Source organism: Narcine bancroftii, chromosome 9, assembly GCF_036971445.1.
Source record: "Narcine bancroftii isolate sNarBan1 chromosome 9, sNarBan1.hap1, whole genome shotgun sequence".
Lineage (NCBI taxonomy): Eukaryota > Metazoa > Chordata > Chondrichthyes > Torpediniformes > Narcinidae > Narcine > Narcine bancroftii.
This window is the reverse complement of record NC_091477.1, coordinates 86,882,977-87,027,155: the sequence shown is the minus strand read 5'-3', so window position 1 is coordinate 87,027,155 and position 144,179 is coordinate 86,882,977. Positions and strand designations below refer to the sequence as shown.

At 39.2% G+C, this 144,179-nt stretch overlaps 2 protein-coding genes across 3 annotated transcripts; both read right to left on the bottom strand.

The window, feature by feature from the left end:
* Nucleotides 1–63,686: 63,686 nt before the first annotated feature.
* kcne4 (potassium voltage-gated channel, Isk-related family, member 4) lies at nt 63,687–65,325 on the bottom strand. Its single transcript, XM_069897864.1, has 2 exons — nt 64,907–65,325; nt 63,687–64,670 (listed from the first exon to the last, which is right to left on the bottom strand). Exon 2 carries the CDS (start codon nt 64,628–64,630, stop codon nt 64,205–64,207), a length of 426 nt encoding a protein of 141 aa, XP_069753965.1. The 5' UTR covers nt 64,631–64,670; nt 64,907–65,325; the 3' UTR covers nt 63,687–64,204.
* Nucleotides 65,326–70,302: 4,977 nt separating this feature from the next.
* LOC138742398 (fatty acid CoA ligase Acsl3-like) lies at nt 70,303–142,253 on the bottom strand. 2 transcript variants are annotated; one of them, XM_069896717.1, is made up of 16 exons: nt 142,154–142,253; nt 129,655–130,080; nt 124,791–124,895; nt 101,141–101,318; nt 94,963–95,072; nt 91,380–91,518; nt 86,894–87,044; nt 85,512–85,635; nt 85,102–85,173; nt 83,326–83,465; nt 82,602–82,774; nt 80,875–80,949; nt 78,397–78,588; nt 76,634–76,748; nt 74,854–75,011; nt 70,303–72,886 (listed from the first exon to the last, which is right to left on the bottom strand). In XM_069896717.1, the coding sequence occupies exons 2-16, from the start codon at nt 129,991–129,993 to the stop codon at nt 72,729–72,731; spliced, it is 2,229 nt and encodes a 742-aa protein (XP_069752818.1). In that variant the 5' UTR covers nt 129,994–130,080; nt 142,154–142,253; the 3' UTR covers nt 70,303–72,728. The 2 variants fall into 2 exon arrangements, with proteins under 2 accessions (XP_069752818.1, XP_069752819.1); XM_069896718.1 differs by lacking the exon at nt 124,791–124,895.
* Between the last annotated feature and the right edge of the window lie 1,926 nt (nt 142,254–144,179).

Here is a 144,179-nt window from a genome sequence, read left to right as displayed (position 1 = left end):
AGAATCCTAGTGGGACTCGGCGACCCTCTTGTTTCTGCCAGAGGCTCCAGGAGGCCACATCATCAATATAATGGTGAATTGAGAGGGAAGGCGATACTGGAAGGTGGGTGAAGGTATACTGGCGCCCCTTCCAGGTAAAGGCGAACTGATCCTGTGAGTCCTCAGCTATAAGAATACTGAAGAAGGCCTTAGCGAGATCAATGACAGCATACCATGTTCCTGAGTTCCCAGTAGCAATGTTTTCAATAAGAGTGACAATGTCCGGAACTGCTGAAGCAAGTGGTGGGGCATGTTTGTTCAAAAAACGATAATCAACTGTCATTCTCCAGGAGCCGTCCGGCTTCTGGACCGGCCAAACAGGGCTATTAAAGGGCGACGTTGCGGGCCTCACTACCCCTTCTTCTTGCAGAGCATCGATGGTGGCAGTAATCTCTTCCTGCCCCCCAGGGAGATGATATTGTGGAATGCACACTGGTTTCATGGGGGCTGGCACCATCACAGGATCCCACTTAGCCTGACCCACTACTAGTTTTTTTGTAATAGTTCGAATTCCAAATTCAAATCCCCCTTGGCTAGTATTAAGGGCCATACCGGCCAACATATTAATACCCAGGATACACTCGTCAGTAGCAGCCACCAAGGCATGTAACCAGACAGGGGAAGGGCTATCACCCACCATGGCACAGACTTTTATTTCCTTTGCCAGGGTGACCGCTCCTCCCAACCCCTCTATTCGAAAGGCCGGTCCAGTCCAGAGGTCTGGATTACCAGGAATCACCGAGTGCTCTGCACCGGTGTCGACCAAAGCCAAGTATTGGCGATCATTACCCCCACCCCAGTGGATTGTTAACGGTATGTAGGGCCGCGGATCCCCGTGTGTGCGCCGTGTCTCGATGGAGTAGACACGGGAATCCTGCCCACACCTTGAGGCTTCAGAAGGGTTCGGGGGCTTCCAGGACCACATGCTATTGTTATCTTTAAGAGCCTGTTTAACCCATTGTTTTACCTCATCATGAGTAACTGGAGCAGGAGAAGCCAGCTCGATAGAAGCAGCAGTGGGAGCAGAAAGCACAGCTGGGCCAGGAGGACTCAGCAGCTGGGGATGATGTTCCCCTGGTTTTTGCCTAAATCGATCTCCAATGGCAGCCAGCTCTTTTACAGAGAAATCACGGATCATTGACTCCTTCCGACCCCTGTTCCCACTTTGGCTCACAGGGTCCTCCACCCAGTCTAGGGGAGGAGGTGGAGGCCATCCAACAGAGGGAGTAGGCCATAGAGCATAAGCAGGGGTTTGGGTATTTTCCCCTGGGTCCACATGGGAAACCGGGGTATCTATCCCTTCCATCTCTACCCTTACATCATCCCCCCTTCTGTCTGTTTGGGAAATCTGCTGCCTTATAGGGCGGGCATGAACAGCAGATGGATAGGGTAGTATGTTAGACACATGCTGAGGAGTATCTGCATTATTACCATTGTCATTCCAGATATTCCCATCCCAATCCTCAATTACATCAGGATCGTCACCATTCCTTATCATGGCATGAATACGATATGGATCGGGTTCTACTCCATGCCTTTCCTTATCTGCACAGAGCTGCTGCCGGAGTTTAATATTACGGCAAATCATTTGGACATGCTTATCTTCCCATTCTTTGGCTCTGTCCTGACTGGTACGAACAATCTCGCTCATCATGGAACAGCATTGTCGCAGGACTTCTAGCTCCTCCTCTAATTGCTTTCTTTTGCACTGAGATTCTACTTCTCTTTGAATTAATTCTGCTTCACGCTGAACGGAGTGGCGTAATGCTGTGGCCAGCAACCAAAAACCATTCGTCAGCATTCCCTTTTTATCAGGAAATTTACTTTCTCGAAGGAGAGTGGCAACCCGCTCTCCCAGAGGTGCACTTGATGAGTCTAACTTCTCATCCCAACTAATGGGTGGTCCCAACAAAGACAGGGTATTGGCCAACATGCCAAACCCATCGTCTTTGGAAGTCCATCCAGGAATCAAGAACTGCTCAGGGCTCACCTCTTTCTTTCGGCGAAACATCTTGAGACCAACCCTGCTCGCAGCGCCAATTGTCTTGGGTAAACTTATACCTCTCATTTTGTTCATTTTAGATTGGTCACAGTGTTTTAGCTACCGAAAGAAAATAGACACACACACCGAGAGCAGTTCAGTTTATACAAATGTTTATTACTAATTCAAAAGCTGATTTCACACTACAATATGCAAGCCCTTCCCAACTATACTTATCAACGCTTGGACTGGTCCCAACTGCCGAAGCGAGGCAACAACTGCACACTTGTAGTAGGTTGTCAGGGCGCTGGTAGCAGCTTCTCCACCTCCCCCGACCGGGACGTTGCTCGGACTCTGGCTGTTCTTCCTTCTTGACAAGGGGTGTTCCCACCCCTCGGAGAGTCTAAACTTCAGCAGCAGGACCACAGACTTTTATACCCCAAAAACAATTAATCATGCACCCACTCCCTCTAACATTTGTCAGTCAAAATCAAAGCTGAGCATACTATTCTACAATTTAGAAGATTAATTATTATGGAGCAGGATGCTATGATATCCTGGTTTATCTCGTAGATACAAGGACTCATTAAAACTTCTTGAGCAAGACAGGTTGTGACCAATACGTCAATTTCAGAGTGTCGTATTTGACAACTGCTTTCCCTGGGCCTCACGGTGGAATTCCATTTCAAAGTGTATCTTCAGATAAGTCCCCATGGCTGAGTTTAATTACATCTGCTAGTTCTGAAAGTAAGGTGACCTGCGTGTGGACCCAGTGTCGTCAGTTCCACATAAGCAAAAAGCATCTGAGTACATGGTTTTAATCCTCCATTACACCATCTCATAAGATTGCTCCTGCCAACAGAACTGCCAGAAAATTAAATATAGATTATGCAAGGTTATTAAAGGGATTTGTTGTGTAATTTCCGGCAAAACATTTGGACTCTTCGTTTCTTATGACAACCATATTTTTTGAACAAAATTATTCTTCCATTGCTGTCGGGGCCAAAAATGTGTGATTTGTTTACTTACGTTGTTAGGTCGGTGTCCCGCAAGTGTCGGAGGGGTCCCTGGTATTGTTTAGCTTTCCTTGGCCATCTTTGCGCATATGAGAGTTCCAGGAGCATGCGCAGTGTGTTCGTGTATCAGAGTGCCGACTGGAGCATTGCACAGTGCGTAAGTGTGTTGGAGTGTTGGTTGGAGCGTGCGCAGTGAGGTAGTGTGTGAATTGGGAGCTAAAGAATATACTGTGGTGGCCCGTCACCGCAGAGATCAAGCTGGCACATTGCACGGCGCATACGGTAATATATAGCAGCATAACACACGTCCTTTAACACAGCGAACTGGCGTGGTTGAAAGATGGAGCCGTACAAGACCAATGGCGCTGGCCAAGCTGCCCAGCTAACAGATCAATAACAGGCTGGGGAAGAAGGATATTTGCATGCAAGAATGTTCCTGCCCGCTATTGTAATTCATGCGGCTGATGTCAGCCAATCAAACAAATGGTGGGAACTCCAACTGTATAAAAGGAGCCTTTCCAGCCTCAATAAATCTCAGAGCTTAACCTCCCACACTGCAAGTGTGTGTGTTTCTTTGTAGCAGTCGGCTACAATACATTATAAACATGGCATCTTAGAAAAGGGTAAGTAAAACACTCATAATATTTGTTGACTGTGTTCATGTTTTAATGGAGATCAATACAGATGTTATTAAACATTTGTAAGGATTTTATTTATGGACATTTCAACATAAAAGAAGATCATTTCAAGTTTACATGTTAAATAAAGGATTTAAATAATTCTGGAATTTTATTGGATATAGTTGAAGCACGTCACAAATAAAGTGTCTCACTTAGCCTTCAAGCAACTATTTATTGGATCAAAGTCACTAATAATTACATTATCCTGATTTACTGGTAGATTAAATATTTCCATTTATATACTGTGCAAAATACATGAAAGAATGAACCTTTATAATCAAGTAAATTAATTTGAAAAATAATCCAGAAGCAAATTAATATCCAAGTATAAAATTCTAAATGTTGATCTAGTTAGCTCGCAATTATGATTACATTAGGCTAGATTGTTTTTCAGATTCTTGCATAAACTCCATGTCTACCTGCAACCCATTTCTGTCCTCCTCCACCACCAATACCACCTGTGCTCAGCAGCAAAGAATAAAGCACAATTCATAGATAAATGGAAATGACTGATATGAAAATTGACAATATGCACAGGTCAACAAATGCCCTCCTGATGAAGAAATTTTGTAAGTGTAAGTTGGAAGGCCTGATGCCACGCACTCACATTGTACAGCAGTATTGCAAAATAAGCATTCTCCTGTCTGGTTTGATACCTTACAATAATGAGATGTGTCTGGGTAGTTCTAATTTCCATACATCCTTTTTATGATTTATTTCCAACATGTCTCTATAAATATGTACATGAATAGCAAAGGTTTAGAGGGAAATGGCTTAACACAGTCATGAAGATCATAGATTTGCTTTATTTACTTCTTTCCGTTCTACAAATTTCAGCTGCAAGAAAAGGCTTAAAAATAATATTTTTAATGGGAAGTACTAAAGTCTGTTAAAGAAATTGTTTTCTTTTGGTAGCGCAGATGCAAGACATAAGAACCAAGGCCGTGCTGTTCTTGAAACTGATGCTAGATGTTTTGCTGATGTCTGCAGATAATAGGTCATGTAGTTAGTCATGAACAAACATCTTTACATTTGATTTAAGTTAACAAACAAAGACTAAAAACATTGTGAGATCAGTTACACAGTGCCTTGCATATATATTAAAACAAGAATTTAAATATAAATAAAGCATGCAGATATCAGTAAATAATTGTTAATACTCATTCTTGTTATACCTTTTAAAATGTTTTGTAGGCGAATTGGTAAGAAAACACAGGTAGGATTAGATGAGCATCAACCCATTCAAATATGATTCATTCATCCGTTTTTTTCAATTCATTGTTTTTGAATGAAGTTGTGAAAATACAATAAGTAATGCATGCTTGGAATGCTCGGATTTTATATCCTGTTAAGTTATGGCAAGTTGTGAATGGTATTTAATAAGCACATTGCAGACACACAATTAAGACACTCAGTTCGTGACATGACTGCCATATATTGTTCAAATGCAATTGCTAAACATGATGAATTATGGTTTTAAAAAGAGGCCTATGTCTGAAAATGGAATTAAATGTTTCACCACCAAGTTCACCAATTAAATACAACTTTACAAATGCTAGATTGAGCAAATCAAAAATAAACATTTCAATTATATGACAATATTGCAATGCATCCCATGCTTTATAAAATATATAATCTAGAAAGTTATTTGTCTCAAATGAATCATCAACATTTGCATAATATCAAATGGAAAAGACCCTGATTGATAAATAGAATAGAACCATAGAACGGTTCTAGTCTGTGCTGACCACTATTTTGCTAGTCCCACTGACCTGCTCTCACTCCATAACCTTCCAGACCTCTCCCATCCATTTATCTATCCAACGTCAAGATCGAGCCCAGATTCATCACATCAGATTCCCATTCCACCCTCCCACCACTCTCTGAGTGAAGAACTTTTGCCTAATGCTTCCCCAAAACTTTCCCCTTTCAGCTTAAAACTATAACCCCTCATATTTATTTCCCCCAATTTAAGTGGAAAAAGCCTATTCACATCCATTCTTTCTAATCCATTCATAATTTTGTAAACTGCTATCAAATTCCCCTCATTCTCCACTTCAAGGAATTAAGTCTTAACCTGTTTAATCTTTCCCTGTAACTCAACTCCTGAAGACCCACCAACATCCTAGTAAATCTTATCTGCACTCTCAATCTTACTGATACCCTTCCTGTAGTTAGGGGACCAGAATTGGACACAATATTCCAAATTTGGCCTCACCAATGTCTTAAACAACTTCAACATAACATCCCAACTCCTATACTCAAATTTGTGATTTATAAAGTCTAAGATGCCAAAAGCTTTCTTTATAACCCTGCCACTTGCGATGCCACCTTTAGGAAACAATATATCTGTATTCCCAGATCTCTTTGCTCCTCTGCACTCCTCAGTGTCCTATCATTTACTCTGTATATCCTACCTTGGTTTTTCCTTCCAAAATGCATCACCTCACACTTGGCAGCATTAAACTCCATCTGCCATTTTTTGGTCCATTCTCCCAGTTGGTCCAGATCCCTCTGCAAGCTTTGAAAATCTTCCTTGTTGTCCACAGCGCCTCCTACCTTTGTGTCATCAGCAAACTTGCTGATCCAATTTACCACATTATCATCCAGATCCTTGCTATGGACAACATACACAATAAAATATTATGCTTATTTTTATATCTCATACCTAGGTGTATCCAGGGTATGACAGCCATGACACATACCCTAGGTGCCACTTGAAGGGGGGTGCCACTGTCCTCGCCTTGCCTGCTCAATGTCGAACTCCTGAGCCCAACAATGAATCTCAATCTGGCAAAAGAACTTTGAGGTATGGGTCTAATATTCTTTAATGATACTGTCACATTTTGCTTCCTGATGGAAATCAAACCAGTGTCTGTGTAAACAAGTTGAATTGATTTGTAAATGAACAATTAAGAGACCAAAGCTTATCGACTAGTTTCATTGTGAAGCTAATTCTAGCCATGAATAGATCAACAAGTTAGATCACAAATCATTATCACAGTACTAAGCCAAACTCCCAATCAAAATTTCATATCAGGAAATTGCATCACAGTTTTATGTTTGCATGAATTTATACCTTATTTGTCTTGAAGCTAAGGAATGTGGACCATGGCTAAAAATGCTAAAACTTGGCACAGATTCCAGACCATTACAAATGATGCCACATCCATAATCCAGGTGTTAAACTGTGCAAGCAACACTTCATTAAGATAATAAAGAATCTACATGTTACCTGAAGGTGCTCTCTTTAATTATTAGTAAAAATATTTAATAAAATTTATAGTCTGTACAAAACCAATTTTAGGAGTATTAGAAGAGATACACATTACCATGCCATATTTCCAGGAAAATAGATTTACATTTAATTTATAGTTCAATACATAGTTAATATAAAGCATAGAAAGCATATACACAGTACATTAATATCTGCTGGAGTGCGTGAAATGGCTCTGACCATCTTGGCACCATTGCTCATCTGGGTGAAGCTCAGCTGCCCTGTGGCACTCAGGACAGCGGAGCTTTTCGCGCTGTAGTGGCCTTTCATCTGATAGCTCATCTCCGACACCCCTGTCCTCTCCCATGTGCTGGCAAAGCGGTTACTGAGGAGCACAGCAGCACCAGGAGAAGCAGCAACATTGCTGCAGCCGGGCCAACTTCAGCACCAGGCCATGATCACCAAGCTTGGCACACGCACGTGTGTGCGTGTGTGTCCTGGCAGCTACTGGCATCGCTGCCTCCTCTCTTGTTGCCAAGGCTCTGCATCTCCATGGCACCGTGTGAATGCAAGCAGACCGCCCATGTTACTGGGTGAAGGTGGGGGGGGGGGGGTATGTCATTTGTTCTGCTGTCTATCCTCGTGTTTCCAGTGTTTCTGGATGTGAGTGCCAGCAGCTGATTTTCATGGGAACGACCTGTCATTATAAAAATGCTTTTAATAACAACAAGTAGCAATCTATACTTGCTGAAAGCAATTTTTAAAAATGCATTTTTACATGGTTAAGTATCGCATCTTGTGAGTGAGCAGATTGTTAAAATGCATTCCTAATCAAAGTGTGTACATTGGAGACAAGGACAAAGAATTGAAATGACAAAAAAACTTTGTATTTTAGAATTCAAAGGATTCTATCCACAATTTTTAATTTTTGAATTGATCCTGGGAACAGGTAAAATTAGTAAAATGACTGTCTTTGTTACCCACAATCCCTCACGCAGCTGGAACCATTCTGCCAGCGCCAGGGAAATGCAGAGCAGTTGCAGCTGCATGGAGGATTATGGGTAACGAAGATGGCCATTTTGCCTAAAGAAGCTGCAGCTTCCAGCCGTGAATCGCAGGTAATAAACACAAGGATTGGGTTGCTTAAATGCAGGTTGGAACATCCCACATCTTGGTTACTTGGAATAATAAACCTCAACATGATGTGGCGTGGTTCACAAATGAGGGTTCTGTTAGTGAGGACGGGAGCCGGTGGGGGGGGGGAGCAAAAGGAGTTAATCCGCTGGTTCACTTCTAATAAATTACGACACAATGTGTGAAATTTACAAGGATATGTTGGACAGCGCGGTTGGTGTAGTGGTTAGCGCAGGCCCAATTGTGCGTGAAAATCACCCAACTGTCAACTTTATGCGTGATTTTTTTGAACAGAGGAGGGCGCAATTTCAATGCTTGCCATAAGCGATATTTCACCTAGATACGGCACTGATCTCATAATGATTCCAATGGGAATGCATCAGTAGTAGACTCGAGAAATTAGATACTGCATAAGCAAACTTCTCTGGAATCATAATTCCAGATCATTGATAAGGAACTCAGATTTGTGCATTGCAAAGGAAAACCATGGAAAATTTCCAAGTTATTCACCCAAAGAAAATAATAGTCCAATCCATTCGGAATATTTTTTTTAAGTGAAAGTTTGAAGAGACACAACTATTTGTGTTATTATCTAGGACACACATAAAACTGGTATGGAACAGCACAGCAGGAACGAGGTGTGATTTATGTCACCGTTACTCTGCATTGGAAGTAAATGAAACTAACATGTGGCATAGAACAAAAGACGTGTTATGAAATACAGTCAATGGTTTGTGTTTGAAAAAGCTGTGCATGAAAACCACTAAGAAACTTGACAAAATGGAAGTGCCATTTGCTGGAAATAAAAGAAAACTTGCACAACTCCTGAGGAATCTTGTGTTTTAATCAGAGAAGAACAAAAACAATAGCGCATAACAAAAGTTTAAAAAAGAACTTAAGCTGGCTGAATAAATTCAGGTAAGAACAAATAGGAAGAACTAACGTGCAGTTAATAGCCTGAGAAGGAAAAAAACTGAGGAAGAGATGGACTTATGTTTTGATTTGTAGAACAATCTATTTTTTCAACTTTGGGAGAGCAGAAGAAGAAATCTCAGGAGAGAACTGACCACTGGCATGAATAAGATAGATATCTTTTGTTAGATATGTCTTACTATGAATAATAAAGGAACACATTGACAACATTGCAACATTACACCAGAGAAGATTAGATTTTCTATGCATTTAGGGCATGTATTTTTATAATAGAAGCACAAAACATGCAGTGGTATCTTTTAAATAAAGTTAGCGTTCCTTAAATAAGATGCTGTGGCCATTTAATGTGCATATATATAAGAAAAGAGAAAAGAAGAAAGAATAATTTATAGTCTTTTTTTTTAATTTAGAGATACGGTATGATAACATGCTGGCCAAATACACATATGTGACCAATTAACCTACTAACATCGTAAGTCTCTGAAACATGAGAGGAAGTTAGATCACCCATAGGAAACCCAAATGGACTTGGGGAAAATGTATAAACTCCTCACAAACAGTGGCAGGTTTGATCTCAGGTCACCAGTGCTGTAGTAGTGTTGCACTAACCACGACATGTACCATTAAGGTTTATTATACATTGATATTTAGAATCACACTTAATTTTTAACCAGGGATTTCATTTGGTGGAGTTAAAATTGCATAAGAAGAGCATCTTTGGAATCTTACAAACAACATGCAAATAATGTAACCTTATATTGGGACAAGCATAATCTTGCTTTGATAAAGGATTTGGACAACAAAAAACAACTGATGAGCATTTCCATCATTTCCTCATGTTATTTCAAATGCAGATGCTGTCAAATTTGCTGAATATTTCCAGCAAATTTTCTATCTTTAAAGTATATTTGGTAATTTTATACAAACACACACACACACACACACACACACACACACACACACACACACACACACACACACACACACACACACACACACACACACACACACACACACACACACACACACACACACACACACACACACACACACACACACACACACACACACACACATTTCAAGTAAAAAAATATGAACAGTAAAACCCCTGGTATCCAGATTAAAGCAAACAGCAGCCTCATACAACTGGCAAAAAAATCAAGGAAAATAAATAAAAACGTAAAATAACTAAGAATAAAATAACAGTTAAAATAAGTATGTTTAAAATTGTAAAAGTAAATGTTCTCTGAAGTAACATATAAACCTTTGGTGAAGATGGGAGCAAATATTCAGCCAGCTTTGCTTTGCTTGTAGCAACTGTTTGAATAAATTTGTGTGAAACAGCAATGGTGTCACCCATGATAAAAAGCTGTTTGATGCCATTCGCAGTTGGGGTGACTCTCTTAAAGTGTCTTCTTATCCCTGCTTAGCAAGAGTCACTCCAGTCAGAAGCTTTACCTGTAAAGTAGGTGGTTAATTATATATCATGTTAGTCTTTCTGACGCCTCCATGCAGGGGGAGGAACCTGCAGATGATGGTTAAATCTTTTTAAAAATGTAACTGAAAATAAAGTAAAATGCTTTAAGATTTATATATTCATGCAAGTGAAGTTTGTTCAGTGTAAAGACAGTATAGTATTTTAGTTTTTTAAACTGTTAATTCTTAATGCAGGTGTATTCGTTACCGTATATTTTGGCAAATAAGTCACCGGCATATAAGTTGCCCCCCATTTTTCAGCCTCATTTTATGGTATATCCAGACCTCAATTTTCTAGATGCCTGAGTTGGCCTGTTGATCGGTGTAAAAGTCAAAACCCCAAACATCACGATGCCTGAGATGACTCATTGACCGGCGTATAAGTTGACCCCCAAAGATCGCATGGATTGATCTGCTTGGTGTTGGCTGAAGGTGATTTCTATCATGGAGGGTCCACTGACACAACACAACCCATGTCAAAAGTATGAAGTGAGTTTTAAGTTGAAAGTGATAGAAATGGCCAAGAAAACCAACAAATGAGCTGCTGCAGGAAAATTTGATGCATATGAGAAGTTGGTAAGAGTTTGGAAGAAGAAAGAAGAGACTTCAAGAAAAATACCAAAGTGGCAATGTTCAATGCAAAGAGGAATCACGGCCAGAATTGGAAAATCATATTGCAGAATGATTACATGAGCAGAAGCAAGATTACTACATAGTCACCCAAAATAAAATAAGAACTTTTGCACTGCAGTGGGCAAAGTTCCACCCAGATCTCAGTAAAGACTTTGAAGCTACAGTAGGCTGGTGAAATCATTTCATAAACAGGAAAAGTCTGGGATTACGACAATAAAAAGGTCTTGATCATAAAGAAAGTTTTCAACAGTTTATTATAAAGAACCGGCAAAAACACCAGTTTGCATTGGCAAATATTGGAAACATGGATAAAACCCCCATGAATTTCGACATGATAAGCAATAGAACAGTGGAATGGAAAGGTGTTAAAACTATGCAAACCAGAAATATAGGCCACAAAAGGACCAGGTTTACTGTAGTATTATCATGCATGGCCAATGGGATGAAGTTAAGACCCATGGTAATCTTCAAATGCAAAATTGAACCGAAAATAAAATTTGCTGCAGGTACTTTTGGACATTTTCATGAAAAAGGATGGATGGATGAAAATAGTGTAAAACTATGGATAGACAATGTGTGGAACAGGCAGCCAGGTGGTTTACGCAGAGAACGGAGTTTGCTGGTCTGGGATAAGTTTCATAGCCACTTAATTGAGAAGACTAAAAATAAATTAGTACAACATAATACTTATGTGGTGGTTATCCTGGGTGGTTTGACGTCTATATTGCAACATCTCGATATCTGCTTGAACAAGCCATTCATGTGTGTAAGGAATGGAATGCAGAAGAGTGCTATGTAACTTTGTGCTCAAGGCATGGGATAAAGTAAAAGTAGAGACTGTAATAAAATTGTTTAAAAAGTGCAGTATCTCTTGTGCAATTGATGGCACGGAAGATGATTTATTGTGGGACACTGACGACAAAGCTGAAACCGCCTCATCAGATACAGACTGGGACCCATATGATGACTGTGTAAACAGTGATAGTGTGGATGTGCTTGCCACCATCTTTGCCTCAATCAATGATAGCGAGAGTGATTTTGTAGGGTTCTAAATGTTTTTTTTTCAGACGATGGTAATTGATTTTCAAGGGTTCTAATTGTGCTATTGTTTTCAATAAAAGTCTCAATGAAAATCTGTCACAGTCTGGGTTTTCTTTTGGTTTTGCAAGAGTCAACTTAGACACCGAATCTGCTTTTCATGGGTCGACTTATACCTCAAATCAGTTTTTCAAGGGTCTACTTACACGATGGATCAGCATAGATTGGATTTTGAGCTGCATTTAAGGTCTCAAAAGTATATCTGGTGTATAAGTCGACCCCTATTTTTTTGAGAGATTTTTTTGGGTTTCACAACTTGACTTATACACTGAATTATATGGTAGGCATTGCAAGATTAAATCTCAAGTAAGCAGAAAATACACTTTTGCAGCATCTATCAATCCCCATAGGTGCCGCACACCAGGGGTTTTACTGTAATAGGTATTCCTTCATCAGGTTATTATTTGATTAGAGATTTATAAAATTAAAGATAATTACTCTGGTAAGATGGGAAAGGGGACAGTAAACCAGTTCTGAAAAACAATAATACTGTATCACAATATAAATTGGAAATGAAGGGTCAGTATACTATTGGAAATACAGATCATTATGTTCATCATGAAACATGTAAAGCTATAATTCTGACATCCACCAGGCAGTTTTATAGCATTTGAATGTTCTGCAATGGTATGGAAAATTAAGGAAAAAATAACCATTAGAACGCTTATTAGGCTGAGTGCTGAAATATATGAAGAGTGAACAGTGGGAGAATTTAAGGTAGCTGTCTACAAGGGGGGCTGAGATAACTGTCAGTGAACTGCATTGCAGTAACTGCAACATCATTATTAAAGAAAGGAAAGAAACGTGTCATTGTTAATTTAATGTTAGCTGAAGGGGAAATATTGGAGACCAGGAATTAGTGATTCAATTCAGGCACCTTTGCTACAATGGAACATGATAAATGAAAGTTGGCCCAGATTTGGAAGGCAGTACATAAAAGTGCTGAAGAAATTTAGCAGGTCACCCAGCATCTATAGAAAGTAAAAAGCAGTCAGCGTATCAGGCCTGAGCCTTCTTCAGGAGTGGGTAACTCACGATTTTGCAAATGCAACACATTGTTTCAAATTTGCCATTCCTGTGGGGCAGATAGATGGATTCTTGTTCCATTCCCAAGAATGAATATTATGTATTCCATTCCCAAGATAACGTCTTCTACAGGAAATCTTAAGAGCTGGAATGCTTTGTACCCCGACTTTCCATCTGAAACCATTCCTATGGCTGGATGTGGGTGGTCTAAATTGCTGGCACTATATCCTCAAATCCTGCTGTGATGTCCAAATAACAAAGCTGGAGTTAGTCCAATGATAGGCTCAACCCCAAAACACCACCACCAGTCTCCAGCAGAAAGCAAAGCCACAGTTGAATTTTGTCTACTGTTCATTTTAATTCAAACAGTTTTTGATGTCTTACATTGAAAAATTATTTTCATAAGAAAGTTAGTTGAAGAAAGAAAAACACTTGAAAATAATTTAAATGTTGCATTACAGCAAACTTATTGAGAATGGAACTGACTCTATCTGTAAGCCTTGGAGCCCCAATGAAATTGATAGGGTTTCACTTCCTCAACAAGTTGAAGATTTGAGTCCCTGTTACACCAGCATAAATGAACTCTGTGTTTAGACTCTAATAATGGTGGGGGGAGGGTGGGGGGGACTGGCAGATCCATCCTCCAATAAGTACTGGACACACAGTGTATGCAAAGAATTCTGGGGCTGATTTCAGCTATATGACTGATCGGCAGTTGTTGCAGTTGGTACCATCGGTAACTGCTGGCATTATTCATTATAAAGGGGAGGAAGTAAACCAGAAAGTGGAAGATAGAAAACTTTAATGAATGTAATGATTTCAAAGGGTGGATATCGGTAGTGTTTGAGGTTAAGTATAATGACGGACTGCACCAATGACATGATGAGCAATGTTACAATGGTGATGTCATATCTATTCAATGACAACTGATCTCTCTGGTTTAAAGGTAGATAATTGGGAGCCAAAAGACCTTTTCTTGTTCCTTAAGGCTAGATTTTATAAGAATGAACTGCTAAAGGCCGTTTTTATGCAAGGAACTGATTAAATTAATCAAACTCCATGAGAAAGATCAAACCTTCCATCCATAAATATGCACAGAACATAAAGTGACACATTGCTCAGCTAAAGGTGATATGCAGGTGAAAATGAATGAATCTGACTAGAGATGCAAAAAAAGGTTCAAGCTCCCTATAATTCTATTTCTTTTAATGAAGAACTGGTTAACTTTTAATTCAGTTCAAATATGTATATCTATATGTATGCGTATAGATAAAGGCAATATATCTCAAAGTAAAGTCAACATTTCAACCTCCCAGTCATCCAGGGGTGGCACAACATAAACATAACTCATCATTTTGCTTTCAATTATTATAGAAAACACACCATAGGAGGTGACCAATGTTGCCCCTATTGGGTTCTCCTACATTATGTAAGATGCTTACAAAGATTGGGTAGGTAGAAGTTAGAAGGTCAAAACTACTGCCTGTAGATAGGTTGGTTTGATAACCCTACTGTAAAACCACCCATCAAGAAGAACAAAAAGATAAAGGATGCACATCCATCAGCTTGAACTGGAGGTGCAGACTTTCTGAAGTAAAGATTCTTCTGTTTGAAATGTTTCTTTATCATCCAATACACAATCTCTTTACAATATGTGTTGCTAATTATTGTTTAACTCTCTATTAAGGAGAATGTGCACAAAATCTGATGAAGGGAGATCAATGTTACAGGAGAGAAGCAGAAATTTTAATTGAGTATTTGATGTAGAAATTACTGATTTGGTGATATTTTACAATATCCCAGATCTTGCCCAGGCTGATAAATGTGAGCACGTGCGCACGCATGTGTGTGTGTGTGTGTGTGTGTGTGTGTGTGTGTGTGTGTGTGTGTGTGTGTGTCTGTGTGTGTGTGTGTCTGTGTGTGTGTGTGTCTGTGTGTGTGTGTGTCTGTGTGTGTGATTATGCATGCCTATGTATGACCTGTCAATATGTTCTGCATTTTGAGTAGGTCCATATAATTTCTCCTCTTACGAACTCCCTCATGGTTGAGGATGACTTGCTTCTGCTCCAGTTTGTGGGTTCTCAGGTGACCAATGTTGTAATTGCAGACAGTTTCACAGATAGGTAAGGAAGTGGCTAATGGGGTGGGTTTGTGAGACGGTGTGATCTTTTCATCATGTATGCTGGACTTCTGTGTGCTCCTAGAGCATGATTCTCAATATCATCCCAAATGCTTCTTCCCCACTTTGAGCAGTCATGGGCCAGAGATTCCCCAGAGTTGGTGAGGATGTTGAACTTTTCCTCTGTTCATCTGACCATCGCCTCCCACAACAAAACTTGGAATAGATTGTTTTCTAAGGAGTTGGTGCCATGCATGCAAGAAATGTGGCCTTCCCAATTTGGCCAACTGCGAGTAACTAAGGCATCAGTGCTGAGGATCTTGGCCTGGAAGAGGATGGTGACATTGGTTTGTCTATTCCTCTAGTGCAGGGTTCCTCAAACTTTTATTTCCACTCACATACTACCTTAAGTAATCCCTATGCCATAGGTGCTCTGTGATTAGTAAGGGATTACTTAAGGTGGTATGTGAGTGGGAAGGGAAGGTTGAGAATCACTGCTCTAGACCCAATTGTTGCTGAAATATTTTGCTTGAGAAAAATTGTCACTGGCCCATTTCCTTTGGAGTTATGAAACTGCATGAGGAGAGCCCACCTCACTGACAAAAGGCAAAGGAGGAAAAACCCAACACCCAACCCCAACCAACAAATTTTCCCCTGCAACCGCTGCAATCGTGTCTGCCTGTCCCGCATCGGACTTGTCAGCCACAAACGAGCCTGCAGCTGACGTGGACTTTTTACCCCCTCCATAAATCTTCGTCCGTGAAGCCAAGCCAAAGATGAAACTGCATATAACGAGTCAATTAGATACAATTAAAACAGTGGTTTTCAAACTTTTTTTCCCACTCACATACCACCTTAAGTAATCCCTTACTAATCACAGACCACCTTTGGAATAGGTGGTATGTGAGTGGAAAGAAAAAGGTTGGGAAACCCTGCTCTAGTGAATTCATAGGATTTTGCAAGATGGCTGATGGCTTCCTCCAGATCCTTGAGATGATTGAGGCAGTGTTTGACTCAGAAGCAGAAATCACTGCTGCCCAGTAAACCATGCGTTTTTCAGCAGACCTGTGATTTTGATCTTCAAATCTCCCTTCCCTCAATTGATTGGCGTCTGTGCTGGCATATTGAAGAGAGGTGAATTTCATCATTGCCAGTCTATGCTGAGAGGTGGTTCTCAATCTACAAGATTTGGTGCCTGAGAAGAGGCTTTGGGCTTCTTAAGTAAGAAAAAAATCTACACTCAAAAAGACTCAAGAATAAATGAGTGAATAAGAGTTTATTGTCAAAAACAATAAGCACAATGTGGATTCAATGGAAGTTCTCATTGTTGTTGCTTCCCTGTTAAGTAAATTGCACAATCAACAATTTATGTATAATTAACACATAAGGATACAACAAAGAGAAAAGAATAGATTAAATATAAAAGGAAGAGAAACAAAAATGACAAATAATCAAAGTTGGCCATTCGTGCAAAATAATGTGTTGTGTCAGTAGTTCAGACAGATCTGCGGTGGACAATATTTTATTATGGTTTGGGTGAGAGAGGGAAATTCTAGACACAGACAGCTGTTGGGAAAAAAATACTATTCTTGAACTTAGAGGGACTTCAAGCTTCTCTCTGATGGTAGCAGCGAGAAGAGAGTATGATCAGCGTAATGGGGTTCTTTTATGATGTTGGGTGCCTTCTTGAGGCAGCATCTCACATAAATGTCTTCAGTGGATGGGAGGTCTGTGCCTATGGTGGACTTCACGGTGCCTGCCACTCTTTGCAGTCTTCTATGTTCTTGAGTATTGGAATTTCCAAACCAGGCTGTGATGCAACCAGTCAGTATACTTTTCACAGCAACCAATCAGAATACTTTCCACAGCACCAGTGGAACGTAATAGAGTAAACGAGCAAACTCATCAAGGCTAAAGAGGCAGAAAACACTCAGCTGTGTTTGTACTTGATGTGAATGCCTTTGACTCCATTTGCCAGCAGTATTCAGTTCAACCTTGCTGCAAATCCTGAACAACAAGAAGTTGAAAAGGCCACATTCCAACTCAAAAAATAACAAGACCTTAGGAGCAGATAATCTTGCTCAAATTCTAAAACTCAGCTGTGAAAAGTTTCACTTGTACTTCCTCAGTCTCATCGTCCACAACAGAGAAGAGGATCATATGCCCGGAAATCTCTGTTGTATGCAATAATTATGAACAGTTTTAAGAAAAGAGACAGGTATGACTGGTAAACACAGAGGAGACTCTCTGCAGTCTGCCTTAACTTCCTCATCCCTGTGGTTGGAGGTGTTCTCCAAAATGTAGAGGATGAGAGGGCCTAATCTTCAATATGTCGCATTATGTAATACACAATAGGCTGTGCCAGTAACTGTATTCTGCCTTCAACCTCCCTAAAGTGTTTGAAAGGCTGTGGTACACCCTCATCATATATTGCTGCTCCAGATACTAGTCTCCATCTTATGTTTGCTCCGAGTAAGGGAGCAATTTTACTGGAAACAGCAATGAACAAAGCTTCACAGGAAGTCAAACACTGGTAGTTTGTTTCCAGCACAAAGCATCAGACTTCCAGAATCAAAAATGTTATTTCATTGATTTAATTTAAGAAATCACTCATTATGTTATTGACGTGTGATGGAATTATCAAGATCCTTAATGGAACAATGAGAACTGGAGACTAGGTGTGAAACTTCAAAATGATGAAGAGTTTAAAGTTCATAATGATTGCTATTAATTTGGATGGTACTGTACTGGAGTGTTCAGGCAGTAATTAAAAAGTTAAAAGGATTTAATTTATTGTGCATAACTTATGGCAATTTCCAAGAAAGACATTTGGACTAAGAAGAACACAGCTACCAATCACACAACAGGATGAAAAGTGAAATATAAATATTTCAGCAACAAAGCTACCTGTACTTTAAACATCTATAAAGATGCAGCTTTTTTTTTATTCATGGAGTCATAGAGAGATAAGACATGGGAACTGTCCCTTTGACCTATCTGTGCACAAATGCTTCTCAGCTCTTCCCAGATCTTCACACCAGGGGTAATTTACAATGGCCAATTAGTAGGCCAATCTTCCAACTTTAGCATTTGAGAGGAAACTGAAATGTTCACAGTACATGGACAATTCTGAAAGAAACACGATAGGCTGCAGACGTTGTGATTGTAGTAAAAACACCAAAATACTGGAGGAACTCAACTGGATCTTTTCAGCATCCATCGGAGAGAAAGATATATTGCCAACATTTCAGGCCTGAGGCCTCTTCAAGGAAAAATCAGAAAAGGCAGAAGCAGGAGATATCAGAAAGTCTCACAATTCAAACAATGCAGGAGGAATCCAGACCAACAAAAGGTGTTAATTACAGAAGGCCAGAATCAAATCCACGTTGCTGGATTTGTGAGGCTGTGGCTCCACTTGCTGTACTGTCAACTCTCATGATGCAAAATAATACAATTACCCTGGGGGTGTAGAGGATGTAAAATAGTAAAGGTTACAGATGACCTGAAGATGATTACATATCAAAATAGAAGCAGCTCATTAGTCGTCAGCCATAATTTCAAACTTAACGTACATAATATTAATTGAGACAATTTTTTTTGCTGAGGAATTTAATTTGCACTAGATGTCAGCACAAAATTATCACGTTAATCAGGAATTCATTCCAACTTGTTGGAATGAAATTGGTGAATTTTCTCTCAACTGGTCACAGAGCAACTCTACATGTATTATATGTGTCCACATTCAAAGTTAGACTTCAGGTAGGTTCTGTGAAAAATGGAAGAAAAACAGGCCAATGGTGGCCCATATTAGCTTTAGAGAATTAAAATTAGCATCCACCATTCATTCTGGCTGCATGAAAAATTAACAGAACTCTCTTTAGTAAAATAAGATTGGCGCAGCCAGGCAGACCCAACATGAGGTAAACTCTGCTCATTTGTGCCCACATTATGTATTGGAGTTCAACAACTGATACTGGGCCTTAATCTTGATTTGCATTTTCAGGCATGTGCAATATCATGGCCAAATTCTGTACAAAAATGATTATATACAAGAGGTCACCACTGAATATAATTTACAAGCCCTGCAACCAAGTGCATTTTTTTCATGTTATCTTTTAAAAGCTAAATATGTCTGAATGCAATTTGTTCTCAAGCACTCAACCTGATGCCCATACACCATTCAGTATTCATTGAAGTAGTTCACAACTCAAGCTGAAGCCTTGATAGAAATGCTGTAATCAACGATGCTGTGATGTATCCAACTCACTGCAAATGTTTCTTCGTACTTTGTTACATCGGTACTTTCTCAGATGGATTTGCTCAAACAAAACTAGGTGACACAGTGTAGTAGTGGTTAGTGCTGTTACTCTACATCTCCAGGCCCTCATGCCTTGAATTTGGGAGTGGTCCTTGCTTCCCCTGTGCTATGTGGGTTTCCTCCAGGTGTCTGTGAATGAGTGTGGATGAGTGCCTCACAATCAGTGCAGATATAGTGGGCTGAAGGACTTGTTTCGTTGTTCACAGTCCATTAACCTCTGTTTTTTCTCTTGAATGTCCTATTGTGTCATCCTCAATTCCAGGTACTCGCCAGCTCGGCATAAAAAAAACTTACCTCTTGCATAAAAAAAAACTTACCTCTTGCATTTTCACTCATCTTAACAGATGTCCTTATTGGCCATCATGGATTGTGTTCTCAGGGCTCAATTCAATGCATTTCATTCTTTTTCTCAAAAAGCATTATCACAAACACATAGTGAAATTAATTTCCTGCCAATAAGAAGAAAGTGCTGAAAGCACTCAAGCTGCCTGGGGAAATGTTGCTATCCTTTTTCTCTTGCAGGGTTGATGATGAGATTCTCTTGAAGCGACTGTTGCCATGGTAAAACATTAGATCAGTGAGACATGAGTAGAATTGTCCCCATTATAACTGGGCGTTCCCTCTCAGAAAGGTTATCTGTTACCGTTGATTTAATTGATGCTCAAAATAAATTCAATATTCTCATTTAAAATGTGGTTTGAGAATTTGTTTGAGAAAGATGTGGAAATACTATTCCATTTACAGTACTGAGGAAGCAATGCAGGGTGCAATAGTGACGTACAATATTCTGGAATACGAAAGTGTCAAAGGTGTTCCTGTTAATTTCCATCCTTGGTCCACTCAAGAAGTAGAACATTGTCTTGTGAGCATTTGACAGAGCTGTATTATTCTCTGCTGCTTCTCCAAGAGGTGTTCCCCCCAGGACTATTGGGAAAGTCTGCGAGAAATCCTGAGAAAAGCAGACACTCCTTCAAAGCCCCCACAACAATTTGATCACAAATAGCTTTTAGCAAGTCTGCATCATTGCAGTTTCCCTAATTATGATTATCAGGAACTATATTCTATTCAAGAACACAGCAGCATCACCCTTATAATGTGCCAGAAAGATCTGAGTAGAACTTGGAGTCATCACTGATGCTGTCGCATTTGAACTACTGGTAGTTGAAATGACTTTATTAATAGCTTCATATACTGCAATAAACCTCACCAACACATGATCAACAGGGGTTGGGGGGGGAAAGCAAAAGCAACAGAGATCCCACGTTAATAACAACTCACTCCTTCAGGAACCCTTCCAGGTTTATAGGTTGGTGCACATAATCTAGATGAATCGGCCATGGGTGACAGAAATGCCATCAGGAAAATTCTCAGCTTTGGGGTAACATGGTGTGCCATGGCCCAAAAGGATGGGTTCATTAAAAGTTTCACTTTTTAATGAGCAGTTTAGCAATAAACAGCAAAAGGGACATATTGCTTATCAAGAATTAGAGATCCGGGGAGCACATTTGTTCATATTTTATTACTGGGATATTCTACAACTTCATACAGGTGCACTACACTGGAACACTGGGAAGACAGAACTTTTACATTTTAATTACAGCTACTGTTCCTGTGTAGAAATCATTCAGTGTCCCCAGTGGTAGATATCAAAATGATTGGTACAATGTGAACAGCCCATTGGAAATATACAAAGTATTTTTAAAATATCAGCAATATGCAATTGGCCAAGAGGAAGAGGAAGACGTAAATTTTCCACTAGACATCCTCAATCATCAACTTAGATATTGGCACAGCTTGGATTGTACAGGCTAGATATGAGATATTTCATTTAATTTCACTTGGCTTTAAATCTGGCACCTGTGGACTTCTGTTAAGGCAAAGAGCCATGAATATAGTCTGCCACTTCCCCAAAATTAAAGGTTACACAAATTCTCTTCAAAAGGACTTTGGTGAGGGACTCAGAAAAACCGCTGCTAATAGACATTGAAATCTTTAGTTCTTTATCAGGTCTGACTGAGATCTCCTTAAGGCAATGTCAACTAGAATGGGTGAGTCCTTCACCCTTTTATTGTAAAGATATAAATGAACATGGGTTTTCTAGCTAGCTGTAATATGCTTTTTTACATTTTATTTTTCACACTATGAACCATATCAATCAAAATACATACAAACATTTCCCTTTTAAATATACACAGCGGCATTTTTTCCCCTTTTTCCCCCCCCTACCTTCCTGCCCCCCCCTCCAAACCCATTAAACATTCAACATATACAATACAATAAAACCATTAAACAATGTCATCACACAATGAAAATAAACAAGAAAATTGTGTCATCTACTTTTACACACTGCATCAGGTCATTTTGTCTTCTTCTCATTTTATCATTTTAGGGGTTGGAGGTCCGAGGCAAGCCCTCTCTGTTGTGTTCCATGTACGGTTCCCAAATTTGTTCAAATAATGTGACTTTATTTTTTTAAATTATATGTTATTTTTTCCAATGGAATAGATTTATTCATTTCCATGTACCATTGCTGTACTCTCAGGCTCTCTTCTGATTTCCAAGTTAACATTATATATTTTTTTGCTACAGCTAAGGCTATCATAATAAATCTTTTCTGTGCTTCATCCAGTTTGAGGCCTAATTCTTTACTTCTTATATTACTTAGAAGGAAGATCTCTGGATTTTTTGGTATGTTGCTTTTTGTGATTTTATTTAATACCTGATTTAGATCTTCCCAAAACTTTTTCACTTTCTCATATGCCCAAATTGCATGTACTGTTGTTCCCATTTCCTTCTTACAACGAAAACATGCTAGCTGTAATATGTAAGTGGAACTCTTGCACTAACCAGTTAGCTACTGGACCTGTATTTACACTCTCTTCTTTAATTTTTCTGGTATAAAAAGCACCATGGTACAGTACTAAGGAAAGATTCTTCTGAAAGTTAATATCAAAAGGTCAATGGCCCTGGGGTAATGTGTGATTCCGAGATTGTACTCATTTCCCATCTGACCAAGTTGTAGTCTTTCTGCAAATCCAGCATCAATGAACTGTTATTGTTATTTGAAAAATAATAATTTTGAAATATTCCCATTAAATAATTGTTCAATTGTCTGAAACTTACTAAATTACAAGATTTTCCTGTAATCTGGCTGAGTGAATCACAAAAGTCTGCAGACCCTGTGATTGTAGTGGTGCACGATCAATTAACCAAAAGACTGAAGTACTGTAACTGAAGCTTTTTTCAGTGAGAGTCAAACAGCATCTCTCGAGTTGCTGGCTCACACTGTCCCAGGCTCAAACTGGGGGCAGGGTTGTGGCATTGACAGCCTTTATGGGGAATAAAGGGGAGGAATCACGAGCCAGCTAGTGAGACCAGGGTCAATGGTATTGACATATACAAGTGGTTTCACCCCATGTAGAAAATACACAAAATTGCTGGAGGAACTCAGCAGGTCATGCAGCATCCATCGGAGGTAAAGATATATACACAACATTTCGGGCCTGAGCCCTTCAAGGTATGCTGAAGGAATGGTTATATATTTTTACTTCCTATGGACACTAAGTGACCTTCTGAGTTTCTCCAGGATTTATTTTTGTCATTACTTCATTCTTAACCGTAGGTTTTGGTTCCATTTTAAATATGTTGACCCAACCTTGATCGTGAACCACTGTGTTAGTGCACACTTGACTAATAATTAACCCACTGATAATCAACTGCATCCGTTTCCAGGCTAAGCTTCATTTGCACAGTGAAATCAAGCATAACATTCAAAGCCATCTTTCATTGAGTGATATGGCTGTTATCATGTGAAAGACATTAGTACTAAGTGCTAAAAACAGAGAAAGAACATAACATCTTCTGACCCAGCACACTCTGTTGGATGAACTCAGCATCAAGCTGCATCAGTGGGAGAAAATGAATGGTCGATGCTTTGAGCTGAAATTCTTCATTGGGAATTCAAGTTGGAGAGTTTCATATTTTGTAAAAGACCACAGAAATCTTGATAAAGCAAGTGAGGCAGAAGAAGGGGTCAGGGGTGGCCAATGTTCTTGACACACATGACTCAGTGATCTTTGCAGGACTTGATTCATAAGAAATAAAATCATCAGCCCTCAGCTGTTTTAGACGTAATGCCACAAAATCTTATCAGGCCTACACAAGAAATTGAAATTTCCATGGTGTCATTCTGGTAATGTGATAGAATCTATGAATGGAATGAACGGTGTTTCATTATTTTGCTACAAGCAATGGGCATTCCTAACAATTTTTCTCAAAGAAACCTTTCATCCATACATGCCAACATTTATTTATTCAGACAAAAAATGGATTTGATATTGAAATTTCAACCTGTAATTTGACAACCTTGACATTGACATCAAGAATGCATTCAGTGATTGTGACTTCAATTAATTCTGGTAAAAATAATGATGGTGTGAATGAAGGGGGAACTTACCACTGGATTATACCTAGAACAATGGAAGATGCACACATATGATGTCTATGCGCACACACACACACACACACACACACACACACACACACACACACACACACACACACACACACACACACACACACACACACACACACACACACACACACACACACACACATCTACAGTCACTTTAGTCATCATATGAGATCAGCTCAATAAACCAAAGAACATTTCTAGCCTTATTCGTCTGACTGCCACTTAGCAATCTGAGAAGGCCTCATTAGGAAAGCATTTGTTTAAAAAAATTCATATTTTAGAATCCAAAGTCAACTCAATCTATGATGCCAACGATAAGAAGTCTAGTATCAGGAATAATGATAACTATGAATAACTACATTAACCCATCTGGTTCCCTGGCTATTTGTTGTTGTTTGAGGAGAGAATTGCATTATCCACATCTAGTCTGACCTTTATCTGATTGTGTGTGTGTGTGTGTGTGTGTGTGTGTGTGTGTGTGTGTGTGTGTGTGTGTGTGTGTGTGTGTGTGTGTGTGTGTGTGTGTGTGTGTGTGTGTGTGTGTAAACATAGGTTACAAGTTACAGGAGCTGGACAATGAGCATACAATATTTCTAACCTCCAGTTTGTGAGATGAAAGGTAAAAACCTCTTTCATTTGTCCAGTATTAGTTTTTTTTTTACAGAGAAATGGAATTTTTCCCTATAAAATGAGATGTCTGTTTTCATTCCTTAGTTAATTTACCAGATTTTAAATAGTTTGAGAACCACCGCAATTCTACAGAAATGATCTCATCCCATAAGACGATGTTTTGTTCCCACAGTAAATACATTAAAGTGATCTAAGTGGGGTTTGTAATAAATAACTGGAAGCAGATCAGTAGGTTACTGTGCAAATCCATTCATTTTTCAAGAAGTAAAGCAGATTTTGATCAACATCAGTGCAAATGGATTCCATGGAAACCTAAACTGGTGTGCATGTATGTATCCATGCCAACAGTAATATCCAATGAATGTTATGCATTTAATCTCCATTATCTGCCAAGCAACTTGTTTTAATTTGCATCTTTGATCTAAACTAAACCATTTGTATACAATTCATATTTTAATTCATGCTGCAAATAACTCTGAGAACTATTATTAATTTTAGCTACCTGTCTATTTGGACAATAGTTTTACAGATGGTTGTATACGATGCAAACCTTGTATTAATTAGTGTAAACAATGACACGTTATTCACTCTCTTGATGTTTTTTGTCAAGTGCAGCAGAATCCATTTATGTAAATTTGTTTTAATATGCAATATAATTTCTGCTTTGAATTACTAGGAATATATGAGGATAATCCATAAAGAGAGGTTCTAATATACGAATAAGATTGTCTGAAGTGAAATCTGCTTCTGTTAGAGATGGGAAGAATCGAAATGTGTATCGTAGAACTCTCTTTTTATTAAGGTTTAATGTCCCGGGGAGCACAGGAGGTTCCATTGAGCTCCCATTTTACTTCAATAAGTGATTAAAAATTAAGCCACTACAATAGGCTAAAGAAAAAAGCAAGTCAGCTACAATGTCTATGGCAACACTTTGCAGTTTAATATTTCTGAAAGGGTTATGCAAAATTTAAAGAGTGTAGAATTCTCATGTTTTCAAATGCTTTTTTTGCTTTGCCCTTCTCTATTTCAATGGTTTCCCTCAAACCCTACAGCTATTTGAGATCTCAGTTCTCTTGCAAATCTGACCTCTTGATCATGTTCAAATTTAACCGAACAACCACTGTTGGTATGCCAACAGTTGCCAAGGCCCTAAAGGCTCTTCAGTTTCCTGCCAAGATTTCATGATTTTTCTACCTCTTTTAAAGTTAAACAAGAAAGTCTGTAGATGCTGGGGGTGAAGTGCAATGCACATATGTGCAGGAGAAACTCATCAGGTCTTGCAACATCCATAGGAAGTAAAAGGTAACTAATGTTTTGCGCTTGGGCCCTTCATCAGGGTTAAGCAAAAACAGGCAGGTGCCTGAATAAAAAGGTGGGGGAGGGGGAGCAGGAAATGAGAGTAAGGAGGAAGGGACAGGTAAGCAGAAAAGGTTACAGATGGATACAGGTGGGAGGGTGAGAGAAAAACATTGGAGAAATAATAGGGCAAGAGGGTCGATCTCAGAATAGAGAGAGAAAGGAAGGGTTTGGGGAGCTGGAGAAATTGTGTTCATGATAACTAAGCTGCAGCCAGGAAAATCAGATTGAAAGCCAAATATGAATGAAAGAAAATTGGGAAAAAGCTTCTCAAATAATTGTAAGGTCAAACTATCTTTTTTTTTCTTCTTTTTTTCTTTGGCTTGGCTTCGCAGACGAAGATTTATGGAGGGGGTAAAAGTCCACGTCAGCTGCAGGCTCGTTTGTGGCTGACAAGTCCGATGCGGGACAGGCAGACACGGTTGCAGCGGCTGCAGGGGAAAATTGGTTGGTTGGGGTTGGGTGTTGGGTTTTTCCTCCTTTGCCTTTTGTCAGTGAGGTGGGCTATCTTACTCATAGGACAAAGACATGATCCATTTTTTTTCAAAATTCACATATCTATGCTGAGGTTTCAGCTTCTGCTATCTGGATACCAGTTCCATGATTCATGAGCCTTTCTTTTCACGTGGCCATACTTTGAAGGAAAGATTTGTATTACTGAGTCATGATTTAGAGCAGCAAGTATGGAATTTTTGGATAAATTTATAGCAGCTAATTTAATAGAACAGATTTTCTTTTGACATTGTCTCTTCCAAAATTTTTTATAATTGCTTCATTGAAAATGTCCCCTATGATCAGTGTTAATACACTTAAGCCCACTCTTTTTTAAAATACATTCTCTGTTAATACACTTTTTTTTCTCCATGTGGCCAGCCTTCAACATTCCAGCAACAAAGTTAGAATGATTTGATCAGCTAAACTGCTAATTTTTCAGTTTAAAGGAGAGTTAAGATGCAATAAAGGAGATTAAGGAACCCTGTTTTTTTTCTATACAATGAGCAGTAGGTGCCTGGAATGCATTGCCAGGGGAAGGGGTAGAAGCAGCTATAATAGCAAGATCTATAGCATTTAGATAGATGAATGAAAAAGCAGATAATAGGGACTTAAAGACCATGCACAAGCTGATGAGCCATTTATGGTATCATGATCAGCCACAGAACATAAAACATAGAACTGGCCTTTCAGGCAGCTCATCCATTCCAACTGAGTTGGCATTCTAGGAAAATTCCAGTTGCCTGAATTTGGTCAATGTGCTTCTAAATTCTTCCAATCTACAAAGTTTTCCATAAGGGTTGGGACAGACACATTCTTCCCCTTATTCATCCCTGTGCTCTGCAGTTTTAAATTTGTAATCAAACAATTCACTTGTGATTTTAATCAAGGTTATTTGTACACATTTTGGTTTGAAAATTTTGTAAAAATTACAGTACTTTTTATACATGGTCCCCCTCATTTCGGAGCACCATAATATTTGGGACATAGCAATGGTATCTATATTAAAGCAATCATATTTAGTACTTTGTTGGATATCGCTTTCATGCAATGACTGCTTGAAGGTGCTGAGTATCTTCTCTGGTGAATCTCTTCTAGGTATCAACTGCAGCCATCTTCAATTCCTGCTTGTTTCGGGTGCTTGTCCCCTTAGGTTTTTTCCTTTAGCATATGGAAGGCATGCTCAATTGGATTTCAATCAGGTGACTGACTTGGCCATTCAATAATTTTCCAATTTTTAGCTTTGAAAAATTCTTTTGTTGCTTGAGCGGTATGTTTGAGATCATTGTCTTGCTGGAGGATAAAGCACCATCCAATGAGTTTGGAGGCATTTGCTTGAACTTGAGCACATGTTTCTATACACCACAGAATTCATTTTGCTACTGCCATCAGCAGTTACATCATCAATGAAGTGCGCCAGTACCTGTGGCAGTCATACACCCCCACCACCATGTTTTACAGATGAGATGGTATGTTTTGGATCTTGGGCAGGTCCTTTACACCATTCTTTGCTCTTGCCATAACCCTGATATAGGTTAATCCTGGCCTTATTTATCCAGAAGACCTTTTTCCAGAGTTCTGCAGGCTTTTTGAAAAGAGTTTGGCAGGCTTTTTGAAATATTTCTTGGCAAACTGTATTCTGGCCATCCTGCTTCTGTAGCTGTGATAGTACAGATCTATCACCAATGTACATAGTGTATATAGTTACTGTATCTAGACTGTGCTTACAGCAATTGGCTGAGAGCTAAGCCACGCCTACTGTCTGGGCCTTAAAGGGTTGTGTCCCTAGCCAGGTCGGATCATTCCGGACTGGTCGGCCACCTGTGAGGAGCTCCTGTCTTTTGCTAATAAAAGCCTTGGTTTGCATCAGGAAGTCTTTGATTCTTTCGACGAGCTCTACAGTAGCTAACTAGTATTTCCATCTTTCAGTGTAGCTTCTCTATTTCTGTTCATGAAGTCTTCTACAAACTATAGTAATTGGCACATCCACACCTGCCTCCTGATGAGTGCTTCTGATCTGTTGGACAGGCAACTGAGGATTTTTTTTTCATTATGATGCAAGTTTCTTTGTCATCAGCAGTGGAGATCATCCTTGGCCTACCAATCTCTTTGTGATAATTGAGCTCAGCAGTGCACACTTTCTTCTTAATGATGTTCCAAACAGTTGATTTTGGGAATCCTAAGGTTTTTAAGCCTCATAATAGCTTCTTTGACATTTATTGGCACAACTCATGTTGAAAATGGCAACAACAGACTCTAAGCTTGATCAAAAGCTTTGAAGCCAGCCTAGCTCTCTTATACCTGCACCAATGAAGCAATTAAACATACCTGAGTAATCAGAAACATCTGTGAAGCCAAATGTCCCAAACATTATGATGCCCTGAACTGAGGGAACTACGTACAAAATGTGCTGTACTTTCTACGTGGCCAAACCAAAATGTATACAAATAACTTCAAATAAAATCTGGAAAGTGTGCACTCAAATCACATATGAATTGTTTGATTCCAAATTAAAAACTGTGGAGTACAGGGGTAAATAAAGAATAAAATATCTTCGTCCAGATAGCCTGGGCCAAAGGGCTTGTTCTTACTGTTTAATGTTCTCTTTTTTGAAACTATTTAGTTATAAACCTCTAGCTGTTCCCATCATGTTAGGATTGTTTATTGATTTTTGGCTCTTACCCTCACTTCTTCCATTTCATTTTGTATTTGCTGACAAACTGTTTCACTGGCATTGGCACAATCAAACTTAGAATTCAATGTCAGACTTCTTGAAAGGAAGGTTGCAAATCATCTATCTCTGTTTCAAAGAAAACAAATAAGTAGAAAACTTGCCAATGTGCATGAAATAAATGCATTTTCCTGCAGACAATTATCCAAGAAATACATTTTTAAGGGCCAAGTCACAATGCATTACAAATCACTGAATGGCTTAAAAGAACAAAACAAACCAGTGACTTATCTGCATATTAACAAATCTGGCAAAAGATTGTGCGGTAATTCTATCAAAGTGTTCTCCAACCAATGTAGGATTCTTATTTAAATATGACCATAGAGTCAAAGAGTTGTACAGCAAGGATCAAGCCCTTTGACTTAGCTTGATTATGCCACCAAATTGGCATTCTAGTCTAGTCCCATTTGTTTGCATTTGGTCCATATACTTTTAAACCCTTCCTATCCATAAATCTGTCCAAATGTCTTTTACATGTTGTGATAGGTACAGATCTATCACCAATGTATATAGTATATATAGTTACAGTATCTAGACTGTGCTTACAGCGATTGGCTGAGAGCTAAGCCACGCCTACTGTCTGGGCCTTAAAGGGTTGTGTCCCTAGCCAGGTTGGATCATTCCGGACTGGTCGGCCATCTGTGAAGAGCTCCTGTCTTTTGCTAATAAAAGCCTTGGTTTGGATCAACAAGTCTTTGGTTCTTTCGACGAGCTCTACACATGTCAAAAATGTTGCTATAGTTTACTCAGGCAGCTCTTTCCAGATGTGGACAACCCTTTCAGTGAAAAACTTGCCCTTCATGATTTATTTTACAGTATATCTCACCCTCTAATCTTGAACCTATGCTCTTTGTTTCAGAATCATCTGCTCTTGGAAAAAGACTGTGAGGATTTATTTTATCTATCCAACCTCAAGATTTTATAATCACTATATGTACACCCCTCAGCCTTTTATGCTCCATGGAATGAAGACCCCATCTATCCAACCTTTCCCTATAACTCAAATCCTATGGTCCTAGCAATATGGGTGGGGTAAATGTTCTTGAGAATGTTGATATTAAGAGAGATTGAGCAGTTAACATGCATTAGGATGGATAAGTCCCCAGGGCCTGGACGAATATTCCCTAGGCTGCTCCACGAGGCGAGGGAGGAGATTGCTGAGCCTCTGGCTATGATCTTTGTGTCCTCGTTATCCACAGGAATGGTACCAGAGGATTAGAGGGTGGCAAATGTTGTCCCCTTGTTCAAAAAGGTTAGTAGGCAAGCTGTTGGGAAGGATTCTTAGAGATAGGGTCTATGAGCATTTAGAGAATCATGGTCTGATCAGGGACACTCAGCATGGCTTTATGAAAGGCAGGTCACGACTCACAAGCCAGATAGAGTCCTTTGAGGAGTTGACCAGACATATTGATGAGGGTAATGCGGTGAATGTGGTCTACATGGATTTTAGTAAGATATTTGCAAGATTCCATGTGGTAGGTTGATTTAGAAAGTTGGAAGACATGGGATCCAGGGAAGCTTGTGTGGTGATATGTAATTACACCACTAGGTCACCACGGGTCATCCAGGTGACCTTGTATATAAAGCAATCCAGAGTTACAGTCTAGCCTTCCAGGTTTGTCTTGCAGAGAGACAAGATCTCTTAGTGTACATATTAGTTTATTAAAGCTGCCTTATACTCGCACTGCTGTTGCGGTTACTGTCAGTACAATTTAATGAACTAATATGATAGCTTCTAGGATGGAAGCTGCTTCTGCTCCAACACACATTCCCGACCACTTGGAGACTCTTACTGAGGAATGGAATCTGGGGATGACTAGCACGCACGTGCTTCCGAGGACAGAGACGTCGAGGAACCGCTGTACTGGAATCGTGGTGGAATGCAGGGAAGACCACAGAAGTATGATAGGGCAGGTAAGAAATGGCCAAGAGCCCTGTCTGCCTGTGGGTTCGCCGGTACAGGCACCGCCGAACCTAAACCCTGGTCCGATCAGAAAGGGGCCACTACAAGTGCGAATGGAAGGATCTCCATAAGTCGTGCTCCCGATCGCCACGTATGTGCAGAATTCCCAACCACTCCCGAGCCAGGTGAAAGCATACACTACTACCGTCACTCCCGCAGCAGCAGTTTCCTCAGTACCATGGAGACATGATGCATGGTATCAGGCCATCTCGGCCCATGAGCCCGTGCCACCCAATTACACCTAATTAACCTACAACCCTCGGTACATTTTGATGGTAGGAGGAAATCGGAGCCCCTGGGGAAAGCCCAAGGGGATAATATACAAAACTCCATACAGACAGTGCAGGATTCGAACACAAATCCCGATCGCTGGCGCTGTAACAGCATTGCACTAATTGCTATGCTAACCATGCCGCTATCTCTGCAAACCCATGAAATGCTTATATTACATTGAAACCTGACATGGTGTAGCATGTCAGAGAAATTTACATGTTGAGGAGCCAGGTGTGTTAAAATACAGAGATCAAACAGCAATTCCTGTTCATTTAAAATGTATCAAAAACACATTAGGCCATTAAGAAACTCCAGCAAAAGGCTTTTGAAGCCAAATTGATATTCAGAATTCTTGGGATGTTGATATAGTTAGCACCACAACTTCTAGCTAAGAAGGAGTGAAGAAGAACCTGAGTTGTTGAACTGTTGGCAATTGATCTCAGGTTTTTTCTTTTGTTCCATTCCTTTTATAGCCAGAAGGAGAAAGAGAATTGCCACCACTAGATCTCACAAAGAAACCTTTTGACTTCCCCTTGCATCCATTTTCTGAGTTTTACGCTATTCTCCCAATCCAATGCTCTGCCTGATTTTTGCCGCCCAATCGTTGATATTCCATCCCTCTCTGACCTCAATGTCCATCCCACACTAACCCCAGCAACAGAAGTGATGATTAGCTGTCCATCATTCAAAGTCCCTCCTCCCTGTCCTCCAGCTCTAACAGCAGGTTGCTAGAGTTATCCACTCCTAGACCACTTGTTTGTGTTTCCATCCGTCTCTGCTGTGTCTATTCAAAATGAAAAGTTGCCATTAACAAAGAAAGATCTCCTTATTTTCACCCTTGCTTAATATTCCTTATTCCTCTACATTCCCTCTCAACCACTCTGGCTCCCTATATACATTGGAGTTGATGAGTGTGGTGATTGTACAATAACTTGGGATAAAATTGCTGCGCCAGGCCATTGGAAGCATTAGTTACAAAGTTAAGGCTGGTGTGGGCATTTAAATCAAATAGGAATGTATTAACCGGCCTGGTTGCCAGCTTCATGGAACAGGTCATTAGGTCAGAATCAGAATCAGGGTAATTACCATGCTCTTTTGCGGTAGCAGTATTGTGCATTATAGATTCAAAAAGTTGTTATAAATTATATTTCCATAAATATGGTAAGACTCAAGTGAACCATGAATATGTAAGTCTTGCCTTTTATTCTCTTTATATTCTAGGACAGGATTGTACTCAAAAAAAATCAAACTGAAATTAACGTTCCAACCCAAATGGTTACACATGCAATACATCTTCCCCAACTACAGAACAATGATCTCTTGTGTAATGTCCAAGCCCGTGGAAAATTTACAATTTGAGGTATTACTTTAATGCAGTACTGTCAGAAGTGGTTTCCTCTAGCTGATCCTCTCCCTGGCTGCAAGGTCTATTAATTCATCTGAAAGTGAAAACATCCTAAGGGAATGCTTGATTCCAACCTTAAATCACACAGTTCAGGTTCAAGTTGTTTGTGAACCAAGTTTCAGAGTTGGCAAGGATCACAGAAAGACTGTTCTTATTTTTTAAATAAACCTCAGTATAATTTCCAATGGTGGTGATGTTTTCCACATTATGGCTGTTATGAAATACAGTAATTGGCTTACAAGTTCCAAAGAGCTGCTGGTAAAAGGTAAAGCATATTAATCAGACAAATCTTTCTAATTTTAACCACGGATCTGCTGTTATTTATGTGCACATCACAGTGGAGTCAATGGTTCTGAAAAGCAGTCTAATCATCTGATGGTTTTGGGGATAAGCTATTCTTCTGGTCACTGTAAAGTAGGACCTCCCCTGAGTACAGCATGGAAATGCAGACCTGTGCACTCAGATGCAATTGTCTGCATTGTTGAACACTCTCCTAGAAAGCAGGGCACAAGCATTCTGCAGGATTCAAGTTCAAGTCTATTATCATCCAATTGCATAAGTACAACCCAATGAAACAGCATTCTCCGATCCTCAGTGCAAAAACATGCCAAACCACAACTAGACATGATGCACTTTGCAAATGATACATATGCAGTACCTATATAAAAGTAAATAAATATTCTTTACTAAATAGTAGAATCTCAGAGAGTTAGTGTGAGCAGTTAATTCTGTCACTCAGCAGTCTCATTGCCTGTGGGAAGAATTTGTTTCTCAGCCTAGTGGTTCTGGCTCTGATACTCCTTTCTGGACAGAAGTAGCTAAAAGGAGGTGCTTGTGGGGTGGTAGGGGTCCTAAAACAATAATCCCAATAGATCACATCAATGGGGAGATGGGGAACTCCAATAATTCTCTCTACTGCTCTTATGGTCCTCTGATCCAATGTTCCAAAGCAACCGTACCACATTGTGATGCAGCTGGCCAGGACCCTCTCAATAGAACTCCTGTAGAAAGTTGACAGGATAGTGGCTGGTAGCCTTGCCCGCCTCAGTCTTCTCAGGAAGTGCAGTCACTGTTGGACCTTCCTGACAAGTGAGGACATGTTGAGTGTCCAGGATAGGTCACTTGTTAAGTGGACTCTGAGGAACTTGATGTTCTCTACTCTCCATTACTGTGTTATTAATTTGTAGTGGAGGGTGGTCATTCCTAGTCCTCATGAAGTCCACAATCCTCTCCTTGGTTTTGTTCACTTTGAGAAATGGTTGTTATTCTCGCACTAGACCATGATATTTTCCTCCTCTTCTCTGTAGTGCCTGTTCATCAGGGGGATGTGGAGCTTTGTTCATCATCAAACCGTGCATTGAAGATGTTCAGACTGTCCAGAAGGGAGGGGCGGTTGTCCTTAATTTGCAAAGTTGTCTTGTGATCTGTTGTGGTCTTCATCCATAGCCACATGCACCTCGTCTCGCCGGTGTCGCATAGCCATCTATGGACCTCCTGTGAGTATCCATGCTTTGCCTTTCAGATTGCACACAAGTCAAAATGTGGGTATGCACAGGAGGTCCATAGACAGAATGAGTAAACTGGACTTTTTTCCAAACTGTTAGGAAACTTGTCTATGAAATTTGTTTTTACATTCAAAATGACAAAATGTTGGGTTGGCATTCAGTTTTTAAGGATTGACACCCCTTTAATGGTGGTGTTGCAAATCAGTTCAGATGATAGGTGTTGGATCTGCAATGCAATATTCTTTCTTCCTACCCGATGAGTGTTTCAGCATTCTCTATTTATTATTTCACATTTTACAGCAATCTTTATTTTAATTTTAATGTATTTGTGTATTTTCCACAGTGATAAAGCACCAGCTATGGAATCAATAATTCAAAAACTACCAGGAATTGAAAATGCACCAATATATTTCCTCTATCCAACATTCCCTTTTAAGCTGTCTGAAACACTCAAGAGTTTGATAAACTCCTGGTGTGTGAATGCTCTAAGGTGATATACTGTGCTGAATAAAGATGGTTTCTGCATCTCCTCATGGACCTGTCATTCAGTTTGAAGCTGCCACAAACAATCAGACTTTAAAATATATGAAAGCTATAATAAAGGTTTTTTAGGGTATTGCATCCTTTCACAGGATTGAAAGACAACAACTGTCCTCTGACTCAGAGACGGCATAGCAGGTGATGAAATCAATCTGTGTTGTGCATTATATGCTTGCATAAGAACTGATGACTCATTGAGCTGTTGCCTTCAGTTCAATCTTTGACCTACATTTTGAAATAAAAATGCCTTTCAGGGAAATGATTGAAATGTGTACATTTCTCATCATGTGGATGTCACTATCACAGTCTCCTACAGAGGATTGCATTTCCACCAGTGAAAGTACATGAAAAGAAGTTTAATATTGAGGTGTTTTCAGACGAAGTGCGTATAAGAAATTTCTGAGACACAAATGAGACATTTGGTGGAATAATTGGCATAATCAATGTTTTGAGCTACCCACACTGAAGGGTGCAGATTGTATTGGATGTAGCTAAGTAAAGGATCATAGGATTGATTTTCTTTGCATCAGGTCTTATTGTTACTGCTATTAGAGATGTGTATAAGAGGAATGCAGAAATGACAGACCATACCATATCGTTCATTTGGCACTCAGCATGGTACGAAATGGAATTCCTCACCTTCGACCTGTCACCAACTGTGATTTTACCTGAACCTATTGCTGAAGACAATTGGAATGCTTAAGTCACAATGATGTGTCCTGCACAGTACCAGTAGTACTCACCAGGAAATGTTCAATGGTCCAGTATCTGTCCTAAATTTCACCAACCTGTATGAAAGAAAGGCCTGGTTGTGACAGGGCAGGTGGTATCAGGATATACATACAGTTCCTAAGTTGTTAAATTGCTGTGGCAACAGCAATGGCCAGAGTGGCAGGTACTTTTGGGATTTAATGAACATCAAGAATCAGCTGAGCATGAGTCATGATCCCTTAAAAGGCAAACACCTTTTTTTTCTCCCCACAGTGAAAAACTGAATTTTCTAACATTGTTTAAAAAAATTCAGACACTGTTTCCCAAAATATTTTCCTGTATGAACGTTTGTTATCAGAACCTTTGGAAAATTGAGAAATCTATGTTGGCTTGAAAATTTTGACAAGTTAATCTGAAGTAATGACAATGGTCATCTTTATGAAAAATGAAAGTGAAGAATTTAATTACTGTCAATGCAAAACATTAGGGAACGAGATTAAGAAAACCAGCTTGTAAAAAGTATTAAAAAGGAGTTAAGACAAGTACAGTCCGAAGCAAATATTGCACCTCTGACTCCTGGTCTTTCATCTTCTACAACCTCTTGCAATGTGCGGTGTTTATTTGGGTCCTGTGTTGTCAGTTACAGTGACTAGAGAGAGTTGCATGGATATTGGTGGCACACCCATCCTGGCTGGAGACTGTGTGTTAATTATAAACATTATTAGAGGAATGTATCCTTTATTTTGCTTAGTGAGATTAAATGAGTGGTCATTTCATCTAAATCCTTTATAAGCTCCAAGGTTGAGAGATTTTAAAAAAGTAAAAGACACAGGAGAGATTTTCAATTTAAGTCGAAAAAAAGAGTACAGAAAATAACCCACAGGATTTTGGAACATTGGCCTATTAGTCTTGATTCACCCAAATCTATTTCAGACAATTTTCATGTGTCCAGATCGATTTAATTCCTTTAATGCTGACTATTATATCAAGCCCCTATTACAGTATTAAATTATGGGAAATTATGTTTTCTGTTTATTTGTTTTCAATGTTATCTTTTAAAACTTGATTTTAACCTTCATCTGTTTGGAGTATATTACATTCAACTCTCACTGGAATGATTTTAACCCATTGGGACCCTGGAAACATTAAAAAGTTATTCAAAGTGGGCACAGAATAAAACTGCTAATATCATGAAATATGTTTAAAAAAATAGTTACTCTCCACTTGCCGTTGAGAATCAAACCTTTCCCACATAGCGGGTGTTTCTCAACACTATTTATGAGCCTTTTACCACTATTCTCTTGGCAGCAACTGGAGATGTCAGAGAGAGCATTTATCAGCTACTAGGGAAATGATGCAGCTGATCCATTGACATTTATCTGTGACAAGGACATGAAAGTATCTGCCGTTATTTCAGCCAGCAGGATAGAAGAATATGAGATTAATTTGCCATTGCACTTTTTTAAAGAAAGGAAGATTTCCTGACTTTATTAAAGACAAGGCTCTGCAGAAAATTAATTCTCTATTATTTTTAAAAACTTATTTATTTTAGGAGAAGTAATTAATCTGTTGCTGGAACTGACTTGAATTCAATGATCACTAATAGAAATTTAAATAATAAATAAGAAATTCAAATGAAATTTTATTTCATTTGGTAAGTTTATAGTATCTTTCTGGCAAATACTTACACTTACCTAACAATCATAACATATTTTTCCAAGGAAATATCCCTTGATTTTGCATTCTTTCCTCAAATGTAATATTTGTTTCCGTCCATACCATGTTTACCTTCAAAGGGTTTTTTTTTCAAGATTTGAATAGGGCGGTGCGGGAGTTTTTATGGAATGGAAAATTAGCCCGATTAGCTTTACATAAACTTACATGGAAATATGCTTTGGGGGATTGCAGTTTCAAAATTTTCAAAAACATGTCACTTTCAAAATTATTATGATGCAGCTCAATTGAAATTTGTTAGTAGATTGATGGATGTGGACCAACCTCCGAGTTGGGCAAAGGTAGAAATGGCTTGTATATCTGAAGTTGAGATACGTCAGTTTATATTTAAATGGAATGTGGAATTTATTGCAGGAATGTAATATGCTGGTATTGTTAAGGATAGGGGGTAAAAGAGATAGGGTTTTAGGATCAATTGGTAAATTACCAATTCAAACCCCATTATATCATAACCAGCTTATTCCTTTTTCAATGTTCAATAATCATTTAAAGAGATGGCATTCTCAGGGCATAAAGATAATTCAGGACTGTTTTGAAGAAGGCCAATTTCTTTCTTTTATTCAATTGAGGGAGAAATTTGATATATCTGTAAATTCTGTGTTTGTGTATTATCAACTCAGAGCTTTGATAAAAGATAATTATGGTAAAGAGATGAATTTACCTATGTTGGTGAAATTTGAGTCTTTGATTTCTTTTGTACCTAAGAAAAGTTGTATTTCAGATATGTACCAATTGTTACAGGATAGTCTGGATAAACCAGAATGGGAAAAATCTAGGCTTAAAGGGGAGAGTGATTTAACCTATATTTTTCCGGAAGATAATTGGGAGGTGATGTGTTCTGATAGTGTAACTAAAGTGACGAATATACATTATGGAATGGTTAACTATAATTTTTTACATCAATTATATTTGACTCCAGAGAAATTGAAAAAATATGGATTTAGTCATTCGGATTCTTGTTTTAGATGTGGACTATGTACTGGAACTTTTTTACATGCTGTTTGGTCTTGTTTTAAAGTACATTTTGGGAAGGAATTTGGTTGGTTTTGGAAAAACTATTTAAGATTAAATTACCGTTAGACCCATCAATCTTTTTGTTGGGATATATGGTTTCTTTGAAAGAACTAGGGTTGGATAAATTTCAAATTGCATTTGTACGTCTAGTGTTATCTATAGCACGAAAATGTGTAGCTAGTATTTGGAAGGATAATGTGGAGGATTACGTTGGCATAATGAGTTGAGAAATTGTATTACCATGGAAAAAAATTAAATGTAATCTGCAAGATAATTATTCAGTTTTTGTTAAAATGTGGTCTTCCTATTTAGAATATATGAACCTAGAAATACTTTGATATATTCTTTATAATCATTGTATTATCTTTATATTTAGCTCCCCTTGCTGGCTGAAAGGGTGAGAGGGTGGGCGGGGTTTTTGATTTTTTTTGTTTCTTTTTTTTATATATACAAAAAAAAATTTCTGTTATGTTTGATTGTAAGTTGTCTAAATTCTTTTAAATAAAGTTATTTTTAAAAAAGAAAAATATAGTATTCCAGTTTATTTTAAGCACTGCTTTACTTCTTAATATATAGATTTTAATTTTAAAATGCAGTTTTATTTTTTTTCAAGAGCTATCAATGACTCTAAGGCTATTTCATGCTTTTTCTTCTTTCTCCTTCCATAATTTAGATGTTCTGCCCTCAAACCCATATTTCAGATGTAGAAATTAAATTGCAAAAACAGAGAAATCAGGCGAGTGATTCATGTGCGCAGATAACATGTCAAATTTGCACTGCCTTTGATTGATTGCAGCATGCAACATGTTGCTTATTGGCCTAACAACAGCAGAGGCCCTACATCATGAGTGGTTGTAGCTTTAAAGGCAGACTAAACATCTTAAAGGAAAGTTCATTGAACTGCAAATATAGTTTCATATAAAATCCATGCTGATACTGTGAGAAGTATGTGAACATACAAGGCAGCTCTGTAACAATGTTTTTGGGAAGTACCCTCAAGAGGTAAAGAGAAGGAGAAAGTTACCATATAATTGTCGAAATCTGGCATTTTCAATATATTGTATATAAAATTCGACCACTGTATTTTTTGCCTTGGCCACACACTCACAGGAGCTCCCGAGACTCCAACCACCACCTCTCACCAAGGCCCCAGCCATCTGCCCATCCAAGCTCCCAACATGGATTTGAACCCCAAGATTCCTCAGTTCATCATACCCTTAAGTAACTGACCATTAACCCTGTACTCAGCATTTTGGTTTGCCCTTCCAAAATGCATCACGTCACACTTACCCAGATTGAATTCCATCTGCCACTTTTCTGCCCAACACTGCATCCTGTCTATATCCTTTTGTAACTTACAACAACCTTCAGCACCATCAACAACTCCTCCAACTTTCATATCATTCACAAACTTATTGACCCATCCTTCTGCCTCTTCATCCAGGTCATTTATAAAAATCACAAAGAGCAGGGGTCCTAGAACTGATCCTTGCGGCACTCCACTAGTCATTGACCTCCAGGTAGAATACTTTCCTTCCACTCTCTGCTTTCTACAAGCAAGCCAATTTTTTATTCACACAACCAAAGTTCCATGGATCCCGTGCCTCATGACTTTCTGAACAAATCCCTCATATGGGGCCTTGTCAAATGCCTTGCTAAAATCCATATCAATTTCTTTTGTTACCTCCTCAAAAAAATCAATTCGGCTTGAGAGACATGACCTTCCCTTCACAAAGCCATGCTGACTATCCTTGAGTAAACTATACTTCTCCAAATACTTATTAGTCCTATCCTTTAGAATCCTCTCCATTAATATTAAGATTAATGAGATTCAGAATCAAATAAAGCAGAAAAAATTATTAGTTTATTTTAAAAAAATTTAAATGAACATGGCTTTTTTTTTACAGGAAACACATTTGATGGAAAAAGAACATTAAAAATTAAAAAGAGATTGGGTAGGAACAGAAATAAGATCATCTTTTAATTCTAAGGCTAGAAGTACAGCAATATTAATTAATAAAAATTTACCAGTTAAAATATTGGATATTAATATAGATGTAGCAAGGAGGTATGCTATGGTGAATTGTCAGATTTATTCGGAACAATGGACCTTAATGAATATATATGCATCAAATGTAGATGATGGAAAATTTATGCAAGATGTCTTCATGAATTTATCAAATGCCAAAGGAAAAGTTATATTGGGAGGGGATATTAATTTTGCTTTAGACCCTAAATTAGATAGATCGGGAGGTAGAATGGTGAAAAATAAGGTAGCAAAAATGAAAAGAAAAATCCTCTCCTAATGTGCCACTGACATAAGACTCACTGATCTATAATTCCCAGGATTCTCCCAATTCCCTTTTAAAACAAGGGGACTATATTTGCCATTCTCCAATCCTCCAGCACCTCCCCTGTGGCCAAAGAGGACTCAAAGATCATAACCTGCTCCAGTTATCTCTTCCCTCACTTCTCTCAGCAGCCTGGGATATATTGTGTCAGGCCCTGGGGACTTAACAACTTTGATGTTTTTAAGAAGATCCAATATTTCCTCTTCCTTAATCTCCACATTGTCCAGCACACAAGCCTGTTCTATTCTGACCTCACCTTGATCAAGGTCCTATTCTCTTGTGAACTCTGAAGCTAAGCATTCATTCAGGATCACACGAACCTCGTCTGCCTGCAGGTGTATGTTGCCTCTTTTATCCTTTAGCAGCTCAACCTTCATTCTCATCATCCTTCTGTTATTCTCATACACATGGAACACCTTGGTGTTCTCCTTGATCCTACATGCCAAGGCCTTCTCATGCCCCCTTCGAACTCTCCTAAGTGCTTCCTTAAATATCTCAATTTTTGGAAGTCTCTAACTTCACTGAGGAAGCTCTGATAGAATTAAGAGACAACTGCACTCACAGAGAAGGATGAGAACTTCATTTCCAGTGACTGCAATGATCGCAACGTTATCATCTTTAATCTTTCTGAACATCTTTTTCACTTGGATTCCTAAAGCCATAGAATTCCCAACAATAAAGGGTGAAGAAGCAAATTTTGAATCCTGAGAATTTCCACAACTGCTCAGGCTTTAGTTCCCTAATCAGGATACTGAAACTGTAGTATAATCTCTGCGTGCATTGTTCACTGGGTCAAACAGAGGGGTCATTGTCCATTATGGTCTCAATGCCCAGTTTCCAACATCCACTTTATTAACTGTCCACTAAATATTATCATTTCTATATTATCATTGCCATATTCCCACAGACTCCTGAGAATCTCTGGCCCATGAGCACTCAAATGAAGAAGCATTCATGACAGTATTGCCAACTTAGAGAACACTCAAAAGTCCTATATAAGCGACAGAAGGAGAATGACACCCTACAAACCTCCCACTAGCTACCTCCTACACCATCTGTGGACAAGACTGTGGTTCCTACATTGGCCTCTTCAGTAGCCTCAGAACCTACGTGGAAGCAAGTCATAATCAGTCATGAGGATCTGCCTAAGAAGATAGGAAAAATGTCACATGATGGGAGTTCCTATGGGATATGAAAATTTTTTATTAATTCTTATTCATTTGTACATTTTGGAAAGAGTAACATATGGTGCCATAGATGAATGAATTGTCGTGTACAGAGAAATAACACAATCATTCTCCAGTAGTGTGAAAGAGAGGAATATGACAGAGTGAATCAGAGAGATGCAGAGTAATGAATATACATCTTTGCAGTCCAAACCATATAACCACAGCCGTTTAGCTGAGATCCTTACAGGGCTACTATAAACTTTGATCCGTCAAAATATAGTTTTCAGATTTGTGAGTGTTCAGAATTACATCCTGATTTGCTTATTTATTCATTATTGTGATTATGAGTCAATGAAAAATTAATTAAGTGAATTGCTGTCCTGGGTAAACTTGTACCTCTCACTTTGTTCGTTTTAGATTGGTCAGTGTTTGAGCTACCGAAAGAAAATAGACACCCACACCGAGAGCAGTTCAGTTTATACAAATGTTTATTACAAATTCAAAAGCTGATTTCAAACTACAATATGCAAGCCTTTCCCAATTATACTTATCGACGCCTGGACTGGTCCCAACTGCCGAAGCGAGGCAATGACCGCACACTTGTTGTAGGTTGTCAAGGCGCCGGTAGCAGCTTCTCCACCTCCCCCGACTGGGACATTGGCTGGACTCTAGAAGTTCTTCTTCTTGCTGAGAAACGTTTCCACCCCTCAGAGAGTCTCCACTTCAGCAGTGGGACCATGGCTTATATTTCCCAAAAAATTGCTTTGAATAAATGATTTAATTATCTTCAAGGTCTCCTGACAGTCTGCGACCATCAAAAGGCAACTGCATCCTGGGCCTCATGGTGGAATTTAGATTATGTCTACTGATGCAACTGCATCCCTTCTTGCATAAGCTGGTCTAAATCCTCCATTACAATTGCTTTGTGTGTTTTTATCAGAACACATTATTTATTTAATGTAGATAGAATTTAGTCTACTGGGCTCAGTGCAGTACACAAATGTGCTGGAGAAATGCAAGTGGTCAGGTAGCATCCATTGGTAGTCAAAGCTTAGAGCCAGAGCCCTTATTTAGGTGCTTTATTCACATTGATAATTGAAGTCAAATCTAATTTATTCAGACAGCTGTATGACATTCTAATTGCAACTACAATGGTACACAGATAAACATCAGCAGGTTCTTGTGGAATATTAACTACCATGGTGTGATAGTACAGATTCTAGCACCAATGTGTATATGTACAGATTGTAGTGTAGGATGACTGTGATTGGCTGAGAATGTAGCCACACCTACTGGCAGGTCTTAAAGGATTGCTCCTAGCCAGACCAGGTCATTCTGGACTGGTCAACCTACTTGTGATATGCTCCAGTCTTTTAGTTAATAAAAGCCTTGGTTTGGATCAACAAGTCTTTGGTTCTTTCGACGCACTCAACACGTAGTGAATAGTAACCAATAAGGTCATGTAATAAACTGAAACTGAGGTATCTAGTAAATATCTGGAGCTGCCAACTACAGTTTTGAACTTAACTCTTTGTTTTATGGGTGTTTGCAGGAAGGTTTGTGAAATGTGCAGACTGTCAGGCCATTCTCATTCATTCTGTGGGGGGACCAGCTCTCCAAAATGCCACTGTGTTTATTGCCAAAAAGAATAAACAAGCCAAAGTGTAATTATAAAAGGTGTAAACAGCCTGATACATTCTATTGCACAAGATGAAATTTCATTGCCATTATGTTTGTTTTAAGCTATCTTGTCATGGTGATGTGCATTTCCTCTACGGAAGTGGTTCTCAACCTTTTTCGTTCTTAGGCCCACCTGGCTTCTAGCCTAACATGCCATGACTCACTAGTGCAGTGGTTCTCAACCTTTTTCATTCCACTCACATACCATTTCAAGTCATCCCTATGCCATCGGTGCTCTGTGACTAGTAAGGGATTGCTTAAGGTGGTATGTGAGTGCAAAGAGAAGGTTGAGAATCACTGCTCTTGACCCAATTGTTACTGAAATATTTTGCTCGAGAAAAATTATCATTGGTCCATTTCCTTTGGAGCGATGAAACCCTGCACATAACGAGTCAATGAGTGGTTTTCAAACTTTTTCTTTCCACCCACATACCACCTTAAGCAATCCTTTACTAATCACAGAGCACTGATGGCATAGGGATGACTTAAAGTGGAAAGAAAAAGGTTGAGAACCACTGCTCTAGTGGCAATGACTGAAAAATATTTTCAAGTCAAATGCAGCTCTGTAAGAAACACTTCTTTATCTAATTTAAAATATTTTATTTAATTATTAAAGAACAAAAATCATTGCCAGCCTACACTGAAAATAAAAACCCCAAATAAAAATCAAAGTTCAAGCCACTTTAATGAGACCCCTGCTCCTGAAGTTTCCTCACCAGTTTCCACATCCTTAGTTTTGTTGTGGATAATGCACACCTGAGTTCTGCTTGCACTTCAATGTGATTTTGTTCCTTTGTCTTCAACTGTAGCAAAGTCGGAAAGCCTGATTCACAATGATCAGTGGTCATGAAGGGCAGGATCTTCTGAAGATTCTCCTTCGCAATGTGGGGGTAACTATCTGTCATTTTTGGCCAAAATGCAGAGATAGACAAAGCCTCAAACACATGTCTGCATCCAGAATCATTTTGAAGGTCATACTCTACACAGATTGTGCTAGTTCAGACCCTCATAGTCAAAAAACTCTGTTAACTTTTCCATCACATCTACGGCTCTGGTATTTGTCTCCAATGAACAGAAAAATAGTATTTCTTCCTTAGTGGAGTCCCTCTTCACATACCAAACAAAACAAAACATCTGTGGATTCATTCTGGTGAATTGAGAACCATCCAAATGTGCAATCACCTGTTTTTTTATGTCATTAGATAAATCAGTAATCTTCTTTTGCATTGAAGAAGTTGAGAAGAGAAATTTTTTCGGCTTCATTTCACTTTCCTCTCCAGGCACAATCCGAGCCACCTTCAGGGCACATGACTTGATCAGTATCTTTCCAAATGTGTGAGATTTTGTCTGTTGTGCAATGAGAAGGCCGACGGCATAAGAAGCTACTGCGTGATGCTTTTCTTACTGTAGAAATGCTCCATTTCCATCCAAGCTCTGATGCTTCAGGGTGCCTTTCATTCGCTTGAAAACATCCACATCCTTATGTTGGTGTTGTGGATAAATCTTCGTCAGGTGCAGCTGTAACTTGGATGGCTGCAGAGAGAGACTTCTGAGAACCTTGTAACACAGGACACATTGTTTTTAATTCTCCACGATTATAGAAGGGACTGTAAAAAAAAAACCCAAAATAACAGATAGAAATGAAAATAAATTTGAGAAATAACCCTTTTTAGACTTTTAGAAATAGATTCAGTTTTTTAGATAAAAATAATAATATAAAGCCTGATAACCATACCTATTATTTCAATAAAAACTGATTAAAAACTACTGAAGCAAGAATTACATGTCATTATACGTTCTTTTTTTGTTTCTAACTTAGTGTTGCCAAAGGTAATTCTGCAATTTCTCATTGCATCCGTTTTAATTTAATTAGTCACATTTTATTTGTTTTTTTTATGGTTTGTGTTTTAACCATAAGTATATAGTATACCTCACTGACAAAAGGCAAAGGAGGAAAAACCCAACACCCAACCCCAACCCACCAATTTTCCCCTGCAACTGTGTCTGCCTGTCCCGCATCGGACTTGTCAGCCACAAACGAGCCTTCAGCTGACGTGGACATTTACCCCCTCCATAAATCTTCGTACGCGAAGCCAAGCCAAAGATAGTATCAGTGTTTATTGACATAACAGGTATGGTTAACAGGATTTTATTATTATTATTATTTGTCTCTATAATGAATCTATTTCCAAAAGTCTAAAAAGGATTATATTCTAAAAACGAATAATTTCCAGAGGAAATGAATATCCAAATTGTGATAAGCACATCAAATAACATGAGAAAACACTGATGATATTGCTACAAATGAAGGGTTTGTCTTCCAAATAATTACCACAACTACATGGTCTGTTAGTTTATGCTTACTTTATTTCTGTAGTGACGGGTTGTTTCCTTGAATATTAAACAGCAAAACTGTTCTGAGTCTGCCCGCAAAAATCACATGCTCTCCGAGGCCAGCTGGATTCTGCAACTTTATTGCTCTTTCTGCAAAAAGCACTCTGCAAAAGTCCTGCAAAAATTCTGTGTTTTTAAACATGTGTGTGCAAACTGCTTTAGCAATTCCTCCCAAACCACCTCAAAATACTCTGTCGCAGTCTTCATTAATCTTCTCAGTTGCCTCATTGAAGAATTCAATCAAAATAGTGCAGCAATAATTGCTCAACAAGACCATTTTTATTATCCCTGATCAGCAACAACTTTACATAAGTCATATTCCTTAAAGCTTTCTTGAATAATTTTCCTATAATTGATGTAAATCTCATGGGCCTGGAGTAACCTGGCATATATCCCTGCTGCTTTTGTTAAATAAAGGAACAACATTAGCAACCATCCAGTCTTCTGGCACTCAGCTGTGACTAAAAGAAAAGATGTAACCATTTCTGTCAGCATCCCAGTTATCTCTTCCCCTGCTTCCATAGCAACTAGGGATAAATCTCACCGGGCCCCAGGGATTTATCAACCATTATGCATCCCATGACATCCAACACCTCCCCTTTCTTAATACTGGCCAGCTGTGGATTATCCATGTACACTCTCTGATCTCATTATCTTCCACTGGCTTCTCACTTTCAGATGAGATGTATTCTTTTGGGACCTTGCTCTTATAATCTGACTCCACACATAGATTATCTCTTTATAAATTAATAAAAATAATATTATTGTATTAATTATTTACTGTTATGTCATTTTAAATATATTGTATTATAATAGTATAATGATATTAATAAAAAGAAATATATTTATAGAATGATTCTCTTTAATCTTACATGCAATTGATATCTTCATACTCCTTATTTGTCCTCCTACTTCCTTTCTTAAGTTCTCTTAAACTCTCTCCCTCAGTCCAAATTACCTATAACTGATATATGTTTTCTTTCTTTCCTGATCAAACCTTTAATATCGCTGTTCCATAATCTTGGCAAATGTGCCTTTCACCCTAAGATGCTTTGAACTCTTGTTGACCTTTCTATTTTCCATTTGAGTTTTCCAAATTCTTTTGACATTCAAGCTTTAACTGCACGCATCAACAGACTTCTATCCCATCACTTCTGGTTAAGTTCAAACCTAACGATTAAAGGAGAGCCGTCGATCCTGCTGTGCGGCCCATTTTCCATAGGTTGGTGATTTTACCACTGCACAACATGTTATTAGTTACAAGTTATTATAACCTGTTGATCCAATGGTTTTGGCAAGGCCTGCTGGATTGAACTTTTAATGATGTTCTGGATGTTCTTTCACATCTTCACCAATGTGATGTGCAACAACAAAACATCTCTCAGGGGACATGCTTCTATGACCTTTTCAGTACAGTCATCCAGCTGGGAAAATGAGTTAACTTTTACTCATTCCAATTAAAATATTTAGCTGAAGTACACGACAATAAATGAACAAAAATTGTTTAGTTTTTTTTTGGAATATTTTTAAAATATGCTATCAAATTATGGAACTAAATGAATAAAACAAACCCAGTTTAGACTTTTTGCTGTAATTCGGTTGAATTTATAATCCAAAATGCATTTTTAAGAGTTTGAAAGTGTTCTGTTACTTTACAAACATTTTTATTTCAATTGAGAATTGTCTTTCTTTTTCAATCTTTTTATTAACATTTCACAATATACACAGCAGAAAGAGAATAGAAATAACACAATTAAAATGGTATGTCCAAGTCTACACGGTATAAGTATCATATATAAATTCTGAGTGAAACTGTGACATATTAGAAATAATTCTCCTTACAAAGAAAACAGAGATAAAGAAATAATTATAATACAGTACAATTATCTGAAATTGGATTTTTAAAAAAATGTAGATAAATGATGATATGCAAACAAATTACAAATTCTCATTTGTCTGAATTATTTTCGGAGCTGAACTGACCTCACAGGTTGAAAAAAAATCACCCAACATTGTGATAGTACAGATTCTATCACCAATGTGTATATGTACAGATGGTAGTGTAGGATGACTGTGATTGGCTGAGAGTGTAGCCATGCCCACTGGCAGGTCTTAAAGGATTGCTTCTAGCCAGACCAGGTCATTCTGGACTGGTCGACATACTTGGGATATGCTCCAGTCTTTTAGTTAATAAAAGCCTTGGTTTGGATCAACAAGTCTTTGGTTCTTTCGACACGCTCTACAAACATGAAATTAGAACGACGATTGTCCTCGTTTCAGATAACTCCCTCCCCTCTCTCTTTCCATTTCTTCTTTACCTTCCTCTATTGACTTTTCTCTCCAACTCTTCCTCTCAAACTGAATACCACAGTCTTCCAGCTGCAAGCGGTCAGAAGAATTCCTTATCTTGGCGTCAACAAGGAGAGTTGCTTCCTGGCAGGAGCAGGACCTTGGGTTCTCGGGCAGGATCAGGGTCGTCAAGTTCCCGGGCAGGAGCAGGGACTTCGGGCTCCTGGATGGGAGTGGGACCTCAGGCTCAATGGTGTTCCCTTTCCTACCTCCCTCCTTGGCACAGCAGAGCTTTGCCAACTCCGAACCCTCCCCTCAGTCTATTACCGCACACGCACACCAGACACTGTGTGTCTGCAGTAGGACTAGTAATGGAGGATTCGGAGTCAGGACTTGGGCAACAGGAGCGGGAGCTCCGGTGACCGGGGAAACAATAGCCCGCCGGCTTGCCAGTGAGTGTTCCACTGGCCCAGGAAGCCTCTCCAGTGATCAGTGGTAGTGGTGCTTAGGTGCTGGGGATCTGCTGCAGTTTGGAGGTCTCAGTGATCAGCGGCAGCAGCCAGCAATTTTTCGGTGAGAATTAAACATTCTTTTAATGCTTAAAAAGCCTTTCCTTGTTGTTTGTTGTGGCTTAAACATTGATACAATTGATTTGCTGTTTTTAAAAAATGACCAGTTCTCTGAAAAAAACTTTTATCCGATATAGGCCAGGTCCTGACCATTTTGGATAATCGGAGTTGTATTGTATTATATATAAGAAAAACCTCAACTAATCTACTAAAAGAAATATATTAAAAAAAGAACAACAGAGAGGTCTATCCCGAGTATCTGTTGAATAGTTTAAAACATGTATCCGGTCCATACCCACAGAAAACAAAAACAGAAAGAATTATATTACATCTGCAAAGGAGGAATTAATTCATAGAATAACATCAGTTGTATCCCATGAAAGTAATCTATAAATGGTTTCTATGTTTTTCAAAATTCATAGTTGTATGTAAAGTTCAACTTCTGATTTTTTCTAGATTTATGGAAGACATAACACGAGAAAGCCATTGAAAAATAATGTAGGAGAATCAAAGTCTTTCCATTGAAGTAAATTGGCTCTTCTAGTTAATAGTGTAAAAAAGGTAGAACTCGATCTGCAGAAGTAGGTAAACAACATACATCTGTAATTCCAAAATGAGCAGTTAAGGGGTTAGGTTGTAATTGAATAACCAGAATCATTGATCTAGTTTCAAAAAATATCTTTCCAAAATCTTTCTAACATGGGACATAACCAAAATATAGGAGTCAATGAAACCACATCAGTATTGGAATTAGGAAAGATGCGAGCTTGTTTATCTTTAGACATATAAGCTCTATGAATTGTCATGTGGATGAATTTGATGTAGAACTTAACTGCAATGAATTTTCCCCATATAGAACAATAGGGAGTTGAGGGACAGCATGCAGTCATTTCTCCTATCCCTGACCTCTCTATTAGGGTATCAAACTTGAACCTAAGAAAAATCATTTTCCACATACAATAAAGCCTTATCTGTATCTTCTTGCTCATTTATAGGAATTGAGCATCTCCCACAATGCCATCCAAAATTTCCCCTGCTAAAATAACGGTTGGCGGCCTTCCAAATCCAATGAAGTCTTTATGATAAAATACTCCCACCCTACCATTGGGAAGGAGGTCACAGGATTTAGACCCAGCAATGCTACTGGAACAGTGAACTATTTCCAATTCAGGATGCTACAAGGAACATGCAGATGGTGGTAAACCTATCCATTTGCTAACCTTCCCATTTTCAGTTGAAGAGATTGTGAATTTGTGAGGATTTGTTAATACATCTTTGGACACTAATCACATGTCATTTTATAGATGACATGCATTGCAGTCACAAAATGGAAGCACTGGAATATTTACAATGGAAAATAGAGTGATAATTAAATGGACTGTTTGTAATAGATGGTTTTGAACTTCTTTGAACTATTATGTTCTCATATTTCATTTATCGTGACTGTCACTTAAAGGGTTAATACAGGCTGCAAGCATGTCACCATCCAGTAAAAACTATAAACAAAGTTAATGCTCTGGAGGAAGAAAAAGAACAATGGTTGTTTATCCAGGAAAACAGGTGATGGAGAGTCATGTGAGTGGGACACTTAAAGACAGTGATTTTTATTAGTGACCACCAGCCACCTGATGAACAGAGAGGTGGAGTGACTTTGTATGAAATAGACAATTCGGCTGATTCTCCCCTGACAAGGGAATTATTGAACCACTGTGATCAAAGGAAAGGTTACTTTGTTTGACATGTATCTGGGTTTTGAAAGCAGAAGAATTGCTGCATCTGATCATGACCAAAATAGTGGTCATTTTGACTGACCCGTGTCTGGATTTTGGAAGCATTGTGGAAATCACTAATTTTGTTTCCAAGGAAAAGGGGAGTTGTGACAACCATTCATCTGAAAGGATATTTCAACAAGCAACTCAACAAGGATTCATGAGTTTTCAGCAGTTCCATCACTCAGTCTCTCCCACCTCCTTCGTAATTACTTCTGGGCATCAGTTTAATAGCCTGCGTTTCAACACATGATTTCTAAGACTGATCTTTGAAATGACTTTCCAGAATTGTGCCTAAGCTGTAATAGTTTGAGTATTACACACACACACACACACACACACACACACACACACACACACACACACACACACACACACACACACACACATACACACACACACATGTATATTCATGCCAATATAGGGGTTAATTAAGTAAATTAAGGTTTTATATTATTAGTAGTTGTTAATATATATATTGCTTTAAAAGAAAAACAACAGCAGTTTTTTGGTGAATTTCTATTGCTGCTGGCCTGTGACATAACAGAACTGCTTTCCAATATTATTAGTTTAAACATATTTGACAGGGTGATGGAAAACAGTATACAACATTGAAAAGGAAGAAAATTAGATAAATAGCAATGAACAAAAACATAGTACTACTGGTTTTTAAAAATAAAATAGAAACAGATTCACACCCCAAAAGTTAAATAAATGGGATCCAACAGTATCAGATAGATTTTTTCGCTGTAAGAAGGAAATGGGAACAATAGTACATGCAATTTGGGCATGTGAGAAAGTGAAAAAGTTTTGGGAAGATCGAAATCAGGTATTAAATAAAATCACAAAAAGCAACATACCAAAAAATCCAGAGATCTTCCTTCTAAATAATGTCAACTTGGAAATCAGAAGAGAGCCTGAGAGTACAGCAATGGTACATAGAAATGAATAAATGTATTCCATTGGAAAAAATAACATATAATTTAAAAAATAAAGTCACATTATTTGAACAAATTTGGGAACCATACATGGAACACAACAGAGAGGGCCTACCACAGATCTCCACCCCCTAAAATGATAGAATGATAAGAAGACAAAATGACTTGATCCAGTGTGCAAAAGTTGATGACTCAATTTCCTTGTTTATTTTCATTGTGTGACGACGTTGTTTAATAGTTTTATTGTATTGTATATGTTGAATGTTTTATGGGTTTGGAGGGGGGTGGGAAGGAGGGAGGGAAGGAAGGGGGAAAAGGGGAGAAAATGCCACTGTATATATACAAGAGGGAAATGCTTGTGTGCATTTTGATTGATATGGTTCATAGTGCGAAAAAAAAAATAGAAACAATAAAATTGAACAAAAAATAGACAGGTACATTTATAGTATATGCTTTTTAAATGCAAAGAGGGTGGTAAGGAAGGTTGGAGAGTTGCAAACTACAATTAGTTATTTTGGATTATAGTATGATAAAACTGGCATAATGCTTGCTTTAAATTATTCATGTATATGAGAGTGTTTCAAATTCATTTTAATTCAGAAATCTTTTTTTCTTTCTTCTTTGGCTTTGCTTCGCGGATGAAGATTTATGGAGGGGGTAAATGTCCACGTCAGCTGCAGGCTCGTTTGTGGCTGACAAGTCCGATGCGGGACAGGCAGACACGGTTGCAGGGGAAAATTGGTTGGTTGGGGTTGGGTGTTGGGTATTTCCAGAAATATAGCATGATTATAGGCCCTTCTGGCCCACAAGCATTCATGATGATTGCATCTGCTTGAAGGATGAGGTTTTCCATTCCAGTACATCTGAGATATTTCCCTTCTTCAAAAAATGTGGCTTCTCGACTGCCATTAGCTCAGTCTACATTCGCATCTCTTCTATTTCCCACACATTTGTCCTGGCCCCTCCATCCTGAGATGCAACAAGGACAGGATTGCCTTTGTTCTCACTTCTACCCCACCAGCCTCTGTATACAACATAATCTCCTCAGCAATTTCTGCCACCTACAACACGATCTCCCTACCAATCACATCTTCCCCTCCCCTCCCCTATCCAATTTCTGTCATGACTGCTTCCTCCAGGATTCCCTTAACCACCCATCCTTTCCCACAAATCATCCCTACTCGCCCTGTGACTGCAAGAAAGGTAACACTTGCACTTCATCCCTCACCAGCATTTGGGACCTCAAACAGTCCTTCTAAGTGAAACAACAATTCACATAAATCTGCAGGGGTCATTTTCTGCATCCAGTTTTCCTAATGTGGCCTCCTCTACATCGGTGAGCTTGGATGCAGACCATGAGATCATTTCATTGAGCACCTTCGCACTGTCTGCTGCAATAGCAAGGACCTCCTAGTGGGTAACCATTTCAATTACACACACCATTCCCACACCAATAGGTACATCCATGGCCTCATTCACTGCCAAACTAAGGCTGCCAACAATTTGGAGGAACAACACCTTATATATTTACACCTTATATTCTGTTAGTCTCCAACCAGATGGCATTAATTGATTTCTCCAATTTCCATTAACCACTTTCCCCTAGTCTCCCTCTTTCCCTATCCTGTCTCCTTTCAGCTACTCACCTCCTCTCTATTCTCTCCTATCAGATAGTTACCTCCTCCCCGATATCACCTCAACTGTTTTCTCTTCTACCCTCCCATATGATACCTCTTACCTGTTAGCCTGTGCTCCTCCTCCCTCCTCTCCTCTTCTCCACCCTGTTCCCTTCACCTTTTTATTCAGTCACTTGCTGTTTTTGACCATACTTGATGAACGGCGCAAGCCCAAAATATTGGTTACCGTTTATTTCCTATGAATGCTGTACTTTTGACACCATGTATCACCAACCCTTACTAAGGTACTGGAGTATAGTTAGTGAGTTAAAAAAGGTATGCTATCAATTGTTCGTTAAAGAAACATTCTAAAGTAGAGCCTTTTCACTTTCCAATCATTACCATAAATCACATGTTGACAGAGGCCTGAAAGAGGGGTCCTGCACACATTCTTGTTCACAATTCATTTGGTCCATTTGAAGATAGAGGGTTGAGGTTTACAAGAAAAATGAAAGAATTGATTTTTACTTTTAATCTGTTACAAGATCAAACCAGCAGCCACAAAGAAGGCATATCACACAGGGGTAAAGATGAACAATTAACAAAAATTCACCTTCAAACTTTAATTAAAAATTCACCCTTTTATAACAATGCCCACTGGTTACTATGCAAATTTCTATAACAGTGTGAAACTAATAAATTCTCCAGCCTAAATATAACATATGTAATTAAAGTTTAAGTTATATTTCCAACCAGCCCACGGAAAAACTTAGACACAAAACAAATACAAAACACACAAGGCTCACAAAACTTTGATCTCAACCAAAGCAAAGATCATAAACAAAATTCAGTTTGTTTGGTAAACTGAAGCCAAAATATCTTATATCTTAGAGAGAGAGAGAGAGAGAGAGAGAGAGAGAGAGAGAGAGAGAGCACAAAATTCAAAGTTGACTTCTTGTGTTGCTTGCAGAGAGTGGAACCATTGGCCTGGTCCGGATCCTTTTGGCTGCCTTCAGAATGTTCAACCTTTTTGAAATCCCAACATTCTAAACTGTCCTCCAGACCATGACTTATGCTCTGGGCCTTCTTCCACTCCACAGCACCACCCATGGTGGTTTATCGTCCAAGTCCAAAAATTTTTAGATCATTTTCTGCACATGCTCAGTCCGTCTCCCACTCTCTCAGCAGTCCACCTTCACCTTAGCTCTCTAAGGCAAACTGTCACTTTTTGGGCATTGTGCAGGGAGGTGGGACTAGAAAGGGGTGTTTGGTTCGGTGTGGACTAGAAGGGCCTAATGGCCTGTTTCCATGCTGTAATTGTTATGTTATGTTTCTGTTATGTTAAAACCACACAACACATTGGCCAATGCACAACACAGAACTCTGTAACAAATTCAATCTCTGACCAACATTTCACTCTGATGCTCTGCTTAAATTTTAACGTATGGGAATGAACTGTATGATTTTATCCCTGATACAGTAAGACGTACTGAATTTATAGTAAAAATGTCAGAATTGTTTGGAACTCTCATGGAGAACGATGAGAACTTCTATCACATCCTCAATGGCTGATGTTTCAGTTGTAAGGAGCAGCTCAGATGCTCTAATAAATGATGACTGGCAATTTAATCATCAAAAATTTCCAGAGTTTCAGAGAATACTTTCTTATGTTTAAGTAAATGTTCTGCACCTATAAATGTCAGTGAAATAGCAGCAACTACATTCTATTAAACATCCTATTGGAGAGTGCCCAGACAGAAGATTAAGTGTTGTTCCTCTAATTTATAGGTGGTCTTGGTGAGATAGTACATGAGGCCATGGACAGACATGTAAGCATACTTGTACAGTGTTTTGAGTGCAATAATTTCCTGCCTTTGCAAACTGTTGCATCTGAGTTTGCATGAGCTGATACACATTTCATACAAAGGCTGTTTTGGTTATTCAATAAAATAAATTTGCATGAAATAAGTTACATAACATTCAAATTGTACATTAAAAAAAATCTATCTTAATTAATAGTAGACATTTTCTATTCATTTAATGAGATGTTATCCATTCATTCTACGTAGTAGCTCACAAATGTTAAAAATCCCTAAATCTACATTTCAACAGTAACATTTACTTTATTAGTATAAAGTTAAATAAATCTATCAAATTATCCATGGAGTTTGGACCAATTTAGTGGGAACTGGAACATTTTCATCTGCTCAATGCAACTCCATGGGATTAGGCCATTTTACTCATGGAAGTTTATGGGCCAAGTGCAGGTCCAGGTGGGACTAGTGTTCGGCATGGACTAGAAGGGCCAAACTGGCCTGTTTCTGTGCTGTAATTGTTATATGGTTATGGTTATGGTTATTATTTCTTCCTGCCAGCAACCATCTATTTTAGCTAGAATAATTAGTAACATAACATTACAAAGCCAAAAGAACAATTCTGCAACTTTTAACGGTTTGCAAAGTAAATCCAAATAGAAGTCATTCAAAGGATGTCGGAAATGATTTTTTTGAGATATAAAAAAGTTAGTAGCAAAACCTGGCAATGTTAAAGCTAATAGTGAGGGAAGAAATGAATAAGTGAAAAAATGTAATAGTGGGGAATCCGAACAAATGTCAACCAATAGATTTGATTTTTAAGTTGGGTCAGTCTTTAGCAAGTGGGTTCAAAGTCATTTCACTATTGCTCTCTGAATAAATGAGACCTCATGGCACTTTAATTCCAGCACATCATTTAAATGGGATGGTCCAACTCTGCAATTGCTTGAGGCAGAATAACAGGCCCTGTGTAAGATTTCATGCATAAATCTCTATCTTTTCTATCCAGAAAGACTGAGAGCCCACATTATGACATATGAAACCTATTAGTAAGAGTACTGTTTTCTCTCTGGAGCAAACAGGAAGCTGTATTTTCCCTGGGTGTGTAATCCTCCCCATTTACTTTGTGTGCTCAGAAGTTGAACCCCAGCTACCAAAATGAAATGGAGCAGGCAAGGCTGCCAAGGTAATATTCTTCACTCAGTGACCGCAAACAAGATCCCAGAGGTTCCTCGGCAAAAATATTTTGTGTGTATTGTGAGGATGTCATTTATTATTTCAAAGCTCACATTTTTTTGTTGCTTTGCTCCTGCTCCCAATCCAACAAAGATATATCCACTGAGAATCTGTAAATTAGCAGTGATCACTGAGTAATAGGGCATTTAAGTGGGCATCCATGCAACACAGAACATAGATTTTAATGTTTCTTTCTCAAAGGTTTAGCTTTTAATTGCTTAATTATGATAAATATATCACACATATCTTCAAACAAATTTTGATAAGTAACTTTGTAATTGACAAGACAATCATTACCACAGAAGAGTGTTTATCTGTTCTTTGGTACAGCCATTATAAAAGATAGCTTCCATTGGTTTATACCCATAATCATCATTTATATCCCATCATCACCTGGAGGATTTTGTTTCATTTATATTCTCCTTTGAGAAAGTATTACAAGATTCAGTGCTAGCACCAATATATCTACGAGAAATATTCTTATAGATTTAGAAAACTGTAGCTCATTTACAATTAGTTAATTGTATCTCACAGGAGTTTGTTTGTGCCAATAGAAACAAGAACATTAAAAGCAGACATGATTGCATTAAGTGCAGAGAGACGCATTTCTGACTGCAGCTGCGCCAGGAACCTGACATGTACCTAGCTATGAATTGTCCGACAGCTCGGTGAAGAGAGGCTGAATGTGAAGCTAGTATTGTGTAGACTGGTTCAGACACTCACTATGGAAACATGAGACCCAGGCTGTACACTGCAGGCATGCTGAGTGCAGGCCACTGCTCTCTTAGATAGCAGCTGTTCCATGAATTGACAAGACTGCCTGGATCTTACCATCTCTCTAATCACTATCTGATAGGTTTAAAGAAAATTTACTCCCTACATCCATCAAGCTCCTGAATGAACCTCACAACATTGATCTCATGTTGTCCTTGGCTATGTACATAATGATCTTTTTACTGGAGCACTATACGCTTTTGCACTTTTACTTTGTATGGTTGTATGCATGTTGGAATTCACACTAAATTGTTCATAGAATAATCTTTCTCACTGTACTAGTAATAATGGTTAAGAACTCTAGCACATAATAATTCAGAAGAAAGATAAACAATTATTCCTTTTGGCTTGTAGTCTACCCACACAAGAATAAAATGGAAGCATGAAATTATCTTCAGCTATCATTCTGAAAAATGTTAGCAATTGGACCATAAAGTGAAGTTATTTTTATGGGTATAAATCACAGAAATGGGGTCATTCTACTGAGTTTGCAGAATGTACCCTTCTGGGGTTTAGGCTGAAACATCAAATATCTGCTGCATAAGAAATGCACAACGTGCCATCTTTAATTTTTGGAGCACAGATAGCTGATCGCCATGTTTTATGCAGATCACTGACCACTCACTGACAAGCATTCAATTATTTGCGACTCAGCCACTTAATAGTTCATTCATGATCTGCTTTTGTGTATTTTGGAGGTTGTTTGACCTGCAGGGAAATTCTGAAAGTTGGCGGAGGGGTTTTGTATCAGCTTCACTGTCACTTCTCCTTCTTGTCCCTTTGCCATGGTGATATCTGGGGTGATCCCACTGAGTGTGCTTCACAGACTACAACTATGAACGGACATAACAGGAAGGAAAAGAGGACGTAACCAAAACCACTAATCCACAAGAATGTTCAGAAACCCATGCTCCATCTTCAGGTCACCACAATGAAATGTATTCAGAAACTAAGCTTTTCAAAGTCCATGGTATCATATTTCTGTTCATGCAGATCTCCAGCCTTGTTCCCATGCAGACTACTCTGCCTACTTAGATCAAGGTCACTATCATGATGACCTGTCAGATTGCTGCACATCAGAAGATGAGGAAAAGGTGTGTGTGTGTGTGTGTGTGTGTGTGTGTGTGTGAAGGTATGGGGGTGGGGGGAGGATGTGGGGTGTTTTTCAGCAGGGAACAAGTCTGCATACATTTCCTGCAATGCTGTGATTCAGTGCAGAATACCATGCAAAGCTTGCAGCTCTGACATCAATTAGCTCAGGAATGACTCACTAAATGGCCAATACTGAAACACTGATAATCGTGAACCATGTATTAACAAGTTAAAACCAGTGTTGCTGATTCAAAATACATTTTTGGAGCATCAAAATTAAATACTATATTCAAACTGCAAAAGCATAAGTAATGAAGGAATTCATGGAAAAATTCTCCTGAACAGCTTGCCACTCATGTACAAATCCCCAGACAGTGATACCTATCTTTATTTTTTAGCTTTAATTCCAAATTATTTTAATATATTTTCTAAACTCATGAAACAAAAAAATACATATTTTCCAAAATAGTTTTGCATTTAAATTGCAGAGTTCACATAGAAAATCATCCCAAAGGGAGTTGTAAGCATTAATAAAACAAAATTTGTGATTTTGCAATCATAAAAGGTAGATTTTAAGGATCAAATAATTTAGAATCAAAAATAGTGGTAAATCAGCAAAGAGATCCAGGGAGCAGCTTCTGGTGTTTAGGTCCGCCACATCTGATTTTGACTGTTGACCCATTGTGCTGGAGGCCTGGTTAGGGATAGAGGAGCAGGGTCATGAGAAACCTGCTGAGTGTTTAAAAATTAACGTGACAGAATGTCCGTGGAGTTCAGTGAAGCAGGCAATGAATGAACAGTGAAACATGAACATCTGCAAATGCTGTGATTGCAATAAATACACAAAAATGCTGGATATGCTCAGCAGATCCCACAGCTGAGATATACAACCAATATTTTGGACCAGAGCCCTACAGGCCTTATAATTTTATATTAGCTTGCTTATTAAAAGGGGGAAGGTTGTGGGGGGTGGGGGGGGGAAAAGGAAGGGTAAATTGAGGGGAATGAAGTAATCAGGTCTAAGGTCAGAAAAAGACTGTATATTTGCAATGTGCCCTTCACTGTCATTGGATGTCCCAAGGCACCTTCCAGATAAAGGTGGGTTTCACAGCTCACATAGAGACATGCAATGCAGAGATAGAAGTAACCATATAGGACAGATGAGCAGGATTGTTGTGGAATATTTAGATTTTAAATAAAGGAAACCAATCCAAAAACATAACAATTGAGCAGTATTTCTTGTCAGCAAAAAAATAGCCAGCTATGAGAGGAGAAAAAAAGACAAATAATGTATCAATGAAGGGCTTGCAATAGATAGATAAATGCACTAATTTTATATTTTTGTTAGTTTGTCTTGTTGATCAGAACTGGACTTAAATCGCTGTGTTTAAATCCTTACTGGAATTTTCAAGTGCCACTTAAGTCCTTACATCACAAATATTTTTCTTGATCTGCAGCCAAGTCTCATCCCAACAGTTACAGCATTGAGGAAAAAAATGAGCTGCTGGATGGTCAGACGGCATCTGTGATGGGAAATAGACAGTCGGTGTTTCAGGTTGAGACACTTCATCTGGGCATCAGTTGATATTGAACATGAGATAAACAGAGTGATTAACAGAGTGACTACCATTTGAACTGTAGCATGCAAAATGCTGTGGTTGTCTTGCAGAAGATGATAGCTGCAAGGGTGAGAGGTTCAGAAAAATTAAGAGATAACCTTAAAATACTTTCCCTGTTTTATATATTTTACCATTAGAGAACTTTTAGTATTTTAAGCTCACAATCTAAAGAAATTGAAAACCAGTTAAATGAAGGAAATTGAGATCGTTCTCACCACAAGCAGTAAATATTGTAATGGGAAAATATCAGAGAGTGTAAACCTGACAGAATTGTGTGTTTGTTTATTTGTCCCTGCCTAAGAATAATGTCATTTAGTTTTAGCTCCTAATTAATTAAATCTATGTATCCATCCATTCTCTGGAGTTACACTGAATTTGAGTTCCAATAAAATGTAATAGCAATTAATAAAATAAAACCTTAAAAATTCCACTGCATACGAGTATTGAAGAAAGCCAGTTATTTCTCTTTGAATTTCAGTTGAATGCCTCCTTGGACTGCCTTGACAGTTACAACTTAAAAAAAAATACATGGATTTCTATATCTCCAATAAAACTTCCTCGAGAATGAACAATGGTCATTTATAAGTCTTTTCAAGATATTTTAATTTTTAAAATTTAGACAGTAACAGTAACATGCTCTTTTGGCTGACAAGCCCGTGCCACCCAATTACACCCAATTGGCCTATAACCCTGGTATATTTTGAACAGTGGGAGAAACCTGGAGTGCCTAGAGGAAACCTATGCAGACATGGGAAGGGCATACAAACTCCTTACAGACAACACCGGATTTAAACTTGGGTCACTGCAGCTGTGACAGCATTGCACTAACCGCTACGCTAAGGTTGTGAGATAAAGCGAGCTATAACAGTGGACAATAGACGGTTCCAGTTAATATTCAGATTTTTAAAAGGAAAAATATAAAGAAAGTGAGTGGGGAAGCCGCACTCAGCAAGTCTAGGGTGCGTTTTGGGCTGGTCAGTCATGCAAAGTAAAGAAAGAGATGTTTTGCAGCACCTTGATCAAGCTTTTGTTCTGACACAAGTGCAGTTTTGGTCACCCCACTGCAGGATGAGCATGATAGCTGTGGACAAGGGTGCAGTGTAGCTTTGGCAGGATGTTGCATGGAATGGAGACTTTGAGTTATGGTGAGAGATAGGACAAGCTGAGTTTGCTTTCCTTGGAACAGAGGAGGAGGCTGTGAAGAACCTGATAGAGGTGTCCATGACTGTGGGGGGCATAATTAGGGAGGTTAGGGAGCAACATTTTTTCCATAATGCCACTTTTAAATCAAAGTTTCCAGGTGTAAGTTGAGGTGCAAGAAGGTGAGGGGAAATGAAGGAATTAAATTTTACCCAGAAGGTGACTGCAATTTGGAACAAACTGCCCTGAGAATGTTGAGGTACTCTCACATTTATTTTAAAGACTGAATGAACAATCAAATCAGCAAGAAAACTACAGATTCAATGCTGGTAAATGAAAATAATGTAGACGAACCTAATATTTACATGGACGGTGAGCTATTTCAGTGCTGTATGATCACATGATTCAATATATTAATGGCTCACACAGACTGTTTGAAGCCAAACATATTCATAAAGTTAGGACCTCGGGAGTATCCAAGACGATTTCCAGCAAATTTAGTATTCTTTTATTATGTAGTATTGTTGTGTCGGAAGAGGTTGGCTTGGCTTTAAAATTAAAAACCCCACCTGAACACAGCTAATTCAAAGCAAATCTGGATAGGAGGACTCATTAGGGAGTTCACCGCTATCATCCTGGTTGCAGTGTACGTTCCACTCTAGCGTCAGGCTGGCATTGGAGTGACTGTGCACTGCAGTAAATAGCCATGAGACAGCATATCCTGATGCTTTCTCAATCATTGTGGAAAACTTCAATCAGGTCAACCTGAAGATTCTCTGACAAATTACCACTAACACATCACATGCGAGACCAGGGGAACCAACACACTCGACAACAGCTACATTACCATGAAAAACGCATACTGAGCCATACCATGACCGCACTTAAGCAAGTCTGATCACCTGGTTGTACTTGTACTCCTGGCGTACAAGCAGAGACCTCAGTGCCAATGGTGAAGACAGCGAAGGTGTTGTCCAGGGAGGTGGACTGCTTTGAACTGGTGGACTGGAAAATATTGAAAAACTCATACACAGACTTGAATGAACTGGTGTCACTGACTTCATCAAGACCTGTGTGGATGAGTGTGTTCCCCAACCAGAAGTCCTGGATGAATCAGAGTATCTGCAACCTGCTGAGGGTGAGAACAAGGTCATTTAAGGCTGGGGATCAAGATCTTTGCAAGACATCCAGGTACGACTTGCGGAAGGCCATCTTCAAAGTAAAATGGCAATTCTGGAGGAAGCTAGAGAGAGAAAGAGAGAGAGAGAGAGAGAGGGATGTAGTGTGCATCGAAAGAACCAAAGACTTGTCGATCCAAACCAAGGCTTTTATTAACTAAAAGACTGGAGCATATCACAAGTAGGTCGACCAGTCCAGAATGACCTGGTCTGGCTAGAAGCAACCCTTTAAGATCTGCCAGTAGGTGTGGCTGCACTCTCAGCCAATCACAGTCATCCTACCTAAGTAATATGGCAGCTCTTCATAGACTACAGCTTGGCCTTCAACACAATTATTCCCTCAGTGCTAGTCAATGAGCTACAAACTCTGGACCTCTGTTCCCCACGCTGCAACTGGATCCTTGACTTTCTCATTGGAAGACCAGTCAGTACAAATTGGAAACAATGTCTCTTTCTCAGTGATCAGCAACACAGGTGCACCCCAAGGATGCATGCTTAGCCCACTGCTCTACTCATTATACACCTACAAGTGTGTAGTTGAGCTATAGACTCTTGTGTGTGTGAGGGAGGGGTGTGTGCAGGAGGCTGGATGCAAGTGTGGAGAATAAAATGGGATTGGTGTAGACTCTTGTGTGTGTGAGGGAGGGGTGTGTGCAGGAGGCTGGATGCAAGTGTGGAGAATAAAATGGGATTGGTGTAGATAAAGTGTCAAGAGGTTGATAGCTTGTTTCCATTGAGTACAGGTCTAATTGCGATCTGTTAGGCTCTGGTCAGATAGATGGGCTCTAGAGGGAAGAGTTGAAGTTCTTGCTCAGGGCCTAATTTAGCAGTCCCCAACTGCAGGCATTGCCCTGATTTAGGCCGCTGCTGACTCAGGTCCATTTCGCTGCCTCAGTTTGTTTGTACTCCCTCCTGGCCCACATAGTCCCATACTCTACATAAGGCCTCAATACTCCCCTGCAGCAATGAAATCAAATGGCATAACTGGCTACAACCTAAGGACATAATACTAACAGACCTAAACCTAGCAGATATAGAATCAGATTCCATCAAGTTCAGACCTGATAGTCACAAGTAGATAATGTCGCAATTATTTGGCACACAGAAATTTCTTCCAACAGGAATGAGATAATGTCTAGCTGAATGATACTAATATTGTCCAAGACATGATAACCATCCACTTCTGATGTGAAATGGTGATCAGCATTTTTTTTTGGTTATCACAAGAGAAGACTCCTTCTCATCGAAAGATAAGGCTGGTTTGGCCAGGCAATACATACTCAAAATAAATACGGGCCTGCAAGAGACTTTTGGTAGTACCTCATGTCACATCAAAACAATCTCCATGATGATCCATTGATCCAACCATGGTTCCCACTTTTATTAACCCCAGCAATTGCCATGGGGTTAGTGCTCTCAAGGCCACTGAACAAGAGGGGGTTTGACTTGGCATCAAACACAGCCATGTATTTACCCTGAAACTTAATAGGCTTCATTAAATCTGATATTGATATTTGACATGACAAGCGATATTTTTAAATTCAAATAATTTTAATCCAACTCAACAATAAATATTTACAAATATTTTACAAATTTACTTAACTGATTAAAAATTTTACAATGTTCAAGTGTTTCCAGGCTAATTGCCATCAAGAATTTCCAAGCGTTTCACAGAGTGCTGTTTCCAGCTTTACTCTCCATCTTAACAGATTCTTTGTCCATCAGCTGTAAGTCTTGCTGGTGCATTGATCTTCCTGCTTTCATTCTTTGTTTGAAAATAAAATACCTGCAGACTACATAGAAAATATTATCAAACTGTTAAACAGCATCCCTCTAGCTGAGTTATAACTGGTCCTTTAATATGTACAGAATATCATACATTTTATGAACATTGTCACCATCAGTGTAAACATCCAGATTTTGATTTTAAAAGGTGTGTTTGAAGAAACATTCCCCATGCTTTTGTGGATGTCCATTGGGAAATGTTGAATCGTTCAAGCAAGTGTGGTGCGACAGCCACCATACATCCAATGTAACCAAAATCATGGGCTTGGTCACCCCCGTCACTCTCTATTGTTTTATGATGGGGTTTCAGCCGCTATTTGAGAGTGGCCTGAGAGCAGAGTTTCAGTTCCAAACAGCAACTCTTCTTCGACAGTGAGCTGGACTTCTTGAGCTGTCTCTGAGATCACGCTGCTTTCCATGGAGCACACAGCGCAGGGCAGAGTGGCCACCGCGCTTTCTGGCAACGTGCTGAACACCAAAGGAATTTGTACCGAGTTCAGTCCAGCCCACTCTCCCCTCTCCTCGTACAGGAATAATGTGTCACCTTTCCGCCTGCGCTTCTTTGACTTGATGTAACACAACACAATCCCCAGGAGGAAGATTCCATAGAAAGACATGACCATCAAGATGTACAGATACTCGCTGTCTTGTGAGTCTCCTGCGACTTTCTCTGCTTGCGTCCGCATTTCGGCGAAGTTCGTCTCACTGGAATTGTACATCCTGACGTTGACTGACTGCAACTTAAGAATAAAGTCTGGCCTAGAGAGAATGAATAAGGATATCAATATCACCCATAAATTAAATTGTGCATCGCGGTTCTTTAAAGAAAGCTATTGCACCATCAAAAGGCTTAAAAAAACTAAATTGCATAATTAAAAATAGAAAATTATTTATTTTACTATCTTTACAAACGTGCCATTTAAGTCCGTGCAAAAAATGGAATCAAACACGCCGATATCATTTCATAAAATGCTTCTAGGGCAGCCCTGACTTACCCAGTCGCTGTAAACGGCGTCTGACAAGGAAACGCTTGGTCGAGAACTGATGGGGCCAGTTTCGAGCAGTTGTCGTTGCCATCGCCAGCCCTTTATATAGATTCACTTAGCAGGGAGCACCATCACGTGCCATGGAAAGTTGACTGTGAGACGAGGGAATCTGGATTCATTTGGACTGTTAGCTTTGGGGTGAAATGAACTTTTGACATTAGCAAGGAAACTTGGCAGCAAGCTCACTCTGGTGGCGTGTGAACTCTGCTCTGAAATGTAGTTCATTAAAAACAAAGAGTAAATCACAGTTAATGGACAAACGTGCTGGACTTCCTTCACTTCTCCCTGATAAATGCTCCAGTCACTCTCTGTTCTTTCGCTTGAAACTTGCCGGTTTTCAATGGCCGTTGGGACAAAAGTTACAAAAGGGAAGAAGAACTTGTGCACACTTGTATCTTCATTTAACATTAGAATGCGTGGCTTTTTGTGAAGATGTGCATGTCCATTGAAATGTGGGGGGGTTCCCGGCAGGTTGCTCAGCGGTTTGGTAAATCTACACCATTTACCCCTTCAGGGTGTCTCTGAAAGATGGACGTCATGGGTTTTTGTCTTAAAAGTTCAAATTTAAAAGTTTTCCGGTGTGCAACTCTGAGTTCAAACATCGTTCAAAGAATCCGCCCCCGCCTGATTGTTTCCCCAATGCCGATCGTGCGAGTTTACTCGACATTGCCTTCAAATGTGGCAGTGTTATTAGAGAGAAGTGGGGGAGGGCAGAAAGAGAGCGTCCCACTAAAATTCAGAGATTGGAGCTCATGGGAAACTGCTGTGACATTGCCTTCACTCTATGTCACGTCCTTCTCGAATCTATTGCACTGGTAAACTGTTTATTATGAAGGTCATGTTATTTATTCGGAGGTTCTTGCGTGTAAACTTAATCTTGGTCCGTGTCAGTAAATGAATAAACTTATCTAGCATATCTAACGGGTTCCGTCTGCATTGTACGCGTGGAACTACACGTTTGGGTCGAAAGTTTTACGTCTATCGGGGAGGTTACTGGGGATGGGAGTGCATTCTCACTTGGCCACTGATCTGCTCCGTTGATTCTGGAATTAACAGTTTGTGTGCCATCCCCCAATTTTTTTTTTAAAAAAAGCTAAATTTGTGAATTGAACAGAAATACAAGGTGGCAAAACATCAGGAGATGATTGTGGTCTTCAGGAGGAGGAAGGTCGACTACTTGTCCATTACATATCAATGGCTCTGTCCTGGACAGAACAAAATCCCTGGGTGTGCACATAATAGACAACTTATCCTGGACCCACAATACTTTATTAGTCAGGAAGGCACAGAAGCGACTAGAAGGAGGTTGAGGACAAGCTCAGCAACCCCCATCTTGACATTTTACAGGAACACATTTGAGAGTGTCCTCTCTGGCTACATCCTCCTGAGCTGCGAAACATCCACCAGATGTCCATACAGATGATGATCAAAATGGTGGAGATCACTGGGGTCTCCCCTTCCTCCAATTCATCTGGAGCTTTGAATAAATAGGGCTCAAAGAATTATTGAAAACATTTTCCATCCATCACACGGTGCCTTTTGATCTACCAGGAAGGAGGTAGAGGAGCATCAAAATAATTCAGAAATAACTTCTTCCCACAGGCTGTGAGATTGATGAACGGTATCCTTGAAACCAAGTAAATAATTCCAAGATAGTTATATATATTTACTTTAAATTGTATTTTTATGGATATGTCTTTGTTATGTGCTGTCTATTGTGTATTTGTGTGTGTGCACAGTAGTGCAGAAAAAAAAAGTTTGGTAAGGTTGTATGTGTACCGTGGAGGTGCCAAGGCACAGGACAGGAAAAGGCTACAGAGGGTAATAAACTCGGCCTAGCAACATCATGGGAATTAGTCATCACACCATTAAAGAGATTTATAACAGGCAGTGTCTCACAAAAGTAGCTTCTATCATCAAAGACAAAGACCCTCTTCACCCAGGTCATGTCCTCTTCTTGCTACCATCAGGAAGCAGGTACAGTAACCTGAAGTTGAACACTCCACATTACAAAAACTGCTTTTGCCCCTCTGCCATCAGATTTTAGAATGGTGAATGAACCATGGACACCACCTCACTTTTTTATTTTTATGCAATAATCTTTTATTTTTTTTAAAAAGTATTCATGAAAAGTAATGCACAATTTGCTGCTGCAAAAGAAACTACTGCTTTGTGACACATGTTCATGGCAATAAAGCTAAAAATTCACCAAAATGCGTGAGGACTCAGCCAATCTTGAAGCGTCCATCGGAGATAGATATAATGCCAACAATTCAGGTCTGAACCTATCTTTAAGGAATAAGCAAAAAACAGGAAATCTCAGAGACAGTATTGGCTGGAGGAGCAGTCCAAACAAACAAAAGGTGTTCACTGGATATAAGGGAAGAGATGAGAATTGATTTTGCCTGTGAGGAGTCATGGAAAAGGGAGAGCGATCTGGGGGAAGGTGACAGGGGAAGAAGGGGTTTAACTAAAGTCAGAGAAGTCAACCACAACCTTGTGCTCAACATCAGCAAAATCAAGTTGATGGTTGTGGACTTCAGGGTCAAGGGAACATGACAGTCCTCTTCGAGGGCTCAGTAGTGGAGAGGGTCAAGAACTTAAAATTTCTGGGTGTCAACATCTCTGAGGACCTGTCCTGGAGCCTCCACGTTGATGCAATCACAAGGAAGGCTCGCCAGCGGCTATACTTTGTGAGGTGTTTGAAGATATTCAGTATGTCACTGAAAACTTCTACAGGTGTATCGCAGAGAGCATACTTGCCGGTTTCATCACTGTCTGTTATGGAGGTGCCAAATCTTAGGACAAACAAAAACTCCTGAGGGTTGTTAACTCAGCCTGCTGCATCATAGGCACCAGACTTTACTCTATTGAGGAGATCCACAAGGCAGTGTCTTAAAAAAAAGCAGCCTCTATTCTCAAAGACCCCCCCACCCCACCTCCCAGGCTATGCCTTCTTCATTCTGATACCATCAGAGAAAAGGTAAAGGAGCCAAAATACAGCACTCAGTGGCACAAGGACAACTTCTGTCCTGCTGCAACCAGATTCCTGAATAAACAATGAACAAAAGATACTGCCTTAATTTTCATACACTACTATTTAAATTTTTTATATTATTATTGTAAGATGGTTCATAACATGACTGCACAATCATGCTGCCATGAAACATCAAATTTCTTGACTTGCTCATGACAATAAATTCTGATGTCTTCCGGCAAGTTGAGTCCAATCACATTCTGAGAGCAACCCTATTTCCCCACTTATTTCTTGTAACTTACTGGCCCACAAACACCCATTAACACTTCAATGCTTCCATCTTCACTGCAGGAAATTTACATTGGCCAAATAGCCAGCACATCTTCGAGACATTGGAAGGAACCAGAGTAGCAAACTCCATAGGTAGCAATAGTTTGAAAGGCTCTCAGAATAATCTAAGAAATTATAGGCTGGTGGATAGATCAGTTGTGGTTAAATTAGTGTAAAGATTCTAAGAGACTAAATACAGTAAAAACCCCTCATATCTGGCACCTGCAGGGATTGGTAGATGACAGATAAGTGAATTTTGGAGTTGAGGTTGTGTGAATTGGTGAACTAATGGTGAGGTGTGCCAATTTTAAGCTACCATATTTTTTACCCATTTATTTTTGTTGAAATTTTGCCAGTTCCTTGAATTCTGGATAACTATTTGGATAGACAGGGACAGATTACAGTTAGAAAATATAGCTTTCTTAGTGGTAGGTTTATCTAACCGATCTTTAGTCTTTCCAGGTTACAAATATTGTTGATGAAAGAAATGCAGTGGTTTTTCAACGTGGACTTTAGTACAAGCTTTGACAAGGTCTTGCATGGAAGGTTGGTCAAGAAAGTTCAGTTGTCAGTATTCTGTACGAGGTAATTACTTGGATATGACATTGGCTTTGCTGGAGAAACCAAAATGGGAGTAGATGATTGCCTCTGTGACTAGAAGCTTGCAACTACTGGTGTGCCTCAGGGATTGGTGCTGTGTCCATTGTGTTTGTCATCTACGGGAATTATCTGGATGATAATGTGCTAATTAGAATCAGCAACTTTGCAGATAACACTGGAGTTGGAATGTAGAGTAACAAAGGCTTTCAAAGGTTGCAGCAAGATCTAGACCAGCTAAAAATATAGGTTGCAACATAGGTTTAGTGTGGACAAGTGTGAGGTGATGCACTTTGGGAGGATAAACCAAGGTAAGACTTGTACGGTAAGCAGAAGGGATCTACAGAGTGCAGTTGAACAGAAGGTCTGGGACCACAGATACACAATTCCTTAAAAGTGGTGTTATAAGTAGACAGGGTCATGAAGAGAGTTTTTGGCACATTGGCCTTTGTAAATCAAAGCATTGAATACAGGAATTTATGCTGAAGTTGGTGAGGCCAATTTTAGAGTTTTGTGCGCAGGTTTGGTCACCTACCTTTAGGAAGAATATCCATAAAATTTAAAGAGTGCAGAGAATATTTACAAGAATGTTGCTGGGCTGGAGCTGTGTTATAGAGAAAGGTTGAATAGGTTAGGACTTCTTGCAGTGTCAGAGAACGAAGGGAGATTTGATAGGTATACAGAATTATGAGGGGTTTCATAAGGGAAATGCAAGCTGACATTTTTTCCACTGAGATTGGGTGAAGCAAAAACTAGAGGACACGGGTTAAAGGTGAAAGGTAAAATGTATAAGGGGTCATTCACGAATCTTGTTCATTCAGAGTGTTTGGGAGTGTGGAATGAGTTGCCAGCTGAAGTGGTGAATTCAGGCTCAATTTTGACATTTAAAAAAAATCTGCATATAGATGGGAGGGGTATGGAGAGCTTTGGTCCAGGCACAGGTCAATGGGACTGGGTGGAATAATAGTTCAGCACAGGCTAAATGGGCTGAAGGGCCTATTTCTATGCTGTAGTGTTCTATGGACTGTGAGCACCAGCACTGCCTTTCTATTCAATATGAAAACAAGGTTGACATTAGTCTGACTCTACGTATCATCTACAAGCCTCTGCTTCATCCCTTCCATCTTGATTCAATACATTGGACACCTTCCCTCTACTCACACAGGCCTGATGCAGTGTTTATCCTTGAAAGATGACCATTCCTTTCGCTCCATAAAAGTTGCTCAACTCCTACGTTTGTTTTGTCTGACATTTTAAAATGTTGCAGCACATACTCTCCTCAACAACAATGCTCATCTTGCACATTTTGACAGTGGCAGAGCTGCAAATTTGGATATTTATTTAAGTATCACAACCTGAAGAACTTTTGCATGAAATTCCACTGGTGACATTTTAAAACATGCAAACTTTTCAATCTTCCAACATATTCAACAAACCGAAGTGGAAATCACAAATTACAATTTTATTTTGTAACTGAAAGCTTATCCAAATACAAATAAATAAGTGAATATATTTCGCAACCATGGTTCACCAAGATTTTTGCAGGAAGTCCAATGAAAATACAGACTTTTGCCTTGAAATTCATTACATTAAATAATCAGATCACTGTACAACTGACTAATTGGAAGAAAAAGGAACTTTCACCAAATTTACAGTCCTATAGGTATTTACAGATAGGAATGAACCATTAAATACCAATAAGATTTAATTCAGATACCACACCAGAATTCCTTAAAATTAACAGTAGTCAAAGTAGAGTACAGCAAACTCTTACCATCCAGTTTTATACAAGTGTATGCACCTTTATCTTATATACATTTCAACTCTTTCCCATTCCTCACGTTTACATGTAGAAAGTTTAACCATGCACAAGACAAACTTATTCACATGAAACAAGTTCAAATGCATTCCTGTAAAATCCGACACCATGAAAATGAGTAACTTACAACAATGTTTGTCATTACTGTACTGAGATACTGAATAACTGTTCTCAGGACAAGTATTAACAACTTAAATTCAATTTGAAAAGATGTCATTTCTCCCCATGCCTCCATCTCATTGTGAACATGATTGCTTCTGTTGTTTTAAAAAAAAATGTTCACAATTTATTTTATAAATCAATTTGCATGCATTCCAAATTCTACCCATTGACTACATTTGGGCAAATATACTAGTCAGTTATGAAATTGACTGATAGCAAGGAGAAAAGTAACAAAGTAATGTCTGAGAATCATTAGCAAGAGGTTGAAGATTACAATCCGTGTGAAATTTTTAGGATTTTTCTGCAAATGTTATTTTCATTGTGAACATACAGTATTTGTCACATCATGAATGCAAACTACAAAAGTTATCTTAATTATTAATTTAAAATTTAAAAATTAAGTTTAATCGCTCCCATGGTCACACGCAAAGTAGGTGAATTTGGGAAAATGGAGGATAAAATCAACCCCAGATATTTTCTTTTATTCAGTCTTATGTATGCTGATGTTTCAGCATGTTGATTTCCAAGCCTCACTACTTCAATTCTGCAAACAGAAATGAAGGGAAGAAAAAAAGCATAATCTTTTACTGTTTATATAATTCAAGGACCTTACTAAGCAACTTTGGTTCTCGCCCAATTATGAAATGGAATCTCAAAGCAAAAAAAATAGATAAGGGACAAAGCATTTGAACATAGTGAATACTTTAAGGGGCAACATTTATTTTTCAAGAGTTGGAAACCTTAAGTTTTTAATTACTTTCAACAACTGAACCCCATCAAGAATATGGAGGAAACGATATGATCATTGTGCAAACAATTCCAAATCTATTTTCTTAAAGGTGAATTTTTCACCTCCTCAGTCAATAATATACATTTCTACAGATGCATTTCCATTGTAGTGTTTTTACATTCAGCTGCGCAACTTTTACTAAAATGCAAAACTACTGTCATTTCAGAGGCAGTTTTAGCAGCAGAATTTTACATACAGCAGTTTTTTTGTTTATTTCCTCATTAATTCTTTGTTTTCAACTTCACTAATAAGTACAATACACAAAAAGGAAAAAAAATGAGCTCAAAAGTATGTGATTGATAGACCCAGATGCTTCAGAAGTCAGTGCTAACCAGACTTTTCCTCCTTTATCCTTCCCCAACTCCCCAGTTTTTCTAGAAGATGATGACTACTTACCCCAGTATCTTACCCAGGAGGCCACAATCAGTGAGTATAGGCAATGGAGGTTAGAAGATATCAGAAGTAAATTCAGTCTGTACTTTGCTGACAATCACATGAACATTTCCAACCGAGTGATTCATTAAGGATTGGGGGCTGTAACCATTACCAATTTTGATTCCCTAATTAATTGAACCGACTAATTGTAACTCATTACAAACCAGGGAATGAACCTGGGACTTTTTTTGGCTCAGTTAATCACTGTCAAATAATTTGTTGAACCATTGGAGAAATCGCCTACCACTGGTATTCATCTAAATTTCTTAAGACCTCATAGAATGAACAAGTACTGCACTGAGCAAGATCCCACTAATTTAACCATTGCACAATTGTACAAATAAACTGTACATTTCCATAAACCTTGAGAACACAGCTGTATTAGAGGCTCATGAGATCATGTAGTTATATTGTTCTTGTAGATTATTTATCAAATAACATTTAATTTATAAATAAACACAAAACAAATTACTTTTGCTTCAAATGGTTTAGTAATCCTGAACTGATGTTAATAACTATAATCAAAGTATACTGGGGCAACACATTTCTCTTTCAGATTAATGAATCCTATGGCTTTAAGATATATTGTTGTATTTTGATCTCAGTTGTTATCAAGTTTTAAAGTTATTCCTATTTATTTGGGTTGGGTGAAATACAGGCATTATTTTCCTCCATACATTCGTTCAATGTCTGCTTGATAATGAGTTTTGAGTTCCTTCCGTTTCAGTTTAAAGGCATCAGTAACCAGACCTGTCTCTGGAGTCCAGGGATCAGGACTCAACCGAACTTTCAATGGAATTTCAAATTTCTCCAATCGTGCTGCAAAACACAAACAAGTAATTAAATGCAAATATATGGAGAAAACCAAATTATGATACAAAAATCTGCTTCAATTAATCTGTGTTTTTTCATTTATGCTCAAGTGATCCTAATCTCGTTCCATACCATTTTACACCGTTTCTGCATTCTCTTAACTTTCTCCCCCAGCTATCCACTCAACTCATCCTCTGCATTTGATATTTGGATCCAATACAATTCTGGTGTTGTGTGAATTTAAAACCACCATGGTGGTTGGATCTCAAGTTCAGGGCAAATGAGAATGGATAGTAAATTTAAATACATAAGGGGAGCGGGGCGGGGAAAATAAAATCACAAATGTCTGCCAGCAAAGAAAGAGTTGCAGTTGACCCTCCTTTTTCTGCTTCACTTTAAGGGTTTTATAATGTACCCGGCGTATAAGTCAACCCCCATTTTATGACTGCCTGAGGTGCCCCATTGACTGGTGTACAAGTCAAACCCCCAAAGCTCACGATGCCTGATATGGGCCGTTGACTGGCGTACACGTGAACCCCTGTAGATTCCGTGGATTGATCTGTTGGGTGTTGGCTGAAGGTGACTGCTATCATGGAGGGTCCATCAACAAAACGTAGCATGCGACAAAAATATGAAGCGAGCTTTAAGTTGAGAGTTATAGAAATGGCCAAGAAAACCAACAACTGCACTGCTGCAAGAAAATTGGATGTGCATGAGAAGTGGGTAAGAGATTGGAGGAAGAAAGAAGAGACTTTAAGAAAAATGTCAAAAAGGCTATGTTCTTTGAGAAAAGGAATCACTCGTTGGCCAGAGTTGGAAAATCACGTTACAGAATGGGTACGTGAACAGAGACAAGATTGCTACTTTGTCACCCAAAATAAAATAAGAACATTTGCACTGCAGTGGGGCAAAGTCACACCCAGAGTGAAGATTTTGAGGCTACAGTAGGCTGGAGCAATTGTTTCATAAACAGGAAAAATCTGGTATTATGATAAAAAACAAAAATTGCTGAGAAACTAACTCAAGATATTGATCATAAAGTTCTAAATTTTCACCAGTTTATTATACAGAATAGGCAGAAACATCAGTTTACATTGGCAAATATCAGAAACATGGATGAAACCTCCATGAATTTTGACATGATAGGCAATAGAAGAGTGGAATGGAAAGGTGTTAGTTCTGTGCATACCAGAAGTACAGGCCACAAAAGGACCAGGTTTACTGTGGTATTATCATGTATGGCCAATGGGATGAAGTTAAGACCCATGGTAATTTTCAAATGCAAAATTAAATTGAAAATTAAATTCCATGGAGGTACCTTGGACATTTTCATGAAAAAGGATGGATGGATGAAAATGGTGTAAAACCATGGATAGACAATGCATGAAACAAGCAGCCAGGAAGTTTACCCAAAGAACGGAGTTTGCTGGTCTGGGATAAGTTTTGTTTCTATATTGCAACCTCTTGATGTCTGCTTGAACAAGCAGTGTGCGAGGAATGGAATACATGGATGTTGAGTACAGAAAAGTAGCTTACAAAAGGTGGGGCAATGAATCATTTGATGTGCTGTACAACTTCATGCTCAAGGTATGGGACAAAGTTAGAGACTGTGATGAAATTGTTTAAAAAGTACAGCATCTCTTGTGAAAGTGACAGTACAGAAGATGATTTATTGTGGGACCCTGACAACAAAACTGAAACTGCCTCATCAGATACATTTGCTTCAGGTGACGATAGGGAGAGTGAAGGGTGCTAATTGTGTTATTGTTTTCAGTAAAAATCTTAACGAAAATCTGTTTCAGTCATTTTTTCTTTTATTTTTCAAGGGTCGACTGATACGCCGAATCAGCGCGGATTGGATTTTGAGCTGAATTTAAGATCTCCAGTATATCCAGTGTATAAACGACCCCCATTTTTAAAAAAAGATTGGCTTATTCATGAATTCAATTGTGTTTTTTTCCTTTCAAGCTTACCTATTGCAGCAGCATCAGTAATTTCTCTCAGCACTTCTTTCTCCATTTCTGGGTTATTACAAATTTCAGTCCAGCTTCCCATCATACCTTTCTGCTGAGCCAGAGCTAAAAGCTGTTTCTGATTGGGCACCACAAAACAGATGACATAAGACTGATCACTGTAAGAAAAAAAAGAAATCTTATCAGTCAATTTTTGATTGCTAAACATTTTGTAAACACCAACATTTATATATTTAAAAAAGATTGCCCAAAATCACAGTGCATTGTTTGAACATATTTTACTTCACACAAGGAAAATGAATATATTTTCCAACATCTCCAGAAAATTAATTAACTGTTGGAATTTGCAAGGAAAACGTGAGCAGTTCTAGACAGTTCTTCACCAATGCCTTCCCAACCATGTGTCATGTGGGAGTTCTCTGAAAATTTAAGTTTCAAGGATTTACAATATTTTTTATTAACTGAGTTTCTTATTTTTAGAACCCTTCATATGTTTAATTTAATATAAAAAGAATGAACCAAAGTGCTTTGCTTCTTTTTGGAGCAGAAAAAAATAAATCTGTTGGTGGAACTCAAGTGGGTCTGGCAGCATCTGTGGTGATAGATCCTGCATCAGACTCTGCTCAGTTCCTCCAGTAGTTTGTTTTTTTTTGCTCCAGATTATAGCATCTCCAATCTCTTGTGTTTTCCTTTTTATTGGGTTGCATTTTTGCACATTTAAGAATGTTTTTTTCAGCTGTTTTGTGGGTGGGGGTGGGTCTTAGACATTTACAATATTTATTCAAATGCTCATTACTTTGAGATCCTACATTCATTTATCCAGTGAGATCTTCCAGATCCAAACTAGATAGGTATTTCCAGCCAGCACACAAATCCTATTGACTAGAAAATGTAAGCCAATTTCCAAATTGTGTTGCAAAAGGAATGGCATGTTAGGGTAGCAGTTAGTACAACATGATTACAGCACCAGCAACCTGTGTTCAAATTCATCGAGGAGTGTAAGGAGTTTGTACATTTTCCCTGTGACCGCACGAGTTTCCTCCAGGTGCTCTGGTTTTCTCCAACAACGTACAGTCTAGTAGGTTATTTGGTCACATGGTATAATTGGCTGTGAGCTGGATGAGCCTATTAAGAGTGCTGTATCTCTAAATTTAAGAATTTTAAATTTATAAGTGGGATGCACTGAAAAAGGAAGAAAACAAACACTGAATTTTTAAAAGAACTAAAATATTCTGACTTGTGAGTTAATGAGTTAAACCATCAAAAGGTGTCCATTAATATCAAAGTCCTAAGTAACTGCTGGACACATAAATTGATCAAGTTATTTGCCTAACAACATGGGAAACAGCAGAAGGAATTGCAGTTTAGAACAGGTAACTATCAGTGAACATAAAAGAACTACTTTCAAAAATGAAAACAAAACAAGTAGAAGCCTAATCAGAATAATTACAATGTAGGAAAACAGAGTGCAAATTATTTAGTCAGGTTCAACATTGCAAGAATATGTGATAAGCTTAGCATTTCCTCAACTTTATTCTGTAAACAGTTCCCAAGTGTCAAAGATTAAAGAGCCAACATTTGCAACACAGTTTTCCTTTATATTGCTTGAGAAAGAGCAATGAGTTCTGACAAATACTCAAAACTTAATTCAGTATCTTGTCAACATATTCTGATCTCCATGCAAACAGCTTAAAATTTATTTTTCATATTTTTACTCTAGAGATCGCATGGGAGAAACTGTAAGCTTATTCAGAACGATGCCCATTTGTCCAAACCCTACCTGTTTGCATAGACACAGATATTATCTATCAATGGATTGTTCTTCAAAGCAGACTCCACCTTTCCCAAGGCAACATATTCCCCAGCCTGGAGCTTCACAAGATCTTTTTTACGGTCTGCGGGGAATGCACAACTGCACTTACATTTCTTGAAGTGAAAGCATTCTGCTTTTAAAAAGCTTGATCATTAACTTATCATTTCTTCAATGTCAGCATAATTTTTTACCCAACTTCCACCGATATAAAAATTTGAAATATAAAGAACTTGAAAATTCTTAACTTTAAAATGGCTAAGTTTATAACATTGATTTTAATATAATTGTAATAAATGAACAACAATTAGCGTATTTGGATGTACCTGGTATGAGATTAATGTATACATAATCTGAATGGTTTAAATGTTTTTGACCTGCCCTGGAGAGTAATACAGAGGGCTCTTTCATTGGACCCAAAACTGAAAAGAATTGGGGTGATATGGTAAGTAATTAGGGCCTTAGTTGAAAGGTAAAGTTTGTATGATTCCTTGGTTCATGGAGATTATAGGAGGAAAAAGTGTTTTTCTTAATGAGACCAAGTACAGTGTATAGTAGCAATGAGCAGTATACTTTCAATAAAGAAGAATGTTTCCTTGTAAATTTTTTTATTGTAAGGTATAGTTAAGGAGGAAAATGAGGACAGACATATTATAGACCAAAATAACTACAGGTACTCCCCGATATATGTCCGTGTTCTGCTCTGGCCAACTGGTCGTATATCTTGGAATGGATATTTGTCTGAATTGCCCGATTTTCATCGTAACATTCTGTGCTCCTTTTGTAGTGACATCAAGGAAATGTGCTTTGATGACACAATGCTCTTTTTAAAAAAAAGATGATTTGGAAGGAATGTGCAGATTGACATGCTGAGGAAGGAAAGAGAGATTGAAGAGGGAGAGTGACAGTAATCTTCGCATGCCTTCCAAATCACAACATAGGCTGCGAGGCGACACCACTGCCCCTAGTTACTCTTGCCACCTTGGGATCCCGGCAGGAGCGGGGAATGGATGCACAGACTGCCATCACTAGGGAAGGAGTTTGAAAGGGTGTAGGGGATAAGAGAATGTTGGCATTCTGCATGTGTTCCAAATCACAACATAGGTTGCGAGGTGACGCCACAGGCCCTAGTTACCGGGTGCCATCTTGAACTCCTGACAGGAGTGGGGACGTTGGGCTCCTGGCAGAGATGAGGGAGAATACTGCCTGTATAGTAATTTAAAAAAAAAGTCACATAGATCGTAAGAGAGGGAGTACATGCATATGTGTACACAAATCATTTACAGCAAACTACCTATAAAATTTTATGAGCTTCCCAATGTTCAAGCAAACAGCTGTTTCTAGATACAGGCTAAATAATTTTACAGTGATATAGAAATAAATTTTGATTAAATCCTGGAGGAAAATTGAAGAAACATATGGCAATACTTTAGTAAAAGCACTTAAGTTTTGCCTAAGGGTAGGAGAATCTTATTAAATTTAGCATTTTTTTTGCTGTTGAAAAATACATTTTCCCAAGATTATACTTATTTGTACTTGGCAGGATCCCAAAAAGCTAAGTATCCAGTCAAAAAAGTTTATTTTATAAAAACAGGGTTTAAAATCTTCTTTTGTTTAATCTACATGCATCAGTGAAATAAAATTTTTGGATTCTACGATTCAATTTTATCCATAACTTAGACATAATGACTGAAATTTAAATGCTGTCATCTTTGAGGTTTGCAGACACTAACCAATGACCTTAAGGCATCCATCATTTTGAAATTCGCCAATATCCCCAGTACAAAACCAAGCCTGTCCATCTGTATCCATAAAATAATCTTCCAATGTTTTGGCTTTATTCTTGAAGTATCCCAAAGTAACATTTGGGCCACCAATAAGAATTTCTCCTCTGGGATGTGGCTTGTCATAAACGTTATATCCACCTGGTCAATTCAATCATTAAAAAAGTCATATACAGAGCTGACACTCAAAAACATACAAATTATAGGCAACTTTACTTGAAAGCTTTAGTAAAAATGCATAATAATATGACTTTTTTATAGCACATATCCATGCTATCTATTTTTATACCTACTGTAGTTAACAATTTTAGTTCATGCTATTCTTCAGAACTGCAAAGGAACAAAGTTATAAAAGCCTTAAATGTAATTGAACATGCTGGCAACAACTCTCTGTGTAACCCCAGGTCTCACAAGTTTTTAAAAAGATCTCTATAACCAGATACCCAACTCAGATGCACTGCTGTGTCATCAGATATTTTTGATAAACATTAGGGCTATCAAATTCATAATGCTAAGTGATAAAGATGACAGAACCCACATATCATTTGGGTAAGGTAACAGATCTCTCCAGTTTTACTTTATTACTTCTATTGTATTCATCATTGTAGATATATTAATTAGTTCATTAAATCAATAAATATATTAAAGCCTATGCCATCGATGGGAAGTCACTTTGGAAAATGGATACATGCAAAATCTGACATTTTTTATTTGAAACTCATGACCCTTTTCATATATCCCAATAAGGAAGATGGAAAATGGAAGACACAAAATTTTGATAAAATATGAAGTGAGGCAGTAAGTTATGACAATTAACAAACTGGTCAAATATAAAGCAATTAATAGTACCAACACATCATTGTCTAAAGCTATCTTGTTCCAACAAGCTGTAGACAGGCAAATTAATCTGAACCGAAACTTAATTTTAATAGTTCTAATTGTTGTAACACACTAAGGTGTGTTTTAGAAATAATTAAAACAGGAATGGAAGCAACTCTAAATGGGTATTAATTATATTACATGCAGTAAATTGACTAATTATGTAGAGTGGGCATTTGGTTGAGTCAATTTAAAAAGGATTATATTTCAAAACCATAATTTTTCAATTGGCATCTTCTCAATTTGTCTAATGTCTCCTGTGGTCTATTATAGCATCTTCCTCCAGTACTTCTCTTCAGTTGAACAGCTGGATGATTTTGCCCTCAGTCATTTCCATTTTATCTATCCAGTTGTAAATAACAGAATCACCTAAAATGATTTTTCTTCTCATTAATTAACCTTTAGTTCTGTTGTCCTGATCGATCCTTGGCTTGACCCTTTGACAACAAAAATATGGTTAAGTTCCAAATGAAAATTGGTGAGATCCAGCTTTATCTCACCAGCTTTCCATGAATAAAAACTTTATAAAATTAAGACTGTTTGACTTATTTTGTATCTCAACCTCCATTCTATTTTCTTGCCCATCAAGTTGACTCATTGATTGTACCCATGGAATTGTATCTGACCTTGAGATGAAGCTTCTCTCAAATCCTGTCACCTTGATTCCTACCATTATCTCTGAAATACCATTTTCCTTCACCGTTAATTATTTCTTCCCTGCATCAACGTCCTTTTTTATTTCCACTATTATATTTTCCATTGATATCCTGGGCAGACTTTTATCTTGTGGATAAACATCACATCAAACCTTTACTAACTGGTATCAAATCTAATTATGCATCACCCTTTTTCTTGCTGGATCTTAACATGACAGCACCAACATCTGAATATTATTTCACTGTTTATTTCCTTTCATGATTATTTCTCCAACTACTTTGTATCTTCCAATTCTCCAAAATTTTTTGTTTCTCCAACTTTGTACTTGTGTGATTAGATTTCCTTAATTTCACTTTTGGCAACAATGCTTTTTTTTCTAAGCCATCTGTAACTCTCTCTACCTCTGACCAAACATTTGATTATTTGGTCCTTATGCTGTTCAGGGTCAATGTTTATTTTCAAATCTTTCCTGTGGAGCCGCTTTGGACATTTTACCTGGATGGAATCATCAAATACTACAGTGCATGGGTTTAAAGCGAGAGGGAAAAGTTTAAAGGAGATTGAGGAAGCAAGATTTTTTATTAATATTCAGAGAGAGCTATGTGCCTGGAATGTGCTGTTAGTGGAAGGATAGAAGCAGATAGAAGAGCAACCTTAAAAAAGATTTCAGAGACAGAAGGGAGGTGGAGAGAAATAGAGGAATAACAATCTCCTGCAGGGTTATGGGATTAAGTTAGATGGGCATAAATGTAACTATGAACAAGTATGGAAATATTACATTCTTGAGTGAAAAATTGTACCAAAATATATTCAAGATCAACTTAAACCAATAGGTAATTGAATATATACACACACTAAACATTTCAATTGCAGACAAATGAGCTTTCTCACCTTCTTCCCAGTTTTTTAATGTAATTTCACAGCAGGGTAGTGGAGCTCCCACACGGCCAGTGGTGAAGTCAAATGCTAAAATAAACAAAAGATATTCAAATGAAAGTTTTCTTTAAAAAATTTGATTTACTGCAGCTCAGAAGTCTGACAGACAATTGAATACAATGTTTTTCACACATCTAGATGTAAACATTGAATGTTTTGTATTCCCTATATTCTCTCAACTTCCCCAGTGAGTCAAATCTTTTTTAAAAAGTTTCTTATTAATAGTATAACTATGATATATACAATTAAAAAGATTTATATGTTAATTTCCTGTTTACAGCAAACCAGAGCCTTTTAACTTTACATATTAAAGTTAATACCTTACACAATAGAATGAAAGTTAAATTAAACTTTCTTCTACTTCTGATGTTTTTTAAGGTAAAACTGCTTTTTTGTTGGTTATTTCGCATTTGGGTTAAAGACCTTTGATCAAGGTGAGATGACACATGTTCCACATTCAACAACATTGTCTCTTTGTTCCATATCCCTCTCTAACACCATACCATTTTCTGCATGACTCCTGCCCTAGTTTAATTTACCAAGATGTAACACCTTGCACTTATCTGCCAATCCCTAACCCACTTTCCCATTTGATCTAGATCCTGTTGTATTCTGAGAACTTTTTTCACTTCCACCATACCATTAATTTTTGTGTCATTTGACAACTTTATTATATTAATTACATTATCATCCAAATTGTTAGTTTAGTTATCAAAGAACCCTTGACCCAGTACCAATTCCTGCTTCAAACCTCTGGTCAGACCTCCAACTGAAAACCATTCCTCTGTGACCCTACTATGACTCCTTCTACCACATCTATTTTGTATCCAATTGCCTAGCTCACCTGGGATCCCATGAGTTTTCCCAACCATATGGGAGATAATCCAATGCTTTGTTAAAATCCATGCTCCTTACCTTCTAGTTTTATCCGCCACTGATATGAAAAAAATCTTGCAGTCTACTTCTCTATCTACATCTTTTAATTGTATATAGCTCAGTCTTGTTGAAGAACCAGCCACCATGATGAACTGTCTAAAAAAGATGTTCAAGAAGCTCATGTTTTAGAGCTGGAAGAAAATTGGCTTTGTTATACGATGAGACTTTGGAGGGCTTGAAAATAGAAAACTTCAAAATCAAGCTCACGTCGATCAGAAATTCTATAGATATTGCTGAATAAAAGGTATTGCAAAATTATGACCAATTTAGTCATTGATAATCTTGATAAAATTGGATGTTCCAAAAATTAATAACCACAATTAACAAAAAAAACTCAAATTCATTGTTACAGAACAGTCAACTGCAATCAAAATACATATTGCATTTGCAAAATATATTATTGAAAATTATATAGATTTGTCTGATACTGTAAAAATGATGCGCAAAAAAAGTTGACTATGAACTCTTCAGTATGTTTTAGTTTTTCACTTGACGAGCTTCCTTCTACTCCAGAAAGCTACTGACACTTTCTAACTTTTAACTCTTGAGCATTATGTGAAATCAATCATGACACAAAGATGACACAAATTCTATTTATTATGTTGAATCAAGAGAAAAAGAGGGAAAAATGAATGCAATACCCAGGAGTGCTAGAGAAATTCAGCTGACCTGGTGATGTTCTCCAGCATGTTTGTGTATTGCACTTAACCCCAGCATCTGCAAACTTCTATCTGCAAACAACCAACCATCACTAATTGTTCCTGCTCCACATGTCTCCGTTAATCCATATCCTTGTCCAACAGGGCAGCAAAAGCAGATGTTCATGAAAGTTTGTGTAGATGGTGATAATGGAGCACCCCCACATAGAATGAGCCGAGTCTTTCCTCCTAATAGTGAACGTATTTTTCCGAAAATCAACCTACAGAAAAGGAAAATAAAAATAGTTTAGTTTTTTTCTCTGTTTGCTTCAGACTGGGGATCATCCAGGTGGAAATCTTGTTAAACGATTTGAAATAATGAATTGAACTGAATAAACAACCAACAGTAATAAGATTATAACAACAATGTGCTGAAAAAGAGGCCGGTGACAGAGTAAGAGGACACCAAGACATTCGCTAGTCAGGGGTCATATTTTACAGACTGGTAACTAGAGAATGAGGAGTGAAACACAGAAGTCTACAGATTAATTGTGAATGTAATAAAATCAAAAATGCTGGTGGCATTCAGCAGGTCTTGCAGCATCCTCAGGAGGTAAAAATAATAAAAGTAATGTTTCAGGCCTGAGCTCTTCGTCAAGGTATTAATAGTAGAAGAGGTGTTAAGTACCATTTAAGAATGACCATGAAATTGTGAACACTAGGAGCAAAATCAGCTTAGAGATAGCAGTATATATAAATGAGGTTTTATCCATATTTTGTAACATAACTTCATTCAGTTGTATAATGCAATTCAACAGTTAAATTATCTTACCAGTCACAAATAGGTGTGCTGTAACCTATGGCTATCTGTTTCATTTTGTAGTTGTAAGCAACAATAAAGAGTGTTCGTTGTATACTACTCATATCTTCTACTTTGGTTACTATATTCTTATAAATTCGATCCATAATTTCCTGATGACACAAAATGAAAAACAGTAACATTTATTTTGTAGCATTTAATTCCACCCCCCCCCCCCCCACAAAATTGTTAAATTTGTTCTGATCTTTAGAATGAATATCTCAAATGCATAGGAACCTGGGCTACCCCTCTTAAGAATATGCTGTATAGGTGCCAGCACAATTCTTAAGAGGAATATTTCAAGCAACTCAGAAATTGCTATTTCTTCTTAATATCCCAAAGCAATAAAATTCACACTTCAATCGCCTTTACTGACCAGAGAAAATAGTCGTCTCCATCAAACTGATGACTAAGGAGCTAGATATGCAGCTTGGAGCAGAAGCATCCCTACAGTAGACTGAAGTCTTTTTCAGACAAAAGCCTTATTAGAAAAGTTAAGTCTGTTGCTCCAGTGCCATGCCCTTGCACATAATTTTTGCCTTATGTTTGAACTATTTTTCTTGCATACCTAGCAAGTCAGTAAAGCTCTGATCCTTCCACTATCCAGGTATTCAGAAATATAGACGGTTTGGCATCTGGCTAATCAGGTGATGTTTGCTAAGTTCCATATCCATTCGCCAGGTCTCCAGCTCCCTTTCTCACCATCTATCTGCCAAGGCCTCAGTTCCTTGCAGGCACTTTTAAACATCTTATTTTGATTTCTACCCACTCTCAAGACCTAGAAGGTTTGCTGGAAATGTTATACCATTGTGTAATAGCTTAAAAGTAAATTAAAGAAAATCTGGAGTACTAATAGAGTTACACCAAATGGTCCAGAAAATGCTGGAGTTTTACTGCAGAATGTTAAGCTGGCAAGACTCCCACAGTGGTTAAACAGGAGAGACTGAAGCTGCTGGTAAACTGAATCAACTTACAAAATGCTGAAAGAACTCCGCAGCTCAGGCAGCATCCATGGAAGCCAATAGACAACATTTTGGGCTGAAAACCCTTCATCAGAATTGGGAAGAAAGGGTAAAGCCAGAATAATGAGGTAGAAGGAGGGGGAAGAGCACGAGAATGATAAGTGAATCCAGGTGGCATAGGGAATAAGGTGGTTAGGGAAAGCTAGGAAGAAGAGGCAGAGGACTTCTGTTCTCCATCTTTCCTGCTGAAAGAATTTCAGCCTGAAACGTTGCCCATTATTTTTGGTGCCTGACTTGTTGAGTTCCTCCAGCATTTATGTGCTGTTCCACTTTGGTTGCCTCTCCTTTTTAGCAATTTTTCTCCTAATTTTTTTTTCTATGATACATACTCCATGAAACCACTAATACTGCATTAAATTGGAGAATAAGCCTGAAGTGATGGGAGACTCCTTCAAAGACAGACCTCCATACTTCAAGTTTAACAGCATGTGCTGGATTTACTCCAAAAATCTCTTACAAAATTATCCTTGGTTACTACAAGAACTCAAGTATCACATTATGGACCATCAATCGCGTGAAAATTGTAAGAGAGATAATTCTAAGCAAGCAGCAAAACAATATTCTTCCTGCCTTGATCTGTTAGTGGCAGCATTACATTTTACCATTTAGTATTCCATTAGTCCTTACCATGAGAACGGAACAAATGTAATAAATAATGCTGACAAGAGCCAGCTCTGGTACCTAATTAAAATTTCAACTAAAATCTAAATTTCAATTAAGAACTCACCGGTACAGCTGCTAACAGCGTTGGCTTAAGTACAGTTGTATCACCTTTGCTCCCTTTCTTGATTTTTGCAGACTAAAAAATACAAACAAATGCAATTGCATTTGTGATTCAGACAAGTATATTTTCATATTTAGCACAAAGATATTTTTAAAATAGTATAAAATAGTATAGGTCTTCTCAGATGGAGCATGCATCAATATTTTTTAAATTTATAAAAGTATGGTCAAAACTCAATGATGCTGGTGGAGGAAGAAATATTGAGACCAAAAACACTTTATATCTGCAATATTCATGTGAAAAAAATAGTAGGCTGTTGAGGGATGAAAAGAGGGGTAAAGCACAGATCAAACTCTGAGGTAAAACAAACATCAAAATGATAATTAAAAATAAACAATTTGCTTAACCTGTACCTGATCTGCCAAGGTCTGAGGAGAAGAGTAACCAATACAACAGCCACAAGCCATGCACAGCGTTTCTGCACTCAGCTCCAGGACATGTGCAAGGGGTAGGTAACCAATGTAGGTGTCCTTTGGTCTTTAAAATAAATAAAGCATTCACGTATGTAGATTTTAATATCATCATCAAAAAAATAATAATTTGGCTCACTTATGCTTCTGTCAAAAGACAACAGTCGGCAAGGCTCACTGCAGGCACGTGATTGCATATTCTTGTGAGCCATATGCAATTCTTTAACATCTAATGTGCGGCTTGCAAAAATATGTTGACTGAAGGAGATACTAGCGCTCCCGAAGCCATCGAGGGACACTCCGAATTCCTGCAGCCAGACTAGGGGGTGCTGGGATAGTCACAACCCAGGCTGTGTGACAAAGGAGAGGGAAGAGGAAGTGGGCATTGGAGGAATGGCCCCGTAGAGAAGCAGAGTAGGATTCTCCATGCTTGGGCAAGGCCACACCTCAGCAGAGTGCGACCAAAGAAAGATATCAAAGAGAACACATCAAAAATGGGAGTAGAAGTCTTCCATCTGGCCTGTTGAGACTCCTCCTACAATTAGTGAGATCACAGTTGATCTGGCTGTGGACCCAGCTCTGCCTTTACCCCATAACACTTAATCTTCATATGATGCAAAAATCTATCTTTCTGTATTTTAAATATATTTAATGAGGCAACCTGTATTGCTTCCTTGGGCAGAATATTAGTCAGGACTTTGAAAATATTGGGTATCTATACTTTTTGATTATCGAAACTAATACAAATTAGCAGTTTGAAAACTACATACATGAATAAATATTATGTACCTGCATTTCTTAACATTTATACAAAACATTTAAAATATGCATGCAAGAATAAAAATGTGTATGTCATTTTTTCATATCTTTTGGCTCTCATGCTAAGCAAGTCTGGCTACCCCGATCTAGACCAACATTTTAGCATGGCACTGACATAATGTTGCAGTCTGAGGTGTGGATTTTCATATGAGATGTTAAACCAAATACAAGTTGAAGTCTCTTAGGTGACTCTGGAATAAAGAGTTGAGGAACCATCTCTGGAAGATTAGGCTCAATTGAAGCTATCATATAATATACTATTCATTTAAGTATTCGATCAATGGAATCTATTCAAAAAACATTCAGATTGGAGCCATACTTTCTCTGGCTGATCAAATGAAAATAATAGACTATACACTATCTCCAGGTTTCCACCAGAGTGCTTAAATCTTTCTCAATTTCATAACAAAAATATCCAAGTCATAAAGCCATAAACGGGTATTTATTTTACTTTTTTCCAATGCAAATCAATAAAACTTTACTAAGAGATTATTAGTTATACATACCCCAAGTCAGGAACACGGGCACACATCCCTGCTATTCCAGCAACGAGGTTATGATGTGAAATCATCACTCCCTTTGGTAGTCCCGTGGATCCACTTGTGTACATTATTACTGCTATATCTAATGCTGTAGGTTTTGTCCGATCTCTATTCACTAGGTAGTAATCAAAAAAGTTTATAGATTTAAAATGAACAATTATATTAAAAATATGTTAGATTACTTACTTTTTAAAAAGCAAATCACCAAGACATAATGCAAACGCAGTTCATTCAATTTAAAGATACAGCTTGGTAAGACCCTTCCTGCACACAAGCCCATGTCGCCCAATTACACCAATTAATCGACTCATCCTGTGCACTTTTGGAGAGTGGAAGGAAACCGCATCACCTAGAGGAAACGCACGCAGACACAGAGGAAATGTACAAACTCCTTAAAGACAGTGCTGATTTGAACCAGTCAATGACGCTGCAATAGCTTTGTGCTAACCGTGCCTCACTTTAGCAATTACTTTTACACTAAAACGTAGATCACTTGTGAGTGCAACAAAGAATTATTTTAAGTTATCCTTCTCTCATTTTGACATTGAAACCACTTGAATTCCTGTAATAATATTTCCCCTTCAAAGTACTTTTGTGACTACTCTTCTCAATGCTGCAAATTATTAAAATCATTTAGAGTCAATAAAATTACAGTTAAAGTAAAAATATATGATGCAAAAAGCTGTGATCAAAATTGTAATAAAAACTAGAAATGAAATCAACATTACAATTGACAGGAGATAGGCACCTTTTTACATTCTACTGGGTCCTGTCCTAAAGTGAGATCTTTTTGGTTAAATTTGTCATTTTTGTTAAAAGAACAAGTTACAGGAATTAAATTCCCACAAAACCCAATGTTATTTTTTATTAGTTAATATTGAAGGGACAAGACCAAAAATGAAACTATCTATATATCAAAAAGAATTTGTAAAGATTGCCTTGGCAGTAGCAAGAAAATGTATAGCAGTAACATGGAGAATGGACACCTACCTAGGTATGGAGTGACGGAACGCAGAAATGCAGAGCTACGTTCCTTGAGAAGATTACTGATAATCTGCGAAATAAATATGATGCATTTTTGAAAATTTGGTGCCTGTATTTACAAATTGAAGGAATTAATTAAAAATGTTTTCTGTAACCTTGTTAACCTCCTTGGAAGTATTAAAAGGTCAAATGGTTAGAGCAGTGTGGTGAAGGGTGTCCTCTGGCAACCAGGTTTTTATTTCTTTTCTTTCTTTTTCCTTTTCTATGCTTTTTTCTTATTTCTACTTTTCTTTTCTTGAGATTTTGTTTCGTGGTGGGGAAGGGGCTGGGGTTTTATACCATCATGTATAATGGATTTGAGACTAATATTTGACTACTGTATTTTGAATTTGGCTATTATTACGTGTAGGGAAAAATCTTTACATAAAATTTTCAAAAAATCATTGCAATTAAGTTCAGATTTTTTTTGCAAAATGCTATATTGCTTATTTTCGTCTTAGGGCATAAAGCTACAGGGAAATATAGGAGGAGAACAGGTAGAAAGGCAACAAAGACTCAATGAGATGAATGACATCCTTAACATCAAAAGGAAATTTTAAAAAGGGGCTTGTTTGGGTCACTCTACCCAATGTTTTTATTTAGTAGAGCTGAGCCACACCATGTTTATGTAGAAAATATCTTGTGAAATAATATACAGAAACTGGATTTGTTTTTTCACTTGGTTTCGAGTTCAAATTAAGTGGTGACAGTACTCAACAAAAACTTGTTGTCAGGTGACATTTTACCAGCAGGTTCTGAGCTTGTAGTCTCAATGCAATGCATTTTGGCAATTCTTAAAATGTCTTAAAAGCACAAGGTATGGGAAATGTTAAGTTGCTTCTGTTATTTCTGCTTAGCTGAGAGAAATACAAATATCATATTGATATAACTAAGAGGTATATTGTGATCCTTTAATGTTTCATTGTTTCAGTGGTTCTGCAAATGTTGGAATGAGAAACTAAATGTCAGGCAAAAAAGCCAATTCTTTTTTCATTGTCACCACTTATACCAAGAATATAAGATAAATTATGTCCAAGGACAAATACATTTAATTTAAAAAATGGCAAATAGTATTGATAGAAAGAAAATCAATGCGAGAAATCTGAAATAAGGAAATAAAAGGATAGCAATTTGAAAAAAAAACACCTCATTTTAATACTTAAATTAGGATTTTTATTTGGACCTTGAGATGTAAAGTGCTCCAGCAAAAATTTCAATTTGTTCCCACTCTTTCAAATATTGATACAATGGCCTCCATAATGTTTGAGACAGACATTTTTTCCCTTTATTTAAACAGGATAGCCAGATTAAAATTTGCCAAAAGTACTTTAAAGGAGTCTGCAAAATTCTTGAAAAGATCTTGTGGATAAATGAGACTAAGATTAACCTGTATCAGAGTGATGGGAAAAGTAAATTGTGGAGGTGTATAGGAATTGCCCAAGATCCAAAGCATATCACTTCATTTGTGAAATAGGGCAGTAGAGGTGTTATGGTATGGGCACGTAGGCTGATACAGGTACTGGTGAACTTGTCTTCATTGATGATGTATCTGCCAAAGGAAGTAGCAAAATTAATTCTGAGGTGTAAGATTGATAAATCCCTGGGGCTGGATGTGATATATCACAGGTTGCTGTTAGATGGGAGGGAAGGGATAGCTGAGGCAGTGGCTATGATCTTTGAGTCCTCTTTGGCCATAGAGGAGATGGTGGATGATTAGAGAATGACAAATGTGGTCCCCTTGTTTAAAAAAGGTAATAGGGAGAATCCTTGGAATCATAGGCCAAAGAATCCTATGTCAATAGTGTGCAAACTACTGGAGAGAATTCTTAAGGATTTGAGCATTTGTTGAAGTACAGTCTATTCAATGACAGTCAGCATGGATTTGTGAAGAGGTCATGCCTCACGGCCTAATTGATTTTTTTTTAGAAGGTAACAAAGGAAATTGATGAGGATAGGGTGATCCATATAGATTTTAGTATGGCATTTGACAAGATCCTCCATGAGAAATTTGTTCAGAAAGTCATGAGATCCATGGAACCTGTGTGGATAAAAAATAATTGGCTTGCATGTAGAAAGAGTAGTAATGGAAGAAAGTATTCTGCCTGATGGTCAGTGCCTAGTGAAGTTCCTCAAGGATCTGTTTTGGAACCCTTGCTCTTTGTGATCTTTGTAAATGACTTAGATGAAGAGGTGGAAGGATGGGCCAGTAAGTTTGCCGATGATTCGAAGAATGGAGGAGTTGTGGATAGTGTTGAAGTACGTCGTAGGTTACAAAAGGATACAGACAGGATGCAGAGTTGGGCAGAAAAATGGCAAATGGAGTTCAATCTTGATAAGTGCGAGGTGATGCATTTTGGAAGGACAAACCAGAGGCTGAGTACAGGGTTAATGCTCAGTTACTTAGGAGTGTGGATTAACAGAGGGAGCTTGAGGTCCAAATCCATACATCCCCTAAGGTCGCTGCACGGTTGATAGGATAGGTTAAGAAGGCCTATGGGATGCTGGGCTTCATTAATAGGGGATTGAGTTCAAGAGTAGAGAGGTCATGTTACAACTCTATAAATCTCTGGTGAGGCCACACTTAAGAGTATGGGGTTCAGTTCTGGTCACCTCATTATAGGAAGGAGGGTGCAGAGAATATTCAACAGGATGCTGACTGGATTAGAAAGTAAATTGTAGGAGGCAAGGTTAGCAGAGCTAGGACCTTTTGGAGTGTAAAAGATGAGAGGAGACTTAGAGATCTACAAGACTGAGGCATAGCTAGGGTGGACAGCCAATGTCTTTTTTCCATGGCAGGAATAGCAAACACAAGAGGACATGTGTATAAAGTGAAGGGAGGGAAATTTAGGGGAGACATCAGGGCCAAATCAAGCTAATCACCCGATTGAGGGGACAAGTTCCTGAAACAAACAGGAGCTGAAGATGGCTGCAGTAGAGGCCTGGAAGAGCATCACCATTGAAGATACCAGCACCTGATGATGTCTATGAATCACAGACTTCAAGCAGTCATTGCATGCAAGGGATATGCAATGAAATACTAAACATGACTACTTTAATATACGTACCATTGCTATATCCCAAATATTATGGTGTCCAGAAAGGAGGGGATGATTATAAAATGTGCTATGATTTCTACATGGGCAAACCAAAATGAATACAAATATTCTTTAATAAAATGTCGAATGTGCACTTTAATCACATGTGAAATGTTCGATTACAAATTTAAAACTGTGGAGCACAGGGACAAACAAAGGGGAAAAAAAAGTCTTTGTCTTGAACATTTTGGAGGGCACTGTGTTGTTTGTTTCATACACATTTAAAAAATTTGTTGAATACAAAAATAAACTGCATCTGTTTCTTTGCATTTACCTTGTGCAAAAAAAAACTACAAAAAATTACAAGTAGGGAGAAAACACAAATTACACACAGTGTTCTGGTTTTGCACCCAGGGCTTCCACTGCTGCCATGTTGTGAACCATGATTCCACGGGGATAATCAGCCCATGCTGTTGGCTTATCATCGACAATTATAATGTGCTGCAGTTTTGGAATGTGAAGAAGAATTTCCTGTTGAGAAAGAAAGAAGTAAAAATGAAAAGTTTAGAGAGAACAAAGGTTTACGACAATTTGGTGAAATCTGGTTATCACAGCATTTATAATATACTTGTACAGTACAACACCGATTATCCAAAATGGTTGGGACTGCATCTATATTGGAAAAACAGATTTTTTTTGGAGAACTGGTCATTTTTAAAAACAGCTTAGTAGCAACGGCAAATCACATATCAATGTTTAAATATCAACAAACAACAAGGGAAGGCTTTTTAAGCATTAAAATATTAAAATAATGTTTAATGCTCACCAAAAAAAAAATGCTGGCTGTCGATCACCAAGACCAATCAACTGCTGCCACTGATCCCCAGGGAGGCTTCCCTAACCGGTGGAACACTAACTGGCGAGTCTGCCCCCCGGTCAGTGGAGCTCCTGACTCCCGACCCCGAATCCTCCCTAAGCCTAATGCGCGCGCGCACACACACAGTGAGAAAGGAGGGAGGGAAGGAACACCACTGAGACAAAGGTCCCACTCTTGCCGGGAGGCCGCTCTCTTTGATGACGCTGAGACAAAGGACTGCTTGTGGCAGGGAGACAGCGGCATGCAGTTTGAGAGGGAGAGTTGGAGAGAAAAGTCAATAGGGGAAGGTAAAGGAGAAAAGGAAAGGGGGGGGGGGGTGGGGGGAGGAAGTTACCTGAAATGAGGATAATCGTTATTCTAATTTCTTGTCAAGTGAATTTTTCAACCTGTGTTGTCAGTTTGGCTCCAAAAAATATTCAGATAAATGAGGATTTCTGAGAATCTACTTTCAGAAAAATTAGAGTTGTACTGTATCTATTGCTATGATTGGGTAACATAGCAAAATATTTAAAGAACTTCAGATATTGAAACTCTGACAAATTGTAGAATATATATCCACTGGAATTCTGGAGATGCTACTTTGAATTGATCAAGTTCTATTTAAAAAGAAAGTTCTGCAGATGCAATTCAGTAACGATTGTATGAGGCCATAGCACTCTTTGGAACATTTACTGGTGCAATTTTTGCTGCTTTTCCATTGAATGCATCATTTTTCCATTTTCTCTAGGTATTTTCTGGACAATTTAAATTAGTTTGACAAATAGAATTAAAATATTTCATTTTAAAAAATAGAGTTAAAAAAAAAATGAGTGTACACCAAATACTGCAAATCAACTATTTTGGCATACATCAAGTCATAACATCCTCAAAAATCACTGAAAAAATGGGGGATCGACTCATATGGCAAATATACTTTTGAGACCTGAAATTTAGGACAAAAACTGTTCGACATCAATTCGGTGTTCCTGCTGCCGGGCACTGCCATAACCCACGTAGACATTCTACAATTATAGAGGTCATCGCTTCTGGCTGGTAAGCCAAGGTTCCCACTCCTGCCGGGAGAATGAGGTCACTGCCTCTGCAACGAGGCAGAAGTGGCAACCTCATTTTCTGGAACAGGAGTGGCCACCTTGTTTTTCCAGTAAGAGGTTCCTGCTCCGCTGGGAGAACGAGGTCATCACTCCTGCTCCAAAGAATGAGGTCACTGCCCCTGCCACGTAGGTCCAAGGTTCCTGCTGAGAGTACAAGGTCGCCGCTCTTGCCCAGTAGGTCAAGTTTTTTTAAACTTTTTTTTAAAAAAAACTAGCTTACAGTAATTCACAGCTTTGTTACTTGGTGATTGGGGTGTTTAAACAAAAATTGTTGCTGGGATGTCTGGACAGCCTGAAAATGGGGTCGACATAGGCTGGATATACCATTAAGCCATTTAAATGAGGCTAAGTGAAGGGGAGGTTTGACCTATCAGCCAAAATATATAGTAATTTTATTTCAATAGTGTTCCTTGAAATTTTGAAATACAATTAATTTTCTTTAGTTTGATATTGCTATCATCTACAAACAGGAAAAATTGCAGTGTTAGAAATCTGAAGTAAAAAACAGACAAATCCAGATATATTCTGCAGATTTGGCAGCATTTGTGGATGGATGGACACACACACACTACTGAATTTCAACTTTCCAGCTGCCACAGTATCTGAAGAAAACATCAAATCCAGCGTGATCCTTCTGGAGTGGTTTTTTTCAAAGTCTACACAAGTGCAATTGATATACTGGTTGCCTTTAAAACGTCAATACAGTACAGCACCCCATATCCAGTTTTTGAGATTTTTCGGAACAATGGAACTAAGCAGCACAGTAGCATCAGCAGAATATCTGTATCAGCGGTTATACAGTGACAACAAACAACGGCCAGCTTTTTGAGCACCGACATGATGCCACATGGAAAACTCACATGAAAGAATGTTTAGCACTTACCAAAAAAAAAATTCTGCTTACAAAAGAAGACTGCCTCCCCACTGCCAGTGGTCGCCGACCCCTCCCTACTGCCGGTCACTGCTCCTGCCCGGGAGTCCGATGTGACTTTTTTTGATGCGGACGGCACTGCACCCGATGCTGAAAATGGCATCACTGTTGCTGCCTCTGGCTGCAGCTGATGAAGATTGGACCCAGCTCTGTTTGGCACCTTCCCGGCCAGAAGCAAACATTTCATTTTTTTTTTAAAGCTGTCATTGCAATCTAATTGGCACCAAAAGAACATCAGAGCCCCACATAGGCAAGTCAGATATTGATATTTTTTCAACTTGTGACATCATGTCGGCACTAAAAAAATATTTTTTGGATCTTTTGGGTACGGGGTACTCGACCTATATTTAATTCCAGTTATTCTGATACTAGATAGATTTGAAATCCTTTGAGAAACTGCTCTGTAAAAGAGTACTAATATCTGAAGTAGAGTTAAAATCCAAGTCTGTTCACCTTGGGATTCAGAAGGGAAAAGTGGAAATCTTGTGAAACAAAATAAAACATTTTGTATTCTTTAATTTTAAAATAAAAATGAATAGAATTTAAATGAGGAGAAAATACTAAAACCAGAAGAGAATAACATAAAATCACATTTAGGCACCATCAATGTAATTTGTAATCTGTAAAGGAGTAGAGCATTAAAACTAGTGCATTGTTAAATGTTAAGATTTTTAAGAATATTTTAATATTATTCTGAATATTATAATATTCTGAATGTGGCAATGACTTAATTGCAATTTTAAAACCAATTCCAAATAATATGTATTTATTTCATTAATTCCATTTATTTGAAAAAAATTCATGAAACTAACATTCAGAAGGTCAAATTACAAAATTAAACTTACCAGCATTCATTGTTAGAGGTTTTCACACTAGAAAATCTACCATTTTATCTGATCGTGAGTTTCATGTTCCATTCAATGCAAGAGTTCTTAACTCTTGGACAAATACTGAAGGAACTTCTCTCATTTGATAAAAGACGGGATAACAATTTCTACAGTATAGTATTTAATCGCTTGCAGAGCAACCAGGAAATTTAAAAAATCTCGAATGAACAATTTAATTTTGTGACCTACCTTCAGCTTTGTTTGAAGAAGTTTCTTGCTTGTTATGATGTGAGTGACTTCTGTTTCATTTAAACCATGTGCAATTGCTTGACCTCCCAAAGTTGCATACAAGGTGACAACTGAAAATTAAAACAACAGAACATCAGTACAGTTCCCTTTTACTTAACAAATTGCAACCCCTTCATGTCCCCACAACATTAATAAATCATCCAAGCAAGCAGAACAGAAAACTTTCTAATACTAGAAAATGATCCCATTATAAATCAACAGCATAAAGTGTCCAACATCAAAAATATCCAGAGGCATTTTACAGCTCTATTGTTCTGAGCCATTAAACGTTAAGGTAGTTACCTAAATGCTTAATTTAAAGCAACGGCTTAAAAGTTGAAATCAAAACAATGAAGCAGATCAGTGGAAGGAATTCCATGGCCTGGAGCCTTATGCTCCAAATTCATAGAGCCTTTGTAGTCAGAATTTTGGAGAAATAATTTGACTTAACAGTTCTTCAGTTTCACAAATCTTTTGAAAGATTATCCTAATAATTTTTTTTTGCTTTTTCAAAAATATGTTCAGCTCAAAGTTTACACAGAAGTTGATATTGCAAAAACTCTAAACTGTATCTTTCTCATCTTCGTATTTCACTCATACTGTCTGACTAGCTGTTTTATTGAAATCAATAAAAATGTTATTTTAAAGAAGGCCATTCAGTCTATATTGTGCCTTTGTTTGCTCTTTGGCAAGGCTTCTCAATTATCCACAATTCTCTGCATCATTTCCATGGAAAAGAAAAAAAATCATTTTGTTTTAACCTCTTTAGAGAGATACTGATGAATCCATTTCTACTATCCTTTCAGGTAGTGTAGTCCAGATCCTAAAAAATTCAAAGATAATGAATACATTGTTTGCCAAGAATTTGGAATCTTCTGTGTAGTTCAAGCACCTCAGTCCCCCCCACCACCCAACGTCAATTGTCTTCCTAAAAAAAAAGGTAATATTGCAAATTTTCGTAACGTGAAGCCTTGTTATCTTCAAGAAACACAAGTTTTAAAAAGTGTTGCTTTATTTACTTTTGCTTTCAATTCCATATATCAATTTTTGGTGTAGTTTCCTGCGAATTCTATAGGAGTGATCTGCACCATTGTCCTACTGCATCTAGACACAGTTGTAGCTGAGAAATCTCTTAGGAGACACAACTCATGAGGTCATGTGACAGCATGACAGATGAAGATTAGGAATAAGGTTTACAATCTACAATGGTAATTTTGAGAATGAACAATCAAATACAAAGAAATGAGGGGAATATTTTATTTGTCACTTTTATTTTGGCAAGTGTAAACATTTCCTCTATTTCCATGCACATGCCACAAAGCTTAACCTTTCATTCAGAAAACAAGAGAGGAACATTTGACCCTTAATTGAAGAAGTATGTTAAATACAAGCAGAACTGTTATATTTCACAAGGTGGTCAAAGAAAATATTTCTTGAAACTGCAACATTAGGAGTTAAATAATTGTGCTTTCACAGTTATTCATTGACGTCATGGAGAAAAGCGGAAAGAAGAATTGGACAGAGTTAATTGAGTAATGCAGTCACTGGCCTGGATGTTATTAACTTTCATTCAAGGCACCTAACACACACTCAGGCATTACTAAGTGGATACGTGTGCATGATCACACAGACTTCCTTGGAGGATAAATTTCAGATTGCACATATGACAATCAGACTGAGACGATTACAGCCAAAACTGGCTGTATCATGCATTGCTGCTTTTGAAGAAAGATGAAAAACTAAAATCATTAATGAATAAAAAGAATGGGAAATCATTCATTCCTTTACAAATTATGAATTTTAGAAAGGAAATGTTGATCATATTTGTCAAATTATTACATTAAAAATGCGACAATTTAAGACAATAAATTAACAGTTCTTCAGTGCCAGGTATTTGGCCTATCACAATAGGTTTTTTAAAAATTATTTTCCCAAGACAGATTCAACTGGAATACATTTAGAGCAGAATTTTCTTCTGCTTTTGGGTGATAGGTAGCAGATAGCTTGACAATCAACATGAGACAAAATTAGATTTTATTATGTGATCATTGTACCTCGTTTAAAACACACAAAAAAAGCAAAAGCTTAATAATAGAGAAGCACCACAGTTACAGATGCTGGAATCTTGAACAAAGAACTGCTGGAGGCAATGCAACAAGTCAGACAGCATCCATGCGATGTCAGTCAACGTTTCAAGTGTGAATCCTTTATCAAGACTACAATAAAAAAAATGTATATAGGAGAACAGAAGATGGGGAGGGGTTCAGAAGTGAAAGAATATCCAGCAGAATGTGTGAGAGATGTAGTGATCTAACAGGTAGAAGAGAAATAATTAGGAAAAGGGGTGGGAAAAGACAAGTATTTCCTATGCCATAGGTTCTCTGTGATTAGTAAGGGATTGCTTAAGGTGGTATGTGAGTGGAAAGAAAAAGTTTGAAAACCACTGTTTTAATCGTACCTAATTGACTCGTTATGTGCACGGTTTCATAACTCCAAAGGAAATGGGCCAATGACAATTTTTCTCAAGCAAAATATTTCAGTAACAATTGGATGTAGAGCAGTGGTTCTCAACCTTCACCCCACCCCACTCACGTACCACTTTAAGTAATCGTTTACTAATCATAGAGAACCTACAGAAGGCGGTATGTGAGTAGAAAAAGTTTGAAAACCACTGGTCTAAAGGTATACACTGACCACCCATTTCTGTCACATGGATGTTGTCCAAGATGATGAGAGCCTCCAGCAATTCTTTGTTTGCATTTAAAGCTATTTTGCCGGCAAACTCATATGATCATAATTACAACATCTCTGACATGATCATGGAAGGGACCTCACAGGTGCTGCAATCTTAACCATGTTCAAGAATAGTCAATGGGGCATTATGTAGGCCACATCATCCACATGCCTGAACGTTGACTCTCTAAACAGAAAAAATTCTGAGCCATCTTAGGGAGGAATTATCAAGTAGATTTCAAAACATACTCAAAGAGCTATTAAAATCAATACAACATCCTCTCTAATCCTCTCTTTCATAAACAACAAGACAGGAAGGACATAGAAAGTCTGGTGTCAGTGTAACGTCTCCCTCAATGTCACTGACTACAGGAAACAGTGGTGAGATGGAAATGGTGAAGGGTTTTAAGTTCTTAGGAGTGAATATCACCAACTATCTTCCTGGTCCAATCACACCGATGTTGCAACTAAGAAAGCACCCAAAGTCTACTTTCTCAGAAGAATCACGACATCCCCATGGTTTCTTACCAACTTTTACAAATGAACCCCAGAAAATATTTTTTCCTGATGTATCACATACCCAAGATTGCAAGAAACTAGTTATAAATGCACCTCATGATCTCATGTTAACCAACGTCCTCGCTATTGGCTTCATCTATAGCTCCTGTCATCTTAGAAAATCTGCTAACATTAAGGACCCACCCAACCATAATCATTTTCTTTTTTCTCCCTTTCCATCCAGCAGAAGGTACATATCCTGGTTCAAGGAATGTTTCTTTTCTGCTGTTATCAGATTGTTTAGTGGATCTCACACTGGTAAAAGATAATGCCCTTGTACTATTTTTGTTCTTTACTCCATACCCTGCACTATTTGACTTATTGTAACACTACTTCCCATGCTGCTGTTTATTGTCATTACTGCACAAACTACTATTCACATCAACTTGCCTGGATATCAGGCAAAACAAAGCTTTTTACTGTATCACAGTATTAGTGAGATACAATGATTTTGATTCATTTCATACAACTGGTTCACAGTTACTCCTCTTTTAAAGAAAAAAATAGCAACTGACCATTCCCCGGCTTTCTGCAACTGACCAATCTTATTATTCTGCCTGCTATGTTGCTTATGAATAAATATAGTTTAAGTTTAATTGTCACACACACTCTCCTCCCCTCCCTCTCCTCCCCTCCCTCTCCTCCCCTCCCTCTCCTCCCCTCCCTCTCCTCCCCTCCCTCTCCTCCCCACCCTCTCCTCCCCTCCCTCTCCTCCCCTCCCTCTCCTCCCCTCCCTCTCCTCCCCTCCCTCTCCTCCCCTCCCCTCCCTCTCCTCCCCTCCCTCCCCTCCCCTCCCTCCTCCTCCCCTCCCTCTCCTCCCCTCCCTCCCCTCCCCTCCCTCCCCTCCCCTCCCTCTCCTCCCCTCCCTCTCCTCCCCTCCCTCTCCTCCCCTCCCTCTCCTCCCCTCCCTCTCCTCCCCTCCCTCTCCTCCCCTCCCTCTCCTCCCCTCCCTCTCCTCCCCTCCCTCTCCTCCCCTCCCTCTCCTCCCCTCCCTCTCCTCCCCTCCCTCTCTCTCTCCTCCTCCTCTCTCTCCTCCTCCCTCTCTCCTCCTCCCTCTCTCCTCCTCTCTCTCCTCCTCTCTCTCTCCTCCTCTCTCTCTCCTCCTCTCTCTCCTCCTCTCTCTCTCCTCTCTCTCTCTCTCCTCTCTCTCTCTCTCCTCCTCTCTCCTCCTCCTCCTCTCTCTCTCTCCTCCTCTCTCTCTCTCCTCCTCCTCTCTCTTCTCCTCTCTCTTCTCCTCTCTCTTCTCCTCTCTCTTCTCCTCTCTCTCTCTCCTCCTCTCTCTCTCCTCCTCTCTCTCTCCTCCTCTCTCTCTCCTCCTCTCTCTCTCCTCCTCCTCTCTCTCTCTCCTCCTCTCTCTCTCTCCTCCTCTCTCTCTCCTCCTCTCTCTCTCCTCCCCCCTCTCTCTCTCCTCCTCTCTCTCTCTCTCCTCCTCTCTCTCTCTCTCCTCCTCTCTCTCTCTCTCCTCCTCTCTCTCTCTCTCTCCTCCTCTCTCTCTCTCTCTCCTCCTCTCTCTCTCTCCTCCTCCTCTCTCTCTCTCTCCTCCCCTCTCACGGGACTGGCAGACTGGTTCCTAAAAGCAATTAGTCTCCATTTTAAAAGACAGCAAAGCTACTGGTGTTTCACATTATTACTGAGTAAATCTGGCATTTGAAATTGAAAATACTTAAATTTTTACAAACGACTCAACTAGCCTCTAGGCTCCACTCCAATACTGAAATCAACATGGATATCCACAAGGGAATGTTATTTGGGCTGACTGGCCACTAGTCATGGCAGTAACTCATCGAGAATATTGTCACCAGGTCAAAGGGTGTTTTCTCATGTCTTAATGTAGGCATGCCAATGACTTTTCAATTTAGAAATCTTTTATTAAATGTCTTTTGACAAATCATGGGAAAAAGTCTTGGAAAGATTTTGAAGTTCTCGTTAAAAAATAACAAGCAAGTCATTAAAATGTTCATCTATTATATTCCTGAAAAATGTGATCCTATGTTTTAATATTAAATAAAAACACCATTCTCCACAGCTGGAAAGATCATTACTGTTACTTGTATCCCTCATTTGGGGATATTTAGTAAATTGGAGTTTTTCCAGGACATAAAAGTTGGGACACTGAATAGCATGAGCATGCACTATGAGATCTGGAAATAATGAAAAGGGGCCCAGGTCTGGCAGAGGCTCAAGGTGCAACACCATTTTGTAGTACACCATTAGGATCTAGCATTAATGGAAATATAAAGGCAGCACAACTTCTGCTTGATCCAGAATCAAATTCCAAATATATTGCATTTGAAATCTGCAAACAATTCAAAATAATAACTAGAACATGTTCTATTAGTTTTAGCCTTTTGTGAAAGCACCCAAACACAAATTAAGGCAACTACTTTGTTTGCTTTCTGCATTTTATTTCTTTCACTGCAGGAAATATCAATCTGCCTGGTGATACAATTCAAATCACTTCAGAGTTCCATTTACCTTTGTTGGTATTTTGTCAGGCATATTTTAATCTGCTGGTGCTCACCACAGTTCAGCATGACCTTGCATTCATCTAACACCCTCAAACCTGCATTTTGTAATCAAATGTTATGAGGAAAATATGGCTGAAGTGTTAAAATTTTCTCATCTAACTGGTTGAGTACAATTCCACATGGTGTACTCCCCCAGGTGTCATAAATAAACAGAAATTATAATCAATAGAAAGGGGTCAATCATCTGTTCAGTTCTGTTCATCCCTTCAAAAATGAAATGCAAATTTTATCTCATTAACGGTTACTTAGCTCTCCAGTTATCACCAAGCATTTAATAGAGAAACATATATTGTGAATATACAAAGAAATGATTTACTCACGAGGAAAATTGTACATGAAGCAGGATTGTGCAGCTATCATCCACTCAGCTCTGGTTTCACAAAAGATGGCTATGTTGCATTTGGGTCGCTGGCCCAATACAACCAAACCACTGCCAAAATGCACAATACGACGATAGACCTCTTCATAGGTGAGCCATTTGTAATTCCCAAGAATCAGCTAGGTTGAGTAAAAGAAAAAAAAACAGAAATTATTTTCAAATTCTAATAATATGGATATGAAAATATTGTTCATACTCAACATACAAAATCCAAATGATCTAAACATCAGCAACCATCATTCAATTTTAATTCAAAATATGACAAATATTGTGCAAATTTGATATTTAAAAATTGAGCAGAAGGCAGTCAAATTATTTTCCAATTCAGCCCCTCTTCTAATCAGTTTTGGCTAGGCAGGCCATCTGATGCCCAGACCCATTCTACTCTTGTGTAACTCTCTATGAGGTGCCATATAATGAAACATCACTGAGAGAGCAAGATATTTCAGCTTCACACCCTGCACTCAAACTATCCAACTTGTTGAAACGTTGATTCCCTTCTCCCATCCCTAGCCTTTTATCCATTTTAGCAACAATGTTGGGAAGCAATTGGGGTATTACAAGAGAATGAAGAAAAAAAAGTACAATTTCCAATCATTTTCTCATGTCTAAATTTTTAAAAAGTAATTCCAAAGTTACAACAGTTGCGTGGGAACACCCTCATTAAATGTCTTATCTCTTTCTGCCGTATCGCACATCAAACCAGACACTTCCATTTACAGCCAGCAGAATGCACAGTTAGTATTAAAAAAACCAATCGGCTGGTGGAACGCAGCAGGATGAGCATCATTAGTGGGGGGAAAAAAATGATGTTTCAGGCTGGAGTCTTTCAGTAAGACATGTGACCCCAGAATGGACAGATACTTTATTCTTTATGCATTCTCTCTCTATGGAAAAGAGGCTAGGGATAGGAGAAGAGAATCAGACATTTCAACAAGTTGGATGATTTGAGTGCAGAATACGAAATTAAGTTACCTTGCTTTTTGTGGCATTTCACTATATGACACCTCAGAGTTACACAAGAGTAGAATGGGTTTGGGCATCAGATAGCTTGACAACCAAAACTGTGCTGAATAGAAGAATTTCTGAATTAGAAAATCTTTTAACTGCATTTCTCTCTCTCTCTCTCTCTCTATATATATATATATATATACACACACACACATATATAGTTAACAATCACAGGTTTAATTTTGAAGTTATTTTGATTCAGAATTACCTCACATATTCTACTGACTGCATATACAGAAAATAGAACGGTCTTGACAACAAAATAATATCCAAGAGACACTGGCAGACTCTCAATGCTAGAATTTGGAGCAAAAAAAAACTATTAGACCAACTCAGCTGGTCAAGCAGCTTCATTGGGAGAAAAAAAAAGAATGCATCGAATTTAATCATGATCTGTGAAATTATGCATTGCACCATTTTACATGTCAGCATCGTGAATTTCTCTTTTGAGAACACTGTGCATGGTTTTTCAGCTGTCTGTTGCAAGGCAGTAAAGCAGCAGCATGGAGACTCATTTTGATTGAGAAGCAATGAGCTTAGTTATTAATAATAGGGCTAAACTAATTTACAACATTGAGGATACAGGAAATGTAATCAGTTTAAGCATTTTCTCAGAGCCAATCAGCAAGAATTTTGCTATTGTACTTTGAACTATAAGTAGGATGTTTTGTGATGCTCTATTATTTTTGGAAAAGGAGTTTGCTTCTTCTTTAATCCAGTAGTCAAAGAGAAATTCAAATACAATCCAAGTAAATCAAAAGTGCATAAGCCGACTAACACTGAAAATACAATTATAAGTGATCAGCAATTCTCATGATATTCAATGCAACTACTGCTGCAATTGAAAAGCCAATGCCTGACTGAACCCACTGTTAGGCTTGAATATAACTGAAAAAAACTCTGATATTATCAGCCACTTTCTTGCTCTGGCTGCCGAGGGGAAAAAAAATGACTTTGGCAATTTGAAAGGGCAATTGCAGGATTTAGACACCAAGATGACAAGAGAAAACATGTTAGCCTGTGGTGGCAAGAAATAATAGGATGCTTTATGAAATACTGTATCTACATCTGATGACTACATCTGCAATGAGAGGACATTTCACTACAAAGCAAAATGTAGTGTATGTGACATTTGTGTTTCATTGCATAGACAGGAAGCTGTGCAGACAATTGATAGTATTGCATACTCTAGACTTTGCCCAAACTTTGAATTTGAATTTTCTGATCTCAAGTGACATTTCACTGAAGGATTCCTTCAAAGGATATTAATCTAACTTACTTGAATTAGAAAGACCATTGTAATTTTCTGATAAGAGAGTGCCTCATGTGGAAGTCAGGTGTACGTCTGTGAGTCAAATTAAAAGGTGAAAACACCAAGATAGAATTTTTCATAAGCCACTTTCAGGTGGCCACAATACCCATCTGTGAAGCAGCCTATTGTACTCCTATGCGGCTGTCGGGTGGCCACCTGAAAGTGGAGAACCCAGCCAGGAGGTATACCTACCCAACCCTTCTCCTGTAGGTATAATATCCTCCTCCAAGAATCCCCTGTTGCACCTGAAAGCACACAGGCCTTTGGGCCCCACAATGTTGTGCAGTCATATACAGTATAAACCTACTCCACAACAATCTCACTTTCCCCAACAACCCTCTATTTTTCTTTTATCTGTGGACCCATCCTAGAATCTCTTAAATGACCCTATTGTATCAGGTTCCACCACCATTTCTGGCAATACTTTCCAGGCATCCACCATTCTCTGTGTAAAAGAAAAGTGATACCTCACCTAAACTTCCCTCCATTCACTTTTAACAAATGTCCTCTGGTACTTTCTATTGTGGCTCTGGGGAAAGGGTACTGACTTTCCATCCTATCTATGCCTCTATTAAGTCTCCTCTCATCCTTGGTTACTCCCAAAGAGAAAAATCCCAGCACAATCATCTTGCTTTGTAAGACAGGTTTCTCATTCCAGACAACATCCTGGTAAATCTCTTCTGCACCCTGTACATCTCTTCTACATCCTGTAATGAGGCGATCAGAACTGCAATCAAATTTAGTTTATCTAAGGATTATTACCAGTAAGTTGTATAATTTAGCAAAAAGGCTTTGAAGAAGTTCTCAAAGCTTCAATAGTGATAAGCTATTGATAAGGACAGCAAGCAAAATTCTGTTTCAACAGAAGGAAGGTGACAGAAGTGTGCTTATAAGAAAGACCCAAGATATTAGGAGTTTGAAGTCTTTGTATGTAACATAGATGTGCATTTACACAAGCAGACAAAGAAAGCAGTGCAAATTAGAAATACAGCTGTCAAAGAATACAAGGAAGTAATAAAGACTCTCTCTAAACTTCCTGCTGCCTTGAGAAAGCAGCCAACATGTTAAAAGATTGTCCACCCTGGTCACATTCTCTTCACTCCCTCCTGTCAGGCAGAAGATACACGAGTTTGAAAGATTCACCACCAGATTAAAGGACAATTTCTTCCCTGCTCATGAGTAAAAAATGGCTGTTCTTGCACTGTTAAAATAAACTTTTTCCCTATAACATTACCCTCGCCCCTTGGCCCTACCTGTTGTTACTCAAGGGTAGGTGAACTTACTTGGATTGCACATAAAAGTAAGTTTTTCCATTGTATCTCAGTACATATGAAACTAAACAATTCAAATGCGAATAAATGAGATGATGAGAAAAGTTAAGGCATGTAAGATAGCAACTTTAAGGCAGTGTCTTGAAAAAATTAATTGTTCACATGGATAGAGGGGACCAGAAATAACAGATTAGCAATTAAATCAGAAGAGTGAGCAAAGATAGATATCAAGGACAACAAGAAGTCATACAATACAGAATCCAAGGGAGAAAAGCAATATAGGGATGAGTAAAAGAAAACTTGCCTCCCTTATTGCTAGAAGGGCCATATTAATGAGATGGAAAGATGTTATCCCTTCCACTTACACTCAATGGTTGTCTAATATGATGGCATGTTTGACTTTGGAAAAAAATTGGATGTTCCACAACTGAAATGAATCTTAACTTTGTTTCTTTATAGGGTTACTTTCTTAATTATTTTCAAAATTTGTAAGATTAATTAGTTTCTGCTTTTTTGACCCCATTGCTTACCTTCCTTTTTTATTATTAGTAGTGTTAAGCCAATAGCCTTCAAAGGGAGGGGATCAATAATTAGCATAGTTTTGTAAAAAATGTTACATTGGTTTCAATGTAACAGTTATGCATTACTATTCAGAATACAAATGCTATACATTAACATTCAAATTTATTTTGATTGAAAGGACAAAATATTTGTAACAAGCTAAATAAATGTGTGACAAAAAGATAAATCAGTTTCATCTGTATGGTAAACGAAGTAGATGTTATGAACAAAAAAGTAGAAGAGAAGGGGGAAAAATAGTAAAACAATGATCATGAGGAAAGATCAATAGATCAGTGAATAACATCAGCACAGGTGACAATAACATACCACAAAGGGCTATGGGATGAATTCAATAGCAGCTGTATTTTTGTAGAGTATTAAATCATGAAAATGTACTAGTTATAGGCAGGTGTGACCTTTATTTACATTAATCATAGCTTCCAAACCACTTTTGACGGCATGCTTAAAGAATTTGAAACAGCATCTTAAAAACAATTTTTAAGGAGTGTAAACTTGCAAGAAAAAGTTACTGTAAACGTTCAGTGAGCATGTGAAAAGAACAGCACGAGTAAAATAACTTGTGGGTGCATAAAACAAGAAAAAAAAGGGTTAGTGGGCCACTTGGAAATCAGAAAATTTATAGCAGAGAAATAAAGTAACTTTTTAGGGATTAAACAGCTATTTGGCATGCATCTTCACAGAACTCACCATTCTAAGGGTGCAAGTTAAATTGGGCGGCAAGGAATTGTGGGCTGAAATGGCCTCTTATCATGCTGTATGTCTAAATTTAAAACTGTAGCAATTTGCACCTGCCTATGCAACATCTAAGAGTAATTAAAAGGCCCAAAAAAAAACCCAATCCCCACTTCTTACGATCTTAAATTACAGACTGAAATACTACTGGCTTCATTGGTTACAATCTTTTAAAAGTTCCTTAAGTTCTAGAAATAGCCACATCTTTATGAAATGAAAGCAAGAGAATAATAGTTATAACCTAGTTAGCCCAACACAATAGTCAGAAAAATAGTGGGAACACTGTCATATAATTTAAACATTGCTCATTTAAAGGACCCAGAAAAGAAAATATGGATCACTCCTCGTATCTCATGAGTCATCTCTCCATGAGACCAAATGTCAAGGAAGAAATACATCATCACACTTAATGCAACAGCTTTGGTAAACTGAGGTAACAGGTGCCTGAAAATCAAGACCTCAGACTTGGCACAAAGCTCATGGTCTACCAGGTAACGTGCTTCTGAGATCTGGGCTACTGACAGCACACAGCTGTAAAAATACCAACGCAATTTCCAAAAAATCTTTTTTGGTTTCACTACCATTTTTATTACTACAGGTATATAAAATGTTAATATTTTGATTACATGGACTTGTGTAACATTTATTTGATGCAAGCAATAAAAATATTGAAAAAGAAAGAAAATGAGAAGCGCCAAAAAAAAAGAAACACAGAAACCACAAACAAAAACAAACGCCAGTAAGGGTAGCATGGAAACTATGTTAGAATGACTTAAAATTCTAGCGAAATGCATGATTTGGTGGGACCTTGCTGTGCAGACAATATTCACATCGCATACACAGACTCTCAAAACCTTTTCCTCTAGTAATGGGAAGAGATAACCAGTCAGAGAGAAAAAAGGTGCACAGATCTGCTCAAGACCCTTCTTTAAAAAAAGCCATATTCTTACAGACTTTTGAAAATCCATATTCCATTACTGCTCAAAATGTAGAAGGTGCACTCGGAATAGTATCGGGAACATCAAGTTTATGCATTAGGAACACGCAGAAGCACTGTGTAACCTGTGAAAAGACACCATCTCACAAATTATCATCCTGTCAAGCAACTCCAACCTCATCTGTGGAAGACTCTGCAGTTCCTATATTGACACCCAAGTCATCTCAGAATCCACAAAACCAAACCAAATAAGAAAAAGACATTATATACTGAAAAATACTGGAAAGGCAGCTTCGATAGCGTAGTAGTTTGTGCAACACCTTCACAACAACAGCGATTGGGACTGGACCTGGGTTTGAATTCTGCGCTGTCTATAAGGAGTTCATACGTTCTTCCAGTGTCTGCGTGGGTTTTCTCTGGGAGCTCCGATTTTCTCTCATCTTTCAAATACCTGTAGGTTAATGGGGTGTAATTTGGGCAGCACTGACTCGGAGGGCCGAATTGGCCTGTTACAGTGCTGTATGTCTAATTTAAATTTTTAAAATTAATTTAAACATTTTTATAAAACATGTTTTGAGTTGTGTTAAGCTGAAGTTAACTTGCTTTGAAAAACAACACTGCCATCCACTGGCAAGAAACCTTCATGCATTTAACCACCAAAGAAATTGACTCAAAAATACACATCCTTGAAAATGAGGTATAATACTCAATCTCCACGTGAAAAAAAATCTATACATCATTAAAAAAATGTTACATGGCTTTCATGTAATTTCCATTATTATTTTGTTGCTCACGTCACACAGTGAAATTAAGTATTCAAGGATTTTTTTTAACAGTGTGCGTACTCGACATAAGAGAAAGAAGCCTGTCGAGCTCGCTCCAGCTGATCTGGCTATGGACACACTCCATCTATCTCCCTTTTCTCACCAACCCCAATTCCCCCACTATGCAAAACTCTGTGACTTAAATATACTTAATGAGGTAGTCTTTACTGCTTCCTTGGGCAGATATTTCCACAGGTTCAAAATAATCTGGGAAAAGCAATTCCTCCTCATCTCAATCCTAAAATTACACCTTTGAATCTCGAATAATTTTAATTGTTTCCTTAAAATCCCATCTCATTATTCTGAACTCCAGTGAGAATAGTCCCAGGCAACTCAATTTTTCATCAGACTAACCCATCTCTGGAACCAACCTGATGAACCTCCACAATCAGAATTTGTTTTCTTATGCAAGACCAGAACTGTATGCAGTACTGTAGGTGCAGAATCACCAGTATCCTGTGCAATTGCAGCAACATCTATTTGTTCTTAAATTGGATCCTCAACTTCCGCATCATCAGAACCTAATCTGGGGATCGGCAATATTATTTCCTTCTCGGTGACTATCAACACAGTGGCACTCCAAGGCCCTGATCTCCTTAATTAAGAACGTAACCCCACCTCCCTTACCTTCCTGCCTTTCCTTCCAAATTATCTGGTGCCCTTCCAATCAGCCCCACCCTGCAACCACATTCCTGTAATGATCACTAAATCATATCTCTTTGTAACGACTTGTGCCAGATGTTCACTGACCTGGTTTCAAAAGAGAATCTGAAAATCTTTGATTTTTTTTTGCATTTGATCTTTCTGTACTCCACTCTTTTTTTTCTAACTTTTGCTTTGGTCTTTATTGCTTTTCTACCTTTCCCTGCCTTATTAGTTTAAGCCCTCCTCAACAGCACTAGGAAATTGGATAACTCCCCAACCACTAAGACATTGATCCCAGCCCTGCCTAGGTGCAGTACGTCTGGTTTGTACTGGTTCCACCTCCCTCAGAACTGATTCCACCCCTCTCTCCTGTACCACGGCTCAAGCCACATATTCATCCTAACTATTCTGTTATTCCTATTTTGACTAACACATGGTACAAGTGGTACTCCTGAGATTACTACCTTTTGAGTTCCTTCTTCTTAATTTACCTCTTAGTTCCCTAAATTCAGCTTGTAGGATCTCATCTTTTTTTTCCCTATATCATTGGTACAGGCACAGCTCACTGTTCACCTGCAAGGAAACACAAAAGCTAGAAATTTCATTTATGGTAAGAGAATGCCTGTTTATTTCCACTTTCCATGAAATCCCCTAGCAATATAGCTCTTGTCACCCTTTTTCTTGCCATTTTGTGTTTCAGAGTCACCCATAGTGCCATGATCTTGGCTACTCCTGATGAACCATCCCCCCAAAAGCATCCAAAGAGGTAGATCTGCTTGCCTCGAATACCCTACAAGATTAAACTAAAGAAATTGAGAAATATTTGTTTCTTGGACTTTTCCCTGTCTTCTTACCCAGAGCAGGATTAGGTTTCATTGTCCACACCATTACCCCACCAGCTTCCACATTTTAAGTTTTCCCCTCACTTAACTCTCCAGTGTCTAAGTCCTTCTCCCTGGTGAATACCATTGAGAAGTATTAATTTAGGATATTATTGACATGGATTACCTATCTGGCCCTTGAGGGGACCTATACTTTTTATCTACCCTCTTCTAATATATTTCTAAAGGTTTTGAGGATTTTCCTTAATCTTGCATACAAATGTGACTTCATTGCCTTTTTTGCCATCCTAATTAGTTTTCCATTAATATATTCTATAGGCCTAAAATTACATATTCGATACCACCTTCCTACAGCTGATAAATGGCTTGATCAAGAAAATTAAAGCATAAAGTTCAAATTTATTGTCAGAATAAATGCATGATATCACATACAACCCTGAAATTCTTCTTCCTGTGGAAATGGTAAATTACCACTTATTGGTAATGCAAAAAACTACAAGATGAAATGTATACATTTAAACAAACAAACAAAGAAATGTAAACAAACTGACTGTGCAACTCAAGAGAAAAAAATCAATGAAATGTTAAAGTAGTGCGACTCTCATTGAGTTTATTGTTGAGGAGTCTGATGGTGGAAGGGTAGCAGCTGTTTCTGAACCTGGTGGCACGAGTCGTGGCATCAAAACCTCTTTCCACAACCCTTAAATATCTTTGTTAATGAATATATCTTGGACTCTTACCTTCACAAAGACATGCTGACTGATGTCTTACAATCTTGTTTTTATACCCCTTCCACATATCATATAGAGCGAAACCCCGATTTTACGCACCCTGATTTAAAGTTAATTTGGATAAAATGCAATGAGTCATTGGTCTTGGGCCCCGGGCGGGGGCCTCAGGCTCTGGATTGATTTAAAATGCATTCAGAATAACTGGGAGGTCCCTAATAAAGGAGAAATGCAGGTATGCAAATTAAACAGGGAAATACAGTGAAACTCCGATTTAGCATAACCCGGCTTTTTTTGCAATTAGATTTTATGGAACCAAACGATCTTGTTATAATGGGCTTTCTCTCCAGCAGCTGCTTCAAAGTTCAGTCTTGCACCTTTTCCACAACTTAGCGCATTAATTCAAGAAGCAACTTTGTGTTTCTCCATGTCTACCTGGAAGTTCACTCCAGGTTAAAGGGGTAGCCATGGGTACTTGCATAGGCCCCAGCTATGCCTGCCTTTTTGTTGGCTATGTGGAGCAATCCATGCTACAAGCCTACACAGTCAAGGCCCCTCAACTCTTCCTCCGCTACATTGATGACTATTTTGGTGCTACATCATTACTCATGATGAGCTCCTTGACTTTATCCACATCTGCCAGCTTCCACCCACCCTCAAATTCACTTGGTCCATCTCAAGCAACACTCTCCCTTTCCTCAATCTCTGTCTCCATCTCAGGAGAAACTCTCGACAGATATCTTCTAAAAACTGACCAACTCCCACAGCTACCTCTTCCCATCCTGTCCCCTGTAAGGATTCCATTCCATTCTCTCAATTCCTCCGTTTCATCTGAACCCAGGATGAGGACTTCCATGCCACATCATTAGATATCCTCCTTTAAAAAAAACACCTAGCTTTCCCTCTAACACCATCAACTCGGCACTCACCCGCGTATTCTCCATTATCTGCACATACGCCTGGCCCCCTCCGCCCCCACACACAAGGACAGGATTCCACTTGTCCTCACCTATCACTCCACCAAGCCTCTGCATCCAACACATCCTCTTCTGACATTTCCACCACCTACTAAGTGATCCCACCACTAGACATATACTCCCCTCTCTGCCTTCCACAGGAACTGGTCCCTCCATGACTCCTTTGTCCACTTCTCCCTCCCCATCAATTGTACCCTTGGAACATATCCCTGTGACGCAGAAGATGCTCCACTTGCGCCCACACCTCCTCCCCACCAACCTAATACAACCGCCATAGTTTTAGTCACTTCAGCACCCAAGAGATGTTCATCTACCGGGACCATCGCTTGAAGAGGGCGCACAAAATGAGTGAACCGGTGCAGACTCAAAAGGCCAACATGGCCTGTTTCCGCTCCGTAAATGGTTATACGGTTATATGGTCTCAGAAAACAAACAACACAGACAGCAACTCAAGTCCAAAATAAATGTAGTGAACTGGACCCAAGATGCAATGTCACTCTGTCACCAAATTTTGAATTTTTTGGCACATTTCCAAGTAGCATCCATCTTAATTTTAAGCTGTCCCTCAAGTGAGAGGTTGATTTGCTTCTACAATGGATTGTCATCTGAGTTTGTGGACTTCTTGGGGTGCAACTATATGCTCAAAAACAGGAAAATCCATTATAATCAATGGGAGAAACTTGCAAAACTCCACAAGAGCTACATATTCTGGCCTCAAAAGTAACCAAAAGCAGATAAACATTAAAAATGCTTGGTTTAAAATGCATTAGTAATCACTGAGGTAATTAATTTGTGTTTGAAAAATACACATTAGGTCTTCAATAGGCAATTATATCTTCTTTCTTTTTAAAACATTTTTATTGAGTTTAACAAAGTTTACTAATATAGAAAAAAAGCATGTCATATCATATACATATCATAAATTAATACAAATGTAATTCAAATCCATCCATATTTCTTGATTTAACATTATTTCTTAAAAATAACTCTGGATAGAAACCAATTGAGTTACATTATATCAAGCCTTGGTCATAACACAGAGTAATTAATGTCTGTCTAATGTGATGATATGTCTGGGACAACTAAAATTGAACTTATATATAAAAAAAATAAATTGGTTAATCTAAAAACAAAAGAAAAAAACTAAAACCAAATCTAATCTACCGCCTCCTTCTAATCAAGGTTACCTTATAGAGAAAAAAAAGTAAAGATATGGATCGAATAGAGACCTTCAGTAACTAGAAAGAGAATGGTCGGAGAATGCAAATTACTTATATCTGCCAATCATTATAGTATTCTATGAATAGGGCCCACATCTTTTCAAATTAACTTGATATCTCACATGGAAAGAATGCAAGGTATATGGGAAGTCAACTGACTAGGACCAATAGTGCACACTTCAAATTAGCATTTGTTTAAAAATAATAACAGCAGAGGTATACTCTGTAAAATATTGCTATTTTTGCTAACTTTTTTTCCTTAATATTTCCATGCTACAAGTAATGCACAATTTCCCAGAATGGTGCTCCCAATCTTCAGGTTTCTATTGGAATGCGTAGGAAAATAGAGGAGTTGCATGCTTTTCAATATTGTCTCATCTCATTGAGATGCACACATTTTAATAAATAAAGCATGGAATAGAATATTTCATATCATACTACATCATGATATTGGATCATTTGAATAGCTTAACTATACAAAAATCAGACTTACTGAACATGAAATATTAGGCAGAATAAAATGAAGCACAGAAAATAATTTGCAAAATTGCATATATATTTATATTTTGTTTAATGCTGAATTATATAATTCACAAGGCACAAAATGCTGAATAGTTGAATGTATTAAATTGTTTGGAGTGCATCTTTAATTTCAGTTAAGATGGTATGCAACTAAAATCTCCACTTGTTTGAGGAAATTAAAATACACGTGCACGTTATGAATGTTGCCTCGTGTTTTTTTTTAACTTTTTTTCATGCAACACAAAACGATTGGATTTTGCTCCATTAAATTTCACAATGAATTAACAAAAACTAATTAGTATGTTAATGCTATTTTATCAAACCATAAATAATTTATAGTGGCCTGAAACTGAATTAGTGATTATGTCATAAGATCAAGACTCATCGAGCCAGTGTTGGTTGAACACTGGAAAGTCAGAGGTTTGGCAAAAAAAAAGTAAACAATCCAGCAATGGGCACATTATAGTCAAAAAAAGAGGGCAGCAATAAAGTTATCACTTCATCATATTTAACATGAAAAGTAAATCAGGAATATACGCAATCATTGAAATATCAATATCAAAATGAACATTTATACCTCAAGTAAAAATTAGGTTTATAACAATACAATGTCATTTTTGTTCCCAGCGCAAACGTGAAGGCTCATTTATTTCAAGCTCAGTCAGCACAAAACTCTCATTACCCCGGAACTTGAAAGGGTTTGTACACGATTTAAATATCTGTAAAGGCTAAGCCGACAATGTGGTCTAATTTTCAAGATTAGTTCTTGATTCTTGACTGAAAGTATTGTTCATATGTGGGTAAGCTACATTACCAAAAAGATTATCAAAAGCATTCCATATACTTTTTTAGTGTTTGTAGCTCTAAGCTACTAGAAATAGATTAGCAAGCAACAAACCAAAATTCAGATTCAGTATCAAGTTAGCACCAGGAGGGACCCTTTGATTTACAAATTGATGTGATGTTATATACAAAATATAATTAAACAAGACAGGCTATCTTTTACATTGTTCATTAGAACCAGGCAAAGAACCTACTGCAAATTTGCTGATGACAAAGTTTCTCATTCAGGCATTGTGGTTCGGGATCTCTGACAGATAACATCTTCATTTATTGCTCCCACAAATCAAACAATAGTTCAGTGTGCGTAAATATTTTCACATTTTCTTTCAGAAAATGGCAGAAAATGCATGACAAGTTCTAGAGGAAGTTGGAAGAACACTTCCTACTAACTCGTATGTAACATGATGTTCAAGACACAATCAACAGCAAAAACATTCAATTAGGTTATTTGTTTCTGAAAATAATTCTTTCAAAATTCCAATTTCAGTGTAATTGTATAAAAGCTATATTGGACTTAATGAGTTGAAACATTCAAACCAACAACAATATGACACATTGGTAATTAGGACTCGTTTGATTTTTAAAAAGCAAAAATGCATAATAATGTACTAACACCTCATTTATTGTTTGCATAAACACTCGATAGTAAAGATCTTTATTTGTCATGGCACAGAAGATTGATGAACTACAGCTCTCTGCGGTTATCTTAAAAGGTAGCTGTAGACCTAACAAGTTATGGTTTATCCACAAAGTTAAATTAAGTCAAGAGGAATTGTTCAAAATAGAAGTCTGAAAATCCAGATGCCAGAAATTAGGACCACCCAAGAATCTGGACTTTTCGAAAACTTTAATAATTTAGCATGCATAAGTGCCACAGATGCACAGCAGCAACAAGAACAACTCTTGGAAATTTATTTGTACATTGTATTTTTATTTTACAATGTTAATTTTTAAATACAATTTCAAGCATTGTCCACTTATTTTTGTAGTGAAAAAAACTGCAATTTTAAGTGTTGACTTTATTATCCTTAAATGAAGGATTTAAATGATAAATGAAGCATGCTGTATTTGCTAATGAATAACCCATAAGCATTTATTGTAACGAACAAATCATGAAATTTGTTTTTTTGCGGCAGTATCACAGATGTACATTCATTTTATACCATCTTACTACATTACTGTAAGGAATGATGATGATAATAAACAATGACCATAATAAACAATGGTAGTGCATGAAAATTAAGAGGGCCTTTGGGTTCATGAACTATTGATTATTCAGGAATCTGATAGCAGCAGGGAAGAGGCTGTTAAGTGCTCACCTTTAGGCTCCTGCACCTTTTTCCCCCAATGGTAGCAAATTGAAGAGGGTGTGACCTGGATGGTGAGGATAGAGGCTGCTTTTTAAAGACACCTCCTCACGTAGATGTCCTCAATGGTGTGAAGTCTGGTGCCTGTGATGTCGCAGGTTGTATTCTTGTCCTGAGAGTTGGCACCTCCATTCCAAGCTCAGAATACTCTCCATAGTACACTTGAGGAAGTTTACAAAAGTCTCCAGTGACATGCTGAATCTCCTCAGACGCCTAACAAAGTGTAGCTGCTGGCGAGCCTTCTTTGTGATTGGATCAATATGATAGCTCCAGGACAGATCCTTGGAAATGTTGACATCCAGAAATAAGAAGATCTTGACCCTCTCAACTACTGAGCCCTTGATGTGGACTGGGTTGTGTTCCCCGACTTCCTCCTGGAGACCACAATCATTTTTGCTTTGCTGATGCTGAGCACAAATTCAATGGGTTGATTTAACTCCTTCTTGTACGCTTCCTCATTGCCATTTGTGATTCAGCCAACAATTGTGGTGTCGTTGGCAAACTTGTAGATGGCATTGGAATTGTGCCTGGCCACACAGTCATGGATGTACAGCAAGAAGAGCAGTGTGCAGAGCATGCATCCTTGAGTTGCGCCTATGTTGATAATCAATGAGGAGGAGACGTTGTTTCCAATTCGTACTGACTGTGGTCTTCCGATGAGAAAATCAAGGATCCAGTTGCGGGGGTGGGGGGTGGAGGAAGGTTCAGAGGCCTAGAGTTTGTAACTTCTCGACCAGCACTGAGGGAATAATGGTACCAAAGGCCGAGCCGTAGTCAATACTGCATGTATGAATGATTGTTTTCGAGGTGGTCCAGAGCTGAATGGAGGGCCAGGGATATTGCATCTGCTGTGGAGTGATTGTGATGATAGACAAACTGTAATGGGTTGAGATCTTTGCTTAGGTATGTGTTAATTCTGGTTGTTAACCAACCAACTAGCCAGTGTGTTTATGGACATTTTCAGCGTCTCAAAGCATTTCATCACTGTCGAAGTGATGGTAGTCATTAAGTCAGCTCACACTACTCTTCTTGGGTACTGGGATGATTGATGCCCTTTTGAAGCAGGTTGGAACCTCTGACTGTTGTAATGAGACGCTAAAAATGTCCATAAACACACTGGCTAGTTGGTTGGTGCAAGTTTTCAGTACTCTGCCAGGTGCTCTGTCCGGGCCTGTCGTCCTTTTGAATGATGTTCTGACATCACCCTCAGAAACAGATTCATATTGGTGGTAGTTTGTCAGACACTGCTTCAGGTTGGCCTGATTGAAGCCCTCCTACAATGATCGGGAAGGCATCTCAGGATGTGCTGTCTATCACAGTGCTCAGTCCCTCCGGTGCCCACCTGACATTGGCCTGGGGTGGATTGTACACTGCGACCAGAATGATAGTGTTGAACTCCCTTGGCAGGTAGAATGGGCGGCACTTGATCGCCAGATGTTCCAGATTGGGGGCGCAGAACTGGGACATGACCATGATGAATTGACGATGACACAAACTCCAGCTCCCCTGGTTTTTCCAGATGCCGCTCTTTGGTCAGGGCATGGAAGGTGTAACCCTTGTGCTGCAGCGCTGTGTCTGGAATGTCTGTGTTTAGCCAAGTCTCTGTGAAGCACATCACACAGCACTCCCTGATGACGCTCTAATTTTGTAGTTCGGCTTGGAGTTCATCCAGTTTGTTCTCCAAGAACTGTACATTGGCTAGTAGGATGGTAGGTGCGGAAGCCTCAGATCCTGGCGTTTCAATCTGACCTGCAGCCTTTTCTGTCCCCACATGGTCAGGTCTTCTTTACCTGGCCCGTGAGTCCCTTGTTGATAGTTGTATTGTCTGAGCCCCTTTAAATCCTTCTTGCTGCCTGATCGCTGAGGTTTTAAAACTCCAGTGGTACTGTAATGCTAACTATATGAGTAGTTTAAAACTTCCACATTGCGACATTGTCTGTTTAAAGTTCAAAGTTCCCGCGCAGTTGTAGTTGTAACTATGTGGGTAGTTTAAAGTTCGCATGTTGCCTCTGCAGTGCCTGGATAAGCAGTTTAAAGCTCCCACTCTTTAGTAACAGTACTTGCCTCTACCGCAACTGCCAATTCCTGGGTCTTCTAGTGATCTTAGGAAATTCATGCTGTCAGGTAAGTTTATTTTTGGGTGTCTCATGTTTTGGTAGATTTTTGAGAGTTCTGAGTGGGGATATTTGATTATTTCTGTTAGTTCATCTCTTATTTATTCCTACTCAAATTTGAATTTTAAAAGTACTCCCCGAGAAACCAAACAAAAAAAAAAATCAGAAAAACCTGACCAACCCAATCCCCGAGCTGTCCAGAAATAAGGATCCACTGTATAAAAACTCACATAGAACAGAACAAAACACCTGGCTAAATACAGCAAGTACCTATGCCAAATACAGAAAAAACATACATTAATGTTTCATGGATTAACTAAAATTGATACATAACATAGTTTCAGAAATATTTGGAATATTCTAATAAGTTGAGATAGAACTCACTTTCCCTGTCACTAGGATCTTGACTTCTTCCTATGCTGTCCCATCTGAAAAATTCTATGACATGGTCAGAAGAGTGGTAAAAGAAATACCTGTCCAGTGGGACAGGAAACCTAATGATTTTATCCTCTTCTGCTAAATGCAATTTTCTTGCTAAAGAATATCTAATTCTCTCTTAGACACACACACACACATAAAATTACAAAACATATTACATCCTAGACCACACATGTCAAACTCTGGCCCGCGGGCCAAATTTGGCCCGCGATATAATTATATTTGGCCCGCAAGATCATATCAAAAATGTATTAGAGGTGGCCCGCTGGCCGCCGCGCCAGTATAGAGCATGCACAGTAACCGCTGTGTCCCAGGGTGAGAGAGAGAAATCCTGGTCCTTGAAAAGTAGTGGTGGGTGGTTTTATAAACATGCTGTCGTGTCCCCCCGCCCACCCCCCCCACCGCAGCGCGGCCTGGCCGGTGTCAGGGGAAGCCAAGGCCGCTTCCCAGCGCCCGGAACCCCAGTGGCACAGCGTTTCTTGGAGCTGCAGATGGAGTCGGGACGCCAGAGGGAAGATTGGGGCGCCCCGCTGGGCGATGGGGGCGCCGGCCGCCGCCGCCCTGCACCTTCCCACCGGACCAGCGACGGGTGCCCGGAGAACACGTGGAGAGCGAGGCTGGTCGGGCAGGTAGGGTGGAACCCCCCGCCAATCTCGGGAGTGGCGTGGGCTGGATCGGGATTAGCCGCGCTCACCTCTCCTCCACCGCTGACCGGGATCCCAGTGCGGTCCTGAGCGCGGAGACTGCCCTGGAAAGGTCCTGGGACACCTGCACGGAAAGAAGAGCAGGGTCCGTAGAACATTACAGATCAGAAACTGGCCCTTCGGCCCTTTGACTCTACCTCGTGAAAACCTAACACTGGAGAAACTCAGCGGGTTAAACCGTAGCCTTTATCCAGCAGAGAGGTACCTGACAATGTTTGGCCCTTGATCCCCCTCATCAATGTATGAGCGAAAGTCTGTGGTTCTCGTAAAAACACCAGAAGGGAGAAACTCAGCAGGTCAAAGGGGGTCCGGGAGAAACTCAGCAGGTCAAAGGGGGATCTGGGAGAAACTCAGCAGGTCAAAGGGAGATCCGGGAAAAACTCAGCAGGTCAAAGGGGGGTCCGAGAGAAACTCAGCAGGTCAAGGGGGAGGGGTCTGGGAAAAACTCAGAAGGTCAAGAGGAGGGGGTCCGGGAGAAACTCAGCAGGTCAAGGGGGGTCCGGGAGAAACTCAGCAGGTCAAGGGAGGTCCGGGAGAAACTCAGCAGGTCAAGGGGGGTCCGGGAGAAACTCAGGAGGTCAAGGGGGGTCCTGCAGAAACTCAGGGGGGGCCTGACGCCAGGACCGTTGCCCACTCCCCCTCCCTGCCGCAGGCCGACCCGCGACTCACGGTGACGGGGCCGCTGATCCGCCGAGATGCCACCCTGCAGCGAGAGCCAATGCCCCCGCACTGTCGTTGTCCAACCCAATCGCCCGCAAACCCCGCCCTCCCGCACACAGGCCTGAGTAAGGATTATGAACTTTAATCTCAGGATAAAACGATCTTCCAATAGTTTCATGTCACAGTGATAAATATATTCCTGGTTAAAAATGGTCCTGCACCTGGATACAAACTCATTAGGTATAAAACTTGAAAAGTGTGTAAATCAAAGGATATCTGTACCAATGGAAAAAGGGCATGGCAAATAGCCCTGCTAGAGTTCATGCCCACAATCAGTCACCCATTTGATTGTTTCAGGAATCATGTTATTCTCCCACATTCTCAATAGCCCTCAGATTTTACTATTCGACAGCACACTAGCAACATTTGACAAATCCTCTATAGAGAAATATTATTTATTGAATATTTTATTTCTCATTTGTTAATGCTTCTGGAAAGAGTTTATCCAAAACTATTATTAAACATTTATTTTAATAAGAAAAAGTTTAACATTACATATGTTGAAAGAAGAGAAAACATGCAGATATTGTTGAAAATTTTCAATAAATATTTAGTTCGGACCTCGACTTAGTCCAAGTTTTTAATTTTGGCCCTCCGTGAATTTGAGTTTGACACCCCTGTCCTAGACTAATATCAGAACTAGAATTACTTCAGAAGACAAACCCTTTAAAAGAAGCCATAATTCAGATGCTTATCAGCAAATACAGCACCTCATGGTCGTATGAAATGCAAGAGAAACAAATTTTATCAACCAGTACACTGCAAATTTACAATATTAATGTTAAGCCAAAGTATTTGAGACTTGATTTTTATTAATTACTTTTATAAAAAGACTTGCAACTAGAGATTATCATGAACTATGGACCAATAAAACATCTTGAGCTCTAAAAATTGTTAAAACATCAATAAAGTAAGTCAGAAATTGAAAGAAAATGTTTCTGATACAATTCTACACATTGGTGAAACAGTTGCACTACCCACTTTGCCCAGACAGTTTAACAAATGATTACAAAACAGCAGAGAAAGAAGTAATAGCCCTGGAGCTTAACTTTATGACCCAACCCAAACTTATACAAATTGGATCAGGTACATTGTCACTAAGATATTAAGAGTTTTAGCTGGATCAGGAAGCAATGTGTTAGCCCGGATGAGAACTCTATTCAGACTAAGATGATTTATTTAATATTACTACTATGTGTTTTCAATCCTTTAATCAATATTTGGTGTTTCATCACCAAACAAATCATCAGTAGTGGGACTCAGCTCGAGTTCAAATTGATTGCAGAAAGACTATTTTAATTTTTAGACCCAGAATAAGCATGTGCCCTTGTAAGGAGGAATTGTAGAACAGTGCAAACCAACAAGTCTATTGGTAAAAATAGGACAATAAATTATTTCTCCCAAAAATACATTTTATATACAACTCCATTTTGAAAAATGAATCTTTGTTCAGAATAAGTTGTAATTAAAAAGAATCACTTGCATTTGCAATTATTTTGTATTTATGAAATAATATTAACATTCATCAATGCAACTAAAAATTCAAATACTTGCTACAGTTACATGATCCTTTATCTGGACATTTAAAATCTGGAAAGCTCCAAAATCCGGCAACTGGGGAGAGAGATGGCAGTGTGAGTCGGGCGGGCGAGGGACCGGCAGCGTGAGTCGGGCGGGCGACGGGGAGGAGACCGGCAGCGTGACTGGAAGGGGGTGAGAGTGGATACAGCATCAGAAATTCGGGTGGGCTTAAATCTGGCTTTCCGAAATCTGGAAAAATCCGAATTCAGAACACACTGTCCCCAAGGGATCCAGTTAAAGGATTGTGTACCTGTATAAAGTATTAAGTCATCAAAATAATTTTAAAACAATATTTCTCTTCTGTTACATTAGGTAACAAGTGGCCTCAATTTAGTCATTCTTCAATTCACTATGAACATTATGGGAAGGCAACTAATGTGTTTGGGAATGGAGTCAAAGCAGTGCACCAGACTGCCTTAGTCACATTAATAACCAGCAATTAAATAAATTTATACAATCAGAAGCAATGCTACAATGAAAAATGCAGACTCTGAAAGGGAAAGCAGAAATATGTTTCACAAGATTTTAAAACAAAAGTTACTATCAAAAGGATAAATGAATACTTACACCTTAACAAAAAGAAAAAAAAATGTCTCAAGTACATTTCCACAGAATTATACTTTTGTGGATGATCCAGAGTTGTTCAGCCATTTGCTAAGTCAGCCAAGATGCTAAAATTGGCTAACTTGCCTTTTGAAAGGAACAAACAGAAAAAAGCTACTTGGAATCAAATAGCTCAACTGAAATGCTTCCAGCTAAATAGTTTATTCCAACTTTTGTCTTCAGATTTGAATGTTGCAATAAAGAAAAGTTACAAAAAGAGACAGCAGTGGGGGGCGGGGGGAGGGGGATGGGAAACTAATTTTAGATCCTCCACAAATTTGATGAGATAAAGTATTTTTCTGTAGTGTTAAAAATTTCTTAATTTCTTCCATTAAAGTTAATAGCATAAATGTATTATGTAACAAATTTTATGCTTCATTGTCTGCTGCTAAATATCTTCATGGACAAAGCTTGTGTATCATACCACTAACCCATACCACAGAATCACTAACATCCTTCTTTAATTTGAACATGCCATTCCATGCATGGACATTATGGGAGAAGGGCAGACCTCATCCTAATATTTATCTAAAAGGGAAGTTATAGGCACCAGTATACCTGGTATACACAAATTTCCACATCAACAATATTAAGGGTATGCATATTAGATGCCCCTGTTGTGTCTGCTCGAGGAGACTGCCCACTTCCTGTGAGGGGCACGCTGGCCTTATGAAGTGACATCAGTGCTTTGCGGCATCACTCCCCGTCCAGCAGCATGCAACACAGAAGTGGCACTGTCCCCCGGGCAACACATGTCGCCAACTGCAGGCTTCTCCTCAGAAGGGAAGGTGGGCCTGCACCATCTTGTGTCGGATGACTAGGGCGGCGATTCGGCCCATCTAACAGTGCGGTCACTCAGCCCGCTACATCACCACCCCCCACCCCCACCAGAATCACTGCCACCCTTTAAGCAAGTTACCATACTGTCTTTGGGCAGGAAGCCTCTGTGTCTGACCTGGAGATCCGAGATGGGATGGTCTGAGTCTAGATGCACTGCCTTGAGGAGGTCACTGGTAAACTTCTCCAGCCACCCATCGACATCCAAGGTGAAAACAACACCATCGTGCTGTAAAACCTTGAATGGGACTTCGTAGGGGAATTGTAGGCGTGTCCCTTGCTGTCCTCTCCGAACGAAAACAAATTCAGTGGACTACAGCTTTGCCACGATGTGCCAGGGTGGGGAGCCATGTCGGGAAGGTGGCGGAGATTTATGTTTAGCCATTTTGCTGGAGCACGTCTAGAGCACTGGGTTGTGGGCCGGGGGGGTTGAAGTGAAAGTCCCCTGGGATGGTAAGCGGAGAGCTGTACAGCACCTCGTCTGACGACGTTGGTAGGTCGTCTTTTGGTGCTCCCATGGGAGTTCGTCCATCCAATTAGGGCCTTGTAGTCGAGCTTTCAGGGCTGCTTTCAGGTGGCGGTGGAAACGTTCCCCGAGGCAGTTTGTCTGAGGATAGTAGGGAATGGTGTGATGTAATTGGCTGCCGCAGAACTTGGATAGGTTGGCACAGAGCGAGGATGTGAACTGGGCCCTTTGATCCAAGGTGATGTGGGTCAGGACTCCAAAGCGTGTGACCCAAGTGGACAGAAAGCTCTGGTGCAAGACTCGGTCTCGCACGTGGGCAAGGGTATTGCTTCCGGCCAATGGGTAAAACTGTCGATTACTGTGAATAAATACTGGATACCCTGGCTCATGGAGAGTGGGCTGACAATGTCCATGTGCACATGGCCAAAACAGCACTGAGCCAGGTCAAAACTCTGGACTGGGGCCTTGGTGTGTCTGTGCATTGGCAGTCCAAACAGGTTTTAGCCTACAGGGTTACATGGCGGCGGAGGCCGTGCCACACAAACTTGTCAGACAGCAGGCAGACCGTAGACCTTATGGAAAGATGTGACAGACTGTGTATTTAGTTGAACACCCGCCTTCACCAGGTCACGGGTAGGATGGGTCTGTGGAAACCAGTAGACATGTCGTTCAGTAGAGTCGAACTCCCCAGTGAAGAACAGAAATCACTCTTTTGTCCAAGTGCAGGTGGGGGGGGGGGGGCGGGCCTGAACTGGTGGCGTAGATTGGTTGCACCTGTATTGAGCTCTGTTGCGGGGTATGGAAGACTGTCTGTTACCTTGACTACCAGGCATAAGGCACCGAAATCCAAGTCAAATATTGCCAAGGAAACATGCATCAGTAACTTGGAGAGGAACAAGGCCTCCACTAAGGCCACCATTTCATGCATGAGCTCAGATGGGTTCCTATCGTCAAGGCCTTGCATATTCAGGATGAGGATGGTATCAAAGTGAATATTTTTCCTAAGGCAATAGTGGAAAGTTATCTTCAGCTTAATGAATTTTCACAAAGGGAAGGGTTCATTAGGATCGCAACTCTTGTTAACAAGGGGAGACAAGTATTGCCAAAAATCAGCCGATCGATAGATAAAAATCTTTGGGTGAAACTCTCTGATCACCATATAAAAAAAGCATGACTGAAAATGTCAATGCCAATTTAATTCAAAAGCAACCTTCCATATTTACCGGAGAACAAGACGATTTTTGTATAAATAAGACAACCCCCTGAATTTCCATCTACAATACAGGTTTTGAACTATACTCGCTGTTCAAGTCTGTCACTTACTGCTGACCAGTGGAATGATGCTGCTGGGCACATTTAAAACACTAATTTACAATATTTTAAAAGCAAATTACCCAGTAATGTTTTAAATTTTATTAGCATTTTTTTTTAAAAATAAACCATCATCAGCTCCTTTCACTGGCAGTTTAAATTATGTACAGAGCCGACGGCAGTCAGACCCTGCGGGGGAGCCCTGAGACTTCGCTGTTAAGGTTCGTCTTGTATACTTGACTTATAAGATGACCACTGATTTGGGGGTGACATTTTTAACATTGAGGACCATCTTATACGCCGACATACCATGATAATTTAACAGCAGCTTACAGTTAATTTACACTTTTAACACAACAGAAAAATACCTAAAACATGATGCAGAGAAGCAAACAACAAAAAAAAACAAAAAGTTACATTAGGGTTGTTTAAAAGCCACAGAGATGGTAATTTTGCAGAGGTTTTAAAGGGATATTGGAAAGATTTTAGGGAATGCCAAAGTACATTCCAGGATGGCTCAAATAATAGGGGTACTGTGGTAAAGAGAATATGAAAAGAGAGCAGGTAGAAAGGTCAGTTCTATCACTGAAGGAGGATAAAGAGATATTGCACTGGATGTATTAAAATATGGGCATGAAACTTTAAATGTATATTCTGATCAGGATGCAATGTTGATCAAGAAATGGAATCTATTAAGGTAAGGACACAAATTTGGATGACTACTTGATGGGAGGCTGACCAAGAAATGGGAAATAAATAATTGTAGTGAGACTGGAAGTAACAAAAGGTGATCACTGCTGGTAGAAGTAGGGAATTTACAGATGGAGGCAATATTTATCAATAGAGATAATGAGATTTAGCTGGAAGTTAAAAAGAATGCATAGATTTTGAGGCAGATTATTCAGGAAGGGGTAGAATTAGCAAACATTCCAAGGAGGTTGTGCTGGACCAAAATTTGCTAGTTACAGTATTACCTACCTTTAATTTACACAAAGATGACTTACTTCCAGACTGGATATTGGACAAGTAGTCTGGCCAGGGATCTGAGTGTGATCAGTTATAAACAGGGAAGTGGATCCCATCTCAGTTAAATTCATTTTGTCGAAAGCCTTCATAGAAATAAAGAAAAACCTATAAAATTTATGGAAGCATTCAAGTGGTGGTGCACGTGCAAGAAAAGGTTAATTTCAGAATATCTCTAATGGTTAAATCAAATCTTAAGAAAAGCAATAGTAATATAATTGATCAAAACAGGAAAGTGTTGGATAAAGAGGATGTCTGACTTTGTTAAAGACTACAAAGAAACAAGGTGATAATATATCTCAGCATGTCATACAACACCTGATTTTTCAAAATTAGTTGGGATTCATTTCAATACCAGGAACAGAAGCAGAATTCATATGGATTTGCTGACCACATGGACACATGCAAGAGAAGACCATATTGAAGCAGAAAATTGGAAATAGACTGATTAGTTACAAGGCAGATAGAACAAGATTACATTACTTAAGCAGATGGTGACAAGCGAGGTACCTACTGAGAAGATAGAATGAAAGCACAAGTTAATAAAGGGAGTAAGATGTTTTCAAGATCACATCAAAATTGCAAAGAGTCTCATGGGCAAAGAAACGTGAGAAGAGCATGACAAGAAGCAAGACACTAGATTAATCAAAGGTGCTCATGAGGACAATTGAAGTGGACAGATGTTATTGGTAATATCAGTTTAACCTCTTTTCCCAAAATTCAGACAAGACAGAACCATAGAACATTACAGCACAAAAACAGCCCCCTTCTAGTCTGTGCCGAACAATTTTATTTTTGCCCAGTCCCACTGATCTACACTCAGTCCACAGCCCTCCATACATCTCCCATCCATGTTCCTGTCCAAATTCTTCTTAAATGTTAAAATTCAGCCCACATTCACCACTTCAGCTGGAAGCTCATTCCACACTTCCACCACTCTCGGTGTGAAAAAGCTCCTCCTCATATTCCCCCTAAACTTTTCCTTTTTCACTCTTAGCCCATGTCTTCTTGTTTGTTCTACCCTCAGTGGAAAAAAGCCTATCTATATTTACATTTTAAATACCTCTATCAAATCTCCCCTCATTCATCTACCCTCCAGGGAATAAAGTCTTATCCTGTTTATCCTTTCCCTGTAACTCAGTTCCTGAAGTCCAGGCAACATCCTTGCAAATCTTCTCTGCACTCTTTCTATCTTATTGATATCTTTCCTGTAGTTAGGTGACCAAAACTGCATACAATACTCCAAATGTAGCCTCACCAATGTCTTATCCAACTTTATCATAAGATCCCAACCCCTGTACTCAATACTTTGATTTATAAATGCCAATGTGCCAAAAGATCTCTTTACAACCCTATCTACCAGTGACACCACTTTCAGGGAATTATGTATCTGTATTTCCAGATCCCTCTGTTCCACCACACTCCTCAGTGCCCTACCATTTACAGTGCATGTCCTTTCTTGGCCTGTCCTTCCAAAATGCAACACCTCACACTTGTCTCCATTAAATTCCACCTGCTATTTTCAGTCCATTTTTCCAGCCAGTCCAGATCCCTCTGCAAGCTTTGAAAACCTCCTTCGCTGTCCACAACACCTTCAATCTTAGTGCCATCTGCAAACTTGCTGATCCAATTTACCACATTATCATCTAGCTCATTGATATAGATGACAAACAATAATAGACCTAGCACCGATCCCCAAGGCACATCACTAGTCACAGGCCTCCTGTCTGAGAAGCAATCATCCCCCGCTACTTTCTGGCTTCTCCCATCTTGCCATTGTCGAATCCAGTTCAGTACTTCACCATGAACACCTAGCACCTGAACCTACCTGACTAACCTCCCATGTTGCCTATACCTGTTATACACCTCTCTTCTTGCAAATGAGATCCCCAATATCCCTCGAAAACTAAGATAGATCAGAACATTCCAGTTTGATTCGAGATTTAATGGCTCACCAATAACATTAGGGGGAAAGACCGTTTTAACCATAAAAATGCATCAAGGCAGTTAAAAGGCTTGGCTTCTGCATCTATTCACTAATCAGATGACCATAGAAACTGATGAATCTGTTGTGCATAGAATTTAATGCCACTGATGAACATTTTTTTCCTTTTACTTCCCATGGGATGTGTCTATTATTGCAGAGTGCAGGATTTACTGTTCATCCCTAATTACTTCTGACTGAGGAAAGTGGTTAAGAAACAACCACACTGGCAAGTCTGAAATCAGGGAGGCAAGAATTATAGATTTCCTTCCCTAAATACATAGTGAGCCAGATAGGTTTTTAAAGCAACTTGAAAATGTCTTGGTCACTGTTACATAAATTATTTCCAGATTTATCAAACGCCAATTCCCTAGTTGTCATAGTGTGATCTGAAATTTAATCTCACTCCAAACTTTAAAACACAAAGTAATATTTCACTTAAACCAGTTCAATTTCTTGATGGGATCTTGCTTTATGAAATACTTACAGTTTCCAGATGGAGTTTTACTCTGGGGCGTGATTATAAATTAGATAATTGTACCATTTATTGACATATTAAACTATTCTTTGTACTGAGTGTAACAAACATAAAATTGACAGAAGGTGGGATTGTGGGATATGGTCTTGCATTTGTGATCACTCAACAAGAGATTAAAAACCAGAGCAGATAACCCAAGAATTTATCAAATGCTTTACCATTATCCAATTATCTACAGGCACTAGGTTCCATTAAGCAGAATTTAATATAATTATATTTCAACTTGGCTACTTTTTATACCAGTGGACTTGAATCGCTGCCTTCAAAATTAATTGATCAGACTCTTAAAGAATTTTTTGCGTGTGCAGGAAATAATACAACTATACATAATCCTTACATTAAAACAAATTGCTTATCCTCACAGACTTCAGCCATGAATCAACAGTGAGCAGAATTCAAAATTTAAAAAACATCAAGAGATTTGGATACAAAGAATGTAACCAACTTTGCCCTATGGAGCAGTAAACATCATAATTGATTTGATACAATAACATAATTATTTAAACTGGAGATTGATCTATCGTATATTTCTGCATATAAGTAGTCTTGAACCCCTCAAAGAAAAGGGTCGACTTATACGCCAGATATACTTTTTACCTTAAATTCAACAAAAAAAAACTGCTGGATGCCAATTTGACATTCAAGTCAACCCTTGAAAAACAAAAAAAAAACTACAACAAATTTTCATTGAAAGTTTTATTGAAAAAAAAATAGAATTCTTCAAAAATCACTGTCATCACCCGAGGCAAAGATCGCAACAAGCACATCCATACTCTCACTCTTTAAACATATAGGTCCCAGGCTTTATCTAATGAGGTGGCTTCAGCTTCATCATCAGTGTACCACAATAAATAATCTTCTGTACCATCAATTGCACAAGAGATACCGCAATTTTTAAACAATTTTATTAGTCTGTACTTTCACTTTATGCCATGCTTTGAGCACAAAGTTACACAGCACATCAAGTGATGCAGCGTGCCTTTAATAAATGATTTTCCTGCACTCATCATCCATGTATTCCATTCTTCATGCACATGGTCTTCGAATGGTTTGTTCAAGCAGAGATCAAGAGGTTGCAATACAGACATCAAACCAGCAGGTATTATTTACTGCTAATCAAATTTTAGTCTTCTCACTGAAGTGGCTACGAAACATATCCCTGACTAGCAAATTCCATTCTTGCGTAATCTGCCTGGCTGCCTTTTCCGCACATTGTCCATCCATAGTTTTACACCATTTTAATCCATCCATCATTTTTCCATGAAAATATACAAAATACCAGCTGGGAATTTCATTTTAGGTCTAAGTTTGCGTTTGACGATTACCATGTTATGCACAATAACATTACTGTAATCCTGGTCCTTTCACGCCCTGTACTTGCGGTTTGCAGGTTTCACACTTTTCCACTCCTCTCTTCTATTGTCTATCACGTTGAATTCATGGGGGTTTCATTCATGTTTTGAATATTTGCCAGTGCAAACTGGTGTTTCTGCCGGTTACAGCAGAACTTTATGATCAAGATCTTTTAGTGGTTTGTGAGCGTTTTTTGTCTTCTGTTGTAATACCAAATTTTTCCTGTTCATGAAATGGTTGCACCAGCCTATTGGAGCTTCATAATCTTTACTGCATTCTGGATGTGACTTGGCCCACTTCAATGCAAATATTCTATTTTATTTCACATGGCTTGCCTCTGTTCTCGAACCCATTGTGCAACATGATTTTCCAAATCTGCCCAATGAGTGATTCTTCTTATTGAAGATTTTTGGTATTTTTCTTCCTTTCTCCAATCTTTTACCAACTTCTCAAATTTTCTTTCAGGAGCAAGACAGTCTTTGCTTTTCTTGGTCATTTCTTTCACTTTCAACTTAAAACCCACTTCATTTTTGCTGGAGCCTCTGTGATAACAACAGCCAACTTCCAACAGCGATTGGGGGGGGGGGGATAGGGAAGGGAGGGGAAGCTCAGTCATCGCGATTTGGGGGGTTTAGGGGGGGGATAGGGAAGGGAGGGGAAGCTCAGTCATCGCGATTTGGGGGGGTGGGGGGATAGGGAAGGGAGGGGAAGCTCAGTCATCGCGATTTGGGGGGGGTGGGGGGGGGATAGGGAAGGGAGGGGTGTCGACATACGCCAGTCAACACAAATTTTAGGGTTAGACATTCGCCCGATATACGATAAAACCATTAAAATGAGGTTGGAAAAGGGGGAAAATAGACTTGTGTGCTGAAATATAGAGCAAATTTGAAAATCACCCCAAGGGCACAAAACATGCAGGATGACAAAATCAAGATGATAATACAACTCAGCAAGAAATTTAATCAATTACCTTCTTGAAGACTTTGCCACTTGGCTGAATTTCATCTTCCTCACTAAGAATTTCACGTGTTCCCAAACAATTCCTATGATGAAATCCCTTAGTAGCAAACTGAAAAAGTTTATCCAGAGTGTCAGCACCAGCATGTAGACTTGCTAATAGACAATCCAAGCTTTCTACACATCTGTAAGGACCGGCAGGATGATTAGAAATGGATTTTGCTCTTATTCTGGAACTTCGTTTTGAACCTCCAAAGAGCTGCAATGGCAGAATAAATAAGAGATCACATGCCATGATCACAAATTGCAAAAATAATGAAAATATAGGATTAACGCCCTTCTTCAATTTCATCTTGCTTGGAGGCCTTGATTCTTGCTATCAAAAATTCCGAAGGCTTCTATGATGAAGGCTATTAGTGTAATTTCTCCAGTTTTGTGCCTGAAGGTAGAAAAATAAGAGGTTAGACATAATACTACAAACAAATTTGTTTCAATCCAAGACACTTTCTGAAAATGAACATTTTTTATGTTCTCTGAAGAGACCATTATATTCTATTAGCCTCTGTTTCCATGGAGTCTTTAACATCTTAGTGCAACGCAGTAAACAAAAAAAGTCACACAAAAACAACACTGACCTAAACAAGAATTGGTCAAAGAAACAGGGTTTTTAAGGAAAGACTTTAAAGGTGCTGGAAAGGAGGAAAATGGAAAGAATCCCAGGACAAAGGGCCCAGATACCCAAAGACAAAATCCTGAAAAGGGATGTCCACATGAAACAGTCATGGTACAAAAAAACCTTCTCTTGCAAAGGCTAAAAAAAAACTAATTTACAAGTAATTTATTTTGGGTTTTGATCACAAGTACAGTACCACTAATGTAGATCAGCCACTAAGAATGGGCGAGTGGAGCTCTGTACTGGTTATGATTTTTAAACAAGTTTAAGAATGGAAAATGAAGTCAGCTAGAAATAACTTTTAAACAAGACTCAGGCAGTTAAAGGATATCTGCAATAGTTTCATCAGTACTTGGAATGAGAAAATGTTATCTAGACCCAGATTAAACTTTAACACAAACCTTACTGAGAGATGATCACATACGATATAATAGTCAAAAATACTAATACTTTACCTTAACAATGCAATTATATGAGACTAATTTCTTTTTATCCCATCATTAAATATTGTGAGCCTGACCACATCGGAGATTTGGACAAGTTAGATTTGAATTTTGGTTTTATACAAATGTTCAAGTGTAACCAGAAAATTACTTTGCATGAAAAAAGGTTTAAAAGTTAAAAAAGGTTTGGCTCAACAAGCTTCGGCGAGAACAGGTAAGAGGCAAGGAATAGACTGAGTTTTGAGGAGCAAAAAAGATTCAGGAGATAGGCACAGGTAAGAGCATGTTTTTTTTCTAGAGATATATATCTCTGCTATTCAAGTTCTTTTTCTTGCCTACTCCTACATCTCATCCACAGGATGCTCAAAACAACATGGTTCTAAAGCATGAGAGAGGGTGGATTTATTGTCTGACCAATTTATCTACCCTGATCTAGCCTTGCGGCTCAACATCAAAATTTGATATTAATGATTAATTTCTAAATAAAATTGTTGTTACTAATGTTGTACACAATATAATAACCATTGAGCTTTGAAGTATCTTTGCCAAATGAGCCCCTAAAATTCAAGGATAGTGCTCCTGTCCACAACGAAAAAGAGCAAGATTTCATAATTTCTAGATTAACCCAAAACAAATTGCAGTCTGCCCAGCATATGCAAACTTTATTGTTTAACTTCATTTGTATAATGCATTTGATAATTTTAGGATGTCCAAAATATTTCACAACAAAGGCTCTGAAGTCCAATCAAATGTAGGGAGACATGACCTACAGAAATAGAGAGATTTACTGATTACTTTGGTGGAAGGGTTAACTGCATCAAAATGAAAGTGATGCCAAGACTGCAACACCTTTTTTCCATTGCTGCCTATTCCATTACCTACTAAATGACCATATTAGATACTTCATATGGAATAATAAGGTACAAAGAACTGCACTGTAAAAACTACAGGCTGGGAGGACTTCCAGATTTCAAAAAACCTTACCTAGCTGCACAGGCTAGATTTCTCGCAGCCTTCTTCTCTGAAGATATTCCCCCATCTTGGGTTCAAATTGGAATGTACTCAATGAAGGAGGGGGAAGAAAAGGACTATCTATAAATGGAGTTTCAAATCACTAAAGAAAAAGAGGGATAATCCCATTCTAATACATATGATTAGAACGTAGCAAGAAATTAATGAATGTATAGGGAAAAAAGTAAGTATATCAATAAAAACACCATTGTGTAAAAATGCGTTATTGCCTATGAACATGGGCAATAGAATATTAAATTCATGGTATGACAAAGGTACAAGATATATTAAGGATTGTTACACGGAAGGAACTTTTATGTCCTTTGAACAATTAAAACACAAATATGGAGTGGCCAATGGCAGATGTTCAAGTTTATAAGAATAATAAATCTAAATGTGATATTATGAATATTAATTGCCCAATAGTAGAATCTAAGACTGGGTAATGCCAAGTCCCCATACTTTTATCAATTGCTGTAATTGTGCTTTATTTAGCCTATCACCTTTATTCTGCCAAAAATAGGAAGAGGTTATAAGCCAAATTTATCAATAATATCAAAATACAATTTCAGTAAAATCATCATCTTGACTGCATTAATATGACCTACTAGTGATAATGATAATGGGGACCATCTGAAATGGGATTGTTTCACATGGTCAATCAGAGGAAGAAATTTAACAAACAAATCTTTAAATTTTTTAGGAATTTTAACACCTAGATAAGTAAAATGATCCTTCACAACCTTAAATGTATATTCTCATAAATGGGTACTTGAATATTCAGGGAAAGTAATTCAAGATTTACAAGACAAGCAGTGCTCCAATTTATAACCAGAAAATTAAATTGTGATAGCAAAGATAACATACAAGGGATGAATCTCTCAGGGTCTGAAATATATAACAAATCATCTGCATATAAAGAAACAAAGGGTCGTGTTTAAGAGTGATATTCTGACTGGTGGTCCATTACCAATAGGGCTATGCAAGGATCAGTGCTGGAATCTCCATTGCAGGCGCGTCTTTTCATGCTTTGGGAATCAAAGGATAATTTTGGACGGTGGGGGGAAAATGAGAGTGGATGATGCAGATCATCAGGTAGATCCTAAATAAATTAATAGGAGGTTCAAGGGGCCATATGACTAACTTCTCACACTAGGTTTTAAAGTTTAAATTTCCATGTCTTATTGTCCCTTGAATGTAAGATTGTAGTTTGACAGCCAATACACGTGCATTTACTTTTAATATAAGGATGTGACAAAGTTATATGCAAAATTTATCAATAGGTTTTTTGGTATTTGTGTCCAGTCAATAATATTAATGGACTACGTTCTTATAATACTATTGTTTCTCCGCATCAAATTACATGATACATATAGATGGAAAATATTTCCAAGACAAGCAGTGCTCCAATTAAACCGTTTTATCATTCAGTGAGTTCATGGGTAATCTGTGACAGAATTCACCCATTATCCTTCAATACTATATGTTGATCTTCAGATTTTAAAAAAAATCCACCATTAAATACTGCTTAATATTTCTATCATTTTTTTTGCTTTGAAATACAATTTCTAATTTCATTAATGAAAGTCTAGGTGTAATATTATTTTGAGATTAACCCACTGGTTCCAGAGTCACCTTCGAGCAGAGACAGTTTCTCTCTACTGTTAATTCCTCATATTGTATAAACTAAATCAAATTACTCTCAAAATTCAAATTCAAGGGAATGTAATAGTAGTTTATAATTTTTTCCATAATTTAATCCTCAATGTCATTCCACTACAGTGGCCAATGTATGGTATATATGAATGAGATGCAATGCCCTGAAAAGCTCTTAAAAGGTTTATACATACAAAGCAATTTGTGCCTTCACTTAGTTTTGGTCTCAATTTGTAAAGATCATCACTATTTCTGTAATTGTACATTTCATCCCAACTATCCACACGCATGTTCAGGCCAGTTTTTTGGTTGCTCACCATTGCCAGCTTTTTCATACTGCAGGCCTCTCTCCAGGATATCCTTTTTTTAAATTATTTACTAGTGGGTGTGAGCTACAAGGAAATGTTGGACAAATTGGGCTATTTTCTCTGGAGCGTTGGAGACCTGATAATTTATACAATTATTAGAGGTAGGGTAGACATACAAATCTTTCTTCCCCTTTCCCACCCCCCCCCCCACAGTAAAAACATCAAATACTAGAGGACATGCATTTAAGGTGATGGGGGAGGGGGATTTTAAGGAGACTGCAGGCCAAGATTCCTCCACCACCACCGAGAATGATAACAGCCTGGAATAGGGTGCCCAAGTGTCGTCATGGCATAAGTAGGCAAAATCTTACTATTTAAGAAGCTTCAGGATAGACAAATGAAAATGCAGGGAATAGAGATATATAGATCATGCACAGATAGAAGAGATTTAGATTAATATGTCATTGTGTTTGGCGCAGACATTGCAGGTCAAAGGGCTTTCTCCTGTGCTGTACTGTGTTCTACTTCTATTTCCATTTTCCCCACATAAACATCTGAACATCATCATATTGGTGCAATAACAGAATCATCTTGGCTGCGGCTCATGTTCAAGCATTCCCCTGCCAAATTAAATTTTAAATTCTCAGCGAATCCTGCGATAGATGCTGCCACATCAAAAAACATATCCATTTCAACGAAGATTCTAGGTGCAGCAAGAGCTTTTACTTAAAGTAATAATGTAATTTATTTTTAATTTTTTTATTAGATTACTTCATTTTTAAGAGCCTCAAATGAATCTTAAAAATGAGGATGAACAAAAATTAGCTCTCTATACCTAACCCACAAGACTGCAGACATAACAGCCAATAGGTTGGCTCAGTATTTTGAAATTTTATGTTTCCATCTACATTATTTACATCTAGTAACATGAGTAGATATGGCTTTCTATCCCATCCAAGTTATTTATAAATATGATACCTATTTGAAGCCACAAAAAAGAGGTGTGCATGGTATTATCCTGCCAATTAGACTATCTACTCAGAATCACAACTCTATTTTTCTTCTTCACTGCTATTTTCCTAATTGTTAACAGGTTGACATCAATTCTATGAGCTTCAATATTTGTAATGTTTTGTACATGGTACTTTCAAATGACCTGAAAGTTCATATAAATAACACAAATATTTTCCAATTAAATGATGATAGCACTGTAGATTCTAGAAGTCTGAAATAAAACCCAAAAATGCTGATGAAGATCTTCAATCTGAAAAGTCAATTTTTTTTTCCCCCACAGCTGATGCTTGAACTACTGAGTGCTTCCAGCATTTTCTTTTTAAAATCGCAAATGATATTAATTACTTCTGCAGAAATGGGTGGCAGAGATAGTGCAACACTATTAAAGTGCTAGCGACACAAGCTTAAATCTGGTGTTATCGGTACAAATTTCTGTCCTGGAGCCACGACATTGATGCAATCACATAGAAGTCTCACCAGTGGCTCTACTTTGTGAGGTGTCTGATGTGGTTCAGTGCGTCACCGAAGACTCTCGTAAACTTCTACAGATCTAGCATAGAGAGCATTCTGGCTGGTTGTATCTCTGCCTGGTTTGGAGGCTCCAACTCTCAAGACAAGAATAAACTCCATCTACATGAGAAAGTGTCTTAAAAAAGCAACCTCTATCCTCAAAGACCACCACCACCCAGGCCATGCCCTCTTCACTCTGCTATCACCTGTAGTGAGAATGACCCAAGAGAGCATACAAGAGAAATTGGCAATAGGTATAGGAGCCTAAAGATGAGTACTCAGTGGCATAAGGACAGCTTCTTTCCCGCTGCCATCAGATTCCTGAATAGCCAATGAACCAAAGACACTGCCTTACTCTTCGTGCACCAGAATTGTTATTTTATTTTATAGTAATGTCATAAGATGACAAAAGACAAAGGAGGAAAAACCCAACACCCAACCCCAACCAACCAATTTTCCCTTGCAACTGCTGCAACCATGTCTGCCTGTCCCACATCGGACTTGTCAGCCACAAACGAGCCTGCAGCTGACGTGGACATTACCCCTCCATTAATCTTCATCTGCGAAGCCAAGCCAAAGAGAATGTCGTAAGATGGTTTATAATATGTACGTTTGCATTATGACGCTGCTGCAAAACATCGAATTTCATGACTTGTTCATGACCATAAATCCTGCTTCTGAAGTTTATACATTCTCCCACGACCTGTGTGGTATTTCTCCAGGTGCTCTGGCTTCTTCCCACCCTCCAAAAACATACTTTGTTGGTAGGTTCATTGGATGCAATTGGGCAGCACAGGTTTAAATGATCAGAATCAGCTTCTACTGTGCTGTATAGTTTTTTTTTAAAAAATAATTATTAGGATTTTGCCAGACAACTTCTTTTCAAACAATCTTGAAGGACAATTTTGCTGACTCACTATTTTCATATGTCAATTCTTGAAGAATTACTCTAGAACAAAATTCCCAATGCTAGCAATGGTCTTCAGTATTACAAGTGTCGACAAAAACATGTTTCTGTATTTATCCTTGGTCATTTTTTTTGCTTATAATATTAGTTTAAATGGTTACTCATTTAAAAAAAAATCTATGTTGTGTTTGAGCCTGGCTACAATTCCCAATATAATCTAATAAGATTATTAGTTTTGGGTGTACATTAGCAAAATGGTCACTCCCATTAGCAGATCTATATAGCAAGTTAACATTGTTAAACAAGCGGTTGTATTTTAATGAGAAAACTTCAACACCAATGATACCAATAAACAGAAGTTAAGATGACTTGTTAAAGAGGTGCAAAATTACAAAGTACACAATACATGCACTTAAACAAAATTCAACTACAAGTAGGTTAGATGTTAGACAGCTCATTTCCCACGGCAGTTTCCAAAGAGCTTGCTGATGTGACGCACATTGATTTTCCACTCAGCTTAAAGTGGGAATTGGAGCAAAGATCGTGATTACATAACAGTCAAATAGATTAAGAATAAACATGCAAGATCAGATTGATCTCCTGCACTGATTTTGATTGCTTGAGGGGATCAGAAGGGAATTTTCCAGATGCCTTTCTTCATTCACCATGTTACACTTGCTTCCACAAGAAACTGCACGGGGTAATGGTAGAGTGTATTTATTCTTCCCTCACAGGATTATTGGACCAACTGATCTTCACTATAATTTCCTCATGTCTTTAAATATTTTTCTATAAAATCATATACATGTAATTTGTAAAACTAATGCACTGTAAAAATATCTATTTTAACACTAGATCAAATAAGAAAGAACTTATCTGGTATTCAACTGTAGTGAGAATAACCCAAGAGAGCATACAAAAAAAATTGGCAAAAAGAACACAAAAAAGTAAAAGGAAGCAAGTTTATTGAATCTAAACAATCAGGTTAATTTTGCATAAGATTTTTTGGAACACTAGGTTACACATTCAAGGATGTGTTGTGACATTAATGATACATATAATACAAACTGAGAACTTATCATAAGCCCAAAGTATTAGTTATGCCTAGCAATATAGAATAGAGCCTGGTTGCATGTCCCAAGCAAGATGGAACCCAACTGCAGTTTGGGTACGGGTCAGATGTATATGTTGATAAAACTTTCACGCAGATCAGGATAGGCTTTAACATTACCGTTTTATCTGGGTCAGGGAGGTTTGCTGAGCAATCACACAACTTTCAGAAAGTTACATTTCAGTTACATTTATTTGGCATTTCTTTTACAAGCAGATCATTACATTTGTGTTGCTGGTCAATTCACTTTGGGGGGGGAAACAAATGAGAATTCAGTTGGATAGGGTTTCATTTAAAAAAAAAATCGATAACAACCTGCAATTCAGAAATATAATTTACACTTGGTGTAGGAAATACTTTTTCACATTAAATCAAGGCTGTAGTTGATGAGACACAATGTGATAAAGTAGGAATCACCTTGTAGTCTTACACAAGCAACAAATGAGTAATAAACGTTAGATTGATTACTACAACAAAGAATGTTGCTGATCACCTACTATTCTTTGGCTTGGCTTCGCGGACGAAGATTTATGGAGGGGGTAAAAAGTCCACGTCAGCTGCAGGCTCGTTTGTGGCTGACAAGTCCGATGCGGGACAGGCAGACACGATTGCAGCGGTTGCAGGTGAAAATTGGTGGGTTGGGGTTGGGTGTTGGGTTTTTCCTCCTTTGCCTTTTGTCAGTGAGGTGGGCTCTGCGGTCTTCTTCAAAGGAGGTTGCTGCCCGCCAAACTGTGAGGCGCCAAGATGCACGGTTTGAGGCGTTATCAGCCCACTGGCGGTGGTCAATGTGGCAGGCACCAAGAGATTTCTTTAGGCAGTCCTTGTACCTTTTCTTTGGTGCACCTCTGTCACGGTGGCCAGTGGAGAGCTCGCCATATAACACGATCTTGGGAAGGCGATGGTCCTCCATTCTGGAGACGTGACCCATCCAGCGCAGCTGGATCTTCAGCAGCGTGGACTCGATGCTGTCGACCTCTGCCATCTCGAGTACTTCGACGTTAGGGATGTAAGCGCTCCAATGGATGTTGAGGATGGAGCGGAGACAACGCTGGTGGAAGCGTTCTAGGAGCCGTAGGTGGTGCCGGTAGAGGACCCATGATTCGGAGCCGAACAGGAGTGTGGGTATGACAACGGCTCTGTATACGCTTATCTTTGTGAGGTTTTTCAGTTGGTTGTTTTTCCAGACTCTTTTGTGTAGTCTTCCAAAGGCGCTATTTGCCTTGGCGAGTCTGTTGTCTATCTCATTGTCGATCCTTGCATCTGATGAAATGGTGCAGCCGAGATAGGTAAACTGGTTGACCGTTTTGAGTTTTGTGTGCCCGATGGAGATGTGGGGGGGCTGGTAATCATGGTGGGGAGCTGGCTGATGGAGGACCTCAGTTTTCTTCAGGCTGACTTCCAGGCCAAACATTTTGGCAGTTTCCGCAAAGCAGGACGTCAAGCGCTGAAGAGCTGGCTCTGAATGGGCAACTAAAGCAGCATCGTCTGCAAAGAGTACTTCACGGACAAGTTTCTCGTGTCTTGGTGTGAGCTTGCAGGCGCCTCAGATTGAAGAGACTGCCATCTGTGCGGTACCGGATGTAAACAGCGTCTTCATTATTGGGGTCTTTCATGGCTTGGTTCAGCATCATGCTGAAGAAGATTGAAAAGAGGGTTGGTGCGAGAACACAGCCTTGCTTCACGCCATTGTTAATGGAGAAGGGTTCAGAGAGCTCATTGCTGTATCTGACCCGACCTTGTTGGTTTTCGTGCAGTTGGATAATCATGTTGAGGAACTTTGGGGGACATCCGATGCGCTCTAGTATTTGCCAAAGCCCTTTCCTGCTCACGGTGTCGAAGGCTTTGGTGAGGTCAACAAAGGTGATGTAGAGTCCTTTGTTTTGTTCTCTGCACTTTTCTTGGAGCTGTCTGAGGGCAAAGACCATGTCAGTAGTTCCTCTGTTTGCGCGAAAGCCGCACTGTGATTCTGGGAGAATATTCTCGGCGACACTAGGTATTATTCTATTTAGTAGAATCCTAGCGAAGATTTTGCCTGCAATGGAGAGCAACGTGATTCCCCTGTAGTTTGAGCAGTCTGATTTCTCGCCTTTGTTTTTGTACAGGGTGATGATGGTGGCATCACGAAGATCCTGAGGCAGTTTACCTTGGTCCCAACAAAGCTTGAAAAACTCATGCAGTTTGGCATGCAGAGTTTTGCCGCCAGCCTTCCAGACTTCTGGGTGGGATTCCATCCATACCTGCTGCTTTGCCACTTTTCAGTTGTTCGATTGCCTTATATGTCTCATCCAGGGTGGGAACCTCATCCAGCTCTAGCCTTAGGGGCTGTTGAGGGAGCTGGAGCAGGGCGGAATCTTGGACTGAGCGGTTGGCACTGAAAAGAGATTGGAAGTGTTCTGACCATCGGTTGAGGATGGAGATCTTGTCGCTGAGGAGGACTTTGCCGTCTGAGCTGCGCAGCGGGCTTTGGACTTGGGGTGAGGGGCCGTACACAGCCTTTAGAGCCTCGTAGAAACCCCTGAAGTCGCCAATGTCCGCGCTGAGCTGTGTTCGTTTGGCGAGGCTAGTCCACCACTCATTTTGGATCTCCCGGAGTTTGCGCTGAAGATGGCTGCATGCGCGACGGAAGGCTTGTTTCTTCTCTGGACAGGACGGCTTTGTAAGGTGAGCCTGGTGGGCAGCTCGCTTCTTTGCCAGCAGCTCCTGGATTTCCTGGCTGTTTTCGTCAAACCAGTCCTTGTTTTTCCTGGAGGAGAAGCCCAGTACCTCTTCAGTGGATTGCAGTATGGTAGTCTTCAACTGATCCCAGAGGGTTTCAGGGGACGGGTCCGTGAGGCGGGTTGCATCGTCGAGCTTTGCTTTGAGGTTTGCCGGGAAGTTTCCTCTCGCTTCGTCTGACTGCAGGTTTCCAACATTGAACCTCTTTCTGGGGGCTTTATTGTTCCTGGGCTTTGGCTTGAAGTGAAGGTTGAGCTTGCAGCGAACCAGCCGGTGGTCAGTGTGGCATTCCGCGCTAGGCATGACCCTGGTGTGGAGCACATCTCGTTTGTCACTTTCTCGCACCAGGATGTAGTCCAGGAGGTGCCAGCGTTTGGATCGGGGATGCATCCAGGTGGTCTTAAGGCTGTCCCTCTGCTGAAAAAGGGTGTTTGTAATGACAAGCCGCTGTTCTGCGCAGAGCTCCAACAGGAGGCGCCCATTGTCGTTGCACTTGCCGACGCCATGCTTGCCCAGGATTCCTGGCCAGGTTTCTGAGTCTTTGCCGACACGAGCATTGAAGTCGCCCAGGATGACAACCTTGTCGGCTGTAGGGGTGCGTTGGATGAGGTTGCGCAGGTCAGTGTAGAACTTGTCCTTTTCTGCTGGTTCCGCCTGGAGGGTTGGAGCATAGACACTGATGAGGGTGATGTGACGCTTGTTTTGAAGGGGGAGTCGCATGGACATGATTCGGTCCGAGAGGCCTGTCGGAAGGTTTTCGAGTTTGGAGGCAATGAAGCTCTTGACCATGAAGCCTACACCAGATAGGCGTCGTTCATCCGAAGGCTTGCCAGACCAGTAGAGTGTGTAGCCCGCGCCGCGTTCTTGGAGGCTGCCTACATCTGCCAGGCGGACTTCACTGAGAGCGGCTATGTCGATGTCAAGTCTGAGGAGTTCATGTGCAATGAGGGCAGACCGACGTTCAGGTCGGTGGCTGTCAGCCTTGTCTAGCATGGTTCTGATGTTCCAGCATGCTAGCTTGAGTTTGTGAGCATCTTTTGAGGGGGAGGCCGTGGAGGGGGAGGCCGTGGAGGGGGAGGCCGTGGAGGGGGAGGCCGTGGAGGGGGAGGCCGTGGAGGGGGAGGCCGTGGAGGGGGAGGCCGTGGAGGGGGAGGCCGTGGAGGGGGAGGCCGTGGAGGGGGAGGCCGTGGAGGGGGAGGCCGTGGAGGGGGAGGCCGTGGAGGGGGAGGCCGTGGAGGGGGAGGCCGTGGAGGGGGAGGCCGTGGAGGGGGAGGCCGTGGAGGGGGAGGCCGTGGAGGGGGAGGCCGTGGAGGGGGAGGCCGTGGAGGGGGAGGCCGTGGAGGGGGAGGCCGTGGAGGGGGAGGCCGTGGAGGGGGAGGCCGTGGAGGGGGAGGCCGTGGAGGGGGAGGCCGTGGAGGGGGAGGCCGTGGAGGGGGAGGCCGTGGAGGGGGAGGCCGTGGAGGGGGAGGCCGTGGAGGGGGAGGCCGTGGAGGGGGAGGCCGTGGAGGGGGAGGCCGTGGAGGGGGAGGCCGTGGAGGGGGAGGCCGTGGAGGGGGAGGCCGTGGAGGGGGAGGCCGTGGAGGGGGAGGCCGTGGAGGGGGAGGACGTGGACCTGTCCTCGGGCCTGCGCAAAGGAGCTTTTAGGTGGAGTGCAGTGCGCGCAGTACTGGCCCCACCCTTTACACCCATGGTTCGTGTGCCGTGGCCAAGCAAGCTGGGACGTGGCAGCGAGGTCCTTGGGTCGTAGGTTTTATATCGGAGTGGCCTTCTCCTATGCAGGTTTCTTACCCGGGCTGGAGGGGCCTGCCTCCCCTCCTAGGTCGGTCCATACGTTGTACATGATCGCCTACTATTGCTACCTTTTTAATTACAGGAGATCTCTATCGTCCATTGCGAATTACTAATGTAATCCTTTCATCCAGCTCAAAGCTGGTCTCGATCGACAACACAGTAATAAATAAAGTCCTGTTCCTTAAGCACGCAGGTGCCCAGCAGGTGACTCCCATCCTGAAGCAGCCACTGACATGGTGGCCTACATCAACGTGCAGCCGCCGACGGGAAACCACGAACAGACCTCGCACACCCCGACCTGCTCCCGGGTACTCGGTGCACCGCGGATCCACTTCCAGAGAGCCGGAGTCGCCACGAATAGACGAACACTTACCCGCCGCCCCGATCGCCGCAGTCACCCACCCCGCTCTCAAATCTCGATGATTCCCGTTTCAGATCACGCGCACGCGCCTGGGCGATGAGGCCGCGAGAGGAGGCCAACGGTTGGAGGAGGGAGGCGTGAGGATTTGATTGGAGAAGACGGCGATGACGCGTTTGAAATCTGTGGCAAGTGAGACCATTGGAGGCCGGGGGGAGGAAATGACGTAGGGAAGGTGAGGTGAGCGGTCGTCGTGGTCGGTGGTGGGGGGGGTACAAATGCTCTTCGACTGCCCACCCAAACCGTCCGTCTCAGTGCAGGGAGAGGGAAAGAAAGGAAATTGGATCTTAAGATCAAATCGAAGTCTTCGCACTGCCGGTGACGTGTGGGTTGAACCCGTACTCAGTAACCGCGTGGTGTGAAACTTCCCGTTAACCTGGCAGGGCGAGTTCAATTCAACGGGGCACTGACACGCTTTGTGGGGGGGTGGGGGGCCTGGCCGAGTTAACTCACTAATCGCCTTCTGGGAGTGTGAAAGCACAACCTGCTCTTCCATTGTCACGGCTGGAGCCAGGACATTCCTTTTAAGATGCCAGGTTGTCAATTAACCAGGTTAATGGTGCAGTGGGGAAGGCTTCTGAGTGCAACATGCCCGGTAAGTTTACCTGCTTCCTTGGTGCGAGAGATTAGCTCCGTTAAAACTGATGAGGAAATAAAAGCCGTCGTGAACCAATGACAACTATGAACTGCTGGTCTCCAATGTATTACCCGTTGCAAATGGTATTACCCAAAGACGTTAAACCATGAGGGAGGCAAGATACTGCAGCGACTTGAGATGGCAGTCACAGAGAGAAAAAAAGTCGCTGCCTGACCCTCTGGTCCCTCCACTTTCTCTCTGTTTGCTCAAAGCCTGAGGAAGACATAACTGAATTCTTATAAAGTTTGAGATCAATGTCCATAAATGGATCCAATTTTCATTCCCCAGTTCCCCACCTGCTGCAGCTTCTCCTCCCAATAACTGTCTGCATAGCTCAGGTCCAAATGGCAAATTGCGGAGGAGCTAGTGGAGTTGTTCAAGTGAACCGGTACGGCCTGTTTCCGTGCTGTAAACGGTTATATGATTATATATATATATCTAAATGCGGAGTTTTTTTTAAAATGTTTCTCCCTAATTATGTTTTGCTTTCTTGGTTATCCCTTCCATCTCCCTAATTATATGTTTTGTTTTCTTGGTTCAGCAAAGGATGACCAAGAAAACCAGACTGATACCAGGGATGGCGGGACTTGCATATGAAGAAAGGCTAGAACGACTGGGCTTGTACTCGCTGGAGTTTAGACGATTAAGAGGAGATTTAATAGAAACGTTCAAAATTCTTAAGGGATTTGACAGGATGATTGTTCCCAATGTTGAGCAACTCTTGAACCAGGGGTCACAGTTTAAGGATAAAGGGGAAGTCCTTTAGGAGTGAGATGAGGAAGAATTTTTTCACTCAGAGGGTGGTGAATTTATGGAATTCTCTGCCACAGGAAGTGATTGAGGCCAATTCCATAGCCATATTTAAGAGAGAGTTAGATTTAGTACTTGTGACTAGGGGGATCGGGGGTATGGAGAGAGAGCTGGAACAGGGTACTGAGTGGATGATCAACCATGATCAAAATGAATGGTGGTGTAGGCTTGAAGGGCCAAATGGCCTACTCCACCTATTTTCTATGTTTCTATATAAGAAATAAATAAAATGAAAATAGAATGCGAGAACAAAAATTAAAATGCTGGAAATCTCAACAAGTCAGGCAGTATTTGTGGGGGAAAAAAGAACTTGTTTCATGCCAAATTAACTTCTGAACTGAGAATTTATGCAAAGAAAATTGTATTTGACCAGTTTGTTGAGGATATGTTGTACATGAGGGCAAGTAAGCAAGAACAACAGTTTCAACATGGCCAAAGTGAAGGAGATGGTTGTGGACTTCAAGAGCACTAGGGATGACAATCCTCCTCTGCATATTAGTAGAGAGCACCAGTTTCTTAGAGTGCACTTAAGAA

Bases quoted from the DNA above. Each gene is read 5' to 3' on its own strand.
- kcne4 (XM_069897864.1), bottom strand. From the start codon at position 64,630: ATGTACAATTCCAGTGAGACGAACTTCGCCGAAATGCGGACGCAAGCA.
- LOC138742398 (XM_069896717.1), bottom strand. From the start codon at position 129,993: ATGAAATTGAAGAAGGGCGTTAATCCTATATTTTCATTATTTTTGCAA. The intron at 76,749-78,396 runs GTTAGTGTCTGC...CATTCCCCGCAG, and splicing joins TGGATGCCTTAAGGTCATTG to ACCGTAAAAAAGATCTTGTG. The intron at 75,012-76,633 runs GTAGGGTTTGGA...TTTTTCTTACAG, and splicing joins ATCTGTGTCTATGCAAACAG to TGATCAGTCTTATGTCATCT.